At 34.8% G+C, this 144,179-nt stretch overlaps 1 protein-coding gene across 2 annotated transcripts; it reads right to left on the minus strand.

Annotated features, from left to right (window-relative positions):
• Positions 1-14,222: 14,222 nt before the first annotated feature.
• On the minus strand, positions 14,223-117,326 carry Prrg1 (proline rich and Gla domain 1). Of its 2 annotated transcripts, XM_063245687.1 has the most exons (5): positions 117,190-117,316; positions 107,763-107,826; positions 66,528-66,577; positions 37,942-38,102; positions 14,223-17,859 (listed from the first exon to the last, which is right to left on the minus strand). In XM_063245687.1, exons 3-5 carry the CDS (start codon positions 66,535-66,537, stop codon positions 17,374-17,376), a joined length of 657 nt encoding a protein of 218 aa, XP_063101757.1. In that variant the 5' UTR covers positions 66,538-66,577; positions 107,763-107,826; positions 117,190-117,316; the 3' UTR covers positions 14,223-17,373. The 2 variants fall into 2 exon arrangements, with proteins under 2 accessions (XP_063101757.1, XP_013007442.1); XM_013151988.3 differs by lacking the exon at positions 107,763-107,826 and having other exon boundaries at positions 117,190-117,326.
• Positions 117,327-144,179: the final 26,853 nt, after the last annotated feature.

A 144,179-nucleotide genomic window follows, 5' to 3' on the forward strand; every position in this document is an offset into this window, starting at 1 on the left:
TTCTAAATATTCAAACAGAAACCCTTACCCTTCTGGAAGATAAAATCATTAAAACTGTTGAAGATATAGGCATAGACAAAGACTTTCTGTTTGGAACTCAAATTGCGCAAGAAATAGAATCAAGTAACAACAGATGAGATTATAGAAAATTATAAAATTTCGGCACAGCAGAGTAAACAACCAAAAAGTGAATTAAAATCTAGAGAATGGAAAAAATTGCTAGCTAACTCTTGAAAAATAGCCTGAAATCTAGACTATATAAAAGAGTAAAAAAATTGAAAATTCCAGAATAAAAGATCCAGTCAATGAGTGTAGGAAACCACTCAGACTACTTCGAAGCTCAGGGATATCTAAGGACACCTGAGGACATAACCCAGCTTTTCTAGCACAGGTGCACAGTGGGATACAGCTGTGTAACCATGACTTAGTCCAGGTAACCAGACATGCACTGGTTATGGTACTGTATAAGAATGTAAATATGAGGTAACCTGTATACGAATTATATAATGAAGATGCAGGTGGTTTTTGCACGCTTGTACTCATGTGTTGTGATCTGCTCCATTCTGCCTGCTGTTGTTGCTGATGTTTTGCACATGTGCGTTTTTTAATCTTGGGACCTCACCCTTGAAAATCTCCCTTGGATCCCCCAAGTGAGCTGATAATATAGGTAATTCTCAGAATAAGTACAACTGGCCCATAAATATATAAAAAATGTTCAGCATCACTGGCCATTAGATAAATGCAAATTAAAGCAACACTGAGATTCATTCTCACCCCAGAAAGACTAGCCATCACCAGGGAATGATATAATAACAAATGCTGCAGGATAAAAGGAATTTTTCTACACTATTGGCAGGAATGTATGCTAGTACAATCACTTTGGAAATCAGTATGGAGACTGCTCAAAATCTGAAATGAGAATTTCCATTTCACCCAGCTATTCTCTGAGGTATCTCACTGAAAGTGTTAAATGCATTGTATTTGACAGTAATGCATGCATATTCATTTATAGCAGCACAATTTATAATACCATAGCTAAAACTTGGACGTAGCCTGTAAGTTGATACAGATGAATGGATACAAAACTGGCACTTATACACAATGAACTACTACTCTTCTTTAAAGAAGAGTAATTTTGTGTCAATTTTTAAAAATATTTGCAACTTGAAAGCATAAGGTTGTGAAATAAATCAGACACATAAGGTTAAGTATCATAATGGTTTCTCATATGAGAAACCCAAAGTATAAATAAATAAAAGAATGAAATAAAAGGTAGACTAAAGAAAATAGGGAGATACTTTGTTTTTGCAAAAAGGGGTGGACTAGGAGATGAATGTTCAGGGGAGGATGTCAAAAGAATTAAGATGTGTCATGTATAATTCCAAATATCCACAATGAAAACAGTCATTTATGCATTGCAAATATACACTAATAAATGCTTTTTAAGTGCTACTGAAATTTGTATGTTGATTTGTATCCTGCAACTTTACTGAAATTGTGTATCATTTCTGTCTTAGTCACTTTCCTCACGGTTGAGACAAAATAACTGACATACAGTTTAAATGAGGAGATGTTTATTTTGGCTCTTGTTTTAAATTCAGTGTTGGCAAACTTCAAAGCAGGAAATCATGTTGGAAGGGCCCAGGTGTTGGAGTCATAGAAGCTGAATATACATGCAGGGTTGTGCCATGGCCCAGGCATGGTTGAACTGAGAAGGAGGAGACAGCTCAGGGGGCAAGATAGGCCACAGTTGAGGCCACCTGGAGACTTTCTGGCTAATTTTCCTTAATTAGCATCCTCTTTTGCTCAGAGGAGTCCTTAAAGCCTTCCAAGGTGCTGCTCAGGTTTCCTGTGTTTTACACTAAATGCCTTCCTTGTGTTGTATAAATATTGCTGCCGCCCAAAGGCAGTCAATTTGTCTAGGCTATCAGAGTCACAAACTCTGCAGAGCATTTTAGTCCTCCTGGCACCCTAAAGATCATGTCACTTGTCCTTTAGGCCTTCATCTTGTACTCGTTTTGGGGATTGGGGATCTAGGCACAGACTCCCAACACCTAGGAGGAAGAAAGCTGTTCATATCATGGCATCCAGGAAGCAGAGCTTGAAGCAGAACACCAGGAAGAAAGATGCACCCTGCCAGGTCATTTCATCCAGTAACCCACCTCAGACCAGACCCCAGCATCTAGCAACATTAGTTAATAAGAGATGAATGGATATTGAACCCCTCAGAAGGCTTCAATGGATTTGGTGTGCTTCATCAGACATCAGTTCAGAGAACCTATTATTTTCCCATGACTACATGGGAATAAGATTGCTCTAGCAGGCCTGGGAGGGGAGTAGGACACCTATCAACCTCTTGTAGGCTTTTTAAAAAAATCTCATTGTAAGTAAATTTATTAGTATTTAACACTAACCAAATAACAGGTCAAATCCATTCTTCTAAAACATTCCAGTTATACATTCTATGCAAGCAGTTTGTCCTGGTTGTGATAGTGAACTGATTGTGTCAACTTGAGTAAGAAATGTCAACTAGATTGCCTCAGATAGGTCTGGATGTGAAAGACTCACCCTAGGGAGGATTGTTAACAACATAATATCAGAGGGAAACAAAGAAGGAAGGCTCACTTCTCTTTCTGTGCATGAGCCCCAGTCTTCATCATCATCTTGGACATCATCTCCTGGCTTCCAGCATACAGTCTCCTGAGATGATCTCACATGGGACACATTACAGTGAGCTTGGACTGTATCTTTTGATATCCAATTCAAAGACAGACCTTTTGAACTCTTTCACACCTGACTGTGTGGGCAGTCAATGTAAGTCAATTGTATAAACTCTTATGTATTTGTATATTAAATCTGTTTCTATACTAAGCACTGACTGATACAATGGCATTATATTACCTGTTCTAATAAGCAAATAGATCACATACAGCTTTATGAGCCTTCTGACTTCTTACCATTACAGAGTAACCAATATTTACCTTTCCCTTATATATATTCCCTTATATATCATAATATTTATTTGTCTTTGACTTCATCTAATCATAACCCTAAGGCATGGACCCTGTTTCAAAAGGCTTAGAACTACAGATATCCTGAAGTCTATCCTTCGGAACTAAACTGGGACACATTCCAAATTCTGGGTACCTAGACCACAAACTGTTATCTAGTGAAAACTGACTCCAAAACACCAGCAAGATCTGATCTTGAACTATAGTCTTTCCCTCGCCCAGGGCATGCCCTACAGAGGTAAATCTATACTCTTAAGGTATTTTGACAGAGGCAGGGTAATAATAGATACAACTTTGCTTTTTTATCCCCTGTATTCTGAAGCTTAATACTAACTCATCAATTATCAGACAAATCACTGCTAGCTTTACACCATTTTGATTTGTACTCACAACCCTAGTTGACAGTTCCTGTCCAGTCTCTTACCAACTCTGTAACTTGGGCTAGTTGTGTTCTTTTCCAAGCACAGTTTTTTAGCCTATGAAATGATAGTAATAGGACCCGTCCTATAAAATCACTCCAGTATTCTAAGATAATGTACTTAAAGTGCTTAGAAAATGCACCCAGAGAGTACATTATGAAAGTTCATTGTTCTGATGAGAGATATAGTGAATAAACCTAACTTGACTGTATTTTTGCATGCTCAGGACTTCTAGAGATTCAGATTTGGCCAAGGGCCTTGCTGCCCCTGACTTTCTGTTATGTCCTTTAAGCTTTCTTGCTGTTCTCCCTCTGCAATTTGGTCTAAAGAGTACTACAATGTGCTTTCTTTTGACTCTCCTTTCAATTTACCAACTCTTTGTGGATAGGTCCCATAGTCAGGTTTGGGCAAAGATACTATGTTTTTCAAGGCCTAGTATCTAGTATTCTGCCTAATCTAGTAGGTGATCAGTACATTTTATTGAATGTTTTTACAGTATTCTAAGAGGGCATTGTTATCAAATGATTCACCTAGATCATACATCGTACATCATGCTAGACTGTGACCAGTTTTAGGGATTCCAATCTAGAATTATTCCCATTATGTCTGGGAAGACAACTGGTTTTGATTGCCCACTATCTACCATCTTTAGCCGCAGTCATTCTTACAAAAAGGTGGGTGAAGATCCCTGGGCATTAGTATTATAGTCTATGCCAGGTCACTAGTTGGCTGGAGCATGAGTCCAGAAGGCTGATTACAGCCAGCCAGTAATAGATTCGTCCAACCAATGAAGGGAACACATGTGTTGAACTTGAGATTCCAGTACCTCCTGATATAATTGGCCTCTGAAGGTAAAATGTGAAGGCTTTTTGAAATGTTGATGAAATGTAAGAATTGTGAAATATCTGAAAACAAGTAGGGAAAAATTGAAAATTGCATCAAAACAGTAGAATTCCTTTCGTTAGTCTGATTTTTCTAACTTTTTTTTTAAATTTTATTTAAGGAGAAAAGAAAAAAAAAACAGTGAAAGGGTACAAGTTATACAGATTTACAGAAGAAAAAGTTGAACAGTAGGAAATCACTAGTTAATGGATCACACATTGCCATCTTAGAAATAATTGTTCAAGTCACAAAATTAAAGCTTGTAGAGTGGACATTCCAACAATGACACTGCAAACAGTTCCGTTCAATGATCCAACAAAACTCTGTGATATCATTTTCTATCTTATACACTTAAATATACATGCTGTTATATAGTTTAGAGCACCTTCTTTTCCTCTCTTTTGTATAATGACTATTACACATTTTGGTTTCGTTGCTCCCACGGTTCTTATTGCTTTTTTGGTAGAGAGTAAAACCAAGTGTGACATAACAGACCAGAATCGGTCAAGTCAAAAGGGTGGACATAATAGATAATGTAAAAACATAATACAAGGTGATCAACAATGGTTACCCTAATGCCTGCCGCTATCTCTAATAGAATTGCCTATATCATTAGTCATAATACAATTGAACAAAACAGTAAAGAACAAAACCGACAAAACCAAACCATTGGAGACATTGTAGGTGTTCAAAAGTAGATAAAAGTCAATGAGAATGGGCGTTATAATGAATCTCATTATCTTCACAGCTGATGCCTAAACTTTCGAACCTGACACTATCCAGCAAAACAGAATAGGGGAACATCAGTCAAAAACAAGATGGTGAGAGTAATACAGGGCTTCAAATCGAGACAATAGAAAGTCAAAGTGGGTTACTATAATATATCCTGCTATTTTTTCCCTTTAATCAAATGGATAAAAATAAAAAAGTAAATAATGGAGTGGAGATTGAGATAAAAGAGGGCATAGCAGTGAAACAGTGCAGATCAAAACATAACCATTTAAGCAGAATAGCGCTTCACCACCAGATAATCCTGACCCAAAAGTAGTTACCATATTGACTCTTTCCTTGAAGTCCTTGAGTACAACTTCGTATACTGTAGCATTAAGTATATCAAAACAATGTAAAACCATTTAAGAAAATGACAGCATTACAGAGTATTTAGAATCGACTAACAGAAAATGAACAATGGTTTCTGTATAATCTCCTTGTCTTTAAAAGGTTTTTGCTTATACCATCGTATATAATAAAATCCAATAAGATACAACCTATTTAGACCATTGGAGACAGAAGAACAAAAGCTAGATGAGACATCAAAACAAGATGATACTAAATCAGTATTACCTATTAAGATGTCATTTTCTCCAGAATAGCTGTTCCTATCATCCAATCTTCTCTGTCTCATTTCTGTTGAGCTCTTTTTCTGTCAGTAGCTGTCAGTTTGTCTTCTTCATTTTGTTCTCTGCTCCATTCCTTGTGGCCTCCCCGCCACTATTTCTGGGTTCTTTGTATTTTTTTTTTTTAGAATATCCTGCAATACTTTCTGTAGAGTTGAATTGGTGGTTGCAAATTCCCCCAGTTCCTCTTTATCCTGGAAGCACCTTGTTTTTCCATCAATTTCCAGGGACAGTTGTGCAGGATATCTCAATCTTGGCTGGAGATTATTATCTTTCAAAGCTTGAATTATTTCCCCCCACGCTCTTCATGATTTGATGGTTTGTGCAGAGAAATCTGCTGTAATTCTGATGGGTGTTCCCTTGTAGGTGGTCTGTTTCTTGTCTCTGACAGCTTTTAATATTCTGTTCTTGTATTGAATTTCTGGAATTTTTATTATTATATGCCTGGGTGTCGCTCTGTTTGGGTTGTAGGTAGCTGGGGTCCTGTATGCCTCATACATCTGAGTATCTTTACCTTTTGCTAAATTAGGAAAATTCTCCTGGATTATTTCTGTGAGTAGCTTTTGTAGTTCACTTGTTTGTGTCCCTACTTCTTCTTTTATGTTCTTAATCCTTAAGTTATGGCTCCTCTTATCATCTTCTTGTCTTTGTATTATTGCTGTTTGTTTCTTTGTTATTTTTAAGAAGTTTTTCATTTCATTCTCCCATATTACAATTCTGCCCTCCAGTTCAGATAGTCTGTCCTTAGTTTCTTTCAAGCTGTTATGCCAGTCTTGGATAGACTTGTTAGTATCTTGGTAGTCCCTTTGAACCTGCTTCACATACTCTATGCTTTCTCTGTTTTCTCCATCAAACAATTCTCCCCTCTTTTTCTGTTCTTCCATTCCACCATCTGTTTTTTCCTGGGTGGTGCTTAGCATTTCTCTAACTATTCTGCATACTTCTAGCTTCAGGTCGTTGATAACTTCATTCCTGAATTGGTCTATGAGGCTCTCTATATGGTGCTTTATGTCTATTGGTGCGGTGTCTGCTATTGCCTGTTTCTCAGAATTGGGGGCTGAGGAGCCTTTCTTGTTGCTGCCTTTTCCCATATTCTCTGTTCCTTATATATGCAAGCTTACAAAGGAGGCCCAGCTTCCCTCCCTGTCAGTCAGAGCCTGATTGAATTGCACTGGATAGGTGTTCCCGCCCACCAGCAGTGCACCAGGGAGTTGCGGACTAGGCAGCCTACGCGGGAGTCGCCCCTCTGGGCCACCGTCAGTCTCTGGGATCTGGGTTGGGCCAGCCTGCTGAGTCCGCCAGCAGCGTCACGCAGGCCAGGCACTTTTCACCAATCCCGTCCGAAAGGGGAATGTGTGGCTGGAGTCGCCACCGCGCCCTTCTCCCGCAGGACTGCCCGAGCCCAGAATGTCCTCCACTGGAGTCAAACTGTGGTAGAGTGTCAGTTTCTCTCACTCACCTTACCACAAGTCAGTGTACGCCTCCCTGTCCATCCTGTTTTCGACTCTGTTTGCAGACTCCCGTTCTCAAAGCTTCTGCGCGTCTCTCTCCTTGCCGAGCCTGATGTAGAGGCAGCCAGCTGCCGCGCGGCAGGAAACCCAAATCGAGGCTTCGAATGGCGCGGGGTCCAGCCTCCACACCGAGGCTTTTCTGTTCCTGTTTTAGCACCAGGACTGCATTCAAGTTGGTTTCTCTCAGTCCAGTTCGTTCCTGAGTCAGCAGAGCATATCTCTACCGGCTTATGTCTCCTTAGTCAGCACCACTCCTGACTTCTGAACCAAGCCTTTCAGAGAGCCTCCGTAGTATCTGCTATCTGTCCGCCATGTTCTCCCGGAAGCTGATTTTTCTAACTTTGTGTATTTACAGAAAACTCCCCTTCAGGTCTAACTCCAGTCATCTAGAATGTAACATTAAGCCAGAGTAGATTTCATTTAACCTTTCAAAAATGAGATTTTTCACACCACTAACCTTCTTGACATTGTGAATGAAGCAGAACTATCAGTTCTGTGCTGCATATGTCAACAAGAGAAGGGAGGAAAGAAGAGTCCTTGGCAATGTCTGGCTTTCACATTTGGTTTGCTCAGAGACTGTGCATTATGATTTGCAGGTGAAAATCAGTCCTTTGCATATAGTTTCCAGTACAGATGATCCTATCTAGTTTACTCTCGCATTAAATGGAATAATCATATTTCTGTTTGGAAGAAGATTAATTCAACCATCTTTCTGAGGCACCATAGAAAAATTCTTAAAACCTGTATTTAAAAACAAATAAAGCATAACAGATAAAGATTAAAGCACATGCCCCTTCTAGATGATAGATGCTAGTGTGTGTGTGTGTGTGTGTGTGTGTGTGTGTGGGTGTGTGTGTGTGTGTGTGTGTGTTTGGCATAAATCAGGGACAGCTTTACTAAATATTCCTACCAACACCCATGGCATGTTTGTCTTTACTTTGTTTTGAAAAGCAATATCTTTTTGTCCTGCAACAAAACTCATCTGATTCTTACACTCCATCTAATTTTCAAAAGTCCTATTTTACAATTTGTTTGCTTTTTACTGTGCTCTAGCATATAACTCTTAAGGTGGATATTTTTCTGTCATCTTTGCTTATTAGTATATGTTTGTAGAGCATAATGTTTACATTTTTTATGTGGTATTGAAACACATACATAACACATTTTAATTCTTTTTTTCATCTATTTTATCACCCCTCCCTCTGTCTCCCTCTATCTCTTGATCACTGAAAGGTAAATGAGACAGTGATCCAAATGAGACAGCAGGGCTGATGGAGACACTGCCACAAAGAAGTGTTTTTGGCGCAGGGGAGAGGTCGTCTCACGGACAGAGACTGACCCCAAGAGAGGAAGTTATGGGCTTACACACCTGAAAACCACAGCGGGGCTATGGGCGCGCAGGCCACAATAGCCATTAGGGGAGGAATAGCAGGTACATTTTGGGTTGGCACTGTGAAGCACAAGAACATCGTTGGGCTCTGTGATTGGTGCAGTTCTTTGTAGTTGGGGTCTTTGTAGTTGGTGCCTGGGCCTTGTAAAAAAAACTTCAAGGGTGGTTGAGTTGCACCTTTTGACTCACTCCTCCCTGCACTCTGGCACTCACTGCTCTTTGAATCACTGCCCCTTTGCTTTTGCTTTTAATCTATTTCTTTGCTCCTATTACCTATCTTATATTTTGCTCTTATTTATACTTTGGATTTCTCATATAAGGGATACAACGTGATTCTTAAGGTTTTGTAACTGGTTTATTCCATTTAACATTATGGTCTTTTGGTGTATCTATTTTTCTATGAATTACTCAAGATCTTACTTTTCAGGCCAAGAGTGGTGGTGCAAATCTGTAATTCCAGCACTTGGGAAGCTGAGGCAAGAGGATTGCTGCGAGTTCAAGGCCAGTCTGGGCTACAAAGTGAGTCCAAGGCCAACCTGAACTGCATAGTGAAACTGTCTCAAAAAGGCAAAAATAAAGCAATAAAAAGAAAGATGGTCTTTCTTTGATGACAGAGTAGTACTCCAACAGTAAATAGCTTTTTTCACTCATCTGTTGATGGACTCATTGCAAGGCTTAGCTACTATAAATTGTGCTGTTATAAACATGTGTATACGTGTATTATTGTTACATGCTGGCTATACCTCTTTGGGGAGAATACCTAGAAGGGGAAGAGCTGAGTGAAAAGATTTTAATTTCAGTGTTTTGATTTCCAAAGAGGTTGTGTTTGTTTACATTTCCGCCTAAGATGTAGAACGATATGCCCGCCACACATACACATCTCCCAGCAGCCTTACCAGCATTTGTTATTTGGTTTCCTAATGATGGCCATTCTATCTGGGTAAAAGTAAATCTCAGTGTGGTTTTAATTTGCGTTTCACTAATGACCAGTGATATTGAGCATTTCTTCATGTATTAATTGGCTATTTGTACTTCTTCCTCAAAGTGTCTATTAATTTTATTTGCCTATTTTTTATTTTATCTTTTATTTTGGAGAATCTCATTTTTGGGGTAAACAACCCCAAAACAATATAGTCTAGATTCTATTCTTCTGTCTGAGGTACAGCCAGCAATTTTTTTTCTATTCTGTAAGTTGTTTTTTCACTGTGATTTTTAGTTTTTGCTGTGCAGAATCTCAGAAGCTTTTTAACTTGATATGATCGCATTTCTTCATCATCAGTACTATTTCTTGTGCAGTGGGAGTCTGTTTAGAAAGTCCTGGCCTACACGTATAACTGCAAAGTTTTATCTACAGTGTTTTGTCTTCTAGCAAGTTAAGTGACTCTGATTTAACATTTAGTTCTTCGGTTCATTTTCATTTTGTTTTACTACACTGTGAAAGATAAGGGTCTATATTTGATCTTTTAAATATGGATAGCCAAGTTTTCCCAACATCATTATTAAAAGACTATCTTTTACTCAATGTATGTTTTTGGTAGTTTCTCAAAGATCAAATAATTAAATGTGTATGAGGTTGTTTCTACATCTATTGATCCTCATTTCTTTGTGTCAGTACCATTCTATTTTCTGGGAGTTTTTTGTTGGTGTTTTAAAATCATAATAGCTTTGTTCTATAATGTCCAAAATAGGGTTGTGATGCTTTGTGCTGTATTCTTTTAACTCAGGTCTGCTCTTTGCTATCCTGGGTCTCTTTAGATTCATATGAATTTTAGCATTGTTTTCTCCTAAACAGAATGTTGTTGGAATTTTTGTTGAGATTGTATTAGATGTGTATATTAATTTTGTAAGTATAGCTATATTGACTACATTGATTCTGTCTATTCAGGAACAGTGGATATGTTTCCATTTTCTGATGTCTTCTTCTATTTCCTTTGGCAGAGTACTGTGGTTTTCATTGTATATATCTTTAAATTCCATGGTTAGGTTAATTCCTAAGAACTTACTTTTTCCTAGTGCTCCCATGAATAGTACCTTTTTCTAATTTATTTCCTAATTCTTAATTAAACTATTAGTGTGAAATAATACTATTGATTTTTGTGTGTTGAATTTTTATACTGCCACATTACTCAGTTTAGTTAATTCTAAGGCTTTTAGTGGATTTGGGAGAGGGGCCTGACATCTGCAAATAATGGCAATTTGACTCAGCCTAGGTAAACTCTGAGTGAGTCTGGTGTGAAAGTGGCCCTAATGCAGCAGCAGCCTGGGTGGAGCAGGGTTCAATGTGGACTTGGTTACCTTTCTGGAGGGAGGCAGTATTGAATGCTACCTTATAGCTCCCTAAACTGGAGCTTAAAAGGGCTATAAGACTCCCCAGAAACAAAATGTCAGATGTCCATGGTGCCACTGGTGGGTAGTTTAGAACTGATATTTGTCACTTTTGCTTAGAGAAAGATTTTTTTTCCCAATTTTAAGCTGTCTTGACTGACCCGACTAGGTTATTGATGCAAGGCATATTGTTCCTTTCCTTACAAGGCCATCCCTTGTCTTCATTTCCAGTTTTTCCCTTTCTTGGGCACAGAACTCTAGCACTCTCATCCAAATAGCTTAGCTATATATAAATTGTTTCCTCTTTGTCTCAATCATTCTTTATGACAGGGATACGTGTCTGGTACCTCTAACCAGCCAATTGATCAGGTCAAATACACTTGTCAATTTTGAACAAATAAACCAAATATAGGTTTTTGGATCCAAGTCTGTAAGTGGAAAAGTGTTGGAGACCATAGAATATGAAATAATAATTTACTATGTTATGGACCAGGCTACATGACTATAGTCCCAGGCCCGGTGTGACTTGCTTCATTGGACAAGAGAGTTTGCAAATAGCTGTAAACTCTCTGGCCATGGTGAGAAGGTTCCTATTCACAGCCTGGAACAAGATAATATCTGCCTAAGGAAGAAGACCATATGCAAAATACAGGCACCCAAGGGAAGTACTTTACTTTGTCCTCTGAAATGTTAAACTTGACCTCTATTTTATCTTATTTTTGCAAGCTGTTCCAAGAAAAGGGCCGTTAGTCCCTGAGATTTTAGGGCTTTTTTTCATAATATGGGCAACACCAAAATATCAGAGAGTCAGTCCACTAGAGAGAACTCCTCCTGGTCCTCCCTTGAACCAAAAGAGATACTGTCTTTTGTCTTTATTCAAGTATCCAAGTTTCTGATGGGCTCCTAGAAGAAAAGAATCTGCAGTCTTATTTGTGGTGGAAAGATGAAGAACTATAAAACTGAGTATCACCAAGAGATATTATAGTAGATTTTAACATTTATTTATCAAGTTCCAAGACTTTCAGTGGTGACTTATACTGATCTGAAGTAAGAAAGGCTGTCAAAGAAGGTCACAGATGATAAAGTCTAAGCCTTTTCTGCAGTCAACTACAAGAGTGCCATCTGTTTCAAAATAGGGTTCTGTGAAACGTTGTTTAAAATTGAGTTTCCATGGCTGAAACGTTATAAAAACCACTAAATAGACTAGTTAATATACAGGATTGTGATAAAGATGGCTACTTGTAAATAACATGTGACTTTGAGTAAGAAATATTGTGTGCTAGAGTGGAATTAGGGCTATAAACTTTTTCAGATGATAAGAAGACTATCTCCATTTTAGTCTGATTGCAAAATTCCCAGGACATCAGCTATCAACACTATTACTTTCTAATTCCCTTAATGGATAACACAAAGTAAGAATTTTGGAAATAGCTATCATCTGAACTATAGAAGAAAATAAAGTTACATAAGATGCTAGGTCAAAATTATAGGGTATTTTGGAAATAATCAGAAACAGGATAATCAGACTGAGTAAATAAAATTACTGAGTACAAAATGTCATGACACAAAGTTTAAGGAAACAGGAGGTGAAAACTTAAGAGTAGAGGCTAGGAACATACTTAGATAATAGAGCATATGGAATGTATTTAAATCCCCAGGAGCAAATAATATCAATATCAATCTCAAAATATCAACTATCATCTTGGAAATACAAGCATTAAGGAGACCAGTCAGAAAGATATTCTTTGGTCAATTCATATCTTAAAAAATAAGTCATTACTTTTAGTTATTTTGATGTATTTGAGGAAACGAGTTTGTTATGGTTTATACATTGTGTCAACTTTTAAAGTTTAGAAGTTTTAACTGAGAGACTAGCAGGGAGTCAGGGTTCTTAAATGTAAATATCTTCATCCTGTGCAAAGGAGAGCAAGGGGATTTTGTAAGTGCTACACCTGCCCTGGGGGTGGGGAATGGCCTGACTACAAAATAAGGGAAGAGAAGAAGCTTGTTTTCATCCTTTTGCTCTGGCTGCCTTTTTGTTCTGGCTGCTAACTTGAAGTGTTGCTCCAATGCCATACCACCCTGCCTTGGAGTCAGCTAATTATGGACTGAAACCTCCACAAACAGTGAGCTAAATAAACCTTTCCTTCCTTCATTGTAGTACTGGGTATTTTGTCTCAGCAATGAGAGAAAAGTAACCAAGGCAGAGTTAAAAGAATTGATGCAATTCTTACCTGAGAAGTACTTTAGGAATTTTGAAAGGCTTAGCGAAATCAAATAGGTGAGTTCAGTGAGCTAAGGGATGGAACAACAGCTCAGAAACATCAGGCTTTAACGTTTCAGAAATGTCTTATGAGCTTATAAAAAGATAAAGGCAAGTTCACGTGGCCATAATCGAGAATGAACACTTAAAAAGTGACCCATGGCAAATTAAGAACAGGATTGTCTTCAAGGCATACAAAGTGTTGAATTTCACAGTTGTGTCCATCAAGATAAAAGTTGTATAATTCTTACAAATTGTCATTTATGTTTAATGGTAACTTTTAATGCATTTTTGGGCAACTCTTTGGTGACTTACACTTATGACATGAATACCCGGACTTATGATGTTTATTTAAAATTCCTTCTTGAATATAGGTACACAATTTTAATTGTTATACCATAACATCATTTACATTTGCTTGGTTAATGACATGTTGCACCAGCTCTCTGAGATAGATATGCTTAGGAAAATGCTTTGTGACCAAAACATTTTAATCATGTGCTTTCATTTCTCATTTTCTCATATGTCAGACAGACTGTTCTGCTAAGCCCTCCAACTTTTTGATACCTGTAAAAACCACCATTCTCAGAATTTGATACACTATAACGACAGCAAGGAGCTCAATCTGTTTCTTTGGAGCAAATGTTTCCTATTTTGCCAGTTATTTAAAAGAGATACATAAAAGTGGTACAAGTGATATTTTGTTTTTAGGCTAAGAACTCAGATTTTGACCAGGTGAGTTCTGGTTTATTTGTGTCTTATGTCTTTTGTTCTTAGTTTCATTTTTGAAAGAGTTTTGCTATATGTCCAGGTTAGCCTTAAACCACTGAACCTCTTGCCTCAGCCTCAACAGTGCTAAAATTATAAACATGCCCCCATTCTAGACAATTTCCTGATCTCTTTACTAAGAGACATTCCTTAAATTCATAATAAAATTAATTTTTTTTACCTTAGTAAACAGTACATAATACAATCCCATGCAGCATGTTTATCACCTAACCATAATACAACTGACAGAAAAACATTTTTGGGTTTAAAAACAGCTTTATTGAGCATACCAAAAACACAGAAACAAGAAAAACTCTGTTTAGTATAAACATAAAAATAGTTAAATACCATAATTTAATGTAAACCAAGCATTTAAAAATGTGAACTATTGTAATAAAATACATGCTACGTATACAGAAGCAAGTTAAAGCTATTTGATCAATTATTGGATCTGATCAATCTTCAAGAAGTCATTATTAGCAATAAAACACGCACAAAATCACTATTTTCACAGGTCAAGAAAAAAGTCATTTTATTTACCTTAAATAAATAAAATTTATTGTGACATTTAAAGCAGAGAAGCAAAAAGTGCCAGTTCTAGGATTCCAGACAACCACTTCATGTGGAGGTTTGTAAATCATTCTACTGAAAAACCATTGAGTCCATTCTTTTATTTAAATACAAACTGGATGACTCAAGTTACTGCTTAAGAAAGGTTCTAAATATATTATGCAAAAATAAACCTTTATTAAAAATGATCAAAGGTGAATGCAATATCAATCAGGTAAGAAAGGCAAAAGCATAAAAATATATATATATATATTTCCAGACTAGCCCCATAATTATAATAAATGTTAAGAAACTCAGTTTATAAAACCAGATTGAGTAGCAAAAGGGATTTTAAAATACAAAACCCATATCCAAACAAAACAAACCTAAGATAATGTGTCTTGAAGAAAGTGGTATTTTGTTTATTCTCGTCATGCAAAAGCTCCCAAGAGATCAATGACTGATGTCGCTATGTATATGGAGCAGTGTTATCTTTAACCAATCTTTTAAAAAATCTGTAGTTATCGATCAGTTAAACATTTGGCTTTTGGTCTGAAGATGATTCATTTTTATACTGTAATTCAGGTATCTTTATGAGGCAACGTTAAATCCAATATTAGGAGTTTAAAATGTAAAATAAAGTTGCAAGAATAAAGTTGTATTTATAGAATTTCTTGTTCCTTTGTCTAATCCTGCAATGTTCAAACTTTTTTTCTCCAGATGCTCCTTTATACTTTTAATATTCAGTGGGGATCTGGATGTGAACAGCTTTTTTATTGAGTTATATGTATTAAAATTTATCATATTAGAGAATTTAAAAAATTAAGTGTTAATTCACTTATAATAAAAATCTATTATATGCTAACATAAAAACATTTCTATTAAAAATAACTATAATTTGTAAGACAGAAAAAATGTGTGGGGAAACAACATTGTTTTACATTATGAGCTCTATGTTGAAAGAATTAGAATGAAAAGACAAATTTCACCCTAGAATTATGATGAAATTATTTTTGACCTAAGAGATGCTCTGGAAGGTATTTAAGGAACTCCAGGGATCCCTGGGTTACACTTTGAAAACTGCTGGCCTAATGTAATACTTGTCACTATTGACAAAAGTCTACATAAAAAAATCTTTTTAACAAAACAGAACAAGCAAACAAGCCCAAACTTCATACATACATAAATCAATGCTGAATCAAGCACTCCACTTTAGATTTAATTAGAAACCAAATGTCACTATGTATGTATGGCATCATTCAAAAAATTATTGTCATTTCTGAGATCATTATCAAGATGTGATCATATTTTAGTCCATGAACGCTTTAACACCTCGTACACTTTAGTGCTTTTTCTAACATTTCTTTATTCTGTTTTTGCTGAGCTGGCAGTCATGAATTTCAGGGATTAAGTAAAAGTGCACCCACTCAGATTAGCAACGTTAGTCATTTATGGAGCATTCTTCTCCATTTTTCACTATGTGAAAGTTCCACTCAACTTCAGGGAAACAAGGATACAATTTTCTCTGAAGTGCAATAACAACAAAAGGATCTTACAATTGGATAGCCCTTAATATTTTACAAATTACTAGCACAGAGAATATCTCAATTGATTCTGTTTTCTCTTTCTGAATCAGTTCATATTAGAAGTTCATTCATGGCCAGTTCCCTCCACCCCAAAGTAAAAGCAAAAATACCATAGTTTTAAAAAGTGTGATTAACGTTGAAATTAAAATATCAACAATAATGAGATCTATGTGTGACTATAACTAGATTTAGTGTCCATTTGCCATAACATGTTCTTTATAATCTTTTTTCCACCACTTGAAGAGTAATAAAAAAATCACAGCTCATAATGTAATGGAAAGTTGTCCCTTAATAATCTTCAGGCAAAGACTTTAAGAAAACAATCTCTAGGTTTTATTTTTAACTAAAATCTTGGGTGACTGAAGATTATGTAGTGATAGGAAAGAAAATAAACAGTAAACTAAAAGGCAGTAAAATGAGAGGGAGAAAATAATTATTGCCCCCTTTAAAACAAAGCAATAATCCATATCTATTGCCTGCTAATGAATACATATATACACTTAGAAATTATTCTATTGCCAGAAATCCCCTCCACTGAGATGTTAATACAAATAACATGAGACATTCAAAGATGCTAAGTTGACCAAAATGTTTCATTTTGGGGAGAGTGGTAGTCAAGGAAGAATAATGAAGCATAAAGTGAGGCATGGATCACATATGACCGGTGATTTCCTTGCTATACACTATAATAAGTTATTCCTTACTGTGAGCATATGCTTTCTTTCAGAGATATTTCTTAAATCAAGAGTGATTACACACTTTTTTTTTTGCTTTTTAAAGTAGATGGAAAATCCAGAGGTTAACAGAAGCCCGTAAGAATTAGAAAACATGCTAAGTACATCCTTTTTGCAAAATTTCATAACGTGTTGCTTTCTATCTATTACATAAATTGTTGATGCATTTTTATTCCCAATTTTTGTGAGTAAAGCTTTTGCAGATGATTTAGATAGAAGTTAGTATATTTTTAGGACAGTTGCACATATACTGGGTTGATATGTATATATATATATATATATATATATATATATATATATATATATATATTCATCACATTAATATCCCCACTGGTATGTTTTCCCTAGCAAAAATGAGCATGTAGAATGATTTTGTAATGGGAAACAAAACTAAAGAAAATCAGACCAGTAAGGGAAAAGTGGTATGCTGTAAGAGTCTAATAAAATAAGTCAATATATATTTATGTAGTGGTAAAGTGCTAGAAAGTTCTTTCATTAGTATTTTAAAAATGATTAGAGTAAAAAGAAGTTTGTAGCTTCATTTGTTGGTGGTGACCACAGGCACCATAGCAATGGCACTGGCTGAGCTGGAGTTGATTATGTCTTCATATTCTGGTGGTGGATCTAAATGAGGTTCTGTTTCACTCCGTTGCAGGTTCACCTGGCCAGTGGCTTCCTCATAGGTTGGTGGTGGATCACAGTTGGATAGGCGAGTGGAGACAGAATCTGAGCGCCCAACTACATATTCTAGAAAGCCTGGTGACAGTCCACTACTATCAAACACTTCATCTGGTGCAGGAGGTGGAGTGATAATATTAAGGTGCTGAGGGAAAGGAATGTGGCCTTCAGTCACTGTCTGTCTTCGAGTTTTGTTTCTTAGGAAGCATCTCCAGATTAAGAAAATGACAAGAAGGATAATGAAGAGGCCAAAGATTAATGGAAAGGTAAGGTAAAACTGAAACCAGTCACTTCCTCTGTTACTCTCTCCTTGGTGGGCTTTTGTGTAGGTGTTCCAAAACTCCTTCTGAAAATAAAAAACAAAATACATCAAAAATCAGTGCGATCAAAACATGGGAAACATCAGAAGAACAACTATCTGGATTCAATGAACAAATGACTAAAACTGGATCTATTGATTTAAAGGACTTACAGTCTATTTTGTAGAACAAGAAATTATGAACACAAATTCCTCAATTTACATGGTGTTATGTCCCATTGAAACCACTGTAAATTGAAAATGTCATTAAATTGAAAATGCATTTAATAAACTGAATATGACGAACATTACAGTTGACAGCACAATGTATTACAGAGTCTCAGTAAATCAAATCATCATTATTTCGAGATTATCTATATGTCAATGTGCTACTCTTAATCTTCCTTAAAATAGTCAGAACCCAAGACTTTTTTTTTTAAGACTTGGATATATATACATTTTCATTTGGACATTTTAGAGTGAAAATAAAGAATGAGAATTTTCCATTTAACAGAATATACCAGGTAATTTAGCCTTAAAAATATGTCAGTGTCTCTCCATATCCAACTTAGAGGTTCTCATCATGCAATCCCCATCATCATTCACAATGTTTAATTAGGGTGCTCTAAGTTTTCAATGCCCACATAGACATTTTATTTTCTCATGGTTCTGTCTGGGGTCTCCTCTCACCAAACATTCTTCCCTAACTCCTTCTTTTTCTGCAAAGTTTAGTACACTAATTACTGAAGATCAAAATTACCGAAGGTCAAAATTAGTTATTATCCTTAAAGGGACCTCATGGTATTATAGAAACCGTTATTACGATACTTGCAAACCTAGACTTTAATTCTAAATGAAAAGGTCCATTGATTCACACTGGTGACGTTTTTTGGGGAAATACTTAAAATATACAAAAGAAATTTGACCCAATTACTAGGTATGCGATTTGGACAGGCTACTCTTTTAAGCCTTGGTTCTCTCACCTGTAAAATGGGACAATATAAATCTCTTTATAGGCTATCTGAATATTCATTGTGATATCATGTAATGAATCTAACTAAATGGTAGTGATTATAATTAATGTTTACATATTGCATTCAAATCAATGCTTTGAAATAACTATTCCATGCTTCGGTACGAGGTCCACTGTTAATCTCAATGTCATTGACATTGGCTCCATTTTTTTCTTACTTAATTTTAATTATCTTTGAATTCTTGGCATTGTACTCAGGGTCTTGCAAACACAAGACAAGTGCTCTATCTTTGAGCTCTAATCCTGGCTCGTGCCTCCAATTTACGTGTGTTAACTGAGTCAATGAGTTTCTTAGAGGCATATTTACTTGCAGCTATTGTAAGTCATTGATTTCATTTAAATCTCTGGTATCAATGAGCCCTTAAAATCCAAAGTGGAAAAAATGTGTTGGAAAGAGAGTTAGATTGTTACTCAAATGGGCAAACTGAGGGAAGTGGATTATATCGGGGATTTCAAACTCAGATGTCTTATAAGGGCAATGGATTTACAGAACACACCAAATCTCATACAAAGTAAGGCTCTGAGAACTAAAGCTGTATGATTTATAGCCTTAAATTTTATTTACTTAGTCAAATAACTTTTTAAAGTACTCTGTGAACACAGCAGTGATGCAGTCATCACTTTCATACCCAGAACTCTCTAAAATGCATTATTACTGTAATATTCTGTGATTGTAAGATGAGTTGGGATGTCTTATGAGAAATATTGCCTTATTTACTAGAGGTGTATACACATTCATAATGAGTTACACTTTTAAAAACTCAGGCAAAAATACACAGGGCTCAAAATTGGGATACACCAAAAGTAGAAAAGATATACTTCCATATAGAGGATTCAGGGTGATAACAAAAACCTGAAAATGTAAATGATTCATTTTCTTGACTAGTATTAACATTGTATCACAGATTAAAACTAATGAGATTGATTGATTGGCTGACTGGGGTGCTGGGAATGCAATCCAGGGTCTTGTGCATGCTAAGCAAGTGCTATAGCACTGAGCTACACTCCTAGCTAACCTGTGTTTTTTTTTTAAATATGCTTTTTAAGTTGCTAGCATGTTGTATAATTGTCATTTTTTAGAATTGACGGCTTTAATTATATAATTTTAAAAAGTAAAAAGCAAATTTTAATGATATGACATTTCATGAATGAAGAAATAGCTGAAGAAATCAAATCAATTGCAATTTTGTCACAAAGGTATAAGCACTATTAACATTTTGGTCTCCATTTTAAAAAATCTTTTACATCTACTCTTTCTCCCATATTTTTACTAATCATGGTTCCACACATAAACAAAAATACACTCTTTATAAATTTGTTATCAAGCTGCACTAAGTGGAATAAAATGTTAGTCATCTGTATCTGGAGAGCTATAAAGTATGGATCTGAGATGTTTTCTTTTATCCCTAAGTAAAATTTTACCCTCATTGTTGCTTGTCCCCGAGATTACAACCTCTTTTGCTTCCATTTCATCTTATCTATGAATGCAAATAAGTATATGTTATTTCAAATATGATATATGTTAACTTTAGATAAACACATTAAAAGTGACTCTTTTATACTGTCCACATTACTATGGAATGTCCAAGAATTAATAATGCACAAGAAAATGAATCATTTTGGCATGCCTGGCATACATAATTCAATTTCTCTGATTTTCTTGGTGTGAAAGAAAGGCAACAATCTGTAGATGAATCTTGTTTTGTTTGATCTTGAAAAAATTTTTAAAAAGATAATTTACCATTTATATTGAAGGGATAAAAAGAAGTTCAAGTGGAAGTTGATTTGGTTAAACCTGATGTTTATTTCACATGGTAACTCAATCTTTACTATGTCAAATAATGCAAGCATATTATCATCCCTATCTTTAACTTAAGGAATTGTGGGCCTAATGGAGTTAAATAATAATAAACTCAAGAGAATTTACCATGTAAACTCTGGAGTGGTATTTGAAATGAAGAGGACAGGCACACACACATACGCACGCAAAGGCACACGCACGCACACACACATGCACACGCACACACAAAAGAAAACAAGCAGTTTGCCTTGATGCATAACATGTTTCAAGTTAATTTGGCCATCATCTTATGAAAGTCAATATTCCCTTCATATTTAATGTGTAGTCAAAAGCAAGCCTGCTTATTTCACAGATAAAGCACTTTCAAATAAGATAATAGTGGTCTCAGCAAAAAAGGTACTGGCAGATTTATTTCTCTTGGAATATACTTACTTCATCCTTGAGGTCAGAGGATCAGATGAAAATACTCTTGAAATCAAGACTGATATTTTAATTGTCATTTAGATAAATAGACTCAGTTTATATCTCTGTAAACTATTTGTCTTACCGAAAGCAGCCAAAGGGCATTTGGAAAGAACAAACAATTTCAAGACTTTTAGAGTGATGCTTTTTGAGGGAATGAAAACTAGTGGTTAACAATGACGCTTACAGTGGCAAATCATTGACATGTTGAATGAAAAGCTTCTGCAATAATTAAACCATATTTTATAGCAATCTGAAGCACACCATGAAAGCTTTGTTTAATGGAGAAAAGTTTTTAAAGAGAATGTACACTATAGTTTTAGAACAGAATAAAATTATACAAGTGATAAACAAACTAATACTACCAGAGAGGTCTGAAAACCATTTCAGAGGAGGGAGGCCCAAGAGGTAGACCTTTCACTGTAAAAGCAGTTCAGTAAGTGAAAAACTTGCATCAAAGAATATTTCCTTCTCTTTTGTAAAATATGTGCTTTTCTATTTTGCATTTTCCCACTGCCATTTATGAATAAAATTTGAGTGACTCACATCCAAATGAAGGCTACTATTCATAATTGGAAAAAGTAGAGCTGAGGATGTTTTACCATTTCTGATTAATCAGTTCAGAGCTCACTTGGGAAAATGGGTGATTTCCCAATGAGTTTGTATTGCATAAAGCCCAGAATTACCTGCATACAATACTTGTGTGGCTTCTCCCTTCTTGAACAAGAATGATAGGAAAGAGAGTAGTTGAAAGATTAGAAACAAAGTCTAGCTTCAAAAGCTGCTTTGTTGGGAGCAGAAATTCAGAAGAACTGCAAGTTGGAAATCTAAACAAGTCCACAACTCTTAAGATTTTACAGAGTAGTATTCTAGAGAAAATGACTGCACTATCACAAAAGTCACTTGACAGATACAGTTAAGTCTGGGAAAAATGGAACATTTGTAAATTGATACAAAAAGTAAGGCATTATCTTGAAAAGTGACATGGCATGGGGTAAAATGTCTGGGAGCAATTCTTCATGTTGAATGCCAGCTCCTTTTGTTTTTAAAGTACCAGTTGAGGATGAACTATCTGGTGAATGAAGAAAGCAAAATTTGATTGCACCTTGTTTAGAATCATTTGAGGAACTCGTTTTTGCAAGGTAGCATGGCACTTACATGAAATAAAATGCTTTTAATTTAGATGTGATTATTGGGAAATTAAAGTTTTGCATCCAGATACCTCGATAAAAGCAGTCAAAGTAGAGAATTTATTACTGGAGCTCTCCTGGTGTCAGAGGCAAAAGAAGGAATCCTATGTCCCAAAATATTACTAGTGACCATGTGAAGTTGATTGTTAAAAATCCATTCTTTCATGCTTCCAGGGAGAAAAACGATAAAGATGGAGAATCCCCACAATTATGCTGTTGTTTAAGTAAGGAGGGGAGGGTATGTATACTGATATCTACACAAAGCAAACATATGTAAATATGAACAAAAAACTCCCAAGGAAGGTTACCTCCCTGGAAGAGAGAGAAGACACTTAAAACCCAGAGGACAGGGAAAGGAGGAAGGTTTCATTATCAATCATTGAATGTTTTATTGATAAAACTTACAGATATAAGTGCCTCTTTTAAGTAAGTCACTTCTGGAATCCTGGCTATGAATTCTAGGGTGAGACAGCAGCCAGTTTTGAAGGCAGATGAGGTTTGGATACCTACCTTTGTGCTTAATGACCATGGACAGTAAAAAGTGCCACTAAATGCTGGGCCCAAAAATACTTTAAAGGTCTGATTACCTAGCAGGAATATGCATATACTGCCCACAAAACTAATTGTCAATCGTTTATTAAGGGGAGTTAAAGAGATCCATTTCACTGGCCTGTTGCTTGAAATAATTTGCCCTTAAGTGTATTACATAGAGTAATGAATTGAGATGACATCAAAGTAGAAATGATGAAAATACATTAGCATTTTCAGAAACCAGATTATTCTTGCTTTGTCACTTACTAGTTGTGTGGTTTTAAAAACATGACAGAGCCTTGAAACAATTTTCTAAAGATTGTTGTTAACAACAACAAAGAAAATATGCAAGACGTCTATATCTCAAGAAGGATGCTTTCCACGAAGGTTAAAATTTTCTTCTCACAAGGCTTTTTTTGGGATAAAATTTCTCAGAAAACAAAGTATTCACATTTTTTCTATAGTCCTGAAGACAGCCCCATGGTCACTCCAGCTTCATGTCAGATTAATAAAGCAAATAGCTTGAAAGGGGACATAATTATCATGACTGAGGTAGACTAATTGTGACTTATTACTAAGAACTGGGCATACAGTCACTTATCCCCAAAATACTTTTGTCTTAGCTAACAAGAAAGAGTGGAATGTCTGTTGGATAAGTAAGAGTCTCCTTATTTCCTTTATCTGGAAATGTAATATTAAGTTACAGCACCCTAACTTAAATGAACACATTCATAGGTTTGCTTTCGGCTAGAAAGTGTCTGCAATAGGGGAATCTATGATAAAATTACAATGAGCATGCCAAAGGTATAAAAACACCTGACGTTTGAAAAATATTTGTCAGCTTTAGTAAAATTTAGGACATGCATTAAGTTACTAAAAAACAGTATTGGCAAACATTTTGTGAACTAACCAGAAAATATTTTGGGTTGTGTAGGACATAAGCAAACTCATTTACATACTAAGCCTACCTTTATTGCTTGAACTCTATAACAGGCAATATGTAAACAAGTAGCTATGCATCTGTTCTAATGAAACTTTACTTACAAGAACAGATTGGCTGAGTTTGGCTGCAAGGCCATACTTCACCAACCCATTTTGTGATATAACACACGGATTGTCAAGTTACTTATAAAACAGAATAATTACAAGTGTGCATATGTGTGTACATGCATGTGTGTATATATAAGAAATATAAATAATACCAGCAAAAGATTTTCAAGGATATTTGAATATTTTTCAATTCAATCTTTGTTGACTTACATCACATTTCTGTTTTTAGTGTTTGGCCCAATATGTGCATGAGGCATAACAAGATAAGTTGTTTAAGTTCAATCACTAGCATTATTATTTAGTATCACAGGTTATCCTACATGTAGCCATTGCTGACAACCATGGTGGTAAAGAGTGCTTCAGAAACTTGGTGTACATACTCATCATTTGGAGTTTGTTAAAAATGTAGCTTAAATCGACTTCTGGGGTAGAGTAGCATTGCCAACAGCTCGCAGGTGAGGTTGGTAGTAGTGATTTATAGGTCACTCCTTGAATTCCATAATGCTAGCACTGGTTTTCAACACTTGGGGTATATAGGTCCTGCCCTAGGGGCTGAAGCATTTGGTCTGCATTTTCAGAAGCTCTGTAGCTAACTTAAATACACAGCAAAGTTTGAGGAGCTTTGCACTAAACTATGTGGTGATTTTAGTTATTGTGCTATCAGTACACCTGATGTGGAACCACTTACTCAAGCGATATACATATATTTGTTCTTTTTAGGTGTGGGTATCTGATGAAAGTGGGCAACAGAGTTATCATTCCACCTGCCTGCTCAAGGGCAATCCCCACAAAGTAGATTATTTGAATTTTCCATTCCTCTCTTCAGAACCATGAACATGTCTTGTTCACTTGTTTAAAATCTATCTGCAAATTTATAATTCTCTGTACTTCCTCAAACATCACTGCAATTTAAACCACACTACTCTGACACGTGGATGCAATGCAATGTTTTTGTGATATTAAATCTTGGTTGTCAACTTGACAGGAGTGAGAGATACCTAGAAAATTGTGAATAGTCTGGAAGTTTTTGTGAGTATGTTTCCAGAGAGGATTGGCATGTGGCTCAGCAAACTGGGGGTGGGGGGGAACGACATTGAATGTGACTGGAACTACCAACAGAACAAAAAGCAGGAGGGAACAATCTTATATATATGTACTCAATTCTTTTTTAAGTGGGTACATTCTATGCTGCTGTTATTAACTGTGAGCACCAGAATCCAGAGTGTTCAAACTTTAAATGTAAGATCTTTACATCATCAATGCTTCAAGGACCTTCAGACCCTCAGCCTTGAAATGGGATTTGTTCTGTCACTGTTCCTTCTCATTTTGAGTCTTCCAGCTTCTTGCTACATTATCTAGTGGTTTAACTAGCTCTCTAGACTACAGAAGGCCATACTAGGTATCCAGCCTCTGACTGTGTAAACCAATCTAATACATGCCCTGTGTATAATTATAAATATAATCTATTGGTCCTATTCCTTTGCAGAACCCTAGTACAGCCTCCTAATGAGTCTTCCATTTTCAACTCTTACAACCTCTCTACATTATTCACAAAAGCTTCAGTCATAAGCTTCATATTCCAAAGAATTTACTCTTCTGTTCAGTATCACAAATATATTCTTTATCCTTAGGCTCATATTTTTCAGCTCTTCTGGTGATATATTTTGATATGTCACTTTAGTGGAAGAAATGGCACATATGAGGGCAACCCCCCCCAAAAAAAAACCCCACAGAATTTAGAAGTATTTTAGGGTAATATATATGTTCCTTGTTGGTGACTACTATAATTCACCTGTGGCTATGCCTGGTAAATTAGGCTAAGGCTTAGTCCCACTGTTACTGTGACCAAGGGTGACGTGGTCAGAGGTTCTCTGTCATGCCCGCTTCCAGACTCTCTGTCATGCTACCCAGAATCAGCAGATGTTAATATGCATGCATTTGTAAATAAACTAATTTTAAGGTAAATTTTATGGTTTCCTTTGTTTATTTATTTGCAATGCTGAGGTGCTGTTATAGTTTTTGTATGGATGGTCCCCCAAGCCTCATGTAGTTATGCAGGCAGCTGAATCTAGCCTTTGTGATTGGTTTGTTGTCTAGCGTGGGGATTGGTGGTGTAAGTGCTGCAGTCACCCAGGGGCATGCAGCCAACAAGCACTATAAGTGAGGGAAGAAGGCATGCTTTGCTCCTTTTCTGCCCTTCTTTCTCTTGTTGCTTGTGGCCACCATGAATGACTACCCCTTAGCCTTGCCACCTTTCCTTGGAGCTAGCTGATTATGGGCAAAAACCTTCAAACATTATAAGCTAAATAAACCTTTCCTTGCTTCATTTTGGACATCAGTTACTTTGGTTCAACAGTGAGAGAAAAGAAACCAGGACAGGTGTTAGCAATAGATCCTAAGCTCCTCACATTCTGGACAAGTATTTTATGTCAGTGAGCCACATGACAGCATGCAATCCCTTTACTTTAATCCCTGCCCAATCCTACTTCTTTTACTTGTGCCTCAAAGGTACCATTTTTGCACTCTAATTATAAATAGACATAACGGCCCCATGACACCCACCCCCCATACCCACACAGTTTATGAGGGAAGACTAATTCTTGTTTTGCAGAAGCCCATGAAATATCTTTACCCTCTGCTGTGGAGACATTGAACTGCCTGCGTATGGGTAGAAAGACCACTGGGTGCCCATTTTACACCCACAACAGGGATCTGTTCTCATCCTTAAAAGGTGAATCATGAATTAACTGGACACCTTCACTCTGTTAAAACCCTAAAACTTAATGGAAGCAATAGCTCAACAGAAAGCAATGCACTGAAGGGGTCGTGGTGATAGAAGAATGTGGATGCCTAACTTTATGACTTGGAAAGTACCCTGTCTGTGGCCCTAGGGACAGTCAAAACCCAGTACTCCTTGTTGCTGTCACCCAGGCTGAGCCTAAAACAGAAGTAGTGGGCTGGGCCCTCCTCCAGGAAACCATCTTGCACAGGTGGGTCAAGTCCTCACCGATTTCCTTGAGAACCTGTATTGTAATTGTAGAAGTTTAAGGCATGCAGTGTGGTAAGTTGATATACATATCAGGGTATAATAAATCATAATCATATCAAATCAGGATAGTTAGCATATTGATTCCCATAAACATTCAAAACATATTTCATTAACATGCAGTAAGTGTACATATTTATAAAGTACAGTGTGGTATTTCAATGTATATATACACTATGTACTGATCAAATCAAGGTTACTAATATTTCAATCTCCTTATCATTACTTTGTTTGGAGGCTTTTGTTTCTTTCGTGTAGTTATTCTTAAACAGATAATAAGTTACTGTTAACTGTAACCACTCTATTGTTCTGTAAAGCATTAGAACTTTTTATTTCCATTTAAGTGTGTTTTGGTACACATTATCCAACTTCTCTCTAATTGTCTAACCTCACCTTTCCCAGTTTGCCGTAATCACTGTTACACATTCTGATCATCTTTTTAAAACATGCACATATGAAAGAGAATATGTTGTATTTGTCCTTTTCGTGTAAAACTCACTTCACTTAATGCTCCAGCTTTCCCAACTGTGGGCATATATTCCAAGGAAAAATTAGCACAAAAAAAGTTACCTGCATACCAATGTTCATAGATGTTGCTTTAACAAGAGCCAAGATATGGACTCAAACTAGATGTCCATTAATTCATGAATGGATAATGTATAGCATATACATAATACAGTATTATCCAGTCATAAAAATATGATACTCTCTCATTTGCAGAAAAATGAATGGAATTGGATATGAATTTTATACCTGAAAATGCCTAGAAAAGTTACATCATCTTTTTTCTAGTCAGACAGAATTTGGACTATTAACTAAAGTAGATACACAAGGCAGGGTCTTCTTTGACACCTGGTTCATCATCAATCTAAACTTAAACTATGGTGCAAGGGACAATACTGCCATGGGACCCTCAGGCTTCCACCAGATCCATGACAGGAACTCCTTCTAACATAGTAATTCTAACGAGGTGCACTGATGAGATCTGGAATTCTCTAAGTGTCATTGGACTAGGAATAGATAAACAATAACTTATTTGAGCTTAATCAGAGCATCATTACCTATACATTGCTGCTTATAATATACAGAATTATATTAAGTCCATGGTGTAGCTAATTCAACAATTGAAAACAAATGTACTTGTCACACCAGTACTCAGTCTCTCAGAAGTCTGAGAAAAGTTATCTTATATCAGAACAAATGGCTATCATCAAGAAATCAAATAATAACATACACTGGTAAGGCTGAATGGAAAATGGAACCCTTATATAGTGTTGGAATGTAAACTAGCACAACCACTACGGAAATCAGCATGGGCATTTACCAAAAACTAAAACTAGAAATTCTGTTCTATCCAGATATTTGCCTTAAAGGTATCTTCCTGAAAGAGCTAAACACACCTCATTACAGTAATACATGCATAAACATGTTTATAGCAACACAACTCATACTAGCTATATCTTGGAAGTTCATCAACAGATGAATTATAAAGAAAATGCAGTAATTATGCACAATGGAGTACTGCTCTGCCACTAAGAAGGATAGTCTTGAGTCATTTGTAGGAAAATGGATGCACCTTGAGACCACAATGTTAAGTGAAATAAATCAAACACTGAAGCTTAAATATTGCATTATATTTCTTATAAGAGAAATCCAGAACTATAAAGAGCAAAGTAAAAGACAGATAATAGGAAATTGGGAGATAGACCTTTTGCTAATGGGAAGGGGACCAAGAGATGGAGGAAAGGAAGAGGTTAAGGAGGCGAAGGGGATGCAAACAACTGAGATGTGCTATGCTCATGTATACCAACTCCCCACAAGGAATGTGATTGCTATGTACCATAAATATGTACTAATAAAAACAACTGATAAAAATGACATCAACTATACAATCAATAAAAACTATGAATGATCTCGAGAGGGGTGTCTGCCTGCAATTATCAAAACTTCCACATCTCTCAGCTCAAAATACACCAATTGACAAATTGACATATTTCAATGCTATTTATTTTAAAAGGTTCCAGTAGAAGTAATGAGGAAGACTTTGAGAGCTCCAGGAAACCATCTCTCTGTCTAAAGGGAAACGCTCACACAAGAGGGTGTGGGATGGATCTGGGGATGACATAGAAAGGCATAGGGTACGTTTGGAACAGAGCCACAATGATCCCACAAGTATGCTCCTTATTTGTATGCACATTTGACTTCCCCTTCCCTTCCTGGATTCTCTCATTCTTCACGGGCTGTTAGTCATCAAGGGTGGGTCCGAAGTCCTAAATCTAGCTCAGATGATGAGCAGCTGACTGAATCAGGAGTTTCTGTAAGAATCCCAAAGAATTTGAGTTTCTACCTGCAAATAAAGCAAATAATCTCCAGGAACCTAATGACCAATTATTAAATACCTTAGACAGTAAACACTTCTTATAAATGCTATCCCCACCCACAAGTGTCTACATCATACCTCCTGCCATGGACTCAAATCAAAGATTTCCCCTGTAGCTTTTGTACTATATCCTATATAGAAGCAGCACTTTATATGTCTCTTTCCTTCAATAATTTCTACCAAAAATAAGTTTCAACATTTTTGAATGAATGTATTATCATAAAAGAGACTGCTGAACTTAGATCTAAAGTCCTTATATATTAATAACTCACTTTCTAAAACAGAGCAAAACTCTGTGGATAGATTGGAGTATGGAGTGTATAGGGAACTGGATAAAGACTTAGGATGATGCATCCAGACAAGACATTCATCCACACCCTGAAATTATACCCATGAGAGCTCATTGAGCATTGTGACTACATGATTTGATTAAACAACTTGCCTTACGATATAGTAAAACATTTTCCTGGTCCCATATACACCTGTGAACCCTGGACTGTGCCTACTTTTAAAATGAACTTTCTTATTTTGGAATAATTTTAGATTTACAGAAAAGGTGCTGAGATAATATAAAACATTCACCATTTGCATTATCACAGTGAATTTTTTTATAAGTAATGAGCCACTTCTAAACTTGGACTTCACTAGTTCTCCAACTGATGTCCTTTTTGTTGAAGAATGTAAACTACATTTCAATTAATCTTCGTGTTTCTTTGTATTTTCTGGTTTACAAGTTTTTCAGTCATATCTTTTGTTTTTTATAACCTTGAAATATAGTTTTAGAGATTTAGTTATTTTATTTTATATATTTTTCTTCACTTTTTAGTACTGGAGTGTGAGCTCAGGGTCTCTTGCATGGCAGTCTAGTGCTCTCCCACTAAGCTACACATTTAGCCTATTTTATTTTTATTTTGAGACATCTTCTCACTAAGATGCTCAGATTAGCCTTGAACTTATGATCCACTTGCCTCAGTCTTTGGAGTAGCTAGGAATACAGTCATGTGCTACCACATCTCGCTTGGTTTTATTTTAAATGTCTTCCAAAGATTCTTGTTTTAAAAGTTGCGTCCCCAGTCCATGACATTGGAGAGGGAGTGTCTACTGGAAGGATGTTAATTCATTAGAGGCATGTCCTTGAAGCATATATTAGGACCCTGCCCTTTTCATATCTTCTGTGCTTCCCAGCCACCATGAGCAGGATTTCTCTCCTACAGGTTTCCTGACATGAAGTTTTGCTTTGCCATAAGCCCAAAGTGAAAAGCTCAAGTGTCATAGTTTGTCAGTGGCCCCCAGTCCTCAAGTGTTTGCACCGTGCATTTGTGATTGGTTCATGTCTAGTGCTTGGATTGATGGTGTCAGTGCTACACTTGCCTAGGGGTGGAGCCAATATACAATGTAATGGCAGGAAGGAGGCTTGTGTCTCTCCCTCTTGCCAGTTTCTGCTTTGCTGTTTTGCAGTTGCCGTGAACTGTGGGCCCGCCATGCCACCCTGCCTTAGAGCCAACTGAGTATGGACTGAAACCTCCAAAAACTGTAAGAAATAAACCTTTCCTTTCCCAAATTTGGGCATTAGGTATTTTTTCTCAGCAATGAGTAGAAAGTAACTAAGAGAGAATTTGATACCGAAGAGTGGGGTCATTTGTTGTGACTGTACCTGACTATGTTTTTCAAGAGGCTTTGGAAATGGCTTGTGGGCAGTGTTTGGAAAGGTTCAGACATGATGCCTGGATGCACAGAGCTGGAGCAGCTGAGGCCGTTCTGTAGAGGAGATCCTGTTCAGAGCTTAGGAGACAGAAGGCTGATAGAAAGCCTCACGGTAAAGACCAGGCTTGGGAGGTTTCTGCATTGGCTGTTGGACTCCTCACGGTGTATATTATGGGTTGGCAGAAAATTTGTCTGCTTTTTGCTCATGCCCAGAGACTTTGCCTGAGACTGAGACTAAGGGCCATGAACTGATTAATCTGGCAAAGGAAATTTCAAGGCAATCGAATGTTGAGGCTGTGGCATGGCTATTGTTGGGAGCTTTTAGCCAGCTTTATGTTGCAAATAAAGAGCTAAGAGCCCAGCAGGATAATTTACAATGCTGTGAGTTTGACCTTAAGGAAAACTCCAGGAAAGCTGTGGATTGAAAAGACACAGTTGAGACTTTGATTGCTGAGAAGAAACAGAGATATAAAAAAGGTGGCCACAGGGGATCCCAGGAAGCAGCAGGTCTCCACCTTTTGCAGCCTCAAAACTTCCAAAGTGAAAGAATTTTCTCAGAGGGGAAAGCTGCAGAGCACCATGCTCCAGAATGGCGACAGAGGCCACATAAGGTTCTAGAATGGTGGCAATATAGAAAAGCTTTTCTTTGCAATCAGGTAAACAGAGCCCAGCAATCCAGGCACTGCATCCCTAGAGCCAAGAGAGAAAAAGGCTGGCTACTGCTCCACCTGGAAGTAAACCTTGGTGGCACCCATGTTGTGCTGATTTTAGGTGCAAGGAAAATATACAAATTCTGACGGTAAGATGGCTTCCACCTTGATTACAAAGGGCCTAGGAAGCAAAGCAGTGTGCCCCTGAGAGGCAATTTCTAAAGATGTAAAAGTGAAACCAAAGGTGCAGTGGAGACCCCAGAAGTTTGGAAAAGCCAGGAACTTGGATCATAAAAGGAAAGCTGCAAAAAGTGAACAGAGGGTTTTAGAGAGAAGCTGCGGGAGCTGAAATCCTTGGAAATACCATGTGGGTAAAATCACCCAAGGCTTTTGGAGCCTGCAAACAAATTGCTTTGAATGCTGAGCATGAAACTATAGGACTTAATGTTCACCCTGCTGGATGCTGGACTTGTTTTGTTTCCAATGCTTTATATTCCCCTGTTTGTAACCTTTGGAATGGTAATGTTTATTTTGTGCCTTTGCATTTCAGAGCTGTTTAACCTTGTTTCATTTGTACAGGGGGTTACAGTTAAGAATTTGCCATAGATCTTGGAGGAGACTTAGTACTTGGACTTTTCAGCAATGCTGAAAACTATTAGGACTTTGGCAGCTCTTGAAAGTGGACTAAATATCTTTTATATAAAGAATGTGCATAAGTCCTGGGGGCCAGGGGTGTAATGTCAGTTTATGTCAGTGGCCCCCAGGCCTCAAGTGTTGGAATGTGCATTTGTGATTGGTTCATGTCCAGTGCTTGGATTGATGGTGTCAGTGCTACACATGCCTAGGGGTGGAGCCAGCATACAATGTAATGGTAGGAAGAAGGCTTGTGTCTCTCCCTCTTGCTGATTTCCACTTTGCTCTCAGACAGCTTTCATGAAATGAGGGCCCGCAATGCCACCCTGTCTTCGAGCCAACCAAATATGGACTGATACCTCCAAAAACTGTAAGAAATAAACCTTTCCTTTCCCAACTTTGGGCATCAGGTATTTTGTCTCAGACACGAGTAAAAAGTAACTAAGACACCAAGTGAATACGAAATAAAATATCTATGCTAAATAGGGAGCCAAAATAAATTCTTCTCCTTTTAAGTTGAATTTCTCACATATTTTGGCACAAAAATGAGAGGCTGATTAACAAAATTATACATTTGTAGAATGTCTTAATTTCCATTTCTTTATAAGTTTATCATAAATATAACTGGGGTTATTGATTTAGGGAAAAATATACCACAGAAGTCAAGTGTCTTCTATGCATATCATGTATAGGATTCATCTTTTATAATGCTAAACTTGATTATCCAGTCATGGAAGTGTTTATCAGGTTTTTCCCTTTCCATACTCTTGTCTTTGCAAGCAGATCTTTAAATTCAAGCTACTTTCAAAGAAGACAGAGAATTAAGTTTTACTTCCTGGAAGAGAGAGTACTTACATAATTTGATTTTTTGTACTATTGAGTTGTCTGTTTTCTTATTCATTCTTTCATTTGTAATATTTTACACTTGCTTTTATTCATGCTCCACATTATAATTCATGCTACATTATTGATTTTTGTTCACTTCAGCTGTTCAGTTTTGGTCATTAAAGGCCTCTTTGGGTTGGTACCTGAGTCCCTTTGACATGCCTGTATTCCTTGCTGTTGTATTACAGTTTTCTTACTTTCTGGTAATACAGCATGCCCTCACCCTACAATCAACCATTACCCCCAAAGAATTCTGGTTACTTTTATTGTAAAATAGTATGAAAAAACTAAATCTGCATGCTATGTGGAACTATGCAGGCTTGAAAAACACCTAATTACTGTGCATTCTGAAATTTGAAGATAATAGTTTTGGGACTCATGCAGAATAACCCTATTTGTGAAGCTTCTGAAATACTGGTTTTAAAGATCTGCTACTATTTTCTTCATGGTAATTCAATATTAAAAGCTCCAAAATTCAGAGAACCTTCATGGTCACATAACGAAAAAAAATTGAGCATGATTAAATAACTCCTAAGAAAATGACTATAACACAGATCCTAAAAACTAAAATAAACTATATGTATTGAAAGTTTTTACCTTGCTACGCACTACGTTAAGAGCATAATATTAGAACTAATGCTCCATAATAAAAGATCCTAAGTTGAGGCCTGTGAAAGTGAAATGTTTATTACAAAGCATATAGTACATTGTTCTGTTCTGTTCTGTTTTGTTCTGTCCTCTTTTATCTTAATCTCATTAAAATAAAAATATAAATAAACCACAAAGCAGTGTAGTCAGCAGGTGGCAGAGGTGAGACACCAAACCATATCAATCTAATTCTGAAAAAGAGGATTGGTATTCAAAGAGAATGCTGCTTTTGTCTCTTAAAGATTTACTGAGGTGAAAATGATAAATAAATACTGTTTATATTTAAAATGCACAAAATGCTAAAATGGACCTTTGTGTGTATGTCAGCTGTGTCTACCAGATCACAAATGCCACAAAAGGAGAGGTGTCTGATATGCTGCTATATATCTTGTATGTATTATAAAGCAGATATTCACCAGATAACACCTGAATGACTCTGGCCCATGTTAAAATGAAGAGTATTAAGCACAATAACACATTTTCCCATTGTATCATTATACTTGTGTTCCAAATTAGATAAAGCATTACAAATAAATATTCTACTGAAAACAGGCTACTAAATTTACATAGTTCACTTTGAGAATGAAGAAGCCTGTTCTGAATGATAAAACTTATTAAAAAAATTTAATAACAAATCTAAGCTGGGGGGTGAGCTCTGCACCATAAGCACCTGCCCCGGCAATTGTGAGGTTGTGAGTTCAAGCCCCGGTACCCCCCCCCCACACACACACACAAAATCTAAGAGTGAAAATAACTTCTCAAATCTCATTCATTTTCTTCACTGCCAAGATTAAAATGAAACTGCGTTGTCCAATACTACATCTTTATTAGCATAAAGCAAACAACAATCTTAAATAGTTATTCTAAAGCAAAGAATGTGAGTGCCGATTTTATTACATTCAGGTCAAAAATTGTCAAACACACCTTACTGTAAATGGTTTGGTTTTAATGGCATGAGTATAGTTGGATGACAGACTTAAAGAAAGTAACAGATATGACACGGACATAATAAAATCCATTTTCAAGTCCACATCTCTCAGCCAACTTATGAGCAAGTTTTAAATCATTTCTTCCTATGCATTAAATGTATTTTGCAGTATGCCAACCCATTAGTTCATCCCTTCATCAAATATTTATTTAGTCCCTTTTATATGCTGGCATTCTTCGGGACCATAACTATGAGCAAAGAAACAAAAATGCTGCTGCAGTACAGCTAACAATCCTGGACAGACAGCAATTAACAAATACAACAAATGGATGTCAAATGGTAAAAAGTACTGGGAAGAAAAATAATTCATGTAAGACATTCAAGTTTGCAATTTCAGATAGGATACTTCTTCACTGAGAAAGTGAACTAGAACAAAAAACTGAAAATGATCAGTGAGCTCACAAATTTTCATCTGGAAAAGGAAAGAGGAAGCACCAAAGCCAATAATGGCAAGGCATGTGCTGTTGTATGTGTGCAAGCAGATATTAAAAAGCTACCACAAAGTGAGTATGGAGTTGAATGTTATAGGAGATGAGATAAAGAAATAACTGAGGCACTCTGGAATGGTGGTGTATGCCTATAATTCCAGCTTTCAGGAGGTGGAGGCAGGAAGATGGTGAAGGCAACAAGGTGCAGGTTAGCCTAGGCTAGATAGTGAGTTCAAGGGCAGCCTGAACTAAATAGTGAGACTCCGTCTCAAAAAAAAGTAATGAAAAAAGAAGAACAAAAGAGAAAAAACTGTAGACAAGTGGAAATGTGGGGTGGAGATGATTGTGTGTCTTCTTGTACATAATTCTGAGCATTTTGGCATTTGCTAAATAAGGAAACTGTTATGGAGAAGAGATTTTTTCCTGCATTTTGTCTTGTTTTTTTCTTGTCTCTTTTCTTTTGTGGTAGTAGAAATTGAACCAAGGGCCTTCATATAAGCTATATTCTCAGACCAACTTGTTATTTTTATTTAAGACAATGTCTCACTAAGTTGCCGAGGCTGGGCTCAAACATATGAGCCCCAGCCTCAGCTGCCTAGAGTGCTGGAATTATGGTTGTGCCCTACCACACATGGATGAGCAGAGATTTTAGAGTTTCACTACAGCCTGTTGTTCTGAGAATGAGTTATGGGATAAGAAACCAAGAAATATGGATGAGAGGGAAAGATGACTTAGATGTAAAGAAGTAACTAAAAGGCTGAAATGAGACTGTACAGAGACAACTACTTGCAAGTGGGATGTAGAATACAAAAAGAAGGAAGAATCATGAATGATAATTAGGTTTGTGAAAGGTTTTTGCCTCAGACAGGACACTGTAACTGGTGAAGCTGGGAGGTGGAACCAAGGGCCTCTATCTTGAGGTCTCAATTCCGGCCCCTAGGCAATTTACCTGTGGCGCCAAATGAATACCAATGGGCTACCTGTGCATCACTAATGCCCCTTAGGCACCACCCAAAACCTAAGCTAGATGTATGTCCCCACACCACGTGTCTGGCAGAGAGAATGCCAGACCCCTGAAAGAATGCCAGACCTCAGAGGGTCAGGGGGTCTCTCCCCACATTCTTAAATTAAAGGTCTCTTTTATTTCATACTTCTTACCTTTTCAGCCACACCAAAATCCTATCAAATAGTTCCCTTTCGCGCCGAAAAATTCTATCAGTTTGGAGGTTAGCAACCCAATGAAAGGACAAAGCTACTACACACTGAGACCAGAAAGGCTATATGGGAAGAGTAGGTTTTTTTAGGAAGGGCTACAAATTGAAAATTATCCCAGAAAACATACCAAAACATTATTCTTTCTGGAGCCACATGAGTTAATACTAAAATTTATAAGCAAAAATTAGCAAGCAAGAATAGCTCAAAAACCACTGAAGAAAGGTCATTTTGGGATGAAGTAATTATAATTCACACTAAGACATACTACATATCCACTGTAATTAAAACAGTGTGGTTCTAGCTTTTGAGCAGAAAGATGGCTCAGTTCATTAAACTACAATGCTCAGAAATAGACTAAGCACATAAGGAATTTAGGTACCTAGCAAGAGATAAATAAAATAACTATGGGGAAGAGGAGTTTTCTGTTCAACGATGTTTTTTTTTGTTCTGTTTTGTTTTGTTTTGTTTTGTTGTCTTTTTCCTTTTTATCGGTACCAGGGATGGAACTCATGCCTGCCTGCTTGCAAGGCAGGCGCTTATACCGCTGAGCTAAATCTCTAGCCCTGTTCAATGATGTTTGGACAACTGGGTAACCGTGTGGAAAATCAGATCCATAGCTTAGAAAATACACACAACAGTTAAACTCCATGTTAATCTGCAAAACCGAGTAAACTCACAGCTTATCAGTTTATAAACTGATTTTGATTTTGTTGTTCACACTAGAATCTAGCAGTTGTGTTTTATGAGCATCTTTCCTGTAGCTCCTTTTGTGTTACCCATGCTGTATTCTCTACCTACTAGAAGATCAAAACCTCTTTTTAAAAAAACTCTTGTGCATTTATTGCTCTTGACACATACATTGGACATCATTTGTTTAGAATCTAATATTATTTCATGGTGCACAGGACTGGATCCTTAGACAATGGGTGCTTCTAAATGTAATTTACAGCTATGGGACAAAGTATGGACAAGTATGGAATTTAAATGCCTGCTTTGTGTTTTCCCACCCCTGCTCTCCTTGAATAGCACTCCTTGAAATAGTGTAGTGAGGTGAAAAGGAGTATCCACATGGAGGGGGTGGGGGAAGACGCTCAGACGTGTTCATTCTTTTGTATAAGAAATGAACCTTGCAAAAACACTGTCCATTTCTGTTGGCTTCCTTCACTCTTCATCTCTCATTGGGCATAGTAAAGTTAGGACATTTATAAACTATCCAAATCACAGCCTTATGTGAACTAAATCTCTCCCTTGCCAAGATGGTACATCAAAACTCAGCAAAATCTTATGGAAACAGTGCTCTCAAAGAAAAAACCAGCCCCCAAAGAGTAAACCATCTCTCCTGTGCAGAAATATTAGCTGGTACTTTCAGAATTTTTCATAAAAGTAACTTTTAATTGACAGGAATGCACACACTTTGGGAATGCAGATTCCCAATAAAAAGGTAGGCGTATATGTGAGAATATTTAAAAATTGCCAATATACTCACAGTTTTTTCATTATTTTCAAAAGCTTCTCTGGCTTCTTCGAATGTACAAACTTCTTCTTTGCACTCACGTTCAATATTTCCCTGTCTGATTTCTTCAAGAAGCGTATTAGCTCTTGGATAGCGTTTTAATACTGAATTGGCATTTTCTCCTGTGAGGAAAACTAAAAAGAGATACAATAATAAGCGTAAAAATGGGATAAAAATCTTATACGGGAAGTTATATGCAAGATGAAAACTGCCAGATGCTCTTTAGAAAACATAAGCAACATCCTAAAGCTCTTTCTGTGAGTCACGAGCAAAGTAACACTTAGGTACAAATGACTGTTTCTGTCTCCTCCCTCATCATATGAGGATGTCCTTTCAGTTGCAGTTGCCCTGGACAGGAAGACTGACATAATTTACCATGTTATATTCAGACTTTAGCACATTCCTGCCAACTATGAGTGTTTAAAATAGTAATAATGATAGCACTACTTATATTCATTACCTGAGTGGATATCCCAAGGCATTCTGCCATTGGAGAGCAGCAACCAAATCAAAACCTAGTCTCTCGACTATGAGTAGTTGTCCTTTTAGCTAAAAATAAGTAAAACTTCAACTGACCCAATAATATAAACCCAGAGAACTCTGACTTGTAAAAATAATGACAAAATTATATCAAATGTTTAAGATAAATTTAGCCATAATTCATCCCAATGAAATGCTAATAGCAATTTTTTTCTATATGCAGTTGAATTAAATACAGTGTAGTGACACTTACCCAACTACTTTAACTATCCTTGAGGAAAATTATTTTACACGGTTTATAGAGGCATATCAAATAAACATTTAAGATGTATTTATGAAACTCCATAAAGTAAATTAGGAAATATATGTACTGATAGGGAATTTTTATTAGTATTATATACAACTAAATTTTAAGTTCTAATGCAGTTATATTTTTCTAAGTGTCTTGCTTGTTTGGAAACATAAATATAAAACCACTAGAATTTAATCTCTGCTAATATAAACATATTTCCTAATGTTATAGATTTATAATGTGGGAAAAGACACAATGCAGATCTTTTAAGATAGTAAAATAAGCAACCTGAAATAAATGGAAAATAATTAAGTATTTAAAATGACAATGACAAATCTTGGGATCCATAAATAGGTGCACTCTGCTCTGCTTTGGAGGCTGAGTGGCCCTAACACCTCTATTTCTTTGTAACTTGCAAAGGCTAGGAGATCCCTAGGGAGGAGGCTGGACAGGCCAGAAGTCAGGAAATGACCTGGTAACTGAAAATTTGCACTTGGCAATATGTGGCTCAGATGAAAGAAACACTTCCAAGAGTACATGTTTACAAATCCTGTGTTTTATTTTCTCTAGCAATTGCATACGGACACTTGCATTACAGTATCTAGGAACAAGACACATTCATTCTCTCATGACTCCACTCAGGTTGTCTCCCATCTATAATTCCAAAATTCTCTGCATGTCTCCAGAATACATCTGTGATTTGCACATGGTCAGCTTGGGAGTCATGTTGGAAGCTCCTCTAACCTTTGCCTTGGAAGAGCTAGTAGGGGATGGACAAAGGTAGATTTGAGTCCTGAAAGGCATCCTGAGTAATCCCCTCTGCCTACTCTCACAAAATCTCCAGATTTTCCATAAACTGAAGACACAAATGCACCATGCTACAGAAAGGAAATGCCCTCATAGTTTGGGCCCAGGAGAAAAGTGACTGTGACAACAGTAAAACTAAACTCCAAAAATCAGCAGAAACACCTCAGTCCCTGGCTCACAAGAAATACGATTCTGGGCTAGAATATAAGAGGCAACTGAAAAGACAGTGTAAAACATTGGTGTTTTGAGTAAAGTGCCAGACAGTGAGTTTCGCTATATGGATTTTGCAGTGGGGGATAATCTGGGTCTGGGAGAGTCTCTTCTGCAGAAACCATCAGAAGACTAAGCACCTGCCACCCCTGATACAAACACTGACCCTATGCACTCATCCTTTTCAATCTTGCTAGAGGTATTCACGGTTAATATGGCAATATGCAGTTACCAGACAGCCAGGCCTCCAAAGGCATATCTGGAGAATGAAAATTTACAAAGCTTTGGCTTACACTTCAGAACTACCCATAGATTATGTAAGTGACAGATTTAATAAACAGCTTGGATTTTCTGATCGCCTCGTTCCCAGGTATGAAAGAGATTAATTCAGCAGGTATGGGCCAGTCCTGCCACTAGCAAATCTACTTCACAACTCAATGACAGCCACAGAGGGGCAGAACTCATTCATCTTCCTACCTTCTCTAAATGAGGATTTCCTAGTTGGACAGAGGGAGAAAAGAATTCTGAAATAAAAAAAGCAAAAGATGTTCATATACACCACCCTTTTACCAAGCAGAATCAAAGAATTGGATCTTTTTTGTGAGTGTGTTCCATTTTGCATGTGCCTGGGAATATATGGGTATATACAAGTGTTTATGAGTGCAAGTTATTGCTTGCCCTTCTACAATGTCTCACCATGTAACATCATGATTTCTTGCATTAGGGGTTATTTCATAGGGTTTGTTAAATTTCTAGTTTTATTGCTTCATTAATTGGAGATATTCTTCACATGTCTTCTTTCACTTTCCAATTATATTCCTTCCCTGTTTCTTCTTTCTTTCTTTAAACTCTCATACCATCTTAAATATTATTTTCTCCTCTTGTTTTTATGCATGTAAATATTATCATTAAAATTTATTATTTTTCTTTCTCTTTTAGTGTGACAGTCTTTGTGTGTATAAAACCATGTAATGTATTATAGTCACTGCACTTTATTCAATGGTGTGTGACTTTGTTTTATAATTTATGCTGCTTTCCATCAAGCATTTTTTCCTTGGGGTTCCTGACAATTCCTTAACTGGATTCAATCTCCTTTTATTTTCTCTCACTTTCACTTTATATTCTCTTCCTATTCTTCTTTTATTCCTTCCCTTCATATAACCTCTCAAAAGTCTCCTTCCTCCCCGTTTCTTTCCTGCTATATAAATATTATTATAAAGAATATCAAATTTAGTTTACCTATGAGTAAAGCAGGTAGCTAGGGGGAGAGCCTGAGCCAGAGGTTGGGTAACCAGCCATATTGATAAGAAGTAAATTTAAAATGGACAACAAATGTAGACTTTGGACAAAGGGTAAACATCTTCAGGCAAAGTGGAATGTAGCTTGCTCCCTACTAAAGAGAGTTACAGCCACTTCCTACTAAGCTCCTGAGTTTTGAGAAATTTAAAATGCAAAATGATCACTTTTCCCCTAGGCCCTTTATATTTATAAACTGAGTTAAAGAGCTTGTATTCTAATTGGTCATTATTCATCCAGAGAGCCATCTATAACAGGGACCACTAAACAATTGGATGATTTCTGTGATTTGTGTATCTCTAAGTAGTTTGAGATTGAGGGACCATGTGGTCAGCCCACTCAAAACCCTTCCTGAAAATGCTGGAGCTATTCTTATTTCAAATAAAACTCTCCTAACTATCTCCTTTCACTGATCATTTCATTCTTCAATATTGTGAGACCAAGAACTCAGTACAAACAGTCCTATTATAACTAAAACCTGTTTTTGTTTTTCTTTTTGTTACTATTTTCTTTATGTTTTTCCCTAGCCTAATCTACATCATTATTATTCCTTTATGTTTCAGTGCTAATTCAATAGTACAAAATCTTTAAAGCAAGTGTTACATTACATGTTGACATATGACTGGTTCCATGAATTCTTATATTACTGGCAGTTTTATCTTGCAATGCTGTGCTATGAACTTAACATAGTACTTTAAATAGGCTGAGTGGGTACTTCTGTGCTGAGTCATACCCAGAACCAATGACATATCACAGAAAGAAAGCTATTTACTAAAAAGATCTCCACACAACAGTGCTAGAGATTTCCATCTAAATTGTGCTCTTCAACACAAAAATACGATAATCATGAACATACAAGGCAAGAAGATACTTCCCTAAAAGCGCATACAACAGAAACTAAAGTGGAAGAAATTCTAGAAGGATATTTTAAAAACTTGATAGTTAAAATGATCAGTGAGATAAAAGAAGAGACAGTAAACAGATGAATGAATCAATTACTAAAGGATCATTAAGTCGTATGTTGAATGGAGTACTCTCTGTGGTCTGACATGCAAAGTTGATCAGAACTCTCAGCTTCCTTGTTTTTAAACCCATTACATATGTATCAAATAAACAGCTGCAAGAATCAAAGAATATAGTGCAGATTATGAAAGTCCACTTTTGTAGAGAGAGAGAGAAGTTCTGAAAAAGAAGCAGAAATCCTGAAAGTGAAACTTCAATCACTCAAATAAAAAAATTCAACTGAAAGTCTCTTCAGTAAGGCATCAAAAGTCATTCTATGAAGCCAATACTACCTCAATACCAAAACCAGGATTCTGAGGTACTTTTCTCTCATTGCTGAGATAAAATCAACATCCATGATTAAAGATTTATTTAGCTCACAGTTTGTAGAGGTTTCAGTTTATGATTGGCTGGATCTAATGCACAGGTGCTAAAATTCTCAGTAAGACCTTGCACACATAACTCAACAACACCATGATCAAATTGCTTTCATGTTGGGGATACAAAGATTATTTGACATACATAAACCAATAAATGTAACACACCATATAAATATAATCAAGGATGAAAATCACATGATCTTCTCAATAGATGCAGAAAAAGTTTTGACAAAATCCAACATCCTGTCATGATGAAAATAGGTATAGGAAGATCTCACTGATAAAAGCTATATATGACAAACCCATAGCCAACATAATATATAATGGGAAAAACTGAAAGCATTTCCTCTAAACTGAGGAACAAGACAAGGGTATTCACTCATGACTCTTATTCAATATAACACTTGAAACTTGTGCCACAACAATCACACAAGAGAAAGAAATAAAAGGGATATGAATAGCAAAAATAAGAAGGCAAATTATCTCGATTTATAAATGATGTTATTGTTCACGGAGCAGACCCCCAAAAATTCTACCATAAAGCTTTTATAACTGATTAGTTCATGAAAGTGACAGGATACAAAACCAGCATAAAAACATCAGTGGCATGCCTGTATACCCATAATAAGTCAACCAAAAAAGAAATCAGGAAAGCAATTGCATTCACATAAACTTTAAAAATTTTAAAATCCAAAGAATCAACATAACCAAAAAGATGAATGAAAAAATACAGAACACTGAAGAAAGAGATTGAAGAATACATAAGCAAATGAAAAGAACTTCCAAACCACTTCCTAGATACTGTTAATATTTATATCGTTAAAATGACATATAATTCTCCTCTAAGTAAAGCATAAAGACAGTAACTGGTTTTGCCTGTGGATTCTCTTTTCCAAGATCAACTCACCTTGTCCCCTCATCTGTTTGTCATGTGCAGTGAATATAATTCTCTGCACCAACTTTCTGTCATAAAGCATAATGTCGTATGTTGAATGGAGTACTTTCTGTGGTCTGACATGCAAAGTTGATCAGAACTCTCAGCTTCCTTGTTTTTAAACCCATTACATATGTTAATACAGTCTAAGATATCTCTGGATTTTAGCTAATTTTCTCGAGGATAAGCCAAACAATAAAAAATAATGTATTTTGAACTTTTAGGAGGAAGAAATCCAAAATACTACTAAAAGAAAATTATTATATGCGGTTAAATAGCAGAGTCAAGGAGAGCAGCTAATTTCTATAAACAAACAACAGGGTAATTTGTAAGGATAAACAACTGAAAGGTAACATGACAGGAATATCTTCTAACACCAATCTAACCAAATTATGAAGAGCATTCCATAAACATTTATGCGTTTCTTGTATCAACAGGCAAGGTAATACTGAGAACTATAAATAGACTAAGATGGTACGTAGATTTTATCTCACTTGGCAAATCTATTCAATTAGAAGATACTCTTGGAGTAAATGTCTGACCTACAAGAAAGATGTTATTATAGATTAGTTATCGCTGCCATATATTAGGGAACAGGAAATAATGACATTTGCCAGTGTTTTTCAAAGTAAATTCAAAATCTAATGATCCATGCCTGCATGATGATACCAAAATTAGAAAATTTCTTTCAATGTGGAAACAAACTAAGAGACAATGTTGCAGCTTTGATTTACAGGATGAGATCAGAATCTCTATTTTCAAAACACTGGACAATGTTTGTGCTACAAGGGCATACATTAAGGCTTCAAAATGCTAAACAAGGGTCTCAGGTACACCTTAGTGATAGTGTTTGGTATATATGAAGCATTAGGTTCAATCTTCAGAACTAAAAATAATCAATTTAAGCAATGATGTTTGAAACTTAAGCTCATCACTTCCCTATACCTCATTTTCCTTAATTGTGTGAGTCAACATAGATAACAGGAGTCTTGTGCACGTCAAATTATCTGCTATGACAAATATAGAGAATATAAATGTGCTTTGATAACAAAATACTGAGATATTATTTTAAACATGCAGTATTCCCACAAAAAGAAACAAAGAAAAAAGTTTATTTTGTTCTTCATATTCAATTGGAAAGTATTCTTACTCAGGAAAATATTTCAAATCTAAAATTGATATACACATATATACTCAAAATATGTTTATTTATTTAATAAATGAAGATACTTTTTCATTACTTTGAAATAAATAAATTTGTATGCCTTTAATCAAAAGAAGCAATAAAAATAGGTTAAATACAAAAGCTTTTTAATAACTTTTTAAATTACTGATTAATCCAAAATATTTAATTATACGATAAACATTCTATTTAATGTGCTGCAGATTACTAGAACTGTCATTTTAATGCAAACAAACTTTAGACAAGTTTAAATATCCCTATAAGTTTGCTGGAAAACAGAAGATAAGGCTTTAAATTTAATGGCATACTTGGAAAAATTTCTTCCAATTATTTTAGTATATACACTACCAAAGTGAGCACACTACTCTCATTATTAATTGGTTCTCTCATCCTGAATCTGATATTCTTCAAGAAGTTGCAGTTTCTTTTTGCAAGTGAACAAATGCTTTTTCTCAGGCATATTTATTGAACACAGACTGTGTACAATGAGAATGTGACAAGTCACTAAGATAAGTAGCAGATGACTTCCACCCTTAAGATTCTTCAGTGCATGAGGTAGCAAAAATAAAAGAGATAACACAAAGAGCTATGCTGAATATGATGAATGTTCTTCGACTTTAAAAGGCAGTTGTATTTCTATGGAATGCTTATGTCTCCTGTCTCCAGGTAGGGACGGTTTGTGAAGCACTTTTGGGCTGACTTTTTAAGTAATCACAGGATTGGGGCATGCAAAGATGGTGAGAAAACATAAACTAGGAAAACAAAGCCAGAGACCAAATGCTTATAACTGAGCAAGGCGAAGGACTTAAATGAGGCACAGAGAATTAGTCAGTAAGGTCAGAAGAGAAGACTCAAAATAGCAGGGAAATGAAGCTGGAAAAATTGGCCAATTGGCATGTCACTGATGCACTTCATTCATGCTAAAATGCATGAACTACTTTGTAGCAATTAGGTCAATATTTGGGGGAAAATAACCAAGAATGTTTATACCTACACAAAAGATTTGGGAATAGGACAAGGGAAAAATGGAAAGGAAAAAAATAGCAGGAAAAGGGTCCTTAAAAAATACCAAGTTAATAAACAGGAGATCACGCATTAGACTGGTGGCAATAGGAACAAAAAGGAAAAGACATGAAATACATAAATATTGTGTGATTTCTTTGGCTACTTTGACTATCATGCATATTAGCTCTTAATCAAACTAAATATCATAATTTTTTTACAAATTGGCTGTTTTATGTTTCAATAATGTTATGTCTGATATTTCCTTTGCCTAGTGAACTCTTATTTCAATGTAACATCTTCTGAAACTTTCCCTACACTTGATTCTCTACTTTATTACACAGCCATGCTATGGACTAAGTATCTATACATACTTTGATTGTAACAATTAACAAAATTATAAAATAATCTTTGACGTGATTTACTTGTTTCCATAAAGGGTATAAACTTATTGAGGTCAGGGCCCATGTATTAATATTTTGCTCCAATCTTTTATCTTTTATTGAACTTAGTAAACAGCTTGATTCAAAACTGGATTGGGTATGTGTGGAATAAATGAAAAAGGCAGAAGAGTAGAGACTCAGAATGCAAAGAAGTTTTGTAAGCCATAGACCATCTCTCTCATTATGAAGCACTAATGCAAATTTAATACATTATGAAATGTGTTTGTATACTGCATAAAATGTATTTGCAAAAATGTTCTATGAGACAGCATATTACTTTAGCAAAAGAAGCTACTTTTTGAAGCTTATAGAATATTATATATATATCATTATATATATATATATATATATATATATATATATATTCTATTAGTACTTCTCTTTGAGTATTCCTTTATATTGCTGTTGTTCTTTAACATTTATTTGATTTCCTTCACTGATTAGGTAAACGTGGAGTAGCTGGACACCAAAGTGTTTTAGGAAGAGTTTATAGCTAACTGATTTGTGCCTTGATGAAGAACTAGCTCCTTGGTTCACAAAGTGTGCATCAAAGACCCCTTGAGTACTGTGGGAAACTCAAAGAGAATGTTCAGGATATTTTACATTTTTGAAGGGAGTGCAGTAGTATTTGACATCTGTTAGATACCAAATTACTGTTTCATTCATAAGATAGTTCCATACACTTTTTCTATGCGAAAGTGGGTTTTTAGCTGTGATTTTTTAAGTGCCATGAAAATAAAAGGCAACGAGGGTGGCAATATCCCATCAGATTCTAAAATTTCAGCTGTTTAGGGACCCACAAGAATATACCTTCTATTAGAACATTGCACACATTTAATATTGACATAAAATATTGTTGTCTGTTATGGTTTATATCTAGATATCTCCTCAAAGTTTCATGTGCTCATAGGTGGGGCTGTCAAGAGGAGATTGGATTACGGGGGTGTGACAGTCATCAATGGATATGAGATTATAGTTAAACGTGGAGGTGAAGCCTGGGAGGCAGTTGTTCTTTGGCATGACCTGGTAAGCTATTATTTCCCTTCCTTTTTCCTTGATCTCTATGTTCCCTGCTGTCATGGTTTGTGTTTGTGTCCCCCAGGACTCATGAGTTTGCATTGTTCATTTGTGATGGTTCATTGTATAGTGCTTGGATTGATGGTGTCAGTGCTCCACCCACATAGGGGTGGAGCCAGGATGTAATGTAATGGCAGGAAGAAGATGTGTCTTTCTCTTTGCTGGTTCGAGTTTGCTGTTGGCGGCCGCCATGAACTGCAGCCCAGCCATGCCTGCCTGTCTTGGAGCCAACTGAGTGTGGACTGAAACCTCCAAAAACTGTAAGAAATAAACTTTTCCTTTCCCAACCTGGGCATCAGGTATTTTGTCTCAGCAATGAGTAAAATTAACTAAGACACCTGCCACTATGTCATGAGCTCTTTTCCATCTGCCATGCTCCTCTGCCATGCTGCCCTGCCTTGTAGTCAATAAACTATGGACTGAAAACTCTACAAAATGAACCAAAATAAAATTTTTCTCCTTAGAATTGTGAATGTCAAATATTGTGTCTCAGTGATGAAAGAGTCACTAAGACATTATCTTCCATTTATGTATTTTATTTCTTCTAATAATACATATGTTGTCAAGATATACATACTTACTAAAGACGTAAATATTTATTAAGCTATTTGAACTTAAAAAATAAGTGGGAATCTCAGGTATTTTTTGGCCTATAGCTCCTATACAAAACATCACTGTAATGACTAAGAGATTAGAAACTGAGAAACTAAGAACCTCTGACCTAGAGGCGCCGGAGGGCCATAGAATCTTGCCCCTTCTCGTCCAAATCCGTTTGGCAGATGGATTTTGAATGAGCTGGGAAATTCTGTCTGTGAAGAAAGAGTCTGAGATCTCCTTTAAAGTGCAAAGTTACCAAAATGTGTCAGAGGAGTAACTTTGACCCTGATAAGAATTATAATGTGCAAGAAAAAAAATGTAATGTAACCCTCTATACGTCCAATCATATCACCACTTTTAAGTTACCTTTAGCTAGCCGTTCCTCAATAAGCTACCTTGATTCCATGAGCTTGCTTGGTAAAGAGGCCATGTGCTATGATTTGGGTATTGTTTATTTCCCCAAAGGTTTATATGTTGGAAACCTTTAACAGATGAAGCCTAGTATGAGGTCCTTGTAAGGGATACACCCACAAGGCAATGTGGAGCCTTGCTGTCTCTGTGGCTCCCGTTAGGTGATGTGATATTTTCTTCTTGCACATCTGTTACTGCCATCTGCCCTGACGTGACACATTCAAGGTAGAGCTACCAAGAACCTGCTCCAGGTTGTTGGGACTTTCAACTCCCAAAAGTATAAACTACCTAATTGTCTTCTCTTTATAAAGTTAATCTGACTTAAGTACTTCATTGTGGTCACACAAAATATATGAACATATGAGAGACATTAGTGTCAGAACATCAAATTCACTAAATAGCTGAAATTTTGAGGAAGCCAGCCACGGTATGGAGTAAGCACAGGAGAGTAAAATCCTGGGTGGAAAGTTGTGCTCCTAGCATTACTACAGCTCATTTGGGGAAACCTGTATATCAGTCACTACAGTAAGTCTTTTAATTACACAGGAGTTATTCTGGGTACCAGAAGGCCTCACTTAAGCCCCCATTTATCACACAAGACTATACACTAGCAATAGTAGCAAAAGCATCAAGAGTAATAGAGAACAGGAACCTCCTACTAATGAACAAAGTACTTCAGTATCTTTTCTTTCTTTCAAAAGTCAAAGGCTTCTAGATCTAATGTACAACACTGGGAATAGGGTTGGTCAGGAAATGAAGAAAGATATCCTTGCATTAGAGGAAACGTTATTTAATTTGAGGAATAAACGTGACCTCATTGATTCTGCAAAATTGTTAAGGGGTGCATCTCAAATAACAAGTAAAAAATGTCAAAGCAAACAGCTATGTGAGTAAAGCAAAGATCAAGCATCACATCTTTATATGGAAGTTTGGAATAATAACAATAATCTCAGTTATTATGGGGTAATAATGATGCACTGATCCGCTTAGGATTTTGCAAAGAATAGATGCTCAGTAAATAGTAGTATCACTTATGCAAGTTGTTCCATGAAAAGTAAAACAAGAGATTCACTGAACTGATAATAAAAATGCATTTATAAATATAGAATAAATGAGCAAGGGGGGGTGAGTCTGTTTACTCAACTCTTGGACTAGGAATCTGATACCCTTAATCAAGCTTATGATAAAATACACTAGCTTCATAAAGTGTTATTTAAAGTCTGAGCCTCTCTTATAAAGCACTCTGTATAAGATTGCCTAAATTGTTCACCGAAGATGCATGTTAATAATCTGTACCAAATTTAATTAGTTACATAGCCTAGTTTCAGCTACAAGACCAGTGGGATATCAAAATCTTCAATATACCAAAGTTATATAAAGTATAATTGACAAATATGGTAAGTATTAAAATTATTACAGTCAAAGAGACATTGACATTAATCTCCTTCAAAATACTTCCTGTTGCTTTAAATACATTTGTCTTATCATTCTTGCCACATTCTGAAGCAGATTTGATGGTTCTCTTAAATGAGCATAATTAGTCGCTCTGTTGTGGCAGCCTTAGTGTCCTGAATCAATTAAAAATACATTTTATGGTCATTTTGACTTTGGGAAAGAGTCAGACACTGCACACTTTCCAAATTCAGTGAATAAGTTGCAAAATGACACATTGTGATGTTTTTATAAGCCTGTATTATATAGGATGACACTCAGCAATAAGATTCACTGTATTTTTGCTTATACCCTGAAAAGACACTCACAAAAATGGACGTCCAGAAGTAATTCAGAAAATGGCAAGAAATATGGATAAGTGTTTTTGAAATGAAGTGGAATACTTTGAGAGAGATTTATGGCAATGCTTTTTTTACTAGAATTTTTTTATTTAAACCCACAATGTTTTTTTAATCAGATCTTGGATATAAACTTCTGACATAGATCTTGTTGTTGTTCCATACCATCAGCCATTATTAGAACCTTATGTGAACGTATCCTGTAGAATCTTATTAATCCTTTCAGTTAGCCAATGTTGTATACATGCTATCATGCAATTTGATAAGTAATACATATTTTGGCACATCATTATGTTTTAAATTTTAGAAATTCTCCTGCATGTAAATTAATGACTATATCTAAGTCTTTATTGACATATAAGGGTCTTATGTTTATACTAAACTCAAAGGGAATAACCTTTATTATAATTGGTATGTTTGCTTTTAACTTCAAGTTTTGTCCAATGTACGTTAGTAAATATCCTATTATGATTGAATTTAAAAACAACCTATAAAGAAGATTTTATGAATGATAGGATAAAGAAGGAAATATATATATATATATACATATATTTATACATATAGATATATTTATACATATACATATATATAAATATATAAAATAAATAAATAAATAAATATATATATATATATATATATATATATATATAAAACATGCATATGTGTAGAGACTGCTCTAGTTCAATTGTGTTCTGTAGAATTTTAGGTTGATAGTTCAGGTGGTTAGTCAATATGCTACATAATCACTGTGGATATCTATAATAATAATACCACATTTATGCAGAAGTCAATGAAATCAACCCAGCATCATGAACTTAGAAACAAGAAGTGACCAAGATCATGTATCAGAACTCACGTTTTACTTATTGGAGAGCCCTAACTCCTTAGATAAATTAAGAGTCAGTTTATTTTATGCATATGCGAAAGATTGACTAAAATGTAAAAGCTTTGTTGAACATTAAAACTGAAATGTAAAAACTTCAAGGGTGGGCTGAACTAGGTCAATATATTGACAGCAACAGAAGTGAAATGCTATCTGAAGACAGGGAAAAGAAAGACAGAGGGCCCTATGAGGCCTGTTTAGAGAAGAATCTGATTCCTCTCACACTGACAGCTCCCAAAGCAATAGACATCCGTGATTATATTTATTGTAGTTAATCTGAGTCAACAATAAAAGCCCATATGATGTTCAAGATAATATTTACAGAGGCAACAAAGTGGTGATCTAGGTTAGACTTCTTTAAAAATATTTTTATTAAGTTCTTTTCTCTTTCAGTGCTGAGACTGAACCTAGAGTCCTGTGCATGTTAGAAAAGCACTTCACCACTGAGCTACACTCTTGAAGTCCAGAAAGTGTTTTAACCCATTTAAAAAGGAGAGCAATTGGCCCCCTGTATAGTATACTTACAGAAGGTGTGAACACTAGGGTACTACATACTGAATCTATAATAAATCCACAAACTAACTAGGGAGTTGCTTTTCTTTTCTGAATTAATCTATATCTCTAAGATGTGAATTTCTCACAAAATACTGTATTTAAACCCTCTGTTTGTGAAGAAAAAGGTACTGTTTTTGATATTTTATTGAAATCTAAAAGAGCCAATATCCATTTACTACTTTCACCAACTGTGTATAGACGCAAATGAAACTGCAGGATAAAAGAAAAAGAATGATATGCTAAGAAGTAGTTCTCAATTTTTAGTCAGGTATATGGATTCTGGTTCCAGCACTGGCATTAAAAAGGCTGCCTGATTCTAATATTTATTTCTTAATTAATCTGTGCCCATTCCCCAACTTGGTGAAGCGAAAGTGTTAGATATGATTTTAATCTTAATAATAAAGATTCTCATCAGTGAAATGAATTATGGAAATTCGTAGTGTATCATACCTAAACCTTTTTAGGAAACAAATTATTTCCTTTTACCCTAATCATGCCTCATTCCCAAAACTGTAAAAACCAATAAAGCATCATCCTCATCCAATTCTAGGCTTACATTTACTTTTGAAAAATATTATACAGTGTCACCTCTTAATTTCTTAGTGTCCTGTATGTAAGCCATTCTGATATCATTATCAATTCTGTTTGTATATAATTCCTTCACATTTTTTCTGCTAAAATAGATGTTCAATAGTTACTTATCATAGGTTGGTAGAAGTAACTTTCTCTAGGAAAACAGAATCTCACGTTCTGAAGTGACATTTCATTTACCAAAAAATGAAATTATGTGAACTAAAAAGATACTTCTTGGATAACCTTCCTATCTGCTTGGGATGGTGGTAAACTAGATTTCCACTTTTATATCACCACTACAACCTACTTATACCTACTTATAGAAATAAAACACAATTATTTCATAGCTGTGTATTTAGATTCAAAATCTATTGTATTGTGCTACCCATGTGCCCAATCAGGATCTAAACGCTATTATATAAAACAGCATATAGCATATATTTACAAGGGATTAGGGAACTGAAATCCATTCAAGAGTATGGGTATTTAAAAACAAGTCGCAGGATTAAAAGTATGAGTGGAAACTTTAGAGAATTTTTCAGGAGAAACAATTGTTATTATATGTTTAATATACCAAACCTGCTTCCTAAGGACAATGTGGTGATTATGATCATGACTTAAGACTTTCTGAAAAATATGTTTGTAATACTGGAGGCATATAATAAAATATCAGATGATAAAAGGCATGTTTCCTGGAAAAAGTGTGGTAACATGCCAGAAATGGATTTCTACACGGGAAGAAAGAAAAAAAAATAGTTAATATATGTCTAAAAAGTCAATTATCCTTAAACACAGAACAAATATGGATCTCTGATAGTGATACTAACTACCTCAATATAATTTTCTTAAAAGTCAAATTTTAGATTGCATAGTCAGAAGTCTTTTGTCTAATAATTTTTGCTTCATAAAGAAAAATGAGAGAATTGCCTAATAGGTTCTCCCACAATGTAAGATAAAAGACCAAATTTTCTTTGAATGGATTTTAAAATTGATTCTTGATGAAATGTCAAATGATAGATTTACTAAAAATCATGCAAAATTACTAGTAATTACACCAAGTGACTTAAAGGTATGGTTTTCTGCCATGTGACATTTGGGGAGAAGAGTGATACCTTACTTACAAGAAAAAAAAAAACACATGAAATTAATAAATAGTCTAATCTGGCATAATTACACACATAATCATGTGGAATCATCAAACAGGAGCACTCCAAAGTTGGCTAATTGTTCTGTTACTACTGCTTCAACTACATCAGAATAGATATTAGTAATTTTAGTATTTATTGTTGTCAAAACCAACAAATTACTTTTAGAATTTATGTGGCCTATTTAAACTGATTATACTTCTGTCCTATATGGAAGAATATGGAATTAATTGTAACTAATGATCACTATTTAATCACGGAAAATAGGTAGAGAAAACTCATCAAATAGGAACTATATGTTCAAAAACATAACTTCATGTTATAGTGACTTCTTTACGACCTATCAGCACACAGTATAATGTGTATTTTATGTGACAGCTGTAATCTATATTCTAGGAGTGGATAATTGTCCCTAATAGTACATGTACTATATTTAACCAAAAGTCACCTTCCAAGGGGAATTATCACAAAATTATTAAGCTATCTTTCTCTTCAGTTTACAACATAGCATAATGAATTTAAGAAACAGAGCTTCATTAATGGATTAGCGCTTTCATTAGCACATGGACTGCAGAAATAACTTTTCACTTATGAAATTGAGGTTATTTATGTCAACTTACTCTAGAAATGATAACAGCACTATTTGAATATAGTACACAAATATAAAACGGTGGCCAAAACTTGAGTCCTAAAAGGCTATGTGGTCAGCTGCTGATTTGAACAATTTTGCTTTATTTTCATCTAACCCAATGGATTAGTTAAATACTACAACTAGAATGCTGTCACATATGCTTCAGGTGAACTTTTAAGTTACGGTGGTAGGACCTAAAAGAGGAAAGACGTGCGACTTTATAGAATGGGTGATATGTCAAAACTGCTTTCTTATTGTGTAGCAAAATTTGTCCAAAGACTTGATTGTCAACCTGGCTATTAGATTGTAGGGAGAACTTTACTGTGGAAAGTGGCTGAGCTGATTGATCACACATGTGGGGCTGGAGAAAGGCCAGCCTGGAGAACACAGAGCAGCTGAGGTGAGCAAGATAAACAATGTGTTAGGTACAGTTCCTTTCTCCAGTCAAGAGAAGGGGCATCGCCTGAAATGCAGCTTTCTTCATTCTGACTCGCGTCTATTTTTTTCATTCTCCACTGTCCTCCCACCAGGAATTTCAAGAGCTGCATGAGATATGGCATTTTGGCACCTGTATAGTGACTTGGGGTATGAAGAAACTCATCATATAACAGATGAAAGGACACTTCTAGTTGTGTGCACAAAAGGGAGAGAAGTGTACTGACATCAATATTGAGTCCATCAATATCATCAATATGGATCCCATCACCAGGTGTCATGGGCCAGAAACAGGCTCACTAGAGTGACCAGTTTTACATAGAAATGTTTGCTGCATTATAGACAGCAAAAGGATCTAAAGTTCATTCTTTGTATATTGAAATGCTTAAAGCTTTGTGTAAGGCCAGAAGGATGTCTATTATGGCTGCACAGCTTTTTAAATTTCTTGAGTTTGTTCATGAGACCTTTCCTTGGTTTCAAAAAGGTGGAATTGTAAATTTACATACTTGGGAGCAAGACTAGGCAGAAAGCAAACAAGTATAAATTTATCTGGATCTCTACAGATTTTTAAAGGACTATGTCACAGGAAGAAACTGCTACTTTTTGCTCCTTTCACCACTTCTCACTGATTCCTGAATAAGGGAGGTGGGAAGAATCCAAATGCCTCCTTTGTTTTATGTCAGCCTCAACAGGCAATATGGGCTGTGTGCCTGGTTTGGGGTACCTAGTGGCAACTGCACCTTTGTCGAAGAGCTGCTGGACAGACACAGCTCGCCTTTTCTGAGCCTCAGTCAGCCTGGAGTACACAGGCACTCACTCTTTCTTTGAGAGCACATAGGATCACTTATCATACATCACTAATGACTGCAGCATCACCTTCCAGAAGGGAACTGTTTAGGCATAATCATAGCAATCTAGAAAAAGGGAAGCAGAGCACAACTCCAGCAAAACACAAATCAAAGATACCAGTGAAGGGGGTCTATGTGAGTGATAATATTAACCCAAATTATATTCAGTCTTATAGAGAGAATCCTGATAGAAGAAGACAAGGTCTGAGTAGGTGTATCCATGCCTGTATCCAGGGCATGCATACAGCTGAGTTGAAACCCATGAGAAAGAAAGGGACATGAGTATTGCCAGTATGCTTAAGACAAAATAAAACACAAAAAAATTACATTGATTATAGATAAAATGCTTTCATTCCTTCCAAAATTTTCTTGTGAATGATATCTGCTTATTGACCTATAAAAAATTCTGACTAGTCTATCTATAATTGCAAACTTCAAAAATTATAAAAGTTGTTATAATTTTGTCAAAAGTAAATATTTGTGCATTCTGATTTTGTAAGCAGACTGTATGTGAATGTCTGTCCAATCTATAAACAGCTGTTTTCATTTTTAAACAATATTATTTTTTCTTTGCATTTTTCAGTTTGTGAAGCATTGATTTGTAATTTAATTTGACTTATAAATTTAAAAAGCATGGTTCCTCATATTCCACAATATCATCAGAAATTGTGAAGATAATGAAACAAAATTCCCTTATGATAGGGAGAAACTATTGGATAGGACTCCAGTTGGTGAATAAAGAAGTGGCTGCCTGGAAACAGTTACCCAGTCCTTGTTCATTAATGGCAAGCCCCAATGATCTCCATAGCCTTATGGGAAATACCTCAAAAATGTTACTCAAAACATATTATTGTGACATATCTACACTGGTCATCATGAAATGGTTACATTTTCTAGAAATAAGACAAGGGTTTTTGATTTAAAGATTCTGTGTTATAAAGAAGCACTGGTTTTCATATGACTATGACAACTGATTGTTATTAATCTCATAGTGGACTGAATGTATTCATAACTTCTGGATATGTAGGTCTTCTAAAATGTAAAATTTGGAGTGTTTATGGTGATAGACTTTCTTTGAGAATCAGACGTCTGGCTTTCTCTTGTGTTCATGTCAAACCAACATGAGGTCACCAGTCAACAATAGTATTTAAAAAAAAAAAAAAAAAAACTTCTGTGATATGTGTGATATGTATGTGCCACTGCATTTAGACATGTTTAGGCATTAAGCAGTCCAGACAATGTCACGCATTTCAATGACATCCCATTAAAGGACAACAAATTAAGTGACAGCTTCTTAGGTACTATAGAGGACTGACTAAAGAGGCTATTCTTTGCCAAAATGGAAATTTAAGTGTGAATATAAAATTATCATAATTGTCATACTAAAATATCATGTATGGCTTTTACTCTCAATTCTACTGTGTAAAACTATATAACTGTTTTCTATTAACATTCTACAGGGATTTAACTACTATACCATCTATGGCTGCTAGAAAATAGTGGTTCTACTTATATTTGAAGGTGCTTGATATTCAAATAAAACTATAATATTAACCTGATTTGATATAATATTAAAAGGTCCCATGAACAAACTCAAGAAATCACTGCTCTCATTACAATGTAATGTCATCAAACTTCTCTTCTGACTGTTCCACAACTGAGCTTTGGAGCCCAAAAACTAGAAAGAAAGATGGCCTAGGAGTACAGCCAATGTTTTGGCCCCAGTTCTCTGAGGTCAGTGAGTACACAGGACATAAAAGAATCTCTGCTGTCACACCCTGTAATTCACTGGGTTCTCAATCTCCTGACCAAGGAGATTGTTAGACCCTAGAGGAAGAGGATCAATGGAGTATAGTGTGTCTAAGGAAAATCGCCAGGAAAGAGGTCTGCCCAAGCTTTTGTAGAAATCAATGTGGTCAATCAATGGCTGACACTGAAAGGAGAACTGACAGTTGTTAAACATGGTTCTAAAGTAGATCCTAAGGAAGCTTAACTGAACTTGATAGAGAGCAAGAAAATAATTTTAATGAATACAGGTCACACTTTAACTTGGTTTTGAGCATCCAACAGAGAAACATAACCCCAAGATGTATAAAATAATGCCATAGTAATATTCTACCTATAAAAAAGGTTCAAATCACTGACACTTTCTAACAACTTCCAGCTACACTGGTAACTGACCATTGTTATGGGTTAATGGGCTGTGTATGGTTAAACTGCTGAACGCAAGGACCTGGAATATTTGGACTGGGAATCTGTAGCCTAAACAAGGAAATTCACTCAGTATGTAAAACGTTCTAAAAGGAGAAGACTTTCATGAGAAAAAGTCCACTCAGGAACACGTGGGTGGAATGGAGAAGAGAAGCCTTCCAAAAAAAGGTCTTCTGAAGAGTCTTGCAAACATAGCTCCTCCAACTCCAACTGGGAAGTAATACTTATCACTTGCAACTGCAAAACAGAAAAGGAGGGGATGTGAGGAGTGGCAAATCACACAAGAGGGATAGAGCAAGGCCAGTCCTAAGTACATGGAGTGCCTGAGATGAGCCAGAAATACAAGGTGTTGGGTAGAGTTATTTTCTTCCCATCAGGAGAGGCAGCTCCACCTGACCTCAGCTTTCTGCATCCTGACTCTTGTTTTCATTTCTTGATGCTCCACCATCCACCTCCTGGGAATTTCAAGGGCTGTGTGGCTCTTGGAGCTAGACCTGATATGCTTGTAACAAATGGAAGCTACTAATACTTATGAAAAATACCCTAGTAATTGGTAAACCCAAATTGATTTTTATTTTGTTAATCTATATTTGCTATGGATTGTATACGTACAGCAATCCAATAACATGTATTGGGTTGGTGCACAGAGTTCTGCAGTCCCATTTGTTTCTAAACTGGACCTTTAAATATCTATGAGGTTCAGACATGTATGTGAATTGACTGATATACATGAGATGAAAGTTTAAAAAGCCTCTTAAGGGAGATTGGTGTGTGGGCGCATGCCTCTAATTCCAGCACCCTGAAGGCTGAAGCAAGAGGATTGCAAGTTCCAGACAAGCCTGCACTACAAATTGAGCTCAAGGCCATCCTGAACTGCATAGTGAAACCTTATCTCAAAAAGACAGAAAAAAAAGCAGATCCCATACATACATTACTGTTATATTGGTTGAGGCATATGAAATTACCCTTTTTGAAGACCCAGATTATGGCTTTTAGCCATTTTAAATGGCTCAAGTTACAAGTAATAGAATAAAAGGTGGGTGCATAAAGTTGCACTGGAAACATTAGAAAATTTATGCACTTCACAAACACAACGTGAAGAAGCAATGGGTTTGTCATGAGTCAGACAGGCACAGTACATCAGCCATTCTGTCATTTCGTCTACTCTTTTCTTTCCTTTTATATGCAAACACAGTCTAACAAGGTGGCTGCTAATTAATGATAATCTATCAGATCTGAAATCTGAAAGGTATTTTTGAAATGCATCTAATACAGTGCTTTTCTAAAGTTTATTAGACATGGAACCCTCAGAACATCAAACCTATAAAAAGAAATACAAACAAGATAAAAAATAATAGTTACTCTGAGTAGGGTTACCACATTCAGAGTCAACTCCTTTTCTTCTTTTTCTTCAATGTGACCCCTTCAGAAGGCCCTTTAGACAACCTGATACTTTACTAATCTACACTCACTAGAAACTATTTATCTCAACTCTTTCATTTTACTGACCAAAACCTTGATATGCACAGGCCAAGTGACATAGCAAAAATAATAGATATTTGATTATAAGGTTATCTTGGCCTCCAGAAGCATATAGTACTCTCCTTTTGATTCATCTTACTGTTATTAAAGACAAACGCCCACTAAAATACCAAGAGACTGAAAAGACAACCAGAGACTGGGGTCAAAATATTTCAAAAACATACCTATTATAAAGAACTGTTATCCAAAATGCAAAAAGAAATCTTAAAACTCAAAAGAAAAAACCAAAATCTTAAAAAAACCCAAGCTGTATAACTTAACCATCTAACCATAGAAGATATAAAGATGAGAATACATATAAGAATAGATACTCTACAACATATGTTATCAGGAAATGTCAAGTGAAAACAATGAGCTATATACTTATTAAAAGGACCAAAATCTAGAATACTGACATCAAATGTCATCAAGGATGTGGAGCAAGAGGAATTCTCACTCAATGTTGGTGGGATTTCAAAATGATAGCAGCCACATTGGAAAACAATTTGGCAGTTTCTTATAAAACTAAACATAGTTTTATCATGTGACGCAGTAATTGTAATTTACCCAGTGTTGAAAACTTAAGTTCATACAAAAACCTGTACATAAATATTTTATCAACTTTATTTATAATTGCTAAAGTTTAGCAGTAACTAAGATGTCTTTCCAATAAGACAGTGAATGACAGTACATCTAGACAATGGAGTATTATTCAATGATTAAAATAAGCCATAAATCATAGAAGTACATGGCTAAAATGTAAACAAATATAACTAAGTGAAAGAATCATTCTGAAAAACTACATACTACATGATTTCAATTAGAAGGGATTTCAGAAAGGATTAAATTACGGAGAAAACATAATGACCAGTAGTTGACAGGGTTTAGGGGGATTGGAGGGATGAAAAAACTACACAAAGAACAGTTAAAGCAGTAAAAGTAACCTCTATGATATTGTAATAGTGAAAACATGTCATTATACATTGACCCAAACCCATAGATGCAAAACACCAAGACCAGAACCTAATGTAAACTACAGACTCTGAGTCTAGTATATGCTACGTTAATGTAGGTTCAAGAATTGTAAGTGTAGAATACTGGTAGGAGAATCTGTTAATGAAGGAGGCTATATAAGTGTTGGGGAAGGGAGTGCATGGGATAACTCTTTCGTTTGCTGTTCAATTATGCTGCAAACTTAAAACTTCCCTAAAAAGAAGGTATATTTTAAAATAATGATAAACAATTTATAAACACATATAATATGTGAAGTTTGGCTTATCTCTTAAAATTACTTTTCCTTTATTCTATATTAGTTGTTTTCAAGATTGAGCAACTTTATCTCCACAGAGACTACTTGGCAATATCTAGATACCTTCTTGGTTGTCACAATTTGTAGGGAGAGGAGCACCACTGGAGAGACCAATGGTGCTGTAAATCATCATACAAAGTAATACATAAGGAAGTTCCCACAACAACGAATTATCTAGCCAGAAATGTCAATAGTCACTCTTGGGTGTGTACCCAAAAAAACTGATAAGACATACTCAAGCATCACTAAATGTGGTATAATTATCCTATGAAATATTACAGAGTCATAAAAATAATCAGGTACAAATAATACAGGATAAACCTCAATGAATAATGCTAAGTGGAAAAGATCAGAGTACATTCAAACATGTGTTATAAAAGGTACTATATTATATTATTTCATTTGTATAAAGTATCCACAATAAATAAATCCATAGAGACATAAATCAGATTAGAAATTTTCCAGAGCCTGGAAGGAAGGAGAGCTAGAAAATAGCTGATTAATGAGTATTTTCATCACTTTTTAAGTGATGAAAATATGTTGGAACTAGATAGCTGTGCTGCATAATGTTCTGAGTGTAATAAGTATCACTGAATCATACACTTTATTTTTTTTTTGTCTTTTTCCTTTTTATCGGTACCAGGGATCGAACTCATGACTGCCTGCTTGCAAGGCAGGCGCTTATGCCATTGAGCTAAATCCCCAGCCCCAAATCATACACTTTAAAATGGTCATGTCTAAGTTATATGGATTTTTCTCATTTTAAAAAAAATATCTATAGTTCTAAATTCAGAATCTGTGCAAAGCTCATGAACTAAATGTTATATTCTTTTTTAAATAAGTAAAAGGTAGAAAAGATTTCATTAAAGCCAACTCAGTATAAGGAATTTAAAATGTAGCCTGACTCTTAAATAGTCCATTATTTAGTGGTGGAAAGATTTTCCAGAAAAAAAAGGCAGATAAGAGTGCATGATAAATAAGTGACATCATCTGAATTACAGAGGCATATGTCACCACAATAAAGAGACTCTCAAATCTAATATAGGCCAGAAAATGAAGTAATCAATTGACTTGAAATGCACCCCTTCATTTGAGCTATAAGACAGAGAAATGCCAAATAAAATTAGGCACTACATTATGAGACTATCACTTTAGAACACATCAATTTGAAGGTTCATTCTCTTTGAAAATATGAAGCTGTATACCCTGAGTTAAATTTCAGAACAGGCTTACAATAAGCAGCAATTTAACAGTAATTCAAAGAAAGAATTTAGAGATTTGTTATGTTTGCTACAAATCAACTTCCCATATACTAAGCCTTGATAAGTTGGAGATATGGTTGAGTTACATGGGGTAAAAAACATATAACATGTACAGACACAAAGGAATTAGGCCAGTATGTTTTCAAAAGATAAGAAGACAATAACTGGCAGTACTGCCTCTGCTGATCACACAACTGCATAATCAGTAATAGCAGAATATTGATGATATGTTGTCATTAAGTATAAAAAATGAAGATGAAAATTGACTGAAGATTAAGATTTCATGGATTTAAGAGTTTCTTCTAAACTGAGGTCTATCAATTGCCTGACCATTTGAGTTATTTCCAAATACTAAGTAATAGAAGAGGAGAAACAGAAAAATAGTTATGTTGCCTTCGTGCCTTCATTATACTCATCTTCTACAAACAAGACCGAAGGTCACAATACTAACAATTATTAAACTATTCCTGATGTATTGTTTTCTATACATCATAGAAAATTGATCTTTTTGAAATTCAAGATTATCGTTTCTTTTTTGTAAAGAACAAATAGGAACATCTGACTTTCGTATTCTTGAGAGAACATGGTTAGCTTCTCCCAGCAACACTGTTCTTAAGGTAGAAATAGTAAACTTCCCATTTAACTGACAGATACCACAAGTTTTTGCTATGTAGCACAAAGAAGATGCAGTGTGTCTGAAGATAGAAAAGAATACAAAATACAGATTTATTTTTAAATTCAAATTCTATTTAAATATTTTAATAAAAGCAATAATCTCAGAATTTTTAGTCATAAGTGAGGTAAAGACAATACTTATTGGGAGTATTGAGCATTTTATCATTTTTCCGTGCATATACCAGTTGCTCTGGGGAGGAAAGAAAAGGCAGAATAAATCACCTCAAGATTATTAAAAGTAAATAGCATTATGTACAAAGTATTTTGTTAGTCTATATAACATATTTGTAAAGTCCTCATATTCTCTTCTTTGAGAAAATATTAATTCTTGTGTTAGTCACTTTCTTCTTTCTTGCACACAGTACCCAATACCTGCAATTTAAAGGACAAAAGGTTTATTTTGTCTCACAGTTTGCAGAGGTTATCAGTCAACAATCAGCTGACTCCAAAGCATAGCAGCAAGACAGAGTGACATGGTAGGGGAAAAAGCTGCTGGTGGCATGGCAGCCAGGAAGCACAGAGTCAAGGGCAGAGCCAGACAAGGAACTACCATCTTCAAGGTTTCACCCAGTGACCTGCCTCTTCCCATCAGGTTACACCTCCTAATAGGACTACTCCATCAGGAGGTATAGCCTCCCTATTTTCTAGTCACCTCCCCAAAGACCCACCTACGAGTACATAATACTCTTGGGGGATGCTTAGACAGAAACCGTAAGAATTCTCACCAGAAATTTACATAGTTTTTTTTTACAAGTGGCATTCTTCTTTCAACCAGTTTCTCATCTTGCCATCTCATACTATCCTGGTACGCCATGATATAATACAGGGTGGGACTGAACTACATGGTAAACATTTAATTTAAAAAAATATATATTTAAGGTAAAAGACAAATTACCCTCATAATGCTTCCCCTTATTTCAAAGGCACATCCTGTTTTTCTTGCCACTTTCTGAAGCAGTTCTTTTTGTGAATGTCTTTATACAGTGAACAAACATACAGTGAATACCACTGTTGAGTAACATCCAATGGAAATGGAGGCTCATAAGAACATTATGATATGTCCTCATTCACCCCATTCAGCAATCTGGCATCATATGACTATTGGCTTATTGTCAAAGTCAAAATAACTGTTGAGAGGTAAACATTTTGAATCCATTCAGGACAGTGAGAAAGCCATAACATCATAAATAAAGACATTCAAGAAAGAGGCTTGAAGAGCTGCTTCAGAAAGTGTCAAGAATGAAGGAAAGTATGTTTAAAGCAGAGAGTGGCATGAGTATTCTGAGGTAGATCAATAGCAATGTTTATTTTATTGTAATACATTTGTTTTCAATGTAAATATACATTCTACTTCTCTATCACATTTCCTATAATGGTTGTGTCAAGAAAGACACAAAGATAAAAAAACCCATCAATCAAAAAAGTTGATTTTCATATAGGCCAGTGGTGTCAAGCTCTTTACACTCCTTCTGTTGTGACTTGCGTAGAGCAAAACATTTGAGCTGAATTGTTTTGACAACTGGTATGATCAATGCCAATAAGTGTGTTGCTACCTTTTAATTAGTCTACATACCGCTGCTTAGATGATTTTATATATGAGGCAACTCATCGCCTGATATTCATGTGTTTTAGTTGTTATGATGATACATTCTGAAATATTTTGCTTTTCCTGTCTAGCCTGCTCAGTATAATTTATTACATATATCTCACAGAAACAGAGAGGCCATAGGTTTTTAATAAACTCTAGATATTAGTGATGATTAGGATATTCACAACATGGTTTATTATTGGGAAAGAAAAAGTGAGCATGATATAATATGACCTAGTTTTGCAATTTGGCTCTCCATTTATAGACTTTACACAAAAGACTCTTTTTTATTACCCTCAGATTTATGACACATCAAGGAGATTATTATCTTCATTTTACATTATGGGGTTGTCTTACAATTCAAATAAGATAATTTACAACAAATATTTGTGAATTATTAAGTACTCTATAGAGGCATAATATAACAATTATACATTCTTAGCAGACTTAAATATCAAGCCCTGGCTAATGCTTCATGTATAGTACATAATATTTCAGTGCCACACACAATGGACAGTGCCAGTAGCCTAGTGAAAAATTAAATACTCAAGTCGGTTGTTATTCCTCTCGCTTTAAAAAACAGACACTGTTAATAGTCTTTAGGTCACATAAATCCAATGACTATTCTTCTAACACATACTTATACATGATTTCATCATTATTGCTAAAGAATAGTAATTCTGAATTTTAATTTATACTGAATCATTGTCCTTCTGTGCTCTTTGTTTTCACAGATCCTTACATAATTTAAGGTTGGTGCCATATCTTTGCAGTATTTCCATTTGTGTCCCTTTGTATGATACACTGATGTTTGCCAAAATCAGTAAAAACGTCACTGCCTAGACCAGAAAAAAAGCAAAATGAACACAGAGTAGTATTTTTTCACACACAGTATCAACAATTAACCAATGAAATCAGGTAAATAAAGCAAAGCTTGGAGATTTAGAATCTCTTTGATATTCAGGATATTAAGGTTTCCTTTAAAGTGGACAACAGGAGCAGTCAATAGGCCTGCTATCATGTTTGTAAAAGCAACATTATGCGAAGCACTTCTCATTTCATTGCCAGTTTGGAAACAATCCCATCTTTGCAGACTACATTATCATGTCCTGTTCTTTAGTAAGAACACTATTAATTGCCTGGCTATTTGAACAAATGCTTTGCTGATGGGACTTTTGAAGTAAGCAACTAATGATCCCATCGCTAGTTAATAATCAGTCTGGAAAGAAAAGGAAACAAGAAAGAACATGAGTTGCTTGTCTCAGTGTAGATCTCTTGTCCATAAGAGTATGAGAGTATCAGAAAAATTAGAACATAGTTATAATCTTCTTGAAGTGTTTAGGACTCAGAACCAAGATACAGTGATATACCCTCGAAGGTTCCAGTGAGAGCTGACTTTAGGGCAAGGAATTGCATGGATTACTTCCAGAAACTTGCCTAGATTTAAATTTTTTTAATTTTGTTTTTTATTCATATTTGCATTTATTTTGAAAATTTAAAAAGAAATGGTGATGACTTAGAAATAACCAGAATTTCTAAGGAAAATCAATTTTCAGGAGAGGCTTTGGAGAAAACAGAGCCAAAGTTGATTTGACAAGGAGCAGTAAAGTATTTTCCATGATTGATCCATTATCTTGGATCTGCCAACAAAGACCCATACGAAGTTGGGACAAACAAATTGCAACCTAAGGAGGAACTCATAAGTTACTTTTTCAACCTAGTCCCAGCCCTGCTGCCTACAGAAGCATCTGATTAAATCATTTCATTTGACCACTAAAAGCACTATTCAAGATACATTTATTCAATAACAACAACAAGCCAACACCACAGGTATGTTCCATTATACTTTAGAGTTCTCAAAATACATGTTTCATTAAATTATGTCAGTGAAAATTCGTAGCGATAGAGGTTCAAAAGGCATTAGTACCATTTTATAGATGAACAAGTAAGTTCATCTTATGGAGAGGCTCTGTGATTTGCTGGAGATAGGAGAAGTAGAATTAGAACTCAGGGCTTCTGACTGTGAGTCCAGAACTTCTTTATCTTACCACACCATATATAAGTCTTTCTCTGAAGACTTTTCTAGCATTCCTTATATTTACTGTTTAAATATTTATTTATTTGCATTACTGGGGATTGAAGCCAGGGCTGTGCCCCAAGCTATATCTCCAGCCCTTTTTATCTGGCGACAGGCATGCTCAGGTTGAACTTGAACTTACAATTCTCCTGTGTCACCCTGTCAAGAGTGCACCACTGTGTATCACTGTGACTTGTTTACATCATTGTGATCTACATTTATTAGAATTATATGAAATTACTGTGGTTCTGGGAAATTGTAATAATAAAACTATCTTAAATTTACATATTGTTTACTGCCCATAAATAGTCCAATGAAAAAGCAAAAAATTAGCACAAATAATTCATCTAATGAATATTAATAGTAGGCTTTAACATTTTGTGCTTTGATTTTGTGACTTGAGAAACTACTTCTAACATAACAATATGTAATTTATCAACTAGTGATTTCTTATTGTTTTTTTGAAATTCTGTATTATTTATACTCTTTTTTCTGTTTTGCTTTTTTTGTCTAAATAAAAAAAGGAAAACCAAAACTATTTATATATCAACCCCAAAGATAAATATTTTTACCATTGTCATTAGTTTCATGGAATCATTTTGTTTCTGTTACTTTTAACAACATGTTTAAACTATCTGAATCATATGAGTAACTTACTAAGACTTGTTTTTCAAAACACTCTGGAATTTGGGCAGTCCTATACTTTCTCCCTACACTGCAAAATCACCACACAACAAAGCAGGAAAAAAAAAAGGCTTAGCAAGCAACATATGGTATGTGGTCTTCCATCACCCAGCCTCACATCACACAAGAACTTTCTAGCACTAACAGGAAATAAATTAGTTATCCACAAACATACTTTGAGTTGCAAATTTTATTTCCTGGCTCTAGTGGGTTAATATAGAGAGCCTAAATTATTTAGAAAGGAAGAGAGAAACTTACCCCTCCCCATGTTTTCTCGTGGCCTCTGGCAGGTCCTAGATGATGATCCTCTGCACAAAAGAGAGCACACACACAGTGAGATTCATGGAGGCTGAGTCACTACATCAGATAAACTCCATTACAGCTGATGCGGTCAATGTGAGCATTTTGTTTCTGCACATTCCAATCTTCCTCCTTTATACAAAAATGTTTTCTCTGTCTCAGATGTTTAATCTCAGAGGACAGAAACATAGTACTCTGGAAATTCTGGGCTCTAAATCAACTTATTATGACTTTTTCAAATCTGATATATTTTCTAAACTTGAAAAATAAAAATCATTAAATTGGTCACATCATCTCTTATAAAGTTAGTGATATCAACAAAAAATGGTGGACAAAAATGCCGAAAAAGGAAAGAAAAAACCCAGTGTTAATAACGGTGCTAGCATGTTATTAGCTTGCCTGCCCATGGCCCTTTGATATCATTCTATGACAAATCCAATATGTTTTATAGTGTAACATTTTCCTGAATGGTGTCAAACAGCAGCAACCCTAATCAAATTATCCCTGAGGCAAAACAGCCAACAGTATTATTCCCAATAAACAGAATGAATCAATGTCCATGAAGTACTGACAGAAGAAAACTCTGGAGAAACAAAAATCACATTTTGCAATTGTAGAGAGAGCAGCGCATAGGGGAGGATTTTTTTTTCTTTTGCAAAACCTGAAACATAGATAGATAGATAGATAGATAGATAGATAGATAGATAGATAGATAGATTATAATGTTTCATTTTCTTTCAAGTCTCTGTCAGAGAGCTGCCATATGTCTCCTATTCACATGTTATGTTCCCAGTATGGAGCTAAGAACCTAAATCTGCGTGATACTGTAAAAATCCATTACGGATGAATGGATAAAGAAAATGTGGTATTTATACGTAATGAAATACTGCTTTACTACAAAGAAGGATAAATTTGAGGCATTTTCAGGAAAATGAATGCACATTACGACCATGGTATAAAGTGGAGTAAACAAGATACACAAACTTAAATACTGTATAAAATGTTTAATATGAGAAAGCAAAAGTATAACTAATTTAAAAAAAGACAGTAACAAACAGGGAGATAGATCTTTTACAAATGGGATAGAAACCAGTGATGGGAGGAGAGAGGAGGGAAAAGAGTCAGATAATAAAAAGAATTAAGACACATTAAGTATATTTACCTGGTGCCTATGATGAATGCAAATATAATGTACTATAAACATGTACTAATAAAAGTTTAAAAAAGAAAATAAAAGTAATGTATAACCAAGTTGAAGTTAAGCTGGAACAATCAAGGAATAAATATCAGTCTTAAACCTAGTAAGTAGTTCTATGACACTGTGTAAATCGTTTTGTATTTCAAAATTTTTTGCAAAAGGAGGGGAATAAACTATATGTGTATTTCCAAAAGCTATACTGCGTAGGATGTTAAAAGTGCATTATTTAAAAATAAGCCACTTTGATCAGATAAAAGCAGAAAATGCTGACTTAAGATTGCATACATGTAAGACGTTTTAAGACCTAGAATATCAAAAGCAACTCTGGGCAACAAAAGCAAGTCAGGGGACATCACAATTCCAGATCTGAAATTATAGTACAAAGCTCCTGTGATAAAATAAATAAATAATTAACAAAGAACAGGCCTGAGATCAGTGGAACAAAACAGAAGATGAAGAAGAAACTCCAAACACATATAGCTACCTTATCTTTGGAAAAGATGCCAAATATGTTCACTGTAAGAAAGATAGTCTCTTTAATAAATGGCACTGGAAAAACTGGCTCTTCATATGCCAAAGACTAAAACTAGATTCATGTCTACTACCATGCACAAAACTAAAATCAAAATGTATCAAAGACCTAAATATTAAAACAATCACTAAATCTACTAGAAAATAAAGTACGTAGAACTCTTAAAGACATAGGAGTAGATAGAGTTCGTGAACAAAATTCAAACAGCACAAGAATACTCTAAAAATGAACGATTGGGATCTCATCAATATTTTTGTACATCAAAAGAAATAATCAACAGAATGAGAAGAAAACCCAGAGTGGCAAGAACTTTTAGCTAACTGTCCTTCAGACAAAAATCTTTTATCTAGAACATATAAAGAACTGAAAAAAAATTGGACTCCCCAAATTTAAAGACCCAATCCAAAAATGGGCATCTGCAATGGATACATACTACTCAGATGAAGAAATACAAATGGCAAATAAATATATGAAAACATGTTCAATGTCATTGATTATTTGAGAAGTGTAAATTCAAATCACACTGAGATTCCATCTCACCCAAGAAAGAATGACAATCAACATGTCACAGAATTCCTTTTCTTTTAGAGCTCATTTTGGGATACTTGGCAAAGTAATTACAAAAGTCTCTTGCAACTTAGAAATGCTATTCTTTTTCAGGTAGCTATTAATTATAAGAAAGAAAATTAACATGAAGTTAATTAAGGAAGAGTGGGGCCAGAGTCCCAGTGAATGTTGGAGGTGACAGGAACTTTAGAAATTATCACTCTATCTTTTTTGAAAGCAGCAGGTAACCTTCAAAATATCTTTACACAGGACACTGACGTATGAGTTGGTGTGTAACACTTCAGATTGAATTGTGTAGACCGGCTGCAGAATCCTGCTAGTATTTCTACTTGAGGCAGCTTAATATACAGTCATCATAAAACCCAACAGTAATAGGAACCACTTAAAGTTATGGAAGGCTTTAGGACAGAGTTAGAACTTTTCCACATTCACAGAAATGACCTTCACTCTTTCCAAATAGTACAATGTTAGCTTTACTGTAAACTCTTCCCAAACAGATAAATAAAATAACTGTTATGTAAGCATAATTATAAAAGCTTTTTCATTCCAATAAAAAACAAAAAGTCAACATCCTAAAGTGTAGTCCATGTACGAATAAAAAGTCACAAATGAAAAAAAGAAGTGATATGGTTAAATTTGGATTTTAAGAAGATATTTCTGGCAACAGAAAGAAATGAAGATTTGAGAAATGAGAGTGGCTTGATTGGTAATGATGATATCAGAGATACTATATAAATCTGGCAGGACTTCATGTATTTTTATGGCTTGTTTATTCCTTAATATTTAATGCTGTCAGTTTGAAAAGAATCAAGCTTATTTCAGTTGTGCTAGGGGAAACCACAAAAGAAAGGACTATCAGGCATCTGCCAAGATGTTCAAAGAAGAATTGCCTCTCTGGAGGTCAGCACGATGGGGACAAAAGACGTCACTGGAGGTATCCATCTTTCAGGAAAAGATGAAATCAAGGAGGTAAAAGTCAACACTACCAATCATCTCATCTATGCTTGGAATAGAAAATCTCCAAAGATCGGAATCTTGTTTTAAAGAAAGCAATTTCCTTTAAGAAATATAGGATTCCTGGCCTACTGCCTCAGATTACCTATTGCTTCTGATTCTAGGGTAGGTTTAGCTTGTGCTTTCCACTCTGATCTCCGGCTGCTCTAGTCGATTTGCTTCTTCTAGCTGCTGCTGCTGCTATTGTGTGTGTGTGTGTGTGTGTGTGTGTGTGTGTGTGTGTGGTGTGATGTGGCACTTTAGTTTTTATACTTTCACAAGTATTATTCATCAATCACTATTTTCCATCAGGTCACCATCCCAAATATACTGCAAACATGTACCAATAAAAAATAAACAAAGCGAGGGCAACAGGCTTACTTTAAAACAACAAATCAGCTGTTAGCCACTCTTTAAGACATGAAAGTAAAATAATCACTGTTTCATGAATTTTCCCAAATATAGCATTAACTACCTTCTACAACCTGGTTCTGCCTTTTAAACGGTTATGCTATATCCCACCCAAACTAGCCACTACTCATCCCTTAAATGTTTTGAACTTTTCCAACTGTCTCTACTGATTTTTCTCAGCATTATCCACTCTTACAAAAATTGCATTCATTTTTCATTATCAGTAGTAAAGCCTTACCTCATTACTTGAGGAGAAAGTAATCTCTTTTTCCTTTGAAGTCTAATAAGGAGTTGACGTTCTATCCTATATAGATGTGTGCATACTTTATAACATATGTTAGATTGTCTAATTCTAGAAGCATGAGTAGAAATACCTAGTTTGTAGAAGGTACTAGTGACCGTTTTGGTGGCATACCTAAACAGATATACGGGAAAGTCTCATGACACACACATTCAGGAAATATCATGTTGCCTGAACTTCCCTTAATATAGATTAGTGCTTCAAACTCCAGTTCTTTATTCAATTTTATGATTTTTGCAACACGCATTTATTACCAACATTAATTTAATGTTTCTTCAGTAAAGCTACTTTTTTACTTCAATATTCCCTTTAACTTTGTTCTAAAAGTAATATGTTAAACCATGGGTTTGATGTGTTGTGTATGTTTCTAATGCCTATGCAGTTAATATTCCACAAATTTTTCCTGGCACACCATAAACATGCATTACATTTTATAGAACACTGTTCATTCCTGCTTTAGTTAATCCAAAAATATTTGGTGCATGTCTTGTGTATTTGTCTGGTCCTGTTCTATTCTTTAAAGCATTAGTGCTCAAGTAGGATTCATTTTCTTGAGGGAACATTTGGCAATATTAGAAATATTTTTGTTTGTTACAACTGGGTAAGTATGCTCCTAGCTAAGGATACTGCTAAATATCCTACAGTGAACAGGAAAGCTTTCTACCACAGAAATTATTCCAAAATATTAATAATACCAAGTTTGAGAAACTCCAATTTAGAGAAACAGTGGCGAACATGAGAAGACAAATTCTCTGCTTATAATCCAGTGACAGAATGCTACAGATAATACTTTCAGTACATTTAAGTAGAAGTCAACAGTCCACAGTTCTTAGCTTTTTTTTTCTCTCTGTACATTTCTTGTAAGGGATGTCATGCTGGCACAGAGAGGATTTATATTGCTGTGACCTTTTTGTAAAATTGTGAGGTACACTCTACTCATTTTTTAAGGCTCTCACAATTTAGAAATGCCATTCTAAATGCAATGTTCAGTATAATAATTAACTATAAGAAGCTTACATTCAAGTTATGAGAAGTCCAGTGTCACTAAAACTGACAAGGTTCTACAAAATGAATGTGTTCTGCAAAATACAGGTTGGGTGCTGCAAAGTGGACAGTGTATTTTAAGTGGAGATCCAGACCAGCCTTACATCAGTGTGCTGCAACCTGCTATTATTTCCCTTCAGCAAATAGCAAATATCATTTTATAACAATGAGTCACCTGAAAATGGATTGCATAGTTATTACAAACTAACATACCAGGCAAAGTGTTAGGCTTTTTTATATACTACTTCTTTGATGAGCTCAAACTTTCTGAAATTGAAGCAATAATAATAGAGCTTATACCATAGTCTCATCTCTGGAAGTTGTATCTTTGAGAACTTTGTTAAAATTCTTTTCATGTACTTTTCAGTCAAAAATTTTTAACTATAGTGTTTTAAGTTGTATATATGGAAGGCATACATCACAAGTTTTTATATAATTATTCGGCTGGACATAAACACAATGCAGTGATGACTACAGTCAAACATTGCCTTTTAAAGAATGACAGGTTATATACATCCTGATGGAGGGCTCTAGCAATAGGTCAAAGCATGAGTTTTCCCACCAAACTTACCTGGGTGTGAGGCTGTCCTGCTAATTACTAGTTATCTGATGTGGCAAATTAATTACCCTCTTTAAGCTTTGCTTCTTTACAAGTTAATTACTCTCTAAGCTTTAGTTTCTTTACCTACAATGGGGTTATTAATAGTAGCTCTAATGCCACATGCTTTAAGGGAGTTTTAAAGAGAACAGCTGTAAAAGTAAGAATAAGTAGGACCTATGAAAATAGTAATAAAGTTTAGCACTTTTTTCTTGACCCCAAAATATCTTGGTTCAATTTGATTCTTATGGTTTAGTTGTTTAGTTGCTTGATCCATTTCAATAAGTACTGTTACTACTTAACAAAGGATAATATAATTAGTTTATAAAAGGACTTTTGAAAAAGAATTATGTTTTAGCTTCAGCAGCACTATCTAGCTTTGTATACATGTCCCAACCTGGTTCTTTATGTGCCTTTTTTGCTATGTTTTCTGTACCTTATATGCTCTCACGCTCTTTTTCCCAGCCTCTCTGTTACAATCAGAGTCTGGAAACTCCTATTCCTGGTAGTCATTATTCTTCCAGTAATCCTCTGAGATTCAATTATAGCTAGCTTTTTTAAAATTAGCTTCAAAACACTGCAGGCTACATTTTAATTTATAGAGAAGCACTTTTATGTTGGCTTTACTTTTTAGTCACACAGCTCTCTCATGGTTGATTAGGTAGGTTAATTACTTCTCTGTCCTTCACAGTTCTTAGATCATTATATTAACTTCTGGCCACCTTTCATGAGGCTTTGGCAGTCCCAATGTCTAATTCTCTCCTAAGCCTCAAGGTCTTTCAGATTTTTAAGGCCAAGAGAGTTTAAGAGCCCTGCAGCATACTTGAGAGTTGAGAAATTCCCTGGTGTGCATTTCCTCCTCATGATACCTCTTAAAGGCATAGCTGTCTTCAGCTGCCTCAGGGTTCTTCTGCAAGTGAAAGGTTTATTCTACTAGCCTTCTGGGAGCTTTACTTCTGTATCTTTTCTGATTCTACATTCTTCAAATAAAAATTTAGTTGGTATTTCTTATACAACTACAATAGGCAGTTTCATTTGCATTTTACTTGCTCACAACAATTGTATGAAGTAGGCACAATAATAACCTTTCACAAATGATAAAACGCAATTTCTGAGAAAACAACTTCCTAACATTCACACAGCTAGTAGGGAGGAACACCTCTGCACTGCTTTCTGCAACTTTCAACATATTTCCATCAAAAGTGCTAATATCAAAATTCAATATTTTTCAGAAACACATCTGTGTAACTGGCTTCCAGGTCAAGATTCAGTAACATTCTAGAAAATTAACCTAGAGTTTTTGACAATAAATTCTATGTTCTTTCAGTCACATAAGTAATATTCAGCAAACATTTGCTTAATACTGGTTAAACATCAGTGATTTTGCTAAATAATAGAGAATTAATGACAAATAAGATAGATGTGATCCTTAAGGAAATACAGCTTACATTTTATAGAGGAGTCGCAGTATTTTTTAACTATAAAGGAATTTATATTAAGAAGAATTTAAAGAAGTTTAATATAACAGCAAGCAAGAGAAGTTCAAGCAAGATACAAACGGCCCTATCATACCAGGCTTCACTAAACGGCCCTATCATACCAGGCTTCCCTGCCTGGGAAAATATTTGGATTTCTGTTCTAAATGCAGGAGAAAACTATTAAGTAATATCCTACTGTCCACCAAACAACCCTAAGAGCTTGATCAATTGTCCAGTTACTCTAAACTTTAGGAATTTCTTAGACACCATTCACTTCACCAGATCCATTATCTCAAATGTATAAGCACAATAATGAATATAAATCTTCTGCTATAGGAGTATATGTAAATACCTAGATGTACAATATGTATATACCTATATAGAAATATAGTTAATAAATTACATATTAAAATATGATGCCCGATATTTTAAAACAATATATAATATTTAATTTCATACATGCAGCTTCCCACTAGACAGTGGCACCAAAATGCTAAAAAGATATTTCTGAATTTCTAGATACATATTTCCTAGAATCTGTGGCACAAAGGCAATCCAGTTATGTAAATGAAGAATACTTTATTTCACTTCGTTTTCTATGAATCCTCAGATTTGGATATAGTAATATATAGCAAAAACATCATAGTCATCTTTTCAATTCAACAGATACATAGTGTGTCCACTCAAATTTACATTATAAGTACACGCAAGAGCAAAAATACATGATCTCATGAGAGCCATAACCTAGAAGGAAAGAATATAATAACTTATGTGATTTTTATTTAAAAAAGCAAAATATATATGTTAAATAGGAATAAATAGTGGTACATAACAAGGAGAAAATAATAACATAGGAATTAAGGGATGATTTACATCACAATATGCACAAGACAAGTACTTCTTTTTTGATACTTACTTTTTATTAGTTTATAACATGATAGTTATTATACACCAAGGGTGCCAAGACATTTTTGGCAAAGGGTACAAGTAAATATTTTAGGTTTTCAGGGTTTCTGTCATAGCTGCCTGATGCTATTATTTAATAGTAAAAGCAGTCACACAAATGAATTTGTGTGTGTTTGTGTTTTAGTAAAACTTTGAAGACACAAATCTGCATTTTATAAAATGTTCATATATCATGGAATTATTGTTTTAAAATTTCAATCACTTAACCATTCTTGGTTCATGACTGTACAAAACAGGTAGCAATTGATTATTTATTAATCACTGATATACCCAACAAAATGACTTATGAACTGTCATAAATCAACAAGTCAAAGGAACAAAAGCAAGTTCAGCATAAGTTTTATTGAAACACAAATTCTTTCAAGCTAAAAACTTCTGTCTTGGTTACTTTTTTCTCATAGCTAAGACAAAATATTCCACACCCAAAATCAAGGAAGGAAAGGTTTATTTATCTCACTGTTTGTGGACGTTTTAGTCCATAATCAGCTGGCTCCAAGGCAGGGTGGCTTGGAACAGGGGCAACAGTTCAAGAGGGCGGAAGACAGCAAAAGCAATAAAAGCAAGAAAGAGGAAAATTCCACTTTTCCGCCCGTATATTACACACAGGCCATCAACCTCCAAGTTGGGTACAGTATTCACCATCTCCCTGCTTCGTATGCACTCATGATGTTTAAAAAGGACCCTCACTCTCTGCTGAATCACTTAGTAAAACTTCTAGAATTCACAAGTCAGCACAATGTATCAACCATTATAATCCATCCGTGGTCAATTTGGTAACCAGACACATTTCTTTAAACTGGTCTCCAAAGACATGCTTATTATGATATCACAACTTGAACATTATAACACAGGTTTAAAAATCCTTAAGAATCAGTATTATGTCTGTCAAAATTATGTTACATTATAATCATAACACACTTTCTGTGGGCCCCCAAAGACTCATGTACATCCCTTTAAGCAAAAGGCATTTAGTTCCTCTCAAAGAGTTACCACAGTCCTAACAGTTTCAGCATTGCTTAAAAGTCCAAGTTCCATGTCACCTCTGAGATTTAAAGCAAACTCTTAGCTTGCAATCCCCCAAACAAATTAAAACAAAGTTAAACACATACAACATTCAATGGCACAAGGTAAGCATTCACATTCCAAAAGTTACAAATAGGAATACAAAGGAATGGGACCAAAGCAGATCCAAAGTCCAGCAGAACAAACGTTAAGTCCTGTAATTCCAAGTCCAGCATCTAAAGCAATATGTGGCAAATTATGAGTCCCAAATGGCTTGAGTGACTCACCACTATGGCACTTTTGGCAGTTAGAGCTCCCACAGGTACGCTCGTAGGCCCACTTTGCCCCCTCCTTGCAGCTTTCCTTAGATGATCCACACTCCTGGCTTTTCCAAAATTCTACCCCTTCAGTTTCACCCTCATAGCTTCACACATTGCCCTTTCAGGCACACACTGCCTGGCCTCCAAGGTCTTCTGAAATCTGGGTGAAAGACTTAAGGTCAAAACTCTTGCATTCTTCATGCACCTAAAACTAGCACCACATGGGGGCTGGGGATTTAGCTCAGCGGCATAAGCACCTGCCTTGCAAGCAGGCAGTCGTGAGTCCGATCCCTGGTATCGATAAAAAGGAAAAAGACAAAAAAATATTCTAAAACTAGCACCACATGGATGATACCAAGGTGTCCTGCCAGCTGGAAAGTAGGGGTTGAGTCCCTAGATTTCTGGGCTCTCTGAATCTGATTCTGTGGAAAGAATTTTCTATGTTGCTGCCATTCAAGAACATGGTGTGGATGCCACTATTCTGGAACATGGTGCTCTGTGGCTTTTTCTTCAAAGTAAAGTCACTCACTTTTGCAGTTTTGAGGCTGTAAAGAGTGATGACTTGCTGCTTCTTGTGATACACTCAGGCTATCTTTTATATTCTGCTGTTCATCCTCAGCAATCAAGATCTCCATAGCTCTACCTTTATAGTCCTCAGCTTTATCATTCTGTTGGGCTCTTTGCTCTTGATTCCCAATATAACAAGCCCCAAAATAGCCATGCCACCACATCAACATTAGACTATCTTGAAATTTATTCTGCCAGATTAATTAGTCCACCACTTTTAATCTTAGTTTCAGGCAAAGTCTCTGGACACAAGCAAATACAGACAAACATTTTGCCAAGCCATAATACACATCTTCTGGATTCCAGCATCCAATGCTGCTCTTTGTCTCGGGAGAAACCTCCAGAGCCTCATCTTTACCAGCAGGATTTCTATCAGCCTTCTGGTTTTCTGAACTCTGACCAGAATCTCCTACACTGAGCAGCCTAAGGAATTGCAGCTATTCTCTTTCAGATGACATCTTCAAAGCTTTCCAATTCTTCCCCACAAGCCATTCCCAAAGGCTTTTCAATCGCATGCTTAGGTAGTCACAGCATTGACTCCACTCCTCTGGTAACAAATCCTGTCTTAGTTACTTTTCTTTTGCTGCTGAGACAAAATACCTGACATCCAAACCCAAAGAGAAACAGTTTATTTTGCTCACAGCTTGTGGAGATTTTGGTCCATAATCAGCTGGCTCCAAGGCAAGATGGCTTGTCACAGAGAATACAGTTCAAGGCAGTGGAAGACAGCAAAAGCAACAAGAGCAAGAAGGGGAAACAAGCCTTTTTTCCTCTTATACTGTCATCATGCTACCCCTTCCCCTACCCCGGGCAGGAGTAGCCCTAACAACATTTTCCTGCCCTCCTCATTCACAGGCTCAGGATGTAAGGACCCTGGCTCCCTACTGAGACTCTTCAACTTCTATGATTCAAAAGTTGACAAAGTATATCAACATTATAACTTCTAAAAGACTTCTATAACACAAATTTTTAAAAGACTTCTAAAAACTTTCAAGTGAGACATTAATTCTATATGACAGTGGATCTTTAATTTCAAGTATATGATAAAATATTAAAATAATGGTATATTCATTTTAAAAAGAGATAGGGGTAGGTAGAGAATCCATGAACAGGACTCAAACCACATGGGAAATACTTCCCAGAATCAACAACTGGGACACCTCTTATTAAAAAGTTTCTGCATGTCAAAAGAAATCTCCAGCATGGTGAAAAGAAAACCCACCAACTGGGAAAAGATCTTAGTGAATTTTCCCTCAGACAAAGGATTTCTATCTAAAATATATAAAGAATTTAAAAAAAAATCAGACCCCCAAAAATTCAAAGAACCAATCCAAAAATGGGCGTCTGAGATGAATACACACTTTTCAGATGAAGAAATACAAATGGCAAATAAATACATGAAAAAATGTTCATCATCATTACTCATTAGAGCAATGCAAATTAAAACCACACTGAGATTACATCTCACTCCTGAAAGAATGGCCAGGATCAAAGCAACCACCAACAACAAATGCTGGAGAGGCTGTGGGGGAAAAGGAACTCTCCTACACTGTTGGTGGGAGTGTAGACTGGTGCAACCACTGTGGAGGTCAGTCTGGAGATTTCTCAAAAAGCTGGGATTGGAAGTCCCATTTGTTCCAGCTATTGCACTTCTAGGCATATTTCCAGAAGAACTGAAAGCATCATACCACAGTGATTTATGTGCACCCACGTTTATAGCAACACAATTTGTAATAGCCAGATCTTGGAAACAACCTAAGTGTCCATCAACTGAGGAATGGATAAAAAAGTGGTGGTTTATACAATGGAGTACTACTCAGCTATAAAGAAAGATCACACTGAGATATTTATAAATAAGTGGGCGCAGCTTGAGACCATACTCATAAGTGAAATAAATCAAACTCACATGTATGAATACCGAATAGTTTCCCTAGTGTAAGAAATGATATAAATACATAAAAGTATGTGGTAGTTGTGATTCCCCATTATATGGCTTTGAAGCCTTATAGAGTTTTCACTCATTAATTGGAAATGTTTTATTCTGGGTTGTTTGATTTTATTGTCTGTGATAGTATGAACAGCTATTCTGAAGAAAACAAGACATCATAATAACTAGTGCTGATTTAATATCATCGTGTTTTGAAGTCCCATCAAACTATTGTTTCTCTGTCTCCATTGCTTTTATCATGTTGTATCTTATTGGATTTATTATATGTGATAGTATAAACAAAAATTTTTATAGGCAAAGAGATAATATACAGACCATTGTTTGTTTTCTGTTAGCTGGTTCTAAATACCTTGTAATATTTTCATCCTCTTGAATGGTTTCACACTGTCTTGATATGTTTGATGCTATATATATGAAGTTATACTCAAATATTTCAGAAAAGAGACACTATGGTAACTAGTATTAAGTTGGGTTATCTTGTGGTGAAACACTATGTTGCTTAAATTGTTCTGTTCTGACTTGCATCGTTATGTAGTTATGTCCTCTTTTATCTCAATCCCCCTTTTTATTTATTTTTTAAATAAGGGAAAATAAAAAAAATAGCAGAATATACTATAGTACTTTTTTCATTTCCTATTAACTTGATTTGAAGCCCTGCATTGCTCCCATCATCTTGTTTTGACTTGTTTTACTCTATTCTGTTTTGTTCAATAGTATCAAGTTTGAGGGTATAGGCAACTATTGTGAAGGCAATAAGATTCACTATGATGCCCATTCTGGTTTGACTATTATCGTCTTTTGAAGTCCTGTAATGTCTCCAATGTTTATGTTTTATTGGTTTTGTTCTGCACTGTTTTGTTCAATTTTATTATACCTGATGATATAGGCATTTCTTTTTAAGGTAGCAAGAGGCATTATGGTGACCACTGTTGATTACCTTGCATTCTGTTTTTATATCATGTACTATGTCCATCCTTTGTTTTGACTGACTGCTTTGTTTTGTCACATGTGGTTTCATTCTCTTCCAAAAGAAGTAATAAGAACTGTGGGAGTAATAAAACCCAAAATGTGTAACTGTTATTGTAAAAAAGAGAGGGAAAAAAGTGCTCTAAATGATGCAACTGCAAATGGGTTTAGGTGTGTAAGGTAGATGACCACATTGCTAAGTTTTTGTTGGATCATTGAACACAACTGTTTGCAGTCTCACTCTTTGAATGTCCACTTTGTATGCTTTAATTTTGTAACTTGAACAACTATTTCTAAGATGACAATATGTAATCGATTAACTAGTGATTTCTTACTGTTTTTTTTTTGAAATTTTGTATTACTTGTACCCTTTTGCTGTTTCGTTTTTTTTTTCTTTCTTTAAATAAAAAAAAAAAACTATAGAAGCACCTCAGTCAATAAGAAGACATTAAAGTGTACTTCAACCTATCTGGATGTCTTACAAATCACTTGATAAAATAAACTGTATTTCCTAATGCAAATAGTTCATTTTATCCATAGTAATGTTTCAATTATCACTTGCATCCTAATATATTTCAAACACTTATATTTAACTTTGACTTTTCCTCTGTATTTTACAATTTCAAATATCATAAAAATCTGTACTTGGGTACAGATTTTTCCACTTTGCCACTTCCTGAAACATCATACATATACAATAGTTCTTCCTCAAATTTCATAATTATATTAAAAATAACTTCATTATGTAATTCAACCAAAGTGTTTTACTGATGGCATTTTAAGATAGTAATTTTATTTTTCTTAAGAGTTCAATTTTTCTTTCTTTACTCTTTACCTACTATCGATCCAACAAATAACTATGTCATTTTGTATTCACTGCTTCAAATGAAAGATGAACTTGAGTTGGAAAAAGCAACAAAATATTCTTTCTGTTTAATAAATTATTTGAGGGAAAATAAGAGGTCTTATCTTGCAAAGACAAAATGGTTGAAGAAAATAGTGAGAACAGGGATTCACATTTTCAATCCCACCCACATTCTCTCTTCCAAGATAGAACGGGATTCTCAGGATTAAAGGGAAGATAAAAGTCAGTGGAGCCTAGGATGGAAGGCCCAGAGCTGAAGGTACCAAACAGATTCAAAATGAATGGCCATTGTTAGTGAAGGGCATTTCTCAAATGTTCAAGAGCCCCTTGAAAGACCATAACACCAAGTCTATGGACAGAATCCTTCTTGGAACAACATACCAATGGCCTCCTCTATACAGAAATCCTTGCTGATGACATCCTTGCTAAAAGGATGCCTATCCATGCCTAAAGTTTTACCCACTCTCTATACTACTTGTCCCATGTAGAGAGCCATCCAGGTAACTTCACTGGACCATAAGCTCCAAAAAATAACAAGTCTTGGACGCCATGGAAGTGATAGTATTGGTAATTATAGCAATTGGGAAAAGCATGGTACTCAGAATGAGGGTTTGGAAAGGAGCAGCAAGTACTAGCAGACTGATTTCTTATACAACAGATGATTTTTACATGTTTTTGTTTTTCACATAAATGGAACCCTAATATATACTGTTTTGGATCTAGCTTCTTTCATTGAACACATTGTCTAAACAGAGATTCATCCATATTATGGTATGTCATCATAGTCTTTCTCACCACTGGCTCCAATATAAATATATGTAATTTGGGTTGTCCTATGGTTTGAATGCGGTTCTCCACAAAATTCATATGGTGGGACCTAATACAGTGTGACAATATTAAGAAGTAGGACTTTGGAGATGTGAATATATTATGATAATTGAACCCTCATAAATTGGGTAAGTACCCTTTAAAAAAAGATTTGAATGAGTTCTCCAGCCCCTTCCACTGTATGAGGAAGGAGTAAAAAGGCATAATCATTAAAGTACAGAGTGAACCTTCACAGATGTCAAGTCTGCTGGTATCTTGAGCCTCCAGAACTGTGAGCAACAAATTTTCTGCAGTTCATAAATTATCTAGTGTCAGGTATGTATCATCCCACACTGGCTCAAACAGGTTTTTTTCACTTCATAGAAAATTGTAAAAAAAAAAAAAAAAAAAACAACTCCATTATATAGGTGTAAGTCAGTAGCAATACCTCTGGATGTATCTAATATAACCCAAGAGTAAGACCTACTTACTTTGCTCTAATACCTTATCACAGTGTTTTCAGTTTCAGTACCACACAACCTAATCATATTTTTTCATTGATAGCATGTGTCCTCAGGATATATATAATATTGTGTATATTATATATATATATTTATATATATATATATATAAATATATATATATATATATATATGTATATACACAATAGTGTGTGCTGACCCTAACATGGCAATTGGCATGCTTACTACACAAGATGTAGATCATTTCTTTATTTTGGAAACATTCAAATTTCTAATAGTTATTTTAAAACAATCAATTCTTGACAATCATATTCAATTCATTCTTATCCTACTGTGCTCAATGCTAGAAAGTTATTTCTAAACTCCCTATACCTGTTAACCATCCTCTCCTTACCTCCCCACTTACAACTTTCTTATGCACTGGCAACAACTATTCCATTATATTTTTTGATATTAACATTTAAGCTTTCATATGTAAGTGAAAACAATAAAATATCTTAATTCTTTGATTTTTTCATTGACTATACACTGAATAGGTACTCATGGAAATTACTATTAAAAATCCATTTTTATTTATAAAGTCTTAGATGTTTTAAAAGTTTATTTTTGTTAACTCAGCATATGAAATGTCCCTGAGGTCCAACTCTCCAGTACTAAAACAGACTAGCAATAAATACAAGCCTCTCCTCATCTTCAGCAAGATGCTTACAGGAAGGTAATATGTACATGTAATATTATAAAGGAAGAGGTAAATTCTGGCAGGCTATGTGAACCCAAGAGTCTATTAACTCCTCCCTTTAATATCATCAGACTTGAAGAGGCCTTTAGCATAAAATAGTAACAGATAACAGTGAATTGTGATCAGGCCATCATGCATCCCAATTCCTATAATCTTTCTAACCATATGACTTAAATATATAGTACTATCATTACCCCATTACACAGATAAGCCACTTGGTACAGTACATAGTGGTCAAACAACTTAAGGTCATACAGTTTGTAAAGTGACAGAGTGAAGATTCTAACTTCAGGAAATCTGGCTCAATGATATACAAAAACATGTTCTTTACTGGGGAGGTGTGGAGTGTATAAGTTAAGCCAAAATTTGATTGAGCTGTCCTTTAGGAAATATTCATATGCATTTTAAAGATATATGTAAATTAAGCTTTAAAGCCATTAAGAAGGATGACAGGAAGGTTTACAAAGGAATAGGAGAAAACTTTTTGGAGACAGCTTGCTCTTTATGTTAACTGTGATGACAGTGTCATGGGTGTATATATACTGTACATACAAATGTGTCCAATTCTACACTGTAAATATGTGCATGTGTCTCAATTATATTTGAATAAAGCTATATGAAAAAAACATGAAATAGATCTATAAATGAGCCAATCATGAAAACTAAACATAAAAATATGCATATGATTTTGTGTGAAAAGATCTATAAAACTATTCCTGACATTATATTACATACACACACACACACACACACATACACACACACACACATACACACATATAAAAAGTAGTATTATGTACATATGGCCTCTGATTTACAATGGTTCAATTTATCATTTTGGACTTTACAATGATGTGAAGGCAATACACATTCTGTAGAAACCACAGGTGGAATTTTCAATTTGGATCTCCTGTGGTTGGTCCAGTCTTCTCCAGCAAGGTTGGTAGTGGCTGAGACCTGCAACTCCCAGTCAGTCAAGCAATCACAAAAAGAAATAACTGATATTAAGCGTGCTATATTGTTCATCTAGAACAATCAGTAGGTAAGTGTAAATAAATGCATTTTCCACTTAAGATATTAACAATTTATCATGGGTTTACTAAGGATGATACAGCATCATAAATCATAGAACATCTGTTATAAAATATTACCTCAAGATCTGATTTTTAGGTTTCTTTATTTTACATTCAGCTTTTAGTCATGTGGTTTTCACTGAGGCCTGCCTCTGCAGCTATGAATCAGCCATCTTGGAAGCAGATTCTTCAGCCTCATTCTAGTCACCCAATACCTGCATGTCCAGCCAACATCTTGGAATTAATCTTCTGAGAGATCCTGTACCAAAACTATCCAGCTAAGTTGATGCTAGGTTGCTGACACTGATAAACTGTGTGAAAGAGCACACATTCATTATTTGAAGCTGTTAAGTTGTGTAAAAATTTGTTATGCAGTAGTATACAAAAATACAGCACTTCATACTTTTAGGTAATATTTAAAGTGTAGCATACATACCAAAAGTTGTACAAATAATAAATATATAAGATGAATTTTCATAAAGTGAAAACACTCATTTAACCAGCACCTAGATTGAGACACTGAACACAACAATGTCAGCATCCTTCAACTCACCCTCTTTCTCAAAGCCATGCACTACCTCCCTAAAAGGAGAACCACTATGGTAATTTATTATGCTATGAATTAGTTTTCCATGCTTTTGAATTTCATATAATTAGAAGTACACTGTATTGGTATTTAGATCAAGCTTCCTTTGCTAAGGATGAATTTGTGAGATTCATCCATATTGCTGCCTATAATTCAGTCATTCTCATTACTGATTCTGTATTAGGTATATTATCCATTTATCTATTCATTCTACTATTGATGGATATTTAAGTAGTTTCAAATTTAGATTTATTGTGAATAGTAGTGATACATTCTCACAAATGTCTTTTGATGATGCTATATATCTATTTCTTTTGATTGTATGTATAGAAACAGAATTACTGACTCATAAGCATGCCTATATTGAGTTCTGTTAAATAGTTTTCCAATCTGGTTTTACCAGTTTACATTCCCAGCAGCAGCAGAGAGAAATTCTGGTTGCTTTACACTCTTAAAGACCCTTAGTATCTTCTTCCTTTTTATTAATCTTCAATACAATATTCTGTTACAGAATAGTTGCAACACACTGTGCAATTTCCTACTGAGTGACAAAATTGAACACCAACTTGTATGTTAATTGTCCTTTTTAGCATTTTTTTTCTAAAACGGTTCTTTCAAGTCTTGTCCACTAAAGCATATATTACTTCTAAGAACAGTTAAAGACGATTATTTCCTAAAGTAATTGTTTATGGTATTGTGAAAACAAATACTTTTGAGCAGAACAGTTATTAACAAAAATTAAAGGTAGAACTTATGAGAATGTGTTTACTATTTCTTCTAACTCTAGAAGGTTTTAAGAACAGAAATAAGAAAAATAGTATCGAAAAAGTGAGCCTTAAAGTAAGAAAGAGACAAAAATGAGGAGGCTACAATGTAGACAATACACATGGGTGGCATTTGCTTCTTTAGGTAGATGAGAAGGACATCACACAGGAAATAGCTCAAGAGTTATTTGTCCCTTAATGATTGTCAAGAAAGGCTTTTCTGGATAAAAAAAAAAAAAGAAGGGGCACAGGTAGGCCTATTTTATAATGTTATCTAATTCAGTGTCAATATGTAAATAGTAAATATCCTGCAAATGAAAAAGTATGTCAGCATTACATCACACTTCTCAAGGGTGAAATATATATATATCCAGTAAATAAATATATATTAATCTTCTTTTAACCTCAAAATCCTATATTAGGCTTTATTTGCTTTTATCTTTTACGAGTTACCAGAATGGACCATGGCATTAAGCTGCTTATTTTTAGTGTACTGATTAAATTTTAATAGACTCTTCAGATAGCAGAACAATCAGTTAAGGAAAGTTAATGTTACTGGACAAGATCAATGCATAATGGATACCATGTGTGATGGAAAATGTAGAAGAAAAGCAATGTGGCTTTGGTTTTAATATCTTAGACATAACATAGCATGGGTTAGCCTCAAATGTAATAAACTAGTGTTTTAAACCTGATCATACAAGAAGTTCAAACAATCTATTTTTAAATAAATAAGTCCAGATATAGCAAATAACTTTAAGAGCTAAACACAATAAAATTAGAAAAAATAGGTTCTCATATACAAAACTCTCATTACCCTGCTATGAATGCATGTCACAACAGTGAAACTGAGAAATCACTGCAAATAATATATGGGACAAATTTGATATACTTCGGAGGCCTTAAAAGGAAAGAATTCTTTCTGTGACATATATTAGTTTTACATTAGTAAGAAATTATGCCACTATAATGCATATGTTTAAGGGTATTACATTAAAGTTACTGGGAGAATCAAAATGTAAATGCCTTGACACAGACAAAACAATCTCAGTTCAAAACAGTATATTTTGCGGAATCAAGTTCTTAATAAACAAGATTCATAGCTTATTCAGTAAGGACTTTTTTGATTAAAGGTCTACTTTCTGTAAGTATCTTTAAAATTATTTTATAGAAACTTTCTATCAAAAACTAAAATTATTAATGCTGCACAAATATTAACAATTATATTCTATAAAAGCATGAATGCAGGTTTGTTTATAGGAAGAAATTTAAATTAGGTCCTGAAGAAATGCTTTTTTTCCTTTGCAAACTTACACATTTTCTTACATCAGTCCAGACTAAATCACAAGGATAGAATCCTAAGAGAAACTGGGGTTATTAGGCAATACTAACCACAGAGGCAAAGAAAAGATAAAGACGATGGGATTGCTAGGTTTGAATTGCATGTACATTTGCTTTTAAATTACTATGCTCAGCCTAATTGAAGTAGAGAGCAATGAATTCTCAGATAAAAAGCAGAAAAAATGAAATGAGGGACCTGGAGAGTCTACAAAACATCAAATGATCTTAATCACATTTGAATAGAAATCCCCAACCCTCAAAGACAGATTTAATTTCATAATAATGTTCCATTTTGTTTAATGCTTCCTGAATCATGTATGTCTTTTCTGATGCTATATCTTTATTCTCATCACTACACCTGACTCATATTAGAAGTACAAAATTTACTTGAAATAAATATTTTGTTAAGTTTAGCTCATATGATATGGTATTTTGTGTCTTACTTTTTTAGCTCATATAATATTCTATTTTGTGCCCATACTTTGTATATAACAATGTTCCTATTAAGCAGTTCTAACATATGATTATTACTTGCTGTATTATATTCATGTACTATAATGTAACCATCTCCTTAATGGTTTACCATTTGGAAATAAACTGTTACATATACACATTAAAAATTTTTGCAACCATTAATAATTGAATCTATTATTGCTATTAAAATAATATAACAATGTACATATACTCAAAATAGAAATTGTTCGCATTCCTGAATGTTTCCTTGTAAATGGTGAATGTGAGAAAATGAATTTGGATGTCTTGAAACACAGCATATCCTTTGAGGCAAGTAACCATATTTTGCTGGGAATTTTGGATGTCTTAAAACACAGCATATCCTTTGAGGCAAGTAACCATATTTTGCTGGGAAAATTAAAGAGAAGATTACCAACTCTTCATTCATGGAAAATTAATTTAACCAACTTTCTTCTTAATATCTAGCCAAAACAGACTACAAAAATTGAAGTTATTCTGCAATGAAATGGAAATAGTGCGTCAGTACAAGTGTTGAATGATAGAGTGCAGAGTAATTAAAATCCATTAGGCAGTATATACCAGGTGAATCTGTTCTGCCCCCTTAATCAGTTATGAGATATATCCGGGACTGTGTTTCCTCTCCTAGAAAAGGATTCTTGGAGAAATGTAGGGAGACTCATAAAACTTGGGAAGGAAGGGGCAAGACGTACTTTCTGTGTACCTTGCTGTAGGAGTTATTTTATACACATTATACATTGTTGCTTTAAATTTCAAACTCTCTCTTACCTAAAAATTTAACTGTTACCACATTCCTACATATCATTTAACTGCATTCAGATTATCACCAAATAATGATAAAATGTACACTAGTTCACACTTAAATTTAGTATCAAATTCACTTAATTTCCCAATATTGTATGTACTTTTAGGAATAATAAAAGAGAATTTATATAGTGACATAATAAAATAAAGATTATACATGGAAAACATTTAATAAATACTTTCACAAAAGGAAAAATCAAGAACATAAAACATAAACACAGGATTCAGATCTATATATAAATGTGGCTGGAAGGGCCTGTTAACACTGATAAAGCGCTAAACTTCCTAGCAGCTAATGACAAGAAATCCAATTAATTACATGAGCCATGGTATCATTAAGATGAAAAAAAAGTAGTATCCAAGAAGCTCTATTACTTACAAGTTGAGATTAGAGAGAAAAATTGTCTCTGATATCCTCAAAGAAGAAATGTAGTGAACAATGTCTTTAATGACCATAATAAATACAGTAACAACTCTGATTAAAAAAAATTCTTGTAACTTCTCCCTTATAAGTCATGACAAAATAGAACAGAAACAATGTATTCTATATTTGTACGATATATTTAGAAACTATCGGCTCAAGTAGTGTCCTAAATCAGCTTAGACACACAGTTGAAAACATATCCAATAGAATAACCATGCTAAAGGAATCTCATTTCACATGGCTGATTTAAACAAAAGTCTACTGGCAATTCTATGAACAAAACCTAAAAGATCTGACTCATTACAATGGCCTTTCTCCAAAAAGAGCAGCAGTCCTAAGGAAATGCTGATACGCGAACTCATGGGGCAAGAAGATTCATAATGTCATTTCATTCTGAGTTTTAAAGGGCAAAAGATTACAGTTTAATTGGAAATAGCCTTAGATCCCTAAGAATCACTATTCCCAAGAGCAGACTACAGAAAGTTTTCCATGTTGGTTTTCCAAATATGTATATCCCTGGGACCATTCAATAAAAAAAGGATGTTTGCAATTACAAAGTTATGATTAAAAAGTAGCCCCAAAATCATATTTTGAAGTATAACTATCTGGAGACAATACAGTAAATGTTTGGGGTACATGCGTATAGAATAAGGGGAACATATTTCTGCATCTTTGAGAATTTAGCATTTCACTTTCACGTGAGTTAAACTCTCTATCCCTTCTTTCCCATAGTTACAGTTTTAAATTTTTTAAAATAGAAATTGATAAACGGAAACAGAATGCAAGAGGGGCTTTGTCTGAAGAGTACTTTTTTGCTTTGTTCCTGCAGCTCTGCATCAGAAGAAAGAATATTTGTACTAATTTAGTTTAACTTTCTGTGAGTCCAGAAACGTGAATAATATATTGATTTCACAGGTAAGAAAAATAAGCTTTGCTTTGCGATAGAGCTACTACCTGGTTAGAATGTATACCACCTCCTAAGTCCAATTCTTACTCTGATGCTGTCCCCACTATAGTATTGAGCTGAGAATTGAAAATTTTCAGCTCTTGGTTGAAAATATATGTCCTGTAGGGAATTCTAATACTAAAATGGTCATTTTTGCAAACTGCAATTAAAAGCAATAAATGCAGTGGCACGTGATGGTGAATCACATATTCTAAGACAAGGCTCTCAGAGTTGTGCCCCCCTTCTATTTGCTCTTCAAGAATGCTACAAATTATCAGGCATATAGGGGCATACGCCTGTAATTCTGGCACTCTGCAGGTTAAGGCAAAAGGATTAGAGTTCAAGGTCAGCCTGAACTACATAAACAAATGCATAAGGAAAACCTTTACTTAAAAAAATGGAAAGAAAAAAAGAAGAATGCTACAAATTGAGTTAAGCTATTATCTATAAATACTGTTTGCTTTCTCACTTCCAAGCTTTTGTTTGCATCATTCTCCTTCACTTGTCATTCATTCCCGTCTGTTTTATTTTAATCCTAAAACCATTATTAATGATAATATAACTTTCCTTCTCCTTAGAAACACATCACCCTCACCCTAAGAGGACATTCTCTTAGTTGTCTGAATTTCTAGAGTATTGAATTTTGCAATACTCACTGTTTTTTACTCACTAATTTTCTAACTATGCATACTATTTCACCCAGATTGCAAGCTGTTTGAGGGATGAGGTTGTAGTTTGGCCTCTGCACTGAAAATTGCATCCAGCTCCTAAATGGCACAAATAAATTTTTCAGTAACTTATGACTGAGATATCAAATTTGTCTCTTTAACTACTTTTCTTTTATTGCAAATTCAATCAATCTTTTAATTTCCCATTTTCCTTTGACTTTTCTTTTTCTGTACTATCTACCCATGATACAAAACCATATGTTTTAATAGTGGATGGACTCTCTTGTCTTGGATGATATACATGGAGACTATTTTCCACTCACCAGAGACATGCACATAGTATGCAAGTTAGGAAATGTAAATTTTACTTCATGCTTCATAGTCCCCTATATGCATACTTTATTATTTATGTAACCAGTACTTTATTGGTATTCATTAGGATGGTTTCATTTCTGAATTATAAAGAATGCTGTGAAATATATATATATATATATATATATACATACATACATATATATTTGTTATGTTATGAAACTAATTTCTTAGAGTAATTATTATTAACTTGCCATCAGGAAAGATTGTAGCAATAATTGCTGGGTTTTCAACCCAGTATACAAAATTTTATACTTCAGACAGTGAGTGCCTCAAGTGGACGTTGAGGTGAGGAGGTAGAGGACTAGTAGTAGAGACAGGAAGGTGAAAGAAAGAGAAACAAATTACGGAGGTCTTTAAAAATCTATTTAAAACAAAATGGTAGTCATGGAAGTTTCTATTATACTGACCTTCTATTTTTGATATACTAACATTTTATAATTTAAAAAATTTAATACTGATTATTTTGCACATTTGCGACCACCAAGGTGTACTAGCATTCTGTGTTTTAATTGTGTGAATTTAATGCACTTAAAATATTGTATTATTTTAGTTTACAATTCCTTGACTGATAGTAAGATTGAACATATAATATCTTACATATAATGTATGTATTGGCTGCTTGTGTTTTTTTCTTTGTAGTTTTGATATAATTGTGTGCTCTGTTCCTTAGGGATGTGTACAGTTTCTGTTATAAATTTTAAAAGCATACAAGAATATTTTCTTATTGAAAAATAAAACTTTTACCTAAAATAACTACCCTCTTCATAGGATGCTTTCATGTGTAGCCTTATTCAATCTTTTTCTCCTCAGGAATACAGGCCTCATGGGGGAAAATGCTCCACTATGAAATTGAACATAAATTTCTTAGAATCAATTCAAAAACAGAGAAATATTCAGAGAGCTTCTTTCCTTCTACGAACAACTGAATATAAAGTTTGTGGAAGAAACAGTAGTCGCTGAGGATAGGACTTAGTCTAACAGATATCAATGCAGAGTTTTTCTGTTACTCTACTAAGGACAAGTAAGTCTGCACCTCAAAGAAGCGTTCTGCATTCAGAGAAAGAACAGATGTTAAATTTGACAACTGTCTAGGGAACACAATAAGAACACACACAACTTATGCATCACAGGAGAGATTCTCAAAATGCGACGGAGAATAAAAATAAGGAAAGCATCAGTGATTAGAGGGTGGTATGGATTTCTAACGGTCCCCATTCTCAGTCCAACCAGTTTAAAGAAGGTACCTCACTGATAATCACAAAATCTTTCATGATATTGAAATTAAAGAAACTCACACTACAAATCAGAATATCCACAAAATCCTGCAGCCCCTCTGTCAAATTCAATTCACAAAAAGAAGAAGGAATTGAAAGCTAAAGGACCTCTGGAATCACAGAATACTAAAAGCAAACAAATTATTTTAATACTAATGAATCTATCATTTATAAAATTAAACATTTTCCATACTGTCAAGGTCATTACATAGTTCATTGTTACATACTTAAATGAGTTCCAGACTGCTAAAGCCAAATTCTTGGAACTACATTCTCTTGATACTATTACTTATTTATATCTCTTATATATCCTTCATCTTGAAAACAGCCAAAATAAGTTTAACTTGAAACCATGAGACAGACCACATTTTCAGAATAAATACAAAGAATTTAAAGGAACAAAAAAGAAGCAAGTTTTCTCCTTGAAATTTAAGATGGTGAGTCTAGTTCTAAAATATGTTAAATATATGAAGTAATTGACTAGACATGTTCCAGAATACTTTTGTGGAAAGCCACAATCATGAACCTGATACTGTAAACTATCTACATAAATGCCATCTACAATGCCTTTGCCTCCTGCCTTTTTTTAGTATAAGGACTGGAAAAGTCTTCAGATTTCCTTGCAACTAAGCGTGGTCATATGACCTAGTTCTGACTAAAGTAATATTTTTTTTTAAAGTATGCTTTTCAAGAAAATACAGTTCAGCCAAATCCTTCTGCCAGTTGCTCTCTTTCTTCCTGCATGAAATACAGATGTGAGGTATGGAGTGTAGCCATTATACAATCACGAGGATAAGAACCATATGTGAAGCTTGGTAGATTGGAAAAACAGAAAGAAAAGTATTCTTGAAGACATTCACCCTGAACTGTCTGTCTCAAAACTTATTCTTTGAACTTGCTGCATACTTATCTAAGTTTCCATTACTTGCATTTCCTGTTACTTTCAAACACTTTCTATTAGTGTAACAGGAATAGACACATGAATAACAATTGAGCTCTCTACCACAGTACAGAGGCAGAAACAAATTAAAAATGCAACAAACACATCAGAGAGGCTATTAAAGAAAACCTAGGAGATGAAAGGTTACATTATATACACCCAGAAATGATATAAAGGCTTCACAGACAAGGCAATCTGAGAGTGCAGAAAAAGACTTAATTTCCCAAGGCAGAAGCTAAGGAACACTGTACCTTCTGTTCAACCCTACCACTTATATTCTAATCTAAAACAAAAATAAGTATGGAAACATCTAACATTATAGTTCAATACAACTTCTCATTTGTCCAGCAAAAATTAATAAGTATTTACTACAGCCAACTACTGTGCCAAGAGTCAGTGATTATCAAAATGACAGAAAACCTGGCCTCATGCAGCCTTATGGTCATCTTCAAGGCTACGCAAACAAAGCAGTTACACTTCAATGGCTGTATAACTAAACCTCACATGTTTCTGAGGCTGGCCCAAAGTCTGATCTTCCAAGTTTTCCAAACTAACACTTATCTTTGTTACTTATCACATAGTAATTATCTCACTCCTAAAATAAAAGAGGCCATCATGCTGTCATTTGTGATCATTAAAAATCTCAATGTAATTACAAAACTGGCAAAGATCCCGGGAGATCAAGTGAGTTTATTGTGTAGCTCACAGTTTCAAAGCCTCTGGAGACAAGGAGGATTCAAGTGCTTTAAAAAAATTACCTCATCATGTATTTACCTCCTTGGAAACTGCCTCATAAATGTCTAGTTGCAGAGTTAGCTAAAGAAAGCCAATCTTAGGAAAGATTCTTCTACATACCAGTGTAGCTACTATGTTGAGGAGTAAAGTCTCCAGTAAAGCATTTCATAAACCCTCATATAAGAATTGTAGAATTCTAATATCTCGTGCTGTTAACTTTAACACTGATTTTCTCCCTGTTCATATCACACAGTCATCAAAATTTGAGGGCAGTCCTTTGAAAATATAGCTCCTTATCTCCCATTTCCTTGAAGTATTCCTCTATTTTAGAGACATTACAATAAGATACAGGGTAGTAATTAATGTAGTATGATACAGACTCAACAGGAATGCAACTGGGTCCTCAGAAAAATCAAACAAAAACCATTAAATTATAAATGAACCTTTGAGAATCATCTGGAAAACAGCCTGTTGGCAACATGCATTAATATCCATAAAAAACATTCTTTAGCCTTACTTACCTTGTTATTCTGGTCTAAAACTGTTTTTCACATTTTCAGTGCTCACTCATGCGACTAAAGCCCCAAAGCCACCTGGAGTACTGAATTTCAAACCTGGCTACGTGAGGGAGAAAGAGACTGCCTACAGGTGGAACTGTAGGTACAGGTCACTGGAGCCAACAGCAAGGTGTCTACCACGACCCCATAGTGAACCCAAAACTCAGAAATTTGAGGAAGTCCTTAGTCTGAGAAAACAAAACTGAGGAAATAAAAACCTAGGGCACAGAACCAAAGGCAGTTTCTAAGTTATGATGTTGAACACTTGGAAGAATCCCAGGAAAGAATTCCATAGCAAAATCTCTTACAATAACTACTGACAAGACAATGCCAAATCTTTAGCTTTAGAGATAGATCAACAGGGCTATTTTAATACTATTGCTTTCAATATTGAATCAAAACTCTAGTAAGGCCTGTAATTTTCCATAACAGTATTAATATTCCACATAACTTCTCACATATGCAGTAACAGAAGCCAAAAGCAAAGTGTTGCAACTTGTATTTTAATAAGCATTACAGTTTATGTTTGTAACCATACTCTCTAGGACAGTTTAATCCTCATATCATTTAAAATTTTACTTTTGTTATTCTATAATCTTAATTACTTGATAATTTCTACAGTCTTCCTAATTTCCTTAAACATTTTAAAGTGTTCTTATTAATAATATCATCATTTACTTTGGCTGTTATATGAAGCAGAAACTACAAAATGATTTAATTATCAGGCTCACTATTTCATATAGCTCATCAAAAATAATTTAGATAAAAATAGGAAACATCAGTACAGGGATCACCCCTAATACGATTCATTTATATAGCAATAAACTACAAAGTATATCATGACAGATTAATCTTTTAATTAAAATTCAAATATGTTGGTTGTGTTTCTATGTAACACAAGAAGTAAAAGATACAAGTATTTTTCTTTGATCATTTTCTCAGGCAAAATGTCCACACTTTGTTTATTTACTAATGCCTAGGAATTTGCTATACTAACTTCATGACAGGCACTGTATTAAACAGAATTTTAAAAAGTATTTGGTTCGAAACTACTGTAAATAGTTTTTCAGATTGAAAATTATCCAAATTTCAACAAATTTAGGGTGGTCAGAGTACACAGGTTGCGTATAGGCACTAAAGAGATCTTTATCTTCAAAAAATTTTCCTCTCCTACTCTGTTTATTGGGTAGAAAATAACAAGGTGGGACATCACGAGATGCCACCTTGCCAAAAGTAATTTAAATCTGTTTCTAAGAGGTTACTCAGTAAAGCAGAGATTTTTTTTTTTTTGGTTTATTTCTTTGTCCTCAGGAAAGTATTTCTCAAAGCGTTCTGGTTTAGGGTGTGATGAATTCAGAAAATAAAGGATTCCCCACTGTCTTCAGCATGCATACACACAGAAAAAATTTCAAAACCTGAGCATAGTAGAAAGACAAATAAATTTAGGATGCCAAAGAGTGAGCAGAAGCATATAGGCTCTGATGAAGAAACCACAGTTTCTGGGAAGGACGGAGACAGGGTGCCCTAATCATCACCTTGGCTTTTAGCCCAAGCTAAGTATAGTGCATGAGGCGGAATATGTGAAAAAGTCCTCTTTCTTCTGGCTGAGAGAATTGTAACAGTCAAATTGGGAAATGGTGAAGAAAGAGTGGGAATACTAGGTAATAGAATGAGAGAGGAAATAGAGTGAGAGAGGGAAATATGATATATATATATATATATATATATATATATATATATATATATCACTGAAACTTGAACTAAGATTGTATGAAACAGATGCAAAACAAAAGAACAATTCTGAACTGAGAGAATAGAGCTGCCATCTTCAAGACAGTGGCGAGTGCAGAAAGTGTGGACATTCACTTAGAGGAGGGAAGATGACATGAATTTTAGTCTAGCACTACCTACAGTCAATATTTGTACAGAAGAAATGGGAACATATTAAAAGCTAGTCATTTCTAAGCCTGGAAAATCAGATTAAAAGAATCTAACAAGCTATTATCTTTGAAGAGATGGAGATAATAAAGTGTCGCACCTTAAGGTCCATCTCTTTGCATTTCGAAATAAATTCTGAACCATGTTCACACAGACCACACTTTTCAGGGTCCATCCAAAAAAGATAAGCACTACTGCACAAATAATAGGTAGGGTTTCAAAGTCAAACAAGAAAACTGGCTGCTAAAACAAAGAAAAGGAAACAGCATGGTACTAGCATACCAACAGATAGAAGGATTAGTGGAACAGACATAAACTCACAATTTATGGTTAAATGGTTTTCCACAAGCTGCCAAGAACACATAGGGAAGTAAAGACATTCTACTCAATAAATGCTTTGTGAAAACTAGATATTCATATGAAGAATGATAGTGGACTTTTATTTCATCTATATACAAAACTCAGCTGAAATAAAGAGTTAAAGTTAAGACATGAAACTGTAAAACTACTAACAAAAGTAAATAAAACCATAAAGAAAAGGTTTCATGACATTGGTGCGGGCAATGAAGTTTTGGAAATGACACCAAATGGTTTGGCAACAAAAGAAAAAGTACACAAATGGGATTGCCTTAAACCAAAAAGGATTCTACACAGTCATGGAAATTATCAACAGTGAGGAAACAACGTCAACAGTGAGGAAACAACATATGGAAAGAAAAAAATAACTGCAAAATATTCATCTGATAAGGGGTCAACAGTCAAAGTTTTCAAATAACTGAAAGAACTCAGTAGCAAAAACAAACCAAAACCCCCCAAAATATATTATACAATAAACAAATGACCTGAATTGATATTTATCCAAAAAGATACAGGAATAGCTAACAAGCGTATGAAAAATTTCCAGCACCACTAATCAACAGGGAAATTCAAATTAAAGCAATAAACTCATACTTATTAGAATAACTGTCATGAGAAATATGTATTTCAGAGATACAACTATATTCCCATGCTTACTACACCATTATTCATAATAGTCAAGATACAGAATCAAATAAGTATCTGTCAAGGGATGAATGAACAAAAAAAAAAAAAAAAAAAACATAATCCAGCCTTTAAAATGACAAGATTTCATATCAATTCTAACAGTGTGGCTGCACCTTGAGGATAATGTCACATGAAATGAGGAAGGCAGGCAGAGAAAGACAAATATCATATAATCTCATTTATATGTAGAATGTAAAAAAGTTGAACTCATGGAAGCAAAGAATAAATATTGGATACTAGAGGCTGAGTATGGGAGGACTGGGGAGATGGTGGTCAAAGGATAAATAAGTTCAACTAAACAAAGGGGGAGTAAATTGAGATGTTTTGTACAACATGGTGAATAGTTACCATAATGTACATTTCAAACTCCTGAGAGTCGATTCACACAAAAAATACATGTCGAGATAATGTATATGTTAATTACCTCAAATTAGCCTTTTCAAAATGTACACTTATTTCAAACATATTATATACCACAGCGTATATATGTATGCATATATATATATATATATATATATAATTTTACTTATAAATTTAAAAATATATAAATAACTCAGAAATTTTGGAATGAAAACTTTAAAGCCTTGAGGAAAACTTTTAAAAATACACACATGTATCCAGGAATAATATCACTAAAAATGAATGCAAAATAAAAGCACTTGCATATAAAAGAAAACTAAAATCATTTGTCATCAGCCTGTTTACACTATAAGAAATGCTAAACGAAGCTACTTAGGTAGAAAAGAAATAACAACAGTTGAGAAATGAATAAAGAGCATCAATTCTTAAATGCTAAAGTGGTAAATAGCTGAGGAAATATAAAAGATCATTTTCTGTTTTTTTTTCCTTACCTTACTTGCAGTAGTACATTATTAACTAATTCAATGGACTGTGGAGTTATGACTATATATTTCAATCCCTAGGACAGTCATTAAACAAATATTGTGAAAAAAGGATAGCTAAAACATCAGTACGAAAGACAAAATAAAATCCTTACTCTAATACAGTAAGAATAGAAAATTTATCTAAACAGATTTATCTAAATAAATACTAAAATAGGCAGGAAAGAGAAAAAGATGATGAAAGCTATTTAACTATTGGATATGTAGAAAATTTAAAAATAAAATGTTAGCCTGTCTCCGCCCAAACATATTAATACCTATATTAAAGACTTAATGGATTATATTCCAATTAAAAAGCAAAAGCTACAAGAAATTAAAAAACAAGACAAAATATATGATGTTTATAAAACACACATTTTAAATATAAATTATATATATGTTTAAAGTAAATGAATGCAAAGATATACCTGCATAAGCAAAAGGTTAAACTAAGCATGAGTATTACAAAAAATATCAAAACCAAATATAGTATATGAAATAAAGAATGGAAATAACTACAAAAGAGTCAATCCCAAAGGAAGGTATTTGTGCACAATATGTGAATATTCCATAGCACGTTTAAAATACATGAAGTAAGAGTTGGAAGAACTGAATGGGGAAATAGGCAATTACCTAATCATAAGTGTATATTTTAACACTTGTATTTTAGAAACTAATCAAAGTAGAAAAAATAAAAAGTAGAGAAGATCTGAGATATCAACTACTTTGATCTAATTCTTAACTGACAGAGCAACAGATTTAATAATTGCTAAAAAAGCATTCTTTTCAGGGCCTATGGTTCACTTAGCACAAAAGACCATATTATATGCATAAAACAAGTCTCAAAATTAAAAAAAAAAACTGCAACCACCCAAAGTGAGTTGTTTGAAGGCAACAGAATTAAATTAGAATACAATTTGAGGTGACACAGAACATGTTCTGTGATTCATCAGAATGACTCAGTAGAGGTTATACTCAGTGGTAAAACTTACTGCAAGAAGTACAGAGTAAAATCACTGAGGAAAAGGTGTTTATTCTTGCCGTGGTTTAAATGTTCCCATAAATACTCATTGAAATTTAACCTCCATGGTGAGTCATTAAGAGCTAGGACTTTAAATTTATGTCATGTGGGCTCTACCTTCATGAATGAGTTAAAGGTTTGGCTCTCTCAAAAGGGAATGTGCTATAAAAGTCCATTTAGTTTTTCCTTTTGTTTTTGCCTCTCCTCCCAAGTGATGTATAACACTACTTCAGGATTCTACAAAGAGGTTTTACCAGCAAAAAACCCTCACTATATCTGGCCCTCTGACATTGGACTTCCTAGGTTCCATAAATGTAAGTAAGTAAAACTTTTCCTTTCTTTATAAATTACATGGTCTGTGATCTCCAGAAAACAGACTAAGACAATTGGGTACAATCCAGCAAGGTCAGATACAGGTTTCTTACACAAGCTTCCTCTCTACCAGTGAAATATAAATACAATATCCAGAATATCTCTGGGGAAAAGCAGAAGAGCATTTAAATCTCACCAGGAATAGCTTTTATAGAGAGCTGCTTGTGCAAACATTTTATAGAGAGCTGCTCATGCAAACAGTAACCAAAATTCAGAAGCCAGATACATGTCATCAGTTTTGCTCTTTGTACAAAACAATTCCCATAACCAGGTACACAGAATATAATGCATTGCTCTACGTGTAAAAAAATCAACCATTAACATGAAAACACCCTGAGGGCCACATTCCTAAGGGTTGGCCAAGAGCCAATCAAAGTTCTAAATTTCTTTCCATTTGCAAGTAGATATGCTGTGTTAACAATTTACTCAGAAATACCTATACAAAAACCAAGAAAATGATACATTTGTGTCATGTACATGTACCAATTCACCAAGAGAAATTTAATAATCATGTACTCCAAACATGTATCAATAAAATAATAAAAAGTGGAAAGTAAACACAAATATAAGAGTACTTATAATAAAGAAACAGAAAAGAAATTAGACAAAAAATTGGAAGTAAATAATAATGAAAATATAGCATTAAAATCTAAGAAATACAATTAATATGATGCTTATAATCTTAAAGCCTTAAGTGCCCATAATAGAAAAAAAAATAACGTAAAATCAACAATTATTGCAGATACATTTTAACGACATATAATTTTAGAAGCTACACTTCATTTTATTTTCTATTTTTTTCCAGCTAGTAACAGGAAGCAGTTGTTCTGTGGAACTCAAAACATCAAAGACTAAAGAGACCATAGGATTGGTGAGCAGGAGGCAAGCAAATATTTAAGATAGATCATTTTGAATAGGCCTAAATATTATTGTGTTTCTCTTTTATCACACTCAAGAGAATATACATACGGAGAAGCCTCAGGACTACATGGTTCTTCCAATTATTTCAGTAATATTTTCTACTGAAGGGCTCTGGGTAATAACCGTGGTCTGAAAATGTGGGAAAAGCAATCCAGAGTAATTCTATTAGAAACTTTAACCTCTGCCCACTTGCCAAACAGGTTTTCTTTATTGACAGAGATAGTACAAGACTCAAGGAATATCACATAGCATAATTTACTGTTGTTTCTTTGGCCAGTGAGAGTCCAAATATGTCACAGTAATATTTGAAATGTGAGACCTTGAGTTGTAGTCAGGGGTTGTGAGGAAAACAATTAGAATCAGGACATGAAATTCATAACATTATTTTATGATGGTCACCCAGAGTTAACACAAGAAACTGCAAGAAATCTGTCCATAACACTAAAGACATAGAATATTCAGCCAAGGGCCTGAATCCCATAGCAATGTCTTGTATGAGTCCAGATGAAGACCCAGAGCCCATGACAACGCCTCCCACAAGTCCAGCTGGAGGTCTAGAGCCCACAAGAAGAACTCATGCCAATCTCTTTTATGGATCCGGGCTGTGAAGGCCTGAAGATCACTGGTGGAAGCTGGAAAGTCCATGCCAGCAGGGTGAAGGAGCTATGCTGCTAGGTTGAGGGTTCTATACTGGAGCAAAGAAGTCATGCTCATAATAAAGATCAGAGCTGTCCTGAAAAATACCACAGCCATACTCAGCGACACGGAGGTCCCGAGCTCCTCCGATAATAAGCGCTGTCGAATGCATGCCAGGAAGCCAGCGTGACAAATTCATCCTGGAGATTAAGCAGCAAAGGTATACTCTTCGGAAGCCAGGAAGCAATGCTCAATAGAAGGACGAGAGCTTCTCGAAGAGAACCAACAGCTCAAACAGCAACATGCAGGAGAACCCACAATGCCTCGGTGCCTCCCTTCTCCATGTCCCTATTTATGCTGGCAACTTTCCTCAGGTGAAACATCTATGCACAGCACCATGGTGGATTAAATCTGCTGGCATTAAGTTGACCATCAGTTTTTAATCTATAATACGCTGGCAGCTAATAAACTGTATATATGATAAAAATGTGATAAAAATATAGTGAATTTTTAACTTAAAAGTATTAAATTAAACAATATATTACTATTAATCCTCTTCAGAATATTCCCGATCAGTTCAAACACACTTACCCCACCTTTCCTGCCACTTTCTGAAGCAGTGATGGAAGTTCTTTTTCATAAGTACCTTTAGTTGCACTGTTACAGCTGCTTTGATGCCCTGAACCGTTGTTAAAAAGTTTATCTTTCATAGTTGCTTTGAATTTAAAGAGCCAGAAATCACATGGTGCCAGAATTGGTGAAGAAGGTGTGTGAGAACACACCACAATGTTTTTACATGCCTGCCTTTCCACTGGATGGCACTCAGCATGAACATTGTCTGTATTTTTTTCACCTTGTAAAGACACTAGAGAAAAGGAGTTCCTAAACTGCTTCAGAAAGTGACAAGAACAATTAGGTAAGTGCTTTCAAGGCTAGGAGGAGTATTTTGAGTAAGTCTAATGGTAATGTGTCTTACTGCAATCATTTTTAAAAAAAATTTATAAACATACACAATCTTTTTATCAGCCCTTATATTTTACAGCAACTGTCAGTTTGGCTTGCCAAACTTCCATTAATTTCGCTGGTAAGGAGACAATTTATTACATACACAGACAGCAAAAGCAAAATAGCATAACACCAGTTTCCCTTGTCCCTACTCTCCATGTGATGACACTAAATTGAACGAACAGATGGGCCAATGGATGGCACATACTACTACTGAATACTCTTTGATAAACTAAACCAAAGAAGTTTTCTAGATTTACAGAGAAACCTGTGGCTAGGCACCAGGGATATAACTCAATGGCATAATCGCCTGCCTGCCTGTAGGTGCAAGATCCTGAGTTCAATTCGCAGTACAAAAAGAAAGAAGAAAAAAAAAAAAAACCTGTGGTTGTATTTTTACAGGGTATAAGATAGAAAGTCCTATACACAACTGAAGCTTAGGTGAGTGAGAAATGGCCTTATGGCACTTCCCCATTTAATAATGATGAGTCACTACCTCACAGCAGCCCCTCATTAGCTTCTTATAGTCTTTGCTCTAGCAATAATCATAGACAGTTTTCTGTGAATTTGAGCAGAATAGAGCCAATCACTGCCCATGTGGCTTGTATGAAATGTGCAAGTTTGTCAGGGTGCTACTCAGTGAAGCTGTTTTGCACTATACTTAACTTCGCTTTTCTGTGAACTAGAAGTAGTAGAATGATATTCAATTTCAGATTTTTTGAAGCACCAAAAGGAGAATACTGAGCCCTGAATTAGTTAAATGAAAGTGATAACAGAATAGGTGTATTATGGAGGTTTTAAATAGAGTAGCCTATCACCTCCTGGGAAGTCTAATGCAACTGGCCATTCCAAATGCAGGCACCCATAAAGCAGAAGACCTATTTGTGAGACATATATGCTGTGCACAGTGAAGAAAGCACTTGTTCCAGCTACCTGACTTCCCTAACTATTTGCTCTTGGTCCCACAATATGATAATTTAAGGTCTGCTAGTACTCCCTGAAATTAATGCTATTGCTTTTGGTCAAATAGAGTGAGTCAAATAAAATGCTATGGCTATAAAGCAATCAGTGGTGTGCTATAATCAGAAGCATCTACTCTAGGCATTGATAAGGCTCAGAAAGCTTTTACTTGGTAAAACAAGCCCAAATCAGAACTCTCTGAACCTTAGTTCTGTTGCCTGGGGTCCCTCCAACAAAATGAGTTTGAGTCATATTTGTTTAAATACATATACAGAGAGACAAATAATGGATGATCATATGGAAACTGAGATTCATCTCTACCCAAAAGGTGAGAAACAAACTTTTGGCAATCTTGTAAAATGCATAGTTTTCAACAAAACTACATGAAGATCTACACTACATATTTTTGGAATAAGAAGAATGAAACATCTTTTATAATGTTGTGTTTAATGCGATTAAATGTAAGAAGGGAATGCTTAAATTTCTTTGCCAACATTATACAGAGACAGCATGACTGAAGGCTGTTTGGAGACAATATACATACTGTTTTAGAGTAATTGGTCCCACTCAATGTGTGACAAATGAAAAAAGAGAAAGAAAACCACACAGGATTTCAGTATCGCAATGTAGTAATATAGAACAACCATCAGTCGAAGTCCAATAAGTATAGGATAGAAATATAAATTATAAATAGACCTAGAGAAATAGGTTTGTGTTAACTGCACAATGTTACTGAACAGGCCTTTGCTGAGGACTGGAAGAAACAGGAAAAACCACTGGCAAAACAACCAGTGGCCCCTTACCCAACTAGGAAAGACATGAACAATGGAAGAAAATATAACAAACTTTGAGAGAGTTTTGTGGATATGAAACCTCAATGAAAATTCAAAAGACTATAACTGACTTCCTGAATTAAGAGCTATACAGTTACCAGGACTTTGGGAGGCAGAAACAGAACAATTGCAAGTTCACACCTAACCTGAGAAACCTAACAAGGTAGCAAGACGTATTTAAAAAAAAATAAAGTAGAAAATGGCTGGGGACATAGATCAGTGCAAGGGTTCAGTCCCTAGTAATGCAAAAATAAATAAATAGAAGACAGATAGACAATAGATGATAGTTAGAAGATTGAAAGACAAAGAGACAGAGAGACACAGATGGACAATGGGATATGCCAAACCTAGATGTAGTATAAACTCTCAAAGTAATTCATTAATTCATATTATAATGAATGAAGTATTAAATAATGAATGAAGTATTAAATATCAGAAGAAATGTATGATTTTAATCCAAAAACTTGCAACATATATTTGGAACAAGATCTGCATAAATGAAAATCTAAGTGTATTATTTCATTTATTACACTTGATAAAAGGAGGCAATGAGAAAGAGAGTTTCATCTCTTTCCATCCCTACTTGCACCAGCAAGGATGACTAAAGTTAACTGGAAAGAAAACAAAGGCAGAAATGTCTTTGGAGAGACTAACACAGATTATCTTTTGCCAATTAATTCAGGGGCCCTAACTCTAGGATCAGGACTGTGATGTTTCCAAAGTATTGGCTAGGAGAATTCCCTGTGGCTAGATTCTATTTACAGTGCTTCTGACCCAGAGGTTTGATCACAAAGCCTTTTTCCCATTTAACAATACGGGCAATGAAGGGAAAGGAGACTAGATATATTTACATGGGGTAGTAAAAAGGAGAAGCACTGTATTAGGCACTTAAATTTAAGGTAGGCAGATATGCGTACAATTCTGGATCGTCAAGAATAAAAAAACCTCACAAAAGAGATGTGGGAATTTTCTGTGCACACAATGCACCTGAAGTCATGAACTGATGTCATTCAGACAAAAAGCAAAAATCGAAAGAGGAGTTCTGAGTATTAAGTGAGGGGTCAAGTAATATGAAACAGATAAACAAAAGCCTTCTTTTAGAAGGAGAATTCATAATACGATATCAAATATTCTGAGGAATCCAAAAGGAAAACAAATCCAGTAAAATATACTTTTCTTCAGTGGAAGATGAGATCTATGACTCAAATACTTATACTCAATAATCATCATCTTTTTAAATATAATGGTACAGTGGATACTATCATTAATCCAACAATATTCAAGTAATCTGATCAATTCAACGTACATTTTTGAACACCTACCATATGTCTGTTTCTGTGATAAATACACAGAGATCATCCTTATAACTAATTTGATATATTATCATTTGTTCATTTAATACACATTATGCACTACCTCATATTAAAGGACAATGTTGGATGCTTTAAATGCATGCACAAATGTTTAATGTACATTTTCTTTACTTAATCACATAGTTTTACTCCATGTTTGCATTGTGAAACACAATAGAAAGAGATAGTCCAACAGCCTGGTCCATCCATTGAGACTTCCTGAGAACAACTCTAAGCTTTAAGTGTCAGAGAACCCTGGACTAGAATTACAGTTCTACCATGTACCAGCAAAGTAGACTTGAGCACTTCTACTTTTTAAACTGGAGTATTCTCCCCATTAAGTGGGTATAAATGGCATCTAACAAGGTAAGAAAAAATAATTAAAATATTTCAGAGGATGCGTAAGGATTATTGTCTTTACAGTTGTTGTAATTATTACTAAGGAAGATAATCCAAAAGGTTTACTAAGTAAGATAATCCATGTGGGAGTTACTTAAAAAATTAGGAGAAAAATGATTTGAGCACCATTTTCAATACTGAACTATCATTGCACTCCTGTAGAGGACAGGGCTGTCAAGAGTGGGTTGGGATTCCAGAGGAAACAAAACAACATCCCATTTTACCCAGAATTTTCTCCAGACCATTTGTTTGATCTGCAGATGGCTGTAATATAACATTCCTTTGGTCAGAAGAAGGAAAGATAAGTAGGAATACGTCCACTCACTCTAGTGGCAAGGATTCTAGTAACCGTTTCTTGGTACCAGGCAAACACCAAGCAGAGATCAATTAGGCCAAGACCATACATACTTTGAAATCTGGTTTATGAAGCTGAGTTTGGCACACCAGTAATCCCAGCACTTCAGAGGCTGAGGCAGGAAGAGTGCTGCTGAGTTCAAGGTCAGCTTGGGCTAGAAAGTGAGCTCAAGGCCAGCCTGAACTGCATAGTGAAACCCTGTCTCAAAAAGACCAAAAAAATTGAAAATGATGAACTCATATAATATTTTTGAGCCTTTTGCGGTAGATGGGGCTTTCCGAGACCACTGGGAATGGTAATGCCTAAATGTTAGTGGCTTTTGACTTTCTGTGAATTGCAGATTTGGATTAAGAATGGACATTAAATTTACTAAACAAGGCCAGTCAAAGATAAGACTATCCAGTGTGAAGACAAAAGTAAATAACCTTAAATAATACAATTGGAATGGAGTACTCAAAATTTTGCAAAGGTCAATTGTGTAAACTGAGTGAACATACATAATTTACAAAAAGAAACACAAAGAAAACACTACTAATACATGTGATTAGCTATCATTTATATTTTAAAATAAAGTTGAAAATTTAAAGAACAGTTATAGTATTGCTTGTATATGTATGTAAAAAGCATTTTGTATTGCTTGTGAATCTAAAGAAAGACATTTCTTTGTTTTTTTTTTTTTTACTTCTATGACAAGATTCTCTTTAACACAAGGGAACAATGAATGAAACACTGAAGAGGACAAAATTAGATATGAAAGAAAATATATCTTTGCCAAAATAATTATTCTAGTCCCATAAGTTACTCTAATACTGGAAAAGAAATTTGAAATATAGGCCACTAACTTTTTTCACTGATAGCAAATATTAAAACTGGATTTGTGTTTCAGACTTTTCCCACTTTCTCCCTAGAGCAAACATAAGTGAATTACTGTTGTAAATTCTTCATATATATATTTTTTAACAAAGTCAGAACGCATTATACTAGAGACCAAACCACTAAGAACAGAAACACTAGAGATAAATTGCAGGAAACTCACAAAACATAAAGTACATTACATAAGAAGGCTTTGTCAATAAAATATGAGGCATTTGGTTAACTGGGACTCCAAAAGATAGCAATTTTCAAAGACATAGTTTTGAAAGGAAAAATAGAGCACAGTAAACTTACCCTATATCAAGGATTTAAAGTATAACACATTTTCCTAAAGATTGGCTAGATTTAAATTGCTAGGCACTGAAAATTTTTCCAAGGGTTAAAATTGTTACTTCAATTCCGATCCATTTAACTGCTGAGCTTTTTCAGAAGATAAGTGTTATCAAAAATTCACCATGTGAATTTGAAAAAGCTTGAAAATAGCTATACCAATTATTATCACACAATAATGGAAAAAGTAAAGCAACCATCAGCACTTTTTAAAACTTTTGATTACCCTCAGTCTGTTGCTCTTTGAGTCTCACTTCATTATGCTACATAATATTATTAAGAAGTATTCATATTCCCAAATTAAAAAGGGTAAAGCTAACAAACACACTTACTACATACCAAAGGTATTTGATAAATGCTGAATTAAAGTTTAGCATATGTAAATTTACTTTCTGAGGAGATGCTACAAGTCAACTTGCAATGCCAGTGTTATTTCTAATGTCTTCCAGGTTTTCAGGCCTACAAAGTCACTTTCCTATCACATTGTAGGAGAGATATTGAAATAAAACAAGACTGTCTGCAAAACCCTGAACAGGAAGAAGAACCAAAACAAAAGGCCAGGAGCTAATATTTTCTTGCCTGTGACTCCAACATATATGCAAGTGAACAACCACACACACACACTGGTGCACACAATTGCACCAATGTCTCCTTTTAAATTTTACTAATAAAAATCACCATATTAGTTATATACATTTCATTTAGTGTCTTCAGAGCAATGAAAATTGCCATAGATAAAAAAGCACTACATCATAGCAAAGGACGTGATAATCTTTACTGTGTATGCATCTAACAACAGTATCAAAATAGATGAGGCAAAATTTGATAGAACTGCAAGGACAAACAGATAAATTCATTATGATGACTGGGAACTTTAATATTCTGCTAAGCAAAAATAGGCAGACTCAGCAGGAAGCAAATCAGTAAAGCCACAACTGACTTCAAAAGCATCTTCAAGACAAATTGGAAATTACTGTTAAGGTGCTTCGTGCAACAAAGGATTACACATACTTCTGAAGAACCAAGTAACATTTACCAAGGCTGATCACCTTCTGGGACATAAGACAAATCAGCCTAACACATTTAAAAGAATAGAAATCAGGCACTGCCTGCTCCCAGATCATTATGGATTTAACGAGAATCCATTATTAGAAGGTGGCTAGAATTTTTCAAGTATGTGGAGATCAAGCAAGACACTTTAATATGTGGGTCAAAGATGAAATCTCAAAAGAAATTTTAAAATATTTTGAAAATATTTATAAAATAATACAAATTATCAAAATTTGTGCAATGCAGTAAAAGTAGTAATTAGAAGGAATTTTATAGCATAAATGAACCCAGTCATCTCTCAAAATCACTAAAATCTATAAAGCCAGCACTACTCTAAAATCAAACCTAAACAAAAATTACTAGAAAAATACACACCAATATCTCTCATAAATGTAAAATTAAATTTACAACAATATATTAGCAAATGAATCTAACAAAATACAAAAAGAATTATACAGACCTATATGATATTTTGAGCAATACAAAAGTACAGAAACAGTAGAGGGATCAGTGATTTGCAAGGCCTAGGGAAGAAAGGAGGAAGGGTTGATCAGGTAGAGAACAGAGGAAATTTAAGGCAGTAAACTGTTTCATAAGGCACTACAATAATGGATACAAATCATTATGCATTTTCCAAACCCATAGTGTTCACACTGAGAATAAACCTTAATGCAAACAATGAACTGATAATGATGTGTCAATGTACCTCTGTATATTACAAATACTCCATTCTGACATAGGATATCCTGATAAGGCAGTAAGTTGCTTGTGTGTGAGAAGGGTGGGTGTATAAGAGAACTCTACTTTCTCCATAATCTTCCTGTTAGTCTAAAACTGCCAAAAATTTTTTATTTGTTTTTAAAAAGAAATTACCTCTTCCTCTCACTCAGAAAAATTTGATTATTTACTATGAATGCTATCTGGATATGAAATAATCATCTCAAACTCAACATAGCCAATACTTAATTCTTGGTTTTCAGAAATTTCTTCTAACAATCTTCCACATTTTGCTAAATGACTACTTCTTTCTCTCAGTTGCTTAGTTAAAAATCATTGGCATCGTCCTGAACTTTCTTCTGTTACCTCATACTTTCAAATAATCAGGAAATCTGATCACTAATCCTCAGCTCCAGCATTACACTACCTCAATACAATTCTCCATGACCTCTCTTCTAATTGGTCTGTCTTCTGTACTTACACTTTATTCTCTGCACAGTTAGATCTGTGTAAGATCTACAGTTAAGATTACTCTCTCTCTTTAAAGTTGCTAATGGCTATACTTCTCACCTTTCAGTGTCTTCACAAAGCCAGTGCAAAAGCTCTATGAGATTTTCCCACCTTCCTACACTGCTTCTTGCTTAGCTGACCCTGTGGCTTATCATTCACTCCACGCTATTCTTAGCTACCAGAACTATTTTGCTACTAACAGCAAATAGTCTCAAAAAGGTCCTACTTCATTAATTTTGCACTTGCTTTTTTTATATTACTAGAAACTCTTCCTCTAAATAAATGATCGTCTTCTGTCCTAAGAGCCTGTGTTGACAGTGAAGCCTTCCTTGAACCCCACTGTCAAACATACTGCATTCTATCACATATGCATACTTGCTGTGGTTCCCCTAGTCACATTATCTGCTTTGTATTTCTCCAGAAAGATACAATACTATATGATATATTTCTACAGTACATGTGACTGTGTGTGTGTGTGTGTGTGTGTGTGTGTGTAGTCACGCATCATCTACCAGTTGGGTATATTTTGAAAAATGCATCTTTAGTAAATTTTGTTCCTAGGCATGCAAAATACAGTATACTTACAGAAGTTTATATGGTATAGATCATCACTTAACATGACCTCTTGATATACTCAATAATACAGTAAACACAAGATTTATGAAGTTACTGCCAGAGTAAACCAACATGCTATTTTACAGTAATTTTGTTTTTTCTAAATTGAAGTTCCACACTCTAAAATAATGATTAAAAGTATATCGTGATAAATTCAATAAATACAATCTGCAGTGAAGTAAGCTTGTTTACACTAACATCATCACAAATGTTTGAATAATGCATGTGCCACAATGTCATGATGTCTACTACATTCCTAGATAATAGTAACTTTTCAGCTCCATTAAAATTTTATAGGACTATTGTCATGTATTTGGTCCATCCCTGTACAAAACATCATTATGTGATATCTGTCTGCATACAAATGATTATATATATTTATATACATATATATGTATCTTATATTTTTTATATTTTACTTATATTCTGCCTCCTTCAAATAAAAGGTAAGATACTTGATGGCAGAAATGTCTGACCATGTATTATTTCTTTATTCCATGTTGTAATCTCACTGCTTACAATATTCCCTGACAGGGGCTGGGGATTTAGCTCAGCGGCATAAGCACCTGCCTTGCAAGAAGGCAGTTGTGAGTTCCATCCCTGGTACCAATAAAAGACCAAAAAAAAAAAAAAAGATATTCCCTAACTATTGACAGATACATAAATACTAGTTGACTAATTGAATAAAAACTTACAGTGTGGCGGTTTGGCATCCAGCACTGAGAAACAGCACTAAAACCTAGCACATTTACGATTAACTTTTAAACATGACACTTTCTAAATAGGAAAGGCTTTAGAAAAACTTTGTAACTATTTGAGGTAAGCAGCATAGCTGAAATGACTCCCTTTTTTGCTAGCATTATTAGACCTGAAAAATCCATTCTAATTTTAATTTAGAGACTAACTTAAATTCCACTTAAGAATAGTAGCATTCAAACAAACCACACCTGAAGAGATTTTCTTCAGCTTTACCTACTTTTACCTTTAAATTTGTTTTTTGTCATTTTTTCCTTTTCTTTCAGGGTCTATATTTTCACTCTGCCCTACTTTTCTTCTCCAGTACTCTATTACATCAATTATGTCCTCCAAGCATTAATTGCATCTTTAATCACTTCCCCTTCTCTACCAGAATTTTCACCTCACAGATACTTACATTGTCTTGATTTCTTAAAATCTTCAAACTTTAGTCTTTTTCTTTCTTTGTCCTTTGACAACAATTTATCAATAAAAGTAGTTGATTTTCAATACCTACATGTCCTAACCACCACTGCTCAAAGAATTATTTCTTAAGCAGCATTCATATCAAAAATCTCCTGGAATTTTTTCATGCCCAGATTAAACAACCTGAAATAGTAATTTGATGAGTTTCTCTTGGGCAAGAGGAATGAAACATAAGTATGTTGGTTTAACCAGTTCCCTAAGAGAATCTAACACACACACCAGATTAAAGAAGCATTACCTCAATTACCTTTTTTTCTAGTCATGATGATGATAATAAACTATCAACTGAGAAATGGTAATTAAATCAACTCTCTTCACTTGACACACCCCAAAACCAAAAAGAAAACCTCCTGATCATCAAATCCAAGTGTCTTCTCTCCACACTTTACAAGATATGACACTACTAGCTTTAAGTATACTCTACCCTTAAAGTCAACATTAGAGAAGAAAATAGAAATTTGATGTGGAAATCAAAGGTGAGGAAAGATCTAAGAATAAAGATACAATGGATTGATTTGGAATATTTTTTTGATGAGCGGGTCTAGAGCACAGAAGATGTAGAATTTAAAGCAATTTTCAGAATCAAGCAAAGATGCAGGATAGATAACAGCAAGCTACAGAGGCTCCCTAAGATAATCAACTTAGAATTCAACATAATACATCATGGGGAGTCCTGAATAGAGGGAGATGAATTCTCTCATCCTAAGAAGAAACTAAGGTGAGAAGAACCACAAACATACAGCCCTAGTGCTACTATTGGAACAGCTAAAGAGGTTCAGTGCTCCCACTGCAGTGCCCGAACTCATGCAGCGGCGACTTACTGAGCTGTCCTAAATCCCACTGCTTCGACTCACTGGAAATACAGTCACACTGAGGTTGGGGGTCAGTGAGCCAAATGGAGAGCTGAGCATGCAGGGAACCTGCATCTACCTGTGGAGAGTGACAGGAATAAAACCATTCCACAGAGGAAGGGGCTCCAACAGATGACATTCTGGGACCAGGCAGGACTGGCAAGAACAAGGGGCAGCAGTGACTTCAATCAGTTGTCCCCATCCCGAACAAGATTGGTGGAGTAAGCTAGGCCTGGGTCATGCAACCTGGCTAACCCCAATAGGTTATCTGAAATCAATTCCCTACGACAGCGGCAGACATGAACACAGTGAAGGCCTCAGCATGTTGACTGACCCGGAGGTAAGGCAGCACACACTAATACAGTAAAGGCCTCAGCAGATTGACTGACCCAGAGGGGAGGCAGCCAGCATATGCTGCCCCTGTTTGCAAGTCACCAGCACATTGCAGTGGGAAGGGTCACCTAGCCAGCATGCTTCTAAAGAATTGTAACCAATAAAGAAAGAAACTGGAAGAAGAAAAAAAGAAGCAAAAAAGATGGGAAGAGGAAGCAACAAGAAAAAGTCACCAGGTCCCATCCCTGAGAACACATAAATACAGATAAATACAAAGGAGAATGATGACAGCAAACATGCAATATCAGACACGGTACCAGCAGACATAAAGAGATATCTTTGGGACCTCATAGATGAGTTCAAAAGGGAAATATTTAGCCAAGTAAAGCAAGATTTAAGAAGATTAATAAAAGAGATGCTAAGCACCCCTCAAGAAGACACAGATGAAAGAATGGAGGAACAAAGGAGAGAACCATTCGATGAAGAATATAAAGAAAATATAGAATACATGAAGTGGATTCAAAGAGATGACCAGGAAATTAAAAACTATGGAAAGATGACAAAACCGCTTGAAAGAAACTAAAGATAGATTATCCAAACTGGAGGACAGGTTTGCAATGTGGGATTATGAAAAGAAAAAAATTTTAAAAATAACAAGGAATCAAGCAGTAACAATACAAAGGCTAGAAGATGACAAGAGGATCTATAACTTGAGAATAAAGAATGTAAATGAAGAAGCAGGGGTACAAACAAAGGAACTACAAAGGCTATTCACAGAAATAATTAAGGAAAACTTCCCAAGCATAGGAAAAGGAAATGATATTCAGATGTATGATGCATACAGAACTCCAGCCACCTACAACCAAAACACAGCTATACCCAGGCATATAATAATCAAGATCCCAGAAACTCAATATAAGAATAGAATACTAAAAACTGTTAGAGACAAGAAACAGATAACCCATAAAGGAAGACCATCAGAATAATGGCAGAGACAAGAAACACATAACCTACAAAGGAGGGCCCCTCAGAATAACAACAGACTTCTGGACACAAACCATCAAGTTAAGAAGAGCCTGGAGCAAAATATTCCAAGCCCTGAAAGAAAATAACCTCCAACCCAGATTGATATACTCTCCTAAACTGTCTCTAGAAATTAATGGGCAAACAAGATTCTTCCAAGACAAAGAGGAACTTGGAAAATTAACGACCACCAATCCAACTTTACAGAGAATAATGCAGGGCATTATATATATATAGAGAGAAAAGTACTAGGATTCCAGGAACAGTGGCAGAGAGGCCTCAATGAATGGAGCAGAAAACAGAATGAAGAAGAAAAGCAGACAACTGATGGCAAAAAAAGAGCATAACAGAAATGAAGCAGAGAAGGTTGGTTATAATCTCTAATATAGATGGACTTGATACACTAAATTTAAAAAAAAAAACACATGTAGAGTAGATCAGGAGGTAGGGTCCACCAAGGTGCTATTTATAAGAAATATAAATAACATGAAAAAGAGTAAGTACATGGACTGAAAATCAAATATGAGAAAACAATGCTGTATATGACAAGAGAACCAGAGAGTAATAGGGGCAACTAGACCAGTATTTGTGGATAGGTTGGAAAGACAGGCTTTAATAGGTAAAGGAATACAATTAGAGATCAAGTCCAGGAGAGAGAAGGTTTGGAACCACTTAGGTAAACAGCAGGTTGCCTCCCCCCGGCGGTAATTTAAAACCAAGGGTCTTGGTGAGACCCAAAAATGTACAGCATACCCTGGAGAAATGAAAGGGGAGGGAGAATCTTAAAAAATATTGCAGAAGATATTGTTAATAGTGTATCAGGATTTAAAACCCGTATTACTCTCACCACTCTGCTTAGGTAGATTTTATGCTGTCCCAGTTTGTCTACTTGCATTAGATTTGAGGGCACAGACAGCTATCCCAAAAACATCAGGGTATAGGACAGTAATCATCTTTAATTTCCTATTAACTTAATCTGGAGCCCTGTATGACTTATACTAGTTTATTATGACTGATTTTAGTTAAATCTGGTTTGTTTGACTGCTGTTTGGTATTGACAAATTTTATTCAAAACTGATATGATTGGCAGTATCAAGTCTGAGAGTACAGGCAACTACAGTAAAGATGACAAGACACTATGATACACATTCTGGTTTGATTACTGCCTGTTTTTGAAGTTTTATACTAGATACAAAGTTGTGTTTTTATTAATACTGTTATGTACTGATATATTCAATTATACTATGTCTGATGATATAGCCAATTCTATTGAAGATAAAAAGAGACCACACAGGAACTATGGTAGAACTCCTTGTACAATGGTCTTATATGTCTTTTTTTGTTTCATGTGTTTGCAGGAATATGTTTTGTTTTGTCTTGCTTTGTTTTCTCCCTCTAATATAGAAAGGATAGAAATACATGTTAAGACTCATGCATATATAGAACCTATAAACAGTTTATGAGAACTGATCTTATGACACATGAGAAAATGAACAAATACTTTGAAGAAAAAGAGACACTAAAGTACCCAGTGCTGATCCTGGGGTATCATAATGTGAAACCCAGCAATAGTATTATTCTTTGTTCAGAGTGATATTAGCCTGCTTGGGTTTGTTCAATCTCATAATTGAAGGTATGGGTAACTGCATGTATGTTTAAATGTATAGGATTGATAATCAGTATTTTGTTGGATAGTTGAACAGATCTGTTTGGAGTCTCACTGTTTGAATTCCCACTTTGTATGTTCCACTTTTGTATCTTGAACAACTATTTGTAAGAGGACACTATGTAAACATCAACTAGTGATTTCTTACTGTTTATTTTTTCTTTGAACATATGTATTATTACTACCCATTTTCTGTTTTGTTTAGTCTTTCTTTAAATAAAGTTTAAAAAATAAAAATAAAACAATTTTCATGGACTTATCCAATGAGTCTAACATTTTATTTATAAAAACTGAGTATGAACTTGAACTGTTTGGGGTGGACAATAGTTAATGTTATTTAAAAATGTGACATGCACAAAAAGCCCCCTTATGTTTAGGTAGAGTGGTGAAAAATTATGTGAGGGAAGAAAAATAAAAGTTACTAGTAACCACAATAGGTTGTTTGCAGTAAAAGAAACCAGGACTAAAGCATAGTCAGTTGTGACTCATTTTTAGACTAAAGAATCAGTTCCATTCTTTTATAAAATGAGTGATCATTTTCAATGGGTGAGTCCATTTAGGAGATGCAAATTAGTGGTGAAGATGAGGAGACTCAGTGAATCTGGTGAGGAGAAGTTAGAAGTTAATTCTTCTTACATGCCAGAGATCACTGAAAGAACAGTTATACCAATGAACTTGAAAGAGATGTCAAAGATAAAATTTCAGAAATGGTCAGAACACAGCTATCAGGAAATAAGGTAATGCTAAGAAACCCATTAGCTAAGGGCTCAAACTACCTTGAGATTTAGAAGTATAATACAAATAATTAAGTTATAGCTCCCTTTATTTATATTAGTCTTCAGAGACTAGCATCTGGCAAAGTGGCTTTATTTGTAGTAATTTCTAAATTCCAGCAGTATCCTATTTATGTCTTCCTACAAATGGTTGATTTTCTGTTGTGTGTTGATTTTTCACTAGATTTGGTATCAGAAGTTAGAGTTTTTTAAACTTGGATTTTTGCTGATCCTTATTTTCCCTTTATCTGCAAAACTTTTTCATTTCTTTTATAAGAATAAACAATGCCAAGTACATAGGAATGTAGTTTTGCCTTCACCTCCATATTGGAATAATATTGCCCAAAAAATAAATACAACTTCAAAATTCATAATTTCTATTATCACATGAACTTTATGCAAAATGAACTATCTTTCTAATAGAATTTAACATCTATGATGTCTAATCACATGCAAAGAAGCCTTGCATATTTTGATAACACAGAAAACTGAAGTTCTGGCAACAAGATAGAGACAAAGTCAACAGTATCGATTTAACACAAAAGATGATGATTAATTTGAAGTGGTCAAATTTTTACAATACTTGAACTAGGCTGAATACTGAATGATGAATAGGAGTTCATCAAGCACTGGAAAAGAAAAATTCATTCTTGAAATCCCACTGCCACGTTTGGTAATGTTTTCACCACAAGCCTTAAAATAACAGGAAAGAAAAGAAAAAAGAGTAAAATAAAAATAAAACAAGAAAATATTCTATCACTTAGTACCTGAGTTGAAACAATCATATGATTAACTGTACTTCAGATCTTAGAGTAAATGTTTATAAAACGAGATTGACAATCACGGGAAAGGGGTGGAGGAGGAGGAAATTCAACTTGTTTTGTTGTATTAAGTTAAAATAACTGAGTAAAAAAAGTCTATGCTTAGTAACACATATATCATGTTTTGTAAGAGATTTTAAATGGAAAATGAAAGCCTATGGACCTTTATCCAATACCATAATTATTTTCTCTAGTGTTTTGTATCCCTAATGCCATTTTCAAAGGTTCCTAAGTGAGTCTGCCTAAAACTTTCACTGCATCCCCCATACTCCGTAAACTCTCTTGAGTGAAACAGTACTTAGATCCTTCAAAGTCTGGCTTTACATGACTATCATAATAGGAATAATTTAGCTCTAAGTCGTGTCACTTCACCTAATTCAACCACCATTATTCAACTAATTTTCTTTGAATTCTATTAGTTTTGCTTTTCTAAGGAACTAGATAAGCTCTGTAGGTACAATCAGAAAACCAGTAGTTGCAGTCAGAGCTCGAGCGCACGCGCACGCACGCACGCGCGCGCGCGCACACACACACACACACACACACACACACACACGCACACATATCCCCATCTGGGCCGTTTCAACACTGATCAAAAGCCATAGACCAGGAAGAAGAAAAAAGCTGAAGCGGGAAGGTTGTTCCCTTCCTTTCACTCCCCCATGTACCCCCACCCCCGCCCGCCAGATCCTCAGCCCCGCAGGGCCTCATCGCGACTCGGCAAACACCCTCCCTACACATACACACATACACACACACACACAAACACATCCGTCCCCGCTGCCGCCCGCCACAGCCTACAAAACAGTCACAGCCTTTGTTAAAATGTCCAGGAGCACAATGGACTAGAAGAGGGACACATTCTGGGGGGTGGGGTAAAGTCACACAAACGCCACACCCTCCTTGGCACTAACCCAGGCCAACAGCCCACCTCCACTAAATCCTCTCCCCAGAGTCAGGGAATGTTCCCGGCAACTCAGCAGTCAGAAGGCAGAGCAGGGGAAAGGAATGAGCCCGGGACGTTGCTCAGGGGCAGGAAACAGGGGAACTGAACTTGAAGCTAGGACATCTTCCAGCTCCCCTTGGCTAGCCTCCCAGTTCTGCCAAGCCCGGGTGCAGACTTCCAGTCTCTGGAACTCCTTCCTTCTTTTTCTCAAACACACCCTCGCCTGCTCCCGCCTCAGCGCACTCTTCTCCGCACGCTGCCCCGCCGGACATCCTCAGGCAGTGCCCCCACCAATGCTACAGCACGCCTAGTCAGTCCCTCATCCCACACACGCTCGGATTCTTCCCGGGCGCCTAGCTCGGACCAGGTTCCCCAATCATTTCCCTAGCGCTACGCTGCTACCCCACTTACCACGGGTCCCACTCCGCTATTCCGCGCTCTGGGAGTTGCAAAAGACGACTGTGGCTCCCACAACTGCCGAGCTTAGCGGGCGCCGGGAGCCGCCTGGAAGGGAGGTGGGAAGCCAGAGGTTGGACTGGGGCGGGGTTAGGAAAGAAGGGGCAGGGCTAGGAAGGGTGGGAAAAGAGGGGCGGGGCCAGGCTGGGTGGAAAAGGGAAGACTGGAGTTTTTGCCGCCTCCACTGCCTCTGCAGGCAAGACCAAGAGTCTGAGCATGTGGCTGGAACTCTCCACTCTTGATGCCTATTTATAACACAGAAAAGTCCACGAAGCCTCTCTGTGTGCTCCCATGTTCATCCTCCAGCAAACTTAGTTTGCAAGGAGCCAATCGGTCGGCCTTTGGTTCAGCATATCTCTCCTTCAAACCAGAGAACCCACCAGCATTTCTCCCTTTCACCACACATTGTGCCTGTTGCAACACACACTGTTTTCATTTGTCATTTCTCATTGAGAATAGTGTTCATCCTATGTGGCAGTAGGGGCTGGGGCGGGATTTCTCATCCACAGTGCTGATGCAGGTCAGTGTCTCAGTCTGACTGTGATTGCTGACTAGCCAACCATTGCCCGAGGACACAGTCTTACAGCTCTTTGTGCATAATTTTGAGGCACAACAAGCTTTTGTGCTGTGTCTTCTACTATAATAAATTTTTAAAATATTTTTTAAAAGAGTGTTGAAGGAACCTACTCAAATACCTTGGAAAGGAGAACACGAACAGTCAAATAGGGTCACCTGTGACTTTTCTAAACAGCTACTTTACAGTTTGAATCTTAAATTTCTAAAAGGCCTGCTTAGAAACAGAATATAAGGTTTTGCTGTATATATGGACTTTAATCAAATGGTTGAAGATTTTTGTGGAATTTAGTATTTTAGGAAGTCTAACATTATTCCAAACTGTGTGGAATAAATTTTATGCTTTTCAGTTTATACTTGGTTCCGCTGTGGCATGGTATCTCACGTGCCTTCCGATTAGCCATTAAAATAAACACACACTTCCCTGAATCTAAAGTGAATTGGAGTGGGCTTGAAGTGATTTATTCCAAACTGTTTTCTCCTTATTTTTACTTTAGAAATAACAGAATTATTTTTAAAAATATTTGGCTTAATAAAAGAATTGCAAGAGGGCCAAACCAGTAAGCTTTCCTAGCAAGTATTTTGATTGTGACTGGGGCATTTTATGCCATTGAAAATCTTCTATTTTGAAAGTCTGCCCATTAAATTTTGTTGTTCCTCCATTTGTGTGTTTTACAAAGCAGGCTTTTGTAAATGTATTTCTATTTTGCATTTATCAAATGAATTTAAGGAGATTGTAAGAAGGATAATTGCACATAGGTATGTTGGAAAATGCAGATACAGGTTTTGCAGGATGAGTAAATCTATAAATATGGGGAAGTAGGATCTGCATTTCACTAGTAAATTTCCTCATACAGAGGTGCTTTAAACCAGATGTGACTCATCCCTGTGATCTCAGCATCTGGGAGGCTGAGGCAGGAGAATCACTGTCAGTTCAAGATCAGGCTGGGCCACAAAATGAACTTAAAGCCAGCCTAAACTGCATAGCAAGACCCTGTCTCAAAAAGACGAAACAAAACCTTTAAAAATAGTAGTTTAGTAAAGGTAACTTTCACACTTTTCATAGATGTATATATGTAGGTTTTAAACTTTTAATTTGATTTCTGGGTTAATTTTCTATGCGTTTGCCTAAAATTTTCAAGTTATTTTGATAGTAGTAACAAATTCTAAGTTGAAGTAGTTTAGACAAAAAAAGAAAGTTATTGTGTAACCCAAGTTGTGAAAGGGTAGGTCTATTATTGGCTCAGGGAATAAGTGGAACCAACAACTAGAATGTTTCAAATTCCAACCCAGGCTACATCTTATCTCTCTGGACAGTGTCATTCTTTCAGAACCTCCCAAAGTCACATTCTACAGGCTGAGAAACATAGCCTCTGACAAGTTGTGGAATCATGCCTACCTAGTTGATACCAAGACAAAAAATTGTTCCTCTTCCCTTACTTCCAGTTTTTAAAATACCAGATATAATCTGATTGGGTTTGGATTGAAGATAAACATTCTTGAAGATAAAAATGTGTGTGAGACAAGACAGAAGACATGGACCTGCAGTAGAATAACATGCGGTTGGGAAAAAAGAAAAAAATCCTATATGGAAACAAAGAGCAAAAGGAAATGCTGTTTTTGTAAGAAGAAAAAAGTACTGGATGTACCAAAATAAACAAACAAAACTTAAAAATATTTACTATGAAACATCTTTGTTTAAGAACTGTAGTCTTAATATTGCCTTTGACCTCTCTATTTCCTTTTTATATTTGAGTATTTATGAATCTTCCTAACAATATATCTTTATTAACTTTCTATGGATGCTGCATAATAACTACCATAAATTGCCAGGTGTTGTGATGCATTCCTGTAATCCCAAAACTCAGGAGGATGAGATGGGAGGGTCACAGTTTTTAGGGCAGCCCAGGCTACATAGAAAGATTCTGTCTCAAAAAGTAAATTATCACAAATTCAGTGACTTAGAACAGCATACATTTATTGTCTCACAGTTTTGGAGATCACAAGTATAAAATAATCACACTGTGTCAAAAGTGAAGTAACACCAGAGTGAAGTTTCTTTCTGAAGGCTCTTTGAGAAGCTATTTTTAACTTTTCCAGATCTAGACACTTCACAATTCCTTTCATCTTCCAGAATCATGATCCCTTTCTATTTCTAAATTAACCATAATATTACTCTGACACTGACACCTCTACCTACGTTATCCAACTTTAAGGACCCTTGTGAATATATTTGGCCAATAAAATAATCCAAAATAATTTTGGCATCTTAATATCAGCTAATTGTTAACCTTAATTGTATCTATAACTTTAATTCTTCTTTGTAATGTATGATATATTTTAACAGATTCTGATATTAACCTACAGGTTAATATCTATAGGGAAATTATTATCCCCAATATAATATTTTCATATACATACTAAAGTCTATGTTATTGCTTACAAAATGGGACTTTTTTAAAGTTACTGATTTCAGGGTCATACTACTAAATATCATGAGCTAATTGATATGGAAAGTACACACACACACACACACACACACACACACACACACACAGCTAATTCAATCACAGTGGAGCATCACATTAATCCTGGAGCAATCATAGAACTTCCCTGGATATTTAAAATAGGAAAGGGAATTGGTAACACCAAGTATTTACATATCCATTTTGTAGAGTTAGAATCAGAATAATTAGAGAAAACAACATTAGAGGGTTGGGAAAGACAGAAAGGAAAAAGAGAAAGGCGTTGGACTTGAGCGTGGATCCTCAAAGCTTGTCTGTCTCATGGTTACAATGACATTGTTACACTTGGATTCCATGAGAAATCACTGAATACACATTAAAAAGTGTCTTATTTTTAAAAGCTATCTTTAGTTGCTTTATCTTGTATAAACACAAAAATGTTTTAATTAGTATACAACATGAGTAAATTTTCCTTAATTACTTTTTTAAAAATGTATGTCTCTTATTTAACAAATAAGGTGGCTTTGAAAATCTAACTGATAGACTTGGCATTCTTCATCTTTGCTCTATTTTACTGGAAGCTCATCTCCCAGTTATCCCATATTCTTGTATTCATTTTTGCCTCTTAATAGTTATTCAAAGGTCTGGAAGAAGCACCCTGCAATAGTTCAACTTTCCCTTAGTCACACCAAGCATGTGTATGCACAACTGTTTGCTTGACTGAAGTAAAGTCAATATTAACCATTTGCAAATCCACTTGCTCTAAATTCTCTCCTAACTTTCAAATATATGGTTAGATCGTTCTTACTTGGGTTTAAGACAAGAAACTCATTTTTTCTTCTAAAACCTGTCTTTCTTCTCACATTTTGTTCCTTGTTTATGAAAACACCATGCATCCCACTACCCACATTCAATATGATAAATCACTCATTTTGCATTTGTCTATTAACTCTATGTCTTATATGTTCTGCATATTAATTCCTATTTTCTTCCTCATTCCTGATTAAGGATGCTTAATCACCTGAGCTACAACAGGATCTTCCAATCAGTTTAATTTCCCTGTCTTCAGCTCTTCTAAATCCAATCTAACCTTCTCAAATTTGCCAATTACCTTTATAAATGCAATCAAATCATTGTACTGCTTAAAAACATTTTAGTACTCCTGTTCATTCTTCATTTTAACATGAAATATAAACTCCTAAAGCAAAGTCACATCATCTTGTTCTATCACATCATTGCAAATGCATTCCCCTATCCATCATATACATATATGCTATGGTATCTTTATTTGCCTTATATTGTCTTTTATTTTGGTAACATAATCTTATTTGCAGAAAAGTACAAATACCACATGGAATTAGGAAACATTTCTAATTTATATACATGATATTATGAATCAAAGTACCAAAATTAGTTTTAAAGAATCACAAACTAATAACAACATCAAAAAAGGCAATAAATCATTTCAGGAAAGTCCTGAAAATTCCCATAGAAGCAAGTACCTAGCTTGGAGTCAATAGTTAAACTTCAGTTGCACAACAGGTTACATTCACTCCTGCATTTTATCAGTTACTTATGTTTACTTTTCCCCCAACTAGTCCAACACTGAATTTGTGTTCAAGAATTTTTTCCTTATCTTTCCCCATTTTAACTTCATGTTAACCACCTTGTTCAGGTGACTGCCTCCGTGGACAGACTTCTCAAGCTGTGCCCACTCTATGTATATGGCACATTTCTTTTTGTGCCCTTGGGTACTTCTACCACCTCTTAATACCACCACATTCAGGAGCAAGCTTGGAGTACATGAAACTTTGAGGGGCACATCACAAACCATACCATTGGGATAGAGAAATAGGTAGATAGATAAATGTGATAAAGTGTGATAGGGTGAAGTTTAATGATATTTGTAGAATTCAGATGGTGAATATTCACTATGCAATTCTTGGCACTCTTCTGTACAATAGAAAAGGATTTTGGTAAAATTTCAGGGAAATACTCAGGAAAATGTAGTGTACTTAAGAAATGTTATCATTTGCTTTTTCCATCTACATTTATTGATTCTTATCAAAATATAAGTGTCATGGTTTATGTTTGTGTCCCCCAGGCCTCATGAGTTTGCATTGTTCATTTGTGATGGTTCATTGTATAGTGCTTGGATTGATGGTGTCAGTGCTCCACCCATATAGGGGTGGAGCCAGGATGTGATGTAATGGCAGGAAGAAGGTGTGTCTTGCTCTTTGCTGGTTCGAGTTTGCTGTGGGCGGCCGCCATGAACTGTGGTCCAGCCATGCCCGCCTGTCTTGGAGACAACTGAGTGTGGACTGAAACCTCCAAAAACTGTAAGAAATAAACCTTCTCTTTCTCAACTTGGGCTTCAGGTATTTTGTTTCAGCAACGAGTTAAAAGTAACTAAGACAATAAGGTGTCTATTTTAGCTCCTGAATACGGTAGTTATTATATAATAACTATGACTGTCATTTAGGTAGTGATTAAATTTCTAAAAGTCTTTGAATAGGTAACCAATATTAACATTTCTTAAATTGTCTTAATTAATATTAACCAATATTAACATTTCTTAAATTGTCTTAAAATGGTAACCAATATTAACCTTTCTTAAATTGTCTTCAAATGAACTGTAAATTCTAGGATATATCCAAAAATTAAATCTATTTGTTCATATGTCTATAAAAATACGTGAGCAAAAATTATATTTACTGTCATGATGAATAATCAGATTATAAATTTTCCTTTGTAATATCCATGGCTCATTTTGATTACATAGTTCATTCTATCACACAGTAACCCAAAGCATAGTCTAGCATCCTAAATTTGGTAAAATGCAATGATATACATATACCATATTTCATTTTCATTGTGATTTACATATTGCATTGTGTGAATTATGTATTTTGAATAAATCCATCACATTTTAGAAATGTGATTTTTTCCATTACAATTGAGCAGTGTACAACTCCTTACTTGACAATATAGATTCAATTTCTGTATTCAGAAAACCAACAAATAGTGTTGATTTTGTATCTAATATGATCGTAATGACAAAAATATGATTTCAAAAACATAAAATAATTTTAATGAAAAATATGATTGAAATTTTATGGTTAGCTATCTCAGCATTGTTTTTATTTTTTATTTTAAAAAAGATTAAAATGATACAGAATTTCAAAGCTAGTAATAGGAAATTAACACTAGTTAGTATATTGCACATTATTTTCTTTACAGTAGTTGTTCACATTACAAGGTTTAGTCAAGAAAAATGTTCAGCATTTTAAATGCAAATTTATTGTTACACTTGGTAATACAAGAATGAATTTTACTTAGTTTCCTTAAAAATAAAGTGATTCAACTTATAAAGTATATATTTTTAAATTGCATGCTATAATTTTTACTTAAAATTAACAACTTGCAATGTTGATAAAGTATATATAAGAAAATATATGTCATCTATATATTATAAAATTTTATATAAGACATAAAAATAGGAAAGACCCTCAGTTTAATAAAATGTATTGAAGTAATGGGAACTATAAGAAGCTGTATTTGGAACACATTCAGGTACACCACTCAAATGCTTCTTCAAGAAAGAACTGTTCAGCTACATGGAATAGAATTGTCAGGTAGTCTGTAGCCATATTACTTTCAGGAAGACCAGTGTTTATACACACTTGTTGTGCCAAGCCCACCAAAGTGATTGAATACACTGAGGCACTGACACCTTTCTGCTCAACACAGGACTCCTCTAAGCAGCAACCTTTGCTCCAGAGCTCCCTCTTGGGTTGATTGAGATTTTATCAGAAATCCAATATGGTCTGGGGTTTTTTCTGCCCTACTCCCTACATGTTTTCCTTTCAAAGGTTTCAGATCAGCAGGTTAGGTACAAGCCTTTCTCTGCCCAATATTTCTTGCTCCCTCATTTACCTTTCGCAGATAACCTTCCCCACTTTTCTTTCAAACCTGGTTTAATCCTTACTGTGTCAGTGTCTGCATACTGCAGAAACAAAATGGGAGCATTTTCTAAGCCCTAACCTCATTATATTTAACTCATTTGCTTGGTGGTTAAACACTTCTCAATTATTAAAGAAAGTTAGCCAATAGTAATACAGTGTTGTTAGGATTGGAATAAAACTAAAATAATTACAACAAATAAAAAATGTGTTTCTGCATGTTCTTTTATTTCCAAAGTTATTTTGCTTAATTTATAATTAGGCCTGGCCTGTACTAACTGCACAGAAGCTATTCAATGATCCCTGATTTTGATATAAAGAATAGGATAAAAAATCAAAGATTTGTTTGACTAGGGTGTGGTCACTAGGAGAGTGGTCTTAGGGTGCCAACATTTGTTTAGAAGTTGATTGTAAGTAATAAATTTAAATAATACCTCCTCTTTAATTAGCTAAGATAGAAGAGCAGAGTCAATGCAGGACAAATTATCATAATTTGCAAGTACATTGTTGTTCGAGATTGTTAATCCTTAAAAAAATGCAGGAGAATAGAAAATTGGGTTTACGGATGCTTATAGTTTACAGGAGTTTTGAATTTCTAGAGGAGACATATCTTATAAGTGTGTTTTTAAGCTACTAATTTACAGAGACTTAAATTGACTTGTGGAAGAATTCCTCATTAGAAATGATTCAAACTGGAATTGGCTTGCCATTTGGCAACATTCTTTAAGGTGGAGAATTAAAAATCTACTTTAATGTAAAATTACATATCTTAGTGTTTGGGGGAATACTGGGGACTGAATCCAAGGAGCATTGAGCTATATACACAGCATTTGTTTTAAATTTCATTTTTGAGATAGCATCTCACTTAATTTTCCAACTTGGCTTCAAGTTTAGGACCCTACTGCCTAAGCATCCTGAGTAGCTGGAAGTATAAGCATGCATCATTGTGAACAGTCTGATTTATTAGTCTCCTCCTTTAAATATGCCTCCATCAGTGAATGTTTCAGGCAACCATTCTTGAATGACACATAAATAACAGCAGTAATAGCATTAATAATAATAATTTAAGTCTTATGATGCACCAGCTACTGTTAAACCTCCCAGTATTTGTTGCAGGTAACAAATAAAATTCTATGTCCCAATTGTATAGGTGAGGTTAGGAAACTTTCTTAAGGTTACATAGTTAATAAATGGTACAGATAAGAATAAAATATAGACTATTTGGCTAAGATACCACCCTTAACCAGCACAATATATTTCTGATTTTTATTTCTAGATGTCTTTTGACTGAAAAAAATTAAAGACATTGATGAAGAAATCTAAATATAGAATCCTTTCAGATATTTATAATTATTTAGAAAAAATTTGGGTTGTCTCTTCTACATACAAATTTAATGAGAGTATTCATTAGCATTACATATACCGTCACAAAGGGAGTCAAAGAGATATATTCTAAAATACTGAATTCCTCAAATTGTCAACAAATGAAGATATTTCTTTTCATTCTTCGCTCATTTTGAATTAGCTCCACAAATATTTTTCTGAGATAATATTGGTCCTACCAATGTTCTTAGAAGTATTATATAAAAAATACAAACTTCAGAAAGTATTATCTTTCTCCTTACTGAGAAGACAAATACAGAACAAAATCATGTCTTTTTATTTTTCTCCCAATCTCTCTTGAAGCTGGAATGGGATTGTTTCACTAAATTTTAGTCAAAGCAAACTAGACAAAAGTGACATGTGATTTCAAGATCTGGCTATAAAAAAACCTGTGTGCAATTATTCAGCTCCTGTTTTTAGCCTGAGATAAAGTTATACAACTACCTGTATACATAACAGCATCATAAAATAGTAGGAAACCAAGTATTAGGGTCACCAAATGGAAGTGAAACCAACCAACATTGAAAGAGAAAATGTGACCTTTCCTTTGTAAATATGTTGTAGAAACTCTAGATCCAATTATATTCTCCTGAAGTTGATTTTAATTTCTCTTTGTTTATTAAACTATCAAGACCATAGAATCAAGTCACAGTCCTTTTATTTACTTCTTACCGTATAGCTTCTGTAATGTCAGATTTTTTCCTTCAAATATCACACACACACACACACACACACACACACACACACACACGTAACAGTTTCTGTTTGCTTCCTATTTTAGGATGCTTTGAAAAATTCTATTTTTCCACTTTAAATAGCTTCTAGCAAGTCTATGTTTAGCTATTTTGATAATTTAAATTATGTTATTATACAATCTCATTAGATACTTTAGTAGTCACAAAGTTCATTTTTAAATTGTAATACCTGAAATTACAGAAGTCTATAGAGTTTAACTATTAATATAGCTAAGTAGCTCTCAAACCTGACACAGAAAAAACCTTAAAAATCTGGAAAAAAATGATTGGAAAAATCTAAAACAGTGACTGGGAAGCATAGACGAAGGAATAAAAACAGGTAGATTCCAGTGGGTACTTGAAACTTGAAAGTGCAGGGCAAAGGATTACTTTCCAGTTTTGCAGCCTCATGACAATAAAGAAAGCTATATGCTGACTAAATCTCTGACCGAAAACCTACAGTATTTCTAGACTAAAGACCCAAAAGACAGACTTCAAACAACCCATCAGAACTGAAGATTTAGGGAATGATACTGAAAAGGAGACATAGAAAGAATGCTGTAAATTCTTTGTGTAAATGTTTCTCAAGTTCGTGCCTGCACCAGGCTGGCTTAAATTAATGTGTGTATTTAGACTGTACTGTTTGGAGCCAAACAAATGATATGATTTATTAAAAAACAAGTATGAGTGTATCAAAATCAAATCTTTAGGTAAATATAACCTAATCTTCATACACTCAAATATGAATGTATCAAAATCAATTTTTAAGTGAATATAACCTAACCTAATATCTTGGGTAAAATAGGCAAATACCATGATTCATTTTTAACAGAAAACCAGATCAACTCAGTGTCACCTTTAAAGCAACAGAGATCATCTCTAACATAGCACATTTGGCTCAAATATTATTCATTAAAAGAGCCATTTTAACTATGTTCAATAATGTATATAAAGACACCTTTACAATGAAGAACAGAGAATCTTAGCAAAGAGATAGATTCTATAAAAAAATCCTAGAACTTCATCATGCAGAGTTGCAGTCATGTTCTCAATAATTAAAAATTTTGCATCACAGAAACAAAAGGAATAAATTATCACAATCACATCTACCTTTTTATTTTTCAAATGTCTAACATAGTGTAAGCATTGAAAAGAAGAATCTGAGAGGATAGAGTGGAACAGTCAAAGGAGGATGGATGGATTTACTAGAATTCTTTGAAATAAAATCCAGAGACGACTTATGAGGGCTGTAACAGAATCAACAATGATTTTATTATACAAGATTTATATAATCTAACTAGATTTGAAATATTAAAAAAGAATCTTTTTGTGAATATGAAAATTATTTGCTAATCATAATTATTTAGCCTGTCACTTGTATTTTAATAGCTAATCATATTGGTAAACTTACCGTTACAATTAGAGTAACAGTCTGTTAGACACTAAAATGTTTGTTTTTCAAACTATTCATCACTTTCACTGCCTTTGTTTTTGAAGACTATACTCTTGCAAGTTTCTTTCAAAACCTATATCCCCTTACATCCAGTGTCTAACTTCTCTTTAAATAAAAAGTCTTTGAGTTTGTAGAAGAAAAGATAAAGTTAATTATGAGGCAAGGGAAACAGATGCAAAGGATACATAAATGCCTTACCAAAAAAAGAAAAGTATTTGAAATTATATTCCCAACAGATTAAATTCTTTTACAAATGACTGCTCATTTTTTGGAAACACTCTGTGAAACAGCCTAAAATATGTTTAACACTGTCATACTGTTGCATTTTATATGTTCTAAAAAATCACTGCTTTAATGGATGTGAAAAAATATAGTGATGCTTCGAAGATGCGCATGGACTTATTATTTTCTAACGTTTTATATTGTGTTACAGTAGTTCTTTAAATGACATATTTATTATGAGTCAGCATTTTAATTCAATCTATTGACAGGAACATTTTGTTTGCATGTGATGATCTCTATGAATACTCAGCTTCCGTGTTTTGTTTTCAGTTATATTTCAAAATATACAGTGTGAATATTTTTCTTTACTTTGTTCACATTCAACAGCCACTCAACAATTAAAGAGAAGAGCTGACAAAACACACACTGATATTACAACAATGGTAATTTTTTGCAATTTTGAAATATGACTTTCATTAATACATAATTCCTCTCAATATTGGCCTACTTTCTTTTTCAGCTGTTATTTTTGAAAGTCCAGAGGAAGTCTTTGCATGGCTTCTTAGATTTTACGTTTTTTTTCCTCACAATTCTCAGAACAAAGAATAATTGTGCCCTTAGGCCAAAGGAACAATGACAGTTGTGCTTATTTTTCTTTAAAAGTGCACTATTGTTTTTACTGTGTGCATGTACTGCTTTCCTGATTTCCTTTCAGAGTTTCTTATGTTGTAAAATGTTTGTTGCAAATTGAGGTGCTGAAATCACCTCAATATATTGCAAATATATTGGGAGTTTTATTTATCTTATCAGTACAGGCACCAAATGCCAAGTCATTCTTCCACTTTCTGATGAAACACAGGAAACCCACGGTGTATTTAAATTAAATTCAATGTGCACAAGACACCTGTGGAAAGTGGTTATAGTGAGGGTTTCTAGGACCACCGTCAAATTTGAAGAGCCAGTAGCAGAACTTGAGGTACTTACCATATTGTTACACACATGACTAGGATTGGAGGCATAGGATGGTAACTCAGCCAGATCACAAAAAAAAATCTGGAAGAATCCATACGCGAGCCTCCTTATACTCTTTCCTTCTCATGAAAGGTAACAGGGTACACTTGTCCCTCTGGAACAAAAATGCAACAAAATATGTATTCAATGATTCTGCTCAGAGATGTCCATGAAAACGTCAGCAACCAGTTTTTATTCAGGGCTACTCATATAGATATCATCTGCTTATCATGTACCAAAATTGCAAATGCCCAGAAGAAAAGTATTAAGCAAGTTGTGTACACCAGCAGTTGAAGCATAGTGCGCCACTTTTATCAGTTCTAGGAATAGGAGGATCATCTGATGCCCGCCAAGGGGCACTCTTACCAAGAGATAGTTTTCTGCATAGTGGCTCAGCACAGTAGGTATTACAAATGGAAAATTCTTGAACAGCAACAATTTGCGTAAAAATATATGTTCTTTGTAAGGTAGGCTACCTACCTCAGCAAACCTTTTGTGATAGCAATATATTTTTGGTTGTAAATATAGATTTTCTCATGTATTATATCATATAAACAGAAAAGTCACAATAAAAACATTTATCTTGCATTCTCCTTTCAATGATTTAATTAACCGATATGTCAAGAAATTCAAGTAATAAGATTTTGGAATTAATCCGAGTTAAAATGCAATTTTTCCCTAGTTCTATAAGAAGCTGAAACCCTAGCCTGACACTTTAACCATTCTGGGTCATTTAGCATGTCCAGAGGTTCCTTTTTTATGCTGAGTTGAAGCTACTATGTATTTTTGCTCCTCATCTCTACTTTTTAGTGAAGAAGCCTTTAATTCACACATAGTGAATTAACTTGTTTTTTAAAAAATAGCTACTTTTCATTCAACATCAAGAATTCAGCTTCTTATCAGATACAATTGAAAAGTGGTATAATAATTAAAATGGCGAGATGAAATCATGTTTCCTCAGAGTATCTATGGGTAAAGCGTGATATTTAATTGTTAATATTAAAATAGTTTTAGAAAATAGGAAATTATTTTTCATTAGAAATAATCAAATGAAAAATGTGAATGTTTAATTCATAGTTACATCCAGGCATAGATAGGTAGGTAGGTAGGTAGATAAATAGATAGATAGATAGAAGATGGTAGATGATAGATAGATAGATAGATAGATAGATAGATAGATAGAGATACATTTTTTTTTTCTAAAAATGTTGATAGAGTGGGCATGAGACTGCAATCATTACAAAGGCCTGTGCCTGTGAATTTGGCTGGTTTCTCACATTGATATGAATCTTTCCCCAAATTGTATGAATGAATGGCTTATACACTCAAACTATTTGTGCAGTGTGGTTTTGTGCTACTACTGCTTACTTCTCACAGTATAGAACTTTGCTACATCAAAGGCACAGAGTATTTGTATGGTGAGCCTCCAATAGTAACTTTGAATGCCAATCAGTTTCCCTGCAAGACACTTCCCAGGAACTGGCCCAACTTGCTGGACAAATTGTTTCCTGTGTGACTCCAATGGGAGAGACTCTTGGAAGCTTAGTACCTGGTTTCATCTGAACTTTGGCCTACAAGACTTTCCATTTTGCTGATTTTGTTTCATTTTGCTCTAGTAAATCTTAGGGATGCGGGGGGACAGTGGTGGTGGAATTCAGATGCTTACCTTAATGGACTATATTTTTCACTATTTCAACCTATGAAAACCTGATATCTACTATCTATGCATTTTATGCAGATATCATTTTATCAGATTCAATAATTCTCTTATTCTGTTTATGGGTAGATAGTAAATGACCTTTTAGTGCAAGTTATACATACCTTTACTTCACTGGTATGTATTTTGTGTGACCCTGAGTAATTTTTCTTTTTATTTATTTAAGGATATTTGTGTGGATAGGCTCATCTGGATAAACAAAATTGTCTTATTTTGTCTTGTGGGGCTTAGTCAGAGACTGAGAAGACTTTAAGAGCTCACCATGCCACTTTCTCACTGTGTGATCTTGCATTAAACCCTGTAACGTATCTCTAAGCATATAAAATGGAGAAAATAGCTTCTTCTAAGCACAGGAAGGAATAAATTTTAAAATTACATTAATCACATAGCATAGTCACTGCTTAGAAAATCTTAGATATTTTTATTTTTTAAATACTATTTTTCTATAATCATGGATAAATCAGAGTCGACTTTAAATGCAACATTTATAGCTGGAATTACCAGTGTTAATTTTAAAAACTCACCACAGTACATGCTGACATATTTGTAAACTTGTCAGACTCTCAGAACAATTCTTCCTAGTCAAAGTATATTTTGAGAAGTTATTTTGAATTGAAGCAATATGAATAAATGTGTATACCTTTCAAACCTGAGGGACAAAGGCATTACAGAAAATGCAAATTATGAATTAGGATAATTCAAACAAATATAAAAATTCTCCTTGTTTCTCTATTCTTCTAAAGTGAAAAAGAAAACAGTAAAGATTGACCGTTTCATGCAGTTCTCTCTTGGAAAACTGAAATGTCTAAAATTCGACCATTCTTCTTGTGAATATGGTTTTCCAAAACTATACTAGTTGTGTAAATGTTAAGACTAAAAATTTTGAATTTAAATAATTTTCAGTTACGATTAAGATTATTCATTTCAGGTTTATTTTATATTGCTAAATATCACATATTTTAATTATGTACTTTGAAGCAATAGTTTACAAATATTTATAATTTTTAGAATATGTTTTCAAAGATTTAATGAAGTCATTTCACAGGTTATGAGGGAGCTTTTACTAGTATCAGGAGCTCCATTTACCAATGTCAAATCAAAATTGAAACAAAATATTTTAAAATATTTATGCAAAAGTTAAGACTTAAATATCCATTTAAAAGTTAACTAGCATTACTGGTTATTTTAATAGATAAAAAATAGTTTTAATCATATCTGATATATGAATTTGGCCTCACACAAAATTTATTAGCTAAAATATGGACTGCATTAGTCAAACATTTTTTAAATAAATTTTTTAAAGAGTAGACTTATTAAGATGTAAAAACTTTTTTCATACTGAGAACTAAACTCAGGTCCATGCACATTGTGCAGCTGAAATTCCCAGGCTATTTTATTTATTTGCTGTGCATCCAAGTCCCCACCCGCACTAGCTAAGTGCTCTACTATTCTGTTACCTTTCCAGTCATTTTCATTTGTAAAACTCAATTTACCCAAACAATGAAGGTAACAGTTGTAAAATTTACTTATTCTAATTATTTCAATATGTCACAGTGTTAATTAATGCTATGAATCAAAGCTTACTCATTAATTGTATTTGTAAGAAAACACTGGGCATTTTGCACATAGAAAACAAAGCAGCCTAAAGATTTCAAGAACCACCATCCTTTTGAATTTCAGGTATGCAAGTATCCTGTGAATAATGCTTCCCCTACTTCTTTTGCTCATTGTCCACTTTAATGTAAAGCAAACAAGCTTTGGAACAGCAGAAATTTTATAAGGCAGTCACATTGGTAGCACCACTAGAAATGAAATGATACATCTGTGGTGTGGCAACCATCAGTAAGAGAAAAAGTCATTATAAAACCCTTCAAACAAATCACAATTCTAGTCCTCTTGTGTTTCCTTTTACTTCCTCATCTGCAGACCTATAAGTTGTTAGATGAATGAGTGGTAATGAAAATAGGTGGCTAAGAGAATGTTATTTAGATATATAGTGTTTCAAATAGTTCTTAAACTTATACCATGCACCCCCATTCTTTCTAAGAACATAGAAAAGGAGATGGCCTGGTCTACCCTTAGATCAGGATTAATCAAAGAAATTATGTTGACAAGAAAAAAAAATATTATAATTACCTATAAAGTGGGCACTGTATGTATGACTCTGACTATTTTGACTGAAAATGTTTGTTACACTCCTATGCTGCCATATAGATAACAATGATTTATCATACATTCCAAAATACTAGGAGAAAAGATTTTAAATGTTTCCAACACAGAGAAAAGATAAATATTTGAGATAATGTAAGTACTAATTACCTAGACTTCATCACTGCATATTGTATACATGTACTGAATTATGATACTGAACTGCATAAATATGTATAAGTATTATGCATCAGTGAAAATTAATAAGAAGAAAGCAGATGACAAAAATCAAGGCAGAAACAAATTCTGACAGACATAATCCTAGATTTTTGAAAAGAATACCAGAGAGTTTTGTTACAGACAAGGAACCACCACTGATCATACTTTTAGAGACTAGTGGGAATGAAACGGATCAGGTGGTCCAGAGTGAGTTCTTCCCCATCATTTCCAAATAGATCAGAAAGGTATGAATTAGCAGAAAATTGTGGACAATGATCATCATCGTGCTAGGGCAGCAAAAATCCCCAAACCAAGCCCACGTACTATGCCAGATTCTTCTTGAAAGCTGGGAAGGAAAATTTTGGAGATAAGAATTAGTTCAAGATTTGAGCACAAAGTAAAAGACAGGTAAGGCTGAGTCAGAGAACTGCTTACGGTAAACCACAAAGTGACAGAGAAATTGGTCTATCACCCTACAAACAGAATACAAATAAGGTGTTAAATTAACTGTGTGGACACTCAAGCTTTATGGAATACTGATCACATGAGAATTGTATATATGTTCTCTTTTTGGAGTATTTGATGTGGGTTCCAGCCAGATGTGTGTGTGTGTGTGTGTGTGTGTGTGTGTGTGTGTGTGACTTTCCTTTTCTCCATACAACAAGTGAGGCCAATAGATAAACAAAAAGATAAATAAAGGAGTCATCAATCAGAAAAATGCAATCATAGTAATGAATCAATAGGTTTTAGTATATCTCTCAACATAAATGGCATCAGCTCTTCAATTAACAGACACAGATTGGCAGACAGGATTAAAAAATGAAACATAACCACTCTCTGTTACATTCAAGAAACTTATTTAACCCAAAAAATATTCACTGACTAAAAATAAAAGTGAAAGAAAGGAAAACAATGTTTCATGCAGTAGGACCTAAAAAAGCAAGCAGCGGTAGCAGTCTTCTATCAGACAAACTAAATTTCAAGCTAAAATGATCAAAAGAGGCAAAGATGATCACTACATACTAGTTAAGGGAATAGTCCAGTGGGAAGAGACAATATTTGTGAATATGTATGTACAAATACGGGAGCAGTTAACTTTATAAAAGAAATGCTACTGGAAATAAAAGATCAAATAAACACCAAGAAAATCATAATGGGTGGCTGCATTATGTCACTTTCACAGATCAACTAAACAAAAATTCACTGAAGAAACATCGGTTCTGAGACACACGTCCAAACAAATAGACTTAACAGATATCTAGAAAGTGTTCTTGCCTAGTACAACAGAGCACACATTCTTCTATGCAGCACATGTAACTTTTCAAAAAATAGGCCAGATACTACTCCACAAAATCTGCTTAAGTAAATACAAAAGAATCCAACCCACTTCATTTTTAAATAATCAGATCATTATACATTGAAACTAGAAATAAATCAGAAAACAAACCACAGAAAATGTATAAAGACCTGGGAATTTAATAACACACTCCTCACGACTCAATGATTAACAGAATAAATTTAGGAAGAAATTAAACAATTCCTGTAATCAAATAACAATACCAGTATGACACAAGAGAAACTACTGGACAAAATAAAAATGGTCATAAGAGCGAATAATGCTCACATTTGCCAAACAAAGCAAGCTCAATTAATGAATGTCAAAACACTCAAGAAACAACACCAATATAAATCCAAACCTACTTTAAGGAAGGAAATTACAAAGATCAGAATGCAAATTAGTGAAACTGAGACTAAAAAGTCAACACAAAGAATCAACAAATACAATAACTTGTTCTATTAAAGAATAGAATATATAAGCCTTTGGTCAATTTTCCCAAAATAAAGGCAAAGAAGACTCATATAAATCCAACAAGAAATGAAAAAGGCAAAATCACAATGGACACCAATAAAATTCTGAAAATAATAACTACTAGGTAAAACTGGAAAATCTTGCAAACAGATTTCTAAGCGCATATAAATTACCAAAGCTAAACCAAACAAGTAATAAAAATTCCCAGCAATCCAAAAGAGGCAATGAAAAAACTTACCAATGAAGGAAAATACGGAGCCTCACGAATTCAATTTCAATACAGAGCCTGATAAATTCTTTTGAATTTTAAAAGAACTTTAAGGAGGTTATAACACCACCGATCCTTGAATTCTTCAATGAAATTAGAAGAGAAGTGTTTCCAAACACATTTCTGGAAGCCAACATCATTTTGATTCCAGAATTACACAAACCAAACTAGAAAAGACAACTACAGACTGATATCTTTAATGAACATAGATGAAAAAATCCTCAATGATATTATCAAATGAAATTCAACACATTACCAAATAGACGATACATCATAACTAAGTAGGTTTCATTTCACAGTTTCAAGGATGGGTCAACATGTATAAATTAACAAATTTAATGCATAATCTGAATGAAATGTGAACAAAAACCACATGATCATATAATGGATGCAGAAAAAGCTTTTGATGAAATACTACAACCATTCCTGATAAATACCTTGAGGAAAATAGAGGAATCATATAGAATAACCATATAAAAAGACCATACCTGAATCTCATAAAAGCCATTTGTGACAAACTAATACTAAACAGCATATTAAATGGGGAAAATTGAAACCATTTCCTGTAAAATTAAGAACAAGATACAGGTTCTCGATGTAACTACTTCTGTTGAAAATAGTACAACACTCCTCATTTAATGACTCAGTTCCATTCCTACAACTAGGTAGTTCAATGAATCAATCAATAAATTAGGAATTGTATATAATATGTGCGTTAAAATATTCAGAACAAATAAATTGTCAAAGGAAATTTCAGTTGGATGAATTCATTTTTACTTGTATAACTCCTACATGTAAAATATGGTTTATTTTGTTTGGGTTCTTTTTTTTTTTTTTTTTTTTTTTGTTTTTTTTTGTTTTTTTTTGTTTTGGTTTTGGTTTTGGTATTTTGGGAGATGGAATAATTCACCATAGCCTTGAACTCACTATGTAGCCCAGGCTGGCCTTGAACTCACGGTAATTCTCCTGCCTTGCCCTCACAAGTGCTGGGATTATAGGCATGTGCCACCACACTTGGCTTTAGATGTAATAATGTAATATGTAACAGAACATGAAACTATAGTTCTGTACTGTACAGTAAAATCAGCAAAAATACAATAGTGTATAAACAAAGTATGCTATGCAAAACAGATGTTGAAGCTGTATTAAAAATGTACAGAATTCTAGAAATAAAAGGCAGGTATAAGTCTTAGTGGTGGGTTTTAAGTCTGCTTTTGTCTTAAGTCCAAACAGTTTTAAACAGGCAAATTGTTAAACAAGGAGTATTTCTACTCATCACACTAATCAGAGCAATCAGGGAAAAGAAAGACATAAAAAGGATGCATACAGGAAAAGAATAAGTTAAATTATGATTATTTGCACATGACATGATCCTCTACATAAAGGAACCAAAATCTTAAGTGTGTAAGATTCCCCAAGAGACCCTTAGAATTAATCATGAAATTCAGCAATGTATCAGGAGATAAAATCAATACATAAAACTCTACAGCATTTCCTTACACAAATAATGAACTCATGGAAAGTGAATTTAAAAAAATAATACCATTCACTGTAGCATCAAAAATAATTAAATACTTAGGAATTAACCTAACCAAGAAAGTGAAATCTCTCTACAATGAAAACTATAGTACTCTGAAAAATGATATGGAAATAGACACTATAAAACAGAAACATACTCCCTGTTCTCGGCAACCAGAACCAACAGTTTAAAAATGCCCATATGACCAAAACTGATGTAGAGAATAAATGGAATCCCAAACAGTAACCCAGAATAGATAAAATAATCCTGGACATCCAAAACAAAGTAGGAGGAATCACAATGCCTCACTACATGTTATACTACAAGGTTAGAGTGAAAAACACAGCATGCATTGGAACAAAAACAGACACATGGATCAATGGAACAGAATCAAGGATAAAAGAGACAACCCCAAACACATTCAGCTGTGTGAAGTTTGACAAAGAGGCCCAAAACTTTCTTTTATTTTTTTTGTCTTTTTTGTTTTTATCGGTATCAGGGATCAAACGCACGACTGCCTGCTTGCAAGGCAGGTGCTTATGCCGCTGAGCTAAAATCCCCAGCCCCCCAAAACTTTCTTTAGAGGAAAGATTTCTCTTTAGCAAATGGTACTGGGAAAACTGCCTTGCATCCATGTGCAAAAGGTTGGAGTTAAACCCATGTTTCTCTTTATGTACTAAACTAAAATGGAAACAATTCAAAGATCTAAATATTAAAACAGAAGCACAATATACTGGCAGATGAAATAGGTAAAATTCTTAAAGTCATAGATATAAGCAAGGAATTTCTAAACAGAACTCTAATTTCACAAGAAGTAACAGTAAAATTCACCAAATAAGGTCACAGAAAATTAAAAAAAAATACTTCTGCACAGAAAAGGAAACAATCAGTGAAGTGAAGAGACAACCTAAAGATAGAGAAAATAGTTTTGCCAGTACACCTCACACAAAGCACATATATATCTGGAATATATAAAGTACTCAAAAACTAGGCATCCCCAAAATAAAGACTCAATAAAAATGGGTAACTGAAATGAATAGACACTTCTCAAAAGAAGAAATACAGATGACTAATAAGAGCATGAGGAAATGTTTGGATATATTGGCTATTCAAGAATTGCAGTTTAAAATAACACTGATTTTGACCTTTTTCTGGAAAGAATGGCAGTAACATTGGAAGTTTCATTCAATCCAGCTATTCCCCTCCTGGGTATTTTCTCAGAAAAACGGAAAAGGTCAATTCAGGGTAATAAATGTGCACCCACATTCATAGCAGCACAATTTGTAATAGCTATATATTGGAAACAAACAAGATGCCTATCAACCACAGAGTGGATGAAAACGAGGTGGTATTGTTATACAGTAGAATATTACTCACCTATAAAAAGGATGATCTTGAGGCTTTTATAGGTAAATGGAGGCAACTGGAGACTATCCTCATAAGTGAAATAAATAAGAATCATATTTGTAAATATAACATTGTGTCTCTAGTGTAAAAATTAATGAATTAATAAAAGCTGTAGGAGTAATAAGACCCGAAGTGTATAATTGCTGTTGTAAAAAAGAAAGAGAAAGAAAGTACTCTAAAGGATATAACTTCATTTTTTAAGTGTGTAAGATAGATAACCTTATTACTAAGTTTTTGTTGGATCCTTGAACAGAACTGGTTGCAATCTCACTGTTTGAATATCCACTTTTTATGCTTTAATTTTTAACTTGAAAAACTATTTCTAAAATAAAAATATATAATTTATCAAAAAGTGATTTCTTAGTGTTTCTTTTTTGAAATTCTGTATTATTTCTACCCTTTTTTCTCTGTTGTTTTTTTCTCTTTAAGTAAAAATTTTAAAAAAGAAATCAAATAACAACAAATACAGTCACAGTTGCAGTGAAAAAGGAATTCTTCTACATTGTTCATGGCAATGTAAATTAATATAAACCTTTATGGAAATAAATATGAACTTTTCTCAAAAAATAAAAACTAGATATATAGAATTCTATTTAGCCGAATACTATTTCTAGGTATCTTCTCGAGTTAAAAACATCATATTTCAAAGATGCATACTTGTAGCAGCACAATTCGTAATAGCTAAACTGGGAAGTAGCCTATATGTTCATCACCAGATGAACAAATATAGCATCTGTATATCTTGGATTACTATTTGGCTATAAATAAGGATGAATTTGAGACATTTGTAAAAAAAAATGCACCTTGCAGATGTCATTTTAAATGAACGATTTCAAATGCACAAACTTAAATACTGTATCACTTCTCTCATTTGAATAATCCTAAGTACAAATGAAGTAAAGGTCAAAATAAAAGACTGTGAAAAGGAAATAGGAAGATATATCTTATGCAGATGGGAAGGGTGCAAAGAGACTGAGGTTGTGGGTGGAGGAAAGGAGAAGCAGAATTTAAAATTTAAGATGTGCCATGTCCATATACCAACTACCCACATGAATGTCATTTTTTTAAAAAACTAGTTCACAAACATGAACTACTACTAGTAGTAATAATAATAACAATAACGGGGAAGAAGATCCAGAGATACTGGGAAGAAGGATGTGGAAGTTAGGAGAATAAAAAGAATCAAGATATATTAAGTACCTATTCCCTAAAATTAATGTAAGCATTATGTACAGCAGACATGTGCTAATAAAAAATAAACAGAAACAGTGATCATAGTAGCACGACTTTAAGGGACAAGGACACATAAAATTAAGTCTTACAATTAGTTCCGTATACTTAACATTAATATTCAGAATAGTCCCCAAAGCATATAATACAGAACATGGCAATTGCTTAAAAAATTAAAAAATTATAATGCTAGATGTCTCTTTGAGTAGCTTTTCTGTTTATACCAATAGGAATTTGTCTACTTGTATGGCATCTTAGGAATAATGTAGTTCTATCTGTTTAATCACTAGGATCTGTTTAATCACTAGGATTATACATATGATATTTTTCCTCTGTTGGACGGCACTTAGGAGCATTGGGCTTTTTCACTTTCCTGAGGTTGAGTATACACTTCAAACTTTCTTTAACCAAATGACTGGGAGTAGAATTGTCTTCTTTATGCCTCATTTTCCTTTTCCTATACCATGGTAACAGACCACTCTCCAGAGTTGACTGATTTGCCTACTCTCTTAACTAAACTCAGCCAAAGAAAAGATCTGTGGGGTAGGATTCTAGCGTTCCTATGATAGACAGGGTTTCTGAACAAAAATGGGCCCTTGTTACAGTGAGGTTGGGAAAATAAATTTCAAAAGATCTATTGTAACAGCAAGTAGTTAATGGGGTTATGTTGAATTCTTGAAAAATATTAAGATAATGGATGTGTATGCTATCATTATGAGAATAACTAAAGCATTTCTAATTATTTATATTTAACTTAATCTATATTTAACATTATGTATATAATTCAAAGTATGTTGTAAATGATAAATCATACAATGCTATCAATTAAAATTTTATAAATGCAATTATTTTATGATTTCATATTCTATCACCATCTTTAGTTTGTCATATTTTTGTTCACTTTTAAATAATTTACACTCTCCTATAAAATTTATTTTGTAGAATGATGTAAGTAATAAATTAAATTTAGGCTTTCAAAGATACCTTTTATCAGATTGAGGAAATTTCCTTCAGTTCTCAGTTTTCTGAAAATTGTTATTATGAATGATCATTGCACATCATCAAGTGTTTCTATTTGTATGTGTGGAGATAATAACTTGTGGTTTTCCATTTATTTAGTTTTAATTTTCATATTAAATTATTAAATTGACAGATACAATTGTATACAAGGAAAAAGATAAATAACCCCTTTTTTGTTATCTCCTATTACAGTGCTGGGCTTCTTTTACTGCAAAAAACTTTGCTCATTCTCACTAGTGTTGTCTGTAAATTATGTGGAAATTTTTAAAAATGTGGTTGTGTTGGTTCCCACCTTTTTATTTGGAAATGTAAAAGGCTAAATTTCCAGGTCATTAAAGTAACTTTTAAATATTGTTTTACTGTTTTGCTATGTTTTAATGAACTGAACCCATTGTTAATGAGAAAAGACAAGAAGTACTTTTAATGCAGAGTGCAGTATTTTGGGGAATCTAATTTATTTCACTGTCAGTCCATAGCCTCTACTTTCTCTTCTAGGTTTACCAGCCTTTTATAGTCAGGGTTGTGCACAGAACAATTAGAATCAGGACATGGAGTTTATAATATAGTTTTATGATAGACATCCAGAGTTAACACAAGAAACTGCAGGAAATCTATCCGCAACACCAAAGACAGAATAGACAAGGGTCTAATAGTCAAGGGTCTAAATCCCACAGCAATGTCTCACATGAGTCCCAATGAAAATCCAGATTTCATGACAATCCCTCCCATGAGTCGACACAGAAGCCCTGAGCTCCTAAGATGTGAAGCACAGTCAAGTATAGCCAGGAAGCCAGCGTGACGAGTTCTTCCTGGATACCAAGTGGCACGTGTCTTCCTTTCCGGAGCCAGGAAGCAATGCTCAATGTGAGGACCAGAGCTTCTCCAGGACAACCAACAGCTTAAACAGTAACTCTTAGGAGAACTCACAATGCCTCAACACCTCAACTCAATAATGCCTGGCTTCTCCTCCTTCATATCTATTTATGCTGGAAACTTTCCTCAGGTGGCACATCTGCGCTCAGCACCATGCTGTTGTAATATAGCTGGCATTAAGTTGACCACTAGTTTTTAATCCATAACACCTGTCATACAGTATAAATTTGATAAGGTATGAAAAGTGTAAGTGTTGGAAGTTTTAGCCATGACTACCACCACAGCAACAATAATTTTTCACATTTTGTTTCCATATGTTTTAGAGATTGTTCTGAGTACTTGACATTAATGAACTCATCTAATCTTTAACCATAGGGACAAGAATTATTATATATCACAGATATTGTGCTGACATCTTAAGGGACTTGCTCAATCTTACAGCTTGAAAGTGGCAGAACAAGAATCCAAGCATTTTTGAAAGAATATGTTTCAGCAGCTGCTGCTTCAATATGTTGAAATTTTCATGGAAAAAAACAAAAATAAAAAGCACCTTTTCTTTGTAACTTTGAGTTTTTAGATCAACCAAAAAACAACAAAAATGCAAGTATAAGGTCACAGTGAAAAGGGAGTCAATCATTATTTAATAAAAAAAGATAAAACATAACATAGCGTCAATATCTGTAAACAGGTTCATTCTTCTTTTTTCAGAGTCCAGGCAGATATAAGTGTTTAACCATGTCCTTGACACCTTCTATGCCCTCCACCTGATGCATTCACTCACAGTAAATTCCTTTACTCTCAGATGAGCTGGGCAATTTGCATCCTCACACTCAAATTTAGCCAAAGAAGAATCTCACTGTATAAGCACACAGAGTTCACTGTTGTTATTTAAACATTTAATCTTATTCTATATGTGCTATATAACATCTAAATTGGTTACACGGCCTTCTATACCTTACATCATGAATGAAACATTTGCAGATCTGAAAAGCTTCAGTGGAATGACCAAGGAATATATTAAATTTAGATAGGAAATTTGTGTAATGGAAGTTTCTCCCATGGCTTTTGCTATAAGGTTAAAAATTATGAAATTGATCATAATTGTTTAAGGTCTATTTTTTGAAATATGACCCTTCCTACCCAAAGACACTAATTATAACTTCCAATTGCTGCAGTCTGAAAATGCCCCCAGAAATTTTGAGCAATATAGACTCTTGCTCTGAGAAAATCATCAAATTCAGTATTAATGAACTGCCTTGTTTAATTTCTATGTCCAGACAATCTTAGAAAATCACTTACGCTGTGTCACTGTGTAAAAGACAACTTATGATCTTCTTGGTGTTTTTAAGATAATTTTACCTCCTTTAGATAATGCGTCTTTTTAGTTTATTATATAAAGCGGTGGCTTGCTAAAGAGTATCCTACCATTGTTTGACGCTTGCCTCTGTGTGTGTGTGTGTGTGTGTGTGTGTGTGTGTGTGTGTGTGTGTTCTCTTCCTTAGAAGCACTCTTCTTAGAAAAGGAAACTACTTTGAAAATCCCACTGAAATCCATTTTGGAATACCTTTTGGGCTGTATCAAGATGATATGGAGAGCATTTTCAAACATAGTCTGCAGGAACTCTATTCCCAGGGTTTCTAATTCAATATGCCTGGGTGAGAACCTAAACTAGTGGTGGCAAATCTGTGACACTCATGCCACAGCAGGCTGTTTGTATCATGGAAAGTTCTAAAAGGCTTACCATCACTACCCTAGAATTTATATTTCTAAAAGGCTCCCAGGCAATGGAAGCTGAAGGTACAGGGACTACACTGAGACACTGTTACATTTGAGTATTCTAGTTATCTGTTAAGTGGTTCATCATTACCATTCCTAGTCACCTTTGATACCCTAATCACAACTGATTCCTAGTCACAATTGATACCCAGTGGGTCATGGCTTATGTAATGCTACCAAATTCCATTTATTAGGTTACAAAAGAGGAAACAGATCCAAGAGACAATGTAAATCATAGTGAAAGTTATTTTAAAATATACTCATCTCTATGAATAAATGAATAAGTGTTGATGTAAGAATAAAGAGTTAAAATAAGACAGTGGGTGGGAGTAGACTTCTTTCCTTATGCATTACGAGGTTCATGGCTGAAATTCCTATAACAAAGAGCAGATTAGCAAAAAACTGTGTTTATATTGGCAGCATCATTTTGGTAACTATGCTTTTATGCTGAGGATTATGCATAGCTCCCAAACTACCCTCAATTCCTTGGAAATAAGAGACTTAGACATTTTTTTTTACTCCATGAGTTTGCTTTCACTGGAAATTCTGGTGCCAGGAAGGAATGAAGGTAAGTGAGTATCAGCAAAAGCTACTGACTATCGCACTTCAGTTCTGATCCTATGAGTACATTTGTTCCCTTGTATTCTTTAAGTACAACCATCGATTATGCCCATCCATTCTATCTTTACAGGCAGAATTTGGAAACTGAAAGGCAGAAGGGCATGAGACTCACAAGTAAAGAAACTTTGCATGACTGATAAACATTTCAGAAAACAGTTCTGTAAAGCACACATTTTGAAAAACAGGATGAGGGTGGTGGACAGAATTCTAAAGATGGCCTGAACCCAAAATTCTTTTTGTTTTGTTTTATTAATAAAATACTAATCTGGGTACTGCTATGAAGGAACTTTGCAGATATTCTTACAGTTACTAGCCTATTAGCTTTAAAATAGGAAGAATATATTGAATTATCTGTGTGAGGCCATTGGGGTAAAATAAGCCAAGAAAAATAGAAGAGGAGGCAGGAAGTCAGTCAGAGACGTGCAGCAGAAAAGGAGACGAGAGAAAAGACATGGTAGAAGAGAAGGTTGGGGAAAATTCAAAATGTGACTGGTTCATGACCCACTGTTACTGCTTTTGAAGGTGATGGAACCA

The sequence above is a fragment of the Cavia porcellus genome, unplaced genomic scaffold (assembly GCF_034190915.1).
Source record: "Cavia porcellus strain 051 isolate PalLab524CR breed Dunkin Hartley unplaced genomic scaffold, mCavPor4.1 scaffold_3, whole genome shotgun sequence".
NCBI classification, from domain to species: Eukaryota; Metazoa; Chordata; class Mammalia; order Rodentia; family Caviidae; genus Cavia; species Cavia porcellus.

What these genes read in the sequence shown, in the direction of transcription:
- Prrg1 (XM_013151988.3), bottom strand. An exon ending in TTGAAAATAATGAAAAAACT is followed by an intron (nt 17,860 to 37,941) that starts GTGAGTATATTG and finishes TTTTATTTTCAG; the next exon opens with AAGGAGTTTTGGAACACCTA.